The sequence below is a fragment of the Chaetodon auriga genome, chromosome 3 (genome assembly GCF_051107435.1).
Source record: "Chaetodon auriga isolate fChaAug3 chromosome 3, fChaAug3.hap1, whole genome shotgun sequence".
NCBI classification, from domain to species: domain Eukaryota; kingdom Metazoa; phylum Chordata; class Actinopteri; order Chaetodontiformes; family Chaetodontidae; genus Chaetodon; species Chaetodon auriga.
The window spans coordinates 16,486,055-16,611,529 of NC_135076.1; the positions used below are offsets into that span (position 1 = coordinate 16,486,055).

Consider the following 125,475-nt stretch of genomic DNA (forward strand, 5'->3'; position numbering starts at 1 on the left):
GCCTCTCTCTACATAACAGGCACTCTATGTAATTCCTTCTCTCAGTACTAAGCAACAGTTAAAAGAAACACCAATTACATGGTGCTCTGCATGGACCTCATGCTACTGTTTTGAATAGCTGGGCTATGTGCATGCAAATGGATTGGCCCATGCCGTGAGTTGCAACAGTGCTTCGCTCAGAGTACAGCAGTGCCTCCCAAAGGCAGCTGACAGGATCTGTGCAGCCCGTTTTCTGCTCCGTGTGAACAGAACACAATGTACAGCACAGGATACTGTATGTCCATGTGCGTTACAACCATCTGGTATAATCTATCTGTATCAACCTGTCTGTCTTTCTTCTTCTTTGACTTAGATTTATGATTTATTTGACTGTGAGTAGGTGGATGTTTTTGTGGCTTTTGCTGTTGTAAATGACCCATCTGTACTATCAGATCAGTAATAAGGATATATAACTTCTTGTTTTACTGATAACAGTTTCTTCAGGTTACTGGTAACCGATTTTCATTTTAATCATGTCTAAATTGACATTTTTCTCTTTCTGTCTTGCAAACCTCATACATAACTATTTAATCTAGCAGCTGTACATATAAAATGAAGCATGACTCTGCAACTGCGCTGCTTATTTGCTACCTCAGCATAGATCTGAAACTAATTCATAATTCAGATTTAGGGAAAATCTGAAAGCATCTGTGAATTTCAAGGTGTAAAATCCAAAGCAAGGACAGTGATAGCTCTGCAACTGGGATATTTGCTTAAGGGAGGATTCATTATTTGTCTCAGAAAGAATTGCCAATCTTCGGATTACAGCCTTTAAAGGCGCAGTATGAAAGATTGTAGTTTAAAACATTAAAAGTACAATGCTAAAATTATCAACAGTATGTGGAGAAATAACAGTTTAGCATGCTAACCAGCTTGACCGGGCCCGTCCTGTCTCGAAATACCACTTTGTACTTGAAGAGGTGATAATCTGATAGTATAGCTCAGGCCTCTGGAGGTGGACCCTGACTCTGCTCTCCCACTTCACGCCTCTCCCTGTCCCTGCCTGCTGTGTCTTCATCATCCCTGGAGTTAGAGTAAATCACCTCAGTGCTGTATTCCCTGTTGTCAAACTGTCCTCCGTCAGTCCCAGAGGCTTTGTTTGGTCCTGGTCTTGGCTGCTGAGCAGGATTCATTGCCGGCTCGCCTGCCTTCAGCTCTGGGGCCCATTCTGACAACACTTCCCACTAGTATTCCCCACTGGGTCCTTCCGGCAGTACAGAGCTCCTTTGCTAGCAGTGTAAACATCCGACACGGTGCAGGCCTTCCGAGATCACATTCCAGACAGGGTTTATACTGTATCTATAGGACTGCTAGCTGCACAGCTGACTAGGCTAACTAGCAAACAGCAGCTATACATAGCAGCAGTTAGCTGTTATTCTGGTGATACACTGCCTCCTATTTGTGTGCATCATGAATTCGACAGGTGGCCAGTTCTAACATACTGCATATTTAAATGATGTCTGTTTAAAGCAAATGGCTACTCAGCCTTGCCAGACCAGAATGAGCTTTGAAAGAGAACTTTGAGGTCAGACTAAGTGTGGGTGACAAATAACAATAAACACAACAAACATCATGTTCTCATGCCTTCTGATACAGAGGCCAGTAGCCCAAACCACAGAGCTGGCATGGACTGGAATGAGAGCAGCTGCAATCAAACTGGCATGAAAAATCAAACTTCCCCTGCAGGCATAGCCATAAATAATGAGCCGCGGCCAAAGTTACGTAACACAATTAAGTGGAAGCACAGCTTCATCCATTTGCAATTCCATGAAGAGCCAAATACCATCAGCCCTTTTGCTGCAGCCTCAGTGTGTATGTGACATGGTGTTGGATAAGCATGTGTGTGTTGCATGCATGCATGCATGCGTGAGCATTTGTATTTTGTGGAGCAGCTGTGCACTTTGTGTGTGCACTTGAGGACAGGTGCACACATGCACTGATGCACAGGCTATGCTGGACAGAGAAGTTTTCTGTAAATGACTCCTGATCATTACTAAATACAAAACTGTGTGTACACTCAGAGGATGTGGAGGCACATTTCTTATCTTTTTAATAACATACGTTTGGTATTATGGTCATTTCAGATGACATGAAGTTACTATTCAGATTTATCAAGTCAATTACATATTATTTCACTTTTAGCTGGTATCAACTTTCTGATCCTCTTTAAACATATGGGAGCATACTGTACTCTATATCCCAGTATTCCCAGTAAGATTGAAGTCGCTAACCCTGGCATAGCTACTGTACTTCAACACTCCCTCTTTTCATCCAAATAGTACTACAACCCTACTTGCAAGTTGTGTGAGTTAGTATAAGCAAGCCTATATGATTATAGTGTGTGTGTATGTGTGTGTGTGTATTAGTACATATGGTATTAGTGGTACAGTATGTATATAGTGTGTAACCAGTCACAGTAAATCAGAGTTGCTATTGCCAGTGTCACTTGAGCAGAAGTCATAGCTGATATGAGTGGGTGGTCCAGGATGCTGGACAGGGCTCTGCGCCAGGGCTGAACTGGCAGCCTCTCTGGGGCAGATGGAGGAAGTGGCACTGCTGGGGGGGGAGCAGTTATTGTGGCGCTATCCCTGTGAGATCTAGTTTGAGTGTTTTGAGGCATCAGAGACTTTCACAAAGTCAGATTATCTGATCCTTAGCAAATGTCCCTTAACATTGGCTACTTACACTGCCTGCCTCTACGTGTGGAGTTTAAGTTCTCCATAGGTGTGAGTAAAGTGTCTATTTGTGTGTTATCCCTGTGATAGACTGTGACCTGGATGTACCTTGCTCCAGCATTCTGCCACCAAAGAATGAACAGTTTAATGAATGGTCTGTAGTCACTGAAGGGTCCAAAGCCTATATCCAACACTAATTGGATTGTGTGGTGAGGTGTGAAAGTTTATGTGTATTTAATGTGTCTATGATCACATTGCTAATCAAGATTACACATCCTGCAGATTGAAAATACATAGATTGGTATTTGAGACAACATAATCTGTTACCCTAAAACATTTGTATGCATAAAGCACACTTGACAGGAATTAGTGAATTTAGACACACACCGGACAAAATGAAGGTGTATGCACAGCCATGGAGTGGTGTGGTGACTAGATGAGTGCAGATGGATGATTGGTTTGTTCTGCTTAGAGTTGAGCACCAGCCACAGAGACAGTGAGGCAAAGACAGAGCATGAGACACAAAGAAAGACCATGAGCGAGAGTATATTTTCAGTATCCTTCATCACCACCCACACCTTTCAATTCACTGCTGCTGGCAGCTAGTACTGTCTTCACTATGAGGAAATGTGTTTATCAACCCTGAATGCTATAAAAATACAGAAACATAGAAAAACATGTTAATAATCCACTAACTATGTCGAATGATATCAACAGATTTGAAGACTTTTAGAAAATCAAAGAAGAGAGCGGAAGCAGAACAGCTGTCGATAACCATGCATTATTGTCCCCCGAGAACACATTAATCCAACTGTAAAATGTCAAATGTGCATTAAGCGGCGTGGGAATCCACCGTACTCAAGTTGACCCAGAGATATAGCCCAATCACACCAGCATTTAAGATGCAAGCATTTTGTGCTGAAATGATTTCACCCCAAATAAATTGCAGCAATCAATGGATTTATTTTTATCTAGCGCCTCATATTTCATGAAGAGACGTGCGGATGAACTTTAGGTCTTCAGTATAGTTAATAATTATTCATCAGGATTTGCTTTTTACATACAGTAGTTCCACATTTGTATTTCACTTTCTGGAGGAGAACTTGTGAGGCACGTGAATGGAGCCAAGTGTGGTTGTTTTGTGTGTAATCTTATCACAACCGAAGGGCTGAATAATAATAGTCATAATATATAAAAATAAAGATAAATAGAGTACTATGTAAAAATTATTTAATCAACTATTCTGCTGTCCAGGGACTTAAACTTACTAAGACTAACATAACAGCGTGTCTTAACACAGACAAAGAGTGCTGCAAAGCTGATTAAATCAACAAATTACTGTCTTTCTGATGGAGATTCGATGTGACACTATTCAGCAGTTGGTCAGCTTTAGTTTGCCTCTGGCATTATTTTACATGTCCGTATGAGTCATTATGTTACACACACTTGTGGTGAATGTTAAATTTGTGGAGGAAAGCAACAGCTGTCGATGGACGGACAGCTGGAACGTGACTGCAGGTATAAAGCAAATCTGTGTTGTGTGTAAGATCTCAGAAAAATGTGCGACGCCTCGTGCATGTCAGATTACGTTTATATTAGGATTTGAGACGCACGCATAAACATACCAGAAGAGCAGTGACATCTCCGGAGACAAACCTGGGCAGCTTTTCAGTAGACACACACAGGGACACTCTGTTGATTTAAAATGCGAGCAGCATGTGCCTCATATGCAACGAGGTCACCTGTGTCAAAACTAGTTTCAGTAAAGCCTCATTGGGTGCACTTGAGTTCAAACAGCATTGCAATTTGCTATTCTTATTAAAGATGGCTGAATTTAGACTGAACGATGGATCCACTCTTAAATGTAATCAGAGCTTTTATTGTGACATGGAACTAAATATTCCCTGAGCAGAACGTACCATGGATGAAATAGCTGAACATTTATGTCAGTGTCAGTATTTTCCTCGGCACCTTGCTGATTTCTGAAGCACCGTCACCGGAGGGGAGAGGACTAATTTTCATTAGTCATTTCTCTTTTTACATAGCAGGCTCATCTGTGATAAAAGAAACAAACACAAAGAGAGAAAGACGAGTGAGATTGGAACAGTAGGAGCACCTGTTTGTTGTTTGGATACTGAATGTGGGTCAAACTCATGGAGGCCAGACACTTCACCTGCCATGTCAACAAAATGCCCCTCCGCCTGCCAGGAGAAAGTCATTTATTTTGCAGCTTTTACATCTGGCTGTGTGTGCATGTGTGTGTGGGTGTGTGTGAATTCCTCACACAAAGACATGCTTCTGTTTGCATCTGCTCATCAGTCTGACCGCAGGAGATTTTAATCAGTCCACTGCTCACCTGCTCACGTCCTCCCTTTCCCCCCGCGTCCTCTCTCTGCGTCACTGACAGCTTTGATGTCATTTATGGCCTTTCTCCTCCATCTCTGATGGTCATAAATGTCTTTTGTCATAAAGGGCAAGCGTTTTCAAAATTAAGACACTCTTGGAAGGTAACAACAAACCATCTTAAGTGAGAAACATGACCTCCATTATTGTGTAACACCACTTTGTGCCCCAAGATATGATAAAAAATGTTTTGGGATGAGCACTTAAAATAATGGTTCAAGTTCATAAATAAGCCTGAGTCAGGCACAATTGAAGATCCGTGAACCAGAAGAAAAAATAATAATATAGTCCAGGCTGAGCAGGATTATTCAGGGCAAATTGCAGACAAAGTAGTTATTGTTTTTTCTCTAGGTGGCTGTTTGTCTTGATACTTTCCACATGAGAAGCAGCACAGATCAACTGATCCCTGTGCCGGGGCCGCGTGAGAGCAACACTCACGTGTTTGTATTGTATGTGTGCGTGGGCATGACAGCGTATAGATGTTTGTGTGAATTTGTTGATTTATACAACACTTAAGGATACACAAGGTTTCCCGCACATTAATTTATTTGTGGCTGGCTTGTTACATATTGATTGCTTATGATTTTCAGAGCTGTTCTTCCTCCTCTCTCCATCATACACACAAACACATGACAGTGTTTAGCCTTGACCTGGGTGGTACGAAAGAGACCAGAGGTGTGTGTGTGTGTGTGTGTGTGTGTGTGTGTGTGAGTGTGTGTGTGAATGGCACTTGATTTCAGTGTGACTGCTATCTGCAAGAGCCAGGAAGTACTGATCCGCTCAGGACATATATTACAATTGAAGTGCTTTGTCAAATTTATTCCAGATGCTTCATATCTGTCTGTGTGTCTAAGTGATGAAACAAAAGCAAGATTTTGCTTCCATTTGTATGCCAGTGAGTTTTCCTTTGCTGCCCATTAGCAGCAGATTATTAAGGTCACTGGATATGACACCAAGTACTTAGTCATCAGTAATTTCATGCAAGACCAGTCACATATAAAACAGACAAAGAAGCTGAGAAAGAAAGAGAACATGAAAGATAAAACTACATGTAATGTGAAAGAGATCGATGGTACTGACGAACCCACAGATAATAAACACCAAACTCCGTGGTGCCTTTCAGCTCAATGGCTCTAGCATCTTTGTGCTGATGGTTTTGGTTTTCCGGCCTGCAGGTTCATCAACCTCATTTCCAGCTGCAGCAGGCACCTGCTTTTAGCAAAAAAGCTCCAACAAACCCACTGTACGCTATCTGCCCCTCACCAAACAACAGGCAGATGCACTTAGCATCTAGCTCGTGAACACAGTGAAGCATTTAGCAGCTAAAGAGCCAGATGTTTTCCTCAGGAGTTGGTGAAGACCATAATAAAGCTAGAGAGAAACTGAATATTGGATGTACTGTGCATTTGCCAGATGGCCAGAAACATGACTTCAAATGAATGTTATTGCTACATATCTTACAAAAACATACTACCACTCTGAGTGCTATAATACACTTCATTGATCTAGTGCACTGTACTCCTGGTGCACTGGCTTCCTATTGAGTGCAAAAAGAAAAAAAGGAGCAACTTATAGCAAGCGTTGTAACAATTTCCAGGACTCTTCATGGGCGACATGTCCACGTCTGCCCCACTGACCTCAGAAAATCTAAGTTGTCTCTTAAAGTCAACTGCAATAAATAAGAATTTGCTATGGGGGTTGAGAGAGTTTCTGCTCTGGGTAAGTAATTATTTCCTGTACATAGAGTTGAAGGTTGAGTTATTGAGAAAGTCTGCTATTCCAACTAAAGATGGATCATGAATGTGAACTTAGAAAACAAAGGCTCCCTTCATACGCAGTGCAGCAGTCCCAATGCTTGATGTAGAGCAGTGCTTCTCAAGCTTGTCACTCAAAAGCCTGCATCGGATTTTTATTCAAGGCCAGAGGTCTGGTGATAAAAAAAATACTACTTTAGCAGTTAATTAACATTACATCTCTTGTGATTGGGCCAGCATGAAACCGAGGCAGACACGGCTCAGGCTGTTAGTCCATATTTATTTCTGACATTATTCTTACAACTTCATCTACACTAGCTGTCCACATTGTGTACTAGAGAAAAGGAGACACATCCTGTATTTGCGATTTAGGAGCTGATAGTAAATTCTCTGGTGTAAAGTTAATGTGTGAACTCAGTGGCAACAACACAACACACACTTTCTGCAGCAGTTAATGTTGCCCTGACAGTGATGTCAGTGATAGGGAAATAAGCCACATTAAAACCAGCCCTGACCTAAAGCACAAAAATGCTACACTGCCTTGACACCCACTGATTAAGTCAGTTTTATGTATAGTTTGCCTCAAGGGGGCTTTACAATCTATACAGGATATGACACCCTCTGTCCCTTCAGATAAGGAAAAACGGGCCCCAAAAATGGAAGAAACCTCAGGAAGAACAACAGAAGAGGGATCCCTCTTACAGGGGGGACAGACATGCAGTAGATGCAGTTAATTTGGTGTAAAGAGAACAGTTAAAATCTCCTTGTGATGAAGAGTTTGGGTGGCACAAATATGCCTTATTTCATGGCTTGTTTAATCTGGTTAAAGTGCAGTCAGCATCATCACGGGCCACCCTGTCAACCCATCGCTATCACTGTCATATTTTCCATGGTGACGTCGAGTACGTATAATGAACTTGTAATTAAAATGCCTCCCTGTCGGTGATGTCCCTCTGAGGACAGCATGTGCATCATCTCAGGAGGCTTTGACTTACTTGACTTCTCTGTCATAAATGCCAGTGAGTCACCACCACTGCTTTGGCAGAGACACAGGGTGTGGACGCTGGCCATCAGAGCCAAGGAATGAGGACAGAGCTGTGGACACACAGACTGCCTGCAGGGCATGCAGTCATTTGATGGTGGGTTATACTGGTTTTGCCAACAATAGCGACTGGGCTTCTTGAGAAGTTACAGTGTACTTGTTGCCACGGTAATGCTGGGTGTTTGCACAAAGCATCTGGTCTGGAAATTGATAATTGCTTCATGGATTAATTGATATTCACTCTGTCTAAATAAGAATGAAACTTTATGTAGTCATGCTAGCAGCCCCATGAGGCTGTGATGCTAAATACATACCAGAGCGCCTGGACAGACAAAAAATTTGTAGAAGGGTTACTACATAAAAGGGAATCAATGAGTGTGCAGTGTCCATTTTTGGGCATGTCAGGCAAAGCTCTACAGTGTACAACTTGGCTCAACCAATCTAAAAGTCTCAGACGTATTTAACTCAGCTGTTTTTGAGCTGAAATATAAATCCGACATGAGCTACACAACAACCATAGTAGGTTAATATTTAAATGCTTACATTTAGGGTGTTATTGTGTCTTGCTAATGTGCACTGTAGGATATAAGTGTGCTGGAATAGTGTTGTTGGCATATTAGCATGCAACTTTTGCATTAATTTTAAAGTACTCATGCACCTTTACTCTTCTCGGGAACTTCAGTCAAAAGTCTTTGACTTCAGATTGGAGTCCTGCTGGAAACATGGACAAAAAAACTCTGAAAAAATCTGAATTGAAAGTGCCTGTGATGTAGTACAGTGTTTTTTGTTTTAGCCCCTTTCTTATGGGTTTATTGGATATTAGAGCCTTGGTATCTCTTTGATTGATGAAGACAGTCTATTTTTCTTTTTGCTTGCCCTACTCCATATGGAAGTGAGACATCCAGGGTCAACTTCAGAACAGCACAGCTTGAACTGATGGGAGTTCAGTGCCTTCAGTAGGGCAGCTGTTCACTGTCATGGGGCATGAACCCAAAGCTTCTGGTCGACAGTCTCCATCTGTTTTTTACGCCGGTCAGGTCATGATGAAGAATTTCTAGATTTTACTGTGGAAGAAAATACAGTTTCTGAATTAATTAAACAGAGGGTATCTGATGAGTTTCCCACAGAAGGTCTCCTTACTGTGACCTCAGTACCTGTTAAATAAAAAGTGTCAGCCATGTAATGTATGCAATGGCATGATCTGAGTGGCTGTTAATCAGAGCTCCTCTGCTGCTTGCCTGTTGCATGTACGATAGCACACTGACCTACTTATGTGTTCTGCTGTTTGTGTCTTATGTCCTGCCTGACGCACATGCACCAGAATGGGCTGACATATCAGGGCTTCATTATTGCAACCTTTCCCTCTGGTTTTCCTTTCAGACTCGAGGGTATTTCCATCAACTGGCTTGCATAAGGGAAAAGCTATGTATGGGCACGGCCTCATGTGTATGGATTTTGTGTGCTGGACTGTGCATGTATGTAAAAGCCATTTAGGTAGGAAGAGAGATGGGAAGTCATAGTATTATCAAATCAGCACAGGCACACTGAAATCGATTTGTAAGATGCCTGTTCTTTAGCATTACATTGAAACTCCCAACACACACACACATACACACACATAGACACACACACCCACTGGGCAGCTCTTCCTATGAACTCCCATAAATGCCACCTGATGATCTTGCCAGAAGCAATCTGTGTGGCCTCACTAAGTATCAGACATCATATCACCAACAAATACCACAAAATGGGGTCAGCATTATGTCTCATCCGGTAACTGGCACATAAAGCATTGAGGAGCACAGCCACCATGGAGTGAAATCACCTGACATGTGCGTCATTTCACAGCCCCCACACTTCAGATTAACATGATATATAACCATAAATATATGTGACAGGTCTAACTTTTTTAAAAGGAATTTATTGGTCTTTTTTTCCCTTTATCAATCTCCAGTAAGCCCAATGGGTGGATTAATCTTCTGCTCAGTCACGTCCACCAAGATGAAGGAGGTCAGCTCATCAATTATGATCAATGATGTAAAAGCTATTGAAATCAAGCATTTTTATTGCATCTAAACCAGCAGAGGACGTGTTTCATCAACAGCTTAGAAACAGCTTTTCACTATGAAACCTCAGAGGGACACTGGTCAAATTCAATTTATTTCAAATTAAAAGATCTGTTGATCTGTAAAGTACATTTAAGGGATGTCGGAAACTGCAGTGTCGTGTTTACACACTAAAACTAAACTTTCATAAAGACGTTACCTTAGAACAAAATGATGCACTTTACTAATGTCTTATTTAACATATTTATAGAAATCCCCTCTTTTGCACATGAAGCAAGAAAAATGATTGAACTCCACTGCATTTGGGACAAGTTCAATGAGACTCAACCCATCTCAAGAATAGTTTAGATTGTTAGATTATTAGATGTTAACATGGACATCTCTCCCCCTGGACTTTGAAGTGGGGCGACACAGAGACCTAATTTCTGCTGGATAGAGCCATATATTATGTGGGTCAGTCTCCCGGCCAGTGTTCACAGTTTGCATCCTCCCAGAAGGCATTGTGATTCCATATCTTGTAAATAAATGACTGTATTATGTCTAGGTGTAGCTCTTGAGACAGTCTGTTCATATATCTCACTGTCTGCTCATTTTGACATGCTGTGTTCCCTGTGGTTTGTGACGCACCTTCCAAATCCATCTTATGTATTCACCTGATCTCATATAGTTTATCCCGTGTCATTCACCTGAATAAAACCTGAACAAACAGTACATATGATTACATGTCTCAAGGGTTGTTGTCCTTCCTGTTGCTGTACTTTAACTGTACGTGTACACAATCCCTTCAAGGCTTTTGCTAACATATTATTTCACAGTGGTTTCATTTCATACTGTGCTCAATATTTGGAATCCTTATTTACACTTTCAGCTATAGTCTGTGAAAATCTCCATGTTACATAATGTGCTTATACTGGAAAAACAGGACTATTTCTTTTCTTCATTTCCTTACTGAGGAGCTCAGTTAGTGCAGTGTTAGTATCTGCTTATCCCCACATATCATTTCCTGTCACTGACTTTCATTTTGTTTTGACTGCGCCAAATATTGAGCGTGAATGATTCCTCCAATTCACAAAGTCGGTGCAAACAAGCCTATATTAAAATACAGATAATGTATTTGTTTAAGTTATCAAGGTTTGCTGATACACCTGGAATAATACACTTATTTGGTTTCCTGTGAAGACCGACATCCCTACCACTCTCACGTCTGTCCATTGAATGTAAGGTTATAATCAGCAGTCAGTTAGCTTAGCTTAGCATAATGACTGGAAACAGGGAAACAAAATCCATAGTCTTCTTATTGTTGATAGGTGGTCCATGCTTGCTTTTTTGGATAAAATCTGGCTGGGGTATTGAGATTGTGGAAGGCATAAATCATCTCATCCAACTCTTCAACAAAAAAGTGTATTTCCCAAACTCTTTCTCTTTGAAATTTGCGCCATGCCTATTGTGATCAGATCATTTACACCGACAGTCTCATAGCACCAAATTAGAGTGGAGAAATCCTATTAGAATTATGGTTTAAGAAAAGTGTGTTTGGAAATAAAAGACGTTCTTCAGCCTTCCTCAGGTCTCTCTGAGGTTACACATTTAGCGTTTTGTCTTTTGTTCCTCTTAGTAATGTTCAGTTACAAATTTCAGGTAATTATACTGTTTCCACTTGGATAAGAGCATCAAATCCGTGTATGTAGGATACATTTTAAAACCACACACATGATTCAGACTATTAGGCTATTATATATACTCAAACTAATGAGTCTGAGAAATTATGTTGACACTCTGTGGTCCAATTTCAAGCCTTGCCATTTTGGCTGATATTTATCTGTTGGTGATTCACAAAATGACCCTCTGCCGTCATCATAATCTTCCTTCTTGTTTATAAGTTACAGCTGTTCTGACACTGGGAGCTGGAAAACAGAGCAATCTCTGAGGACCACAGATGGTGGGGGTGCATGTGAGTGCATGTTAATTTGTTTCTCGTTATGCATATGCAAAACATTGGATGTGAAGAGGCGATGAAAACCAGCAATGGAAAGAGAGACGAGAATTCTTTAATGACAGTAGCAACTGGCCATTTGCACTCAGTATATTGTCCTTTCTCTATTCTGATTCTTCATGCAAATGTTTTATTACATTTAAATTGATACTGAACTGTTGTGTCAAAATATCCCTACTTTCCCTGAATTACTGGTCATTTTGAGAAATTCCCTTGAAGCAACTTTTTACCGTCTGGATCCTTGAGGCCACAGGATTCACAGACACAGGAGAGATTTTTATGCATGAGCAGCAGCAATCATTGTTTCTCATTGCCGAGGCTCACCTTGAAACTGGCCATTGTTGGCAGACTGTTGAGTTGTTAGGAAATAATTAGAGTTTAGCAGCTTTTCTGGGATAATGGGAATTCACCATGAGACCATGATAGACATGCAACTCTTTAGTTAGACCTAAAATAAAGCTAGCGAGGACTTATGGTTTGGTCCTGTTTGGTCACAGGGCTTGTCGACCCTTGGACTATATGGACCGGGACACTTTGCGTGGAAGCTGTGGCATCATTCAGCACCAGAGGTTGCTCAGTGTATGCGGCTTGAAAAACACCACAGGTATGCCGTACTCTTTGTCAAACAAAACATCCGGCCACCATATTCTTGGTGGAAGCACAATGAAAAAGCTAGCTCAGCCATTCACATGGATTCCTCCAGCCCAGAGTCTGGGAGCAGCAGCTCCTCTCACAGTCGACAAAACATGTCTCATTTGGTATTTCCAAATACCCCACACAAGATGCAACATGTGCATAAGACAGCTTTGTAGTTATTGGAAGGTACCTTTCAACTAGGCTAGCTGCTTCCAGTGTGCTTCCTCAAAATGTCCTCATACTTATTTTTAATTAAAAAAAAATATTTAAATACAGACAGAAAGAGAGAGGAAAGAGTGTAGAACAAACACTAACTGAGAAGTGAATGATGTGTGCAGAGATACGAAGATTTGTCATTGTTCAGCTTTGTATTGGGCAGACTGCCCACTATCTGTGGGTGGCAGAGAGAGAGGGAGCAGAGAAGCACTCAGGAAGATACTGGCCTCCATTTAGTCTAGCGGAACACTGTGTCAGACACACACATACAGGCGCTGCTTCAGTTGTTTCAAACCACGTGCACATATTAATGTATGTACACTATACTGTCACACTTCAAGTTACTTACACCTTGACTATGTTCACATGCACGCTCATTTTCTATGATTATTCTGAATATGACAATATCCTGAATTTGACATGCATCATGTAAACAGCATATTCTGTTTAGATTTTCCAAATTAGGCTTTATTATGAATGGAGTGTTTTCCGGTTAAGACGTGGGATGTGCTGATATTATTGAGGTTTAGACTTGTATACAGTGCATTTGGAATATGTGTCTCAATCGGATTTTTTACCACAGTTTGCAACACACAGCCTCTTTGAATGTTTACAGCCAGCTCTGTTTGCGGTAAACAAACCAACTAGCAAACAGTTTGCAAGGCTGGGGCAGAGATGCATGCACACAAGAAGAGCCCACATTTCTGGCTGGAAGGAGAAACACACATACTTTTAAACCTGGTGAAAGACTTGGATATCAACAGGTTTTTGGATAACACCAAAAATCTATGTTATTTTGTCCATTTAAATGTAGTCACTGTCACACAGATCATGTTGAGCTCCTGCCAGGTAAATGTCTTTCAGAAGCAGAGATGGCAATATATTTTGGATTTGACATGGTCTCAATGTTCAAACTAGACTGACTGTCCGCAAAGTCTGTGGAATTTCAATCAGCTAACTTTCTCTGCCAAAGCAGAAAGTGAGCAGCTTGAGATATTTAATGTTGTGTCATTGTACATTATCGTGTGTTTTTTTTTTAATCAAAAACTGTTGATGTAAACACCGAGTGAAGAAGGGAATGAAATTAGCTGCCATTGCGCTGTTGTACTAGCACAAACATGTCAGCAGCAGGATCTCTACTCTGTCTGACGGCACAGGAGGAAAACAAATCTCACACTGCCAAAATGAAAAAGTTTGATATACGTATTGAACGTGTGGGTGTCAGGATGAGTGCCTTCAAAATGGATTTGGAGCTAAGATGGGAATGTGCTGGAGCTCTTCTAAATGCCCCTCCATCACCACACAAGCCTTTTTTAAATGCCTTGATTAGATTTTGTAGCATCTGTTTTTTTTTGTCTCCATTAATTGTCGTCATTAATATAAAATGCTGCATGGCCGGCATATTATCCAAACTCAAGACGGAGATGGTTTAAGCCAAATAGTTTCTGCACTGCAAGATGAAGGAACTTCAAGAAAGTTAATGCTGTTTTCATAAAAGTAAAGTGTCCCAATATGTTAAGCAAGACACTGTCAGAAACAAAGTGATCAGGAATCGAAAATAACATACATTATATATATGGTGAAATATATTTCCAGCTTCTCATTGCTAGAGGCACTGAGCACATACCTCCCAGTGGCTCACAGTGAAAAACCAGGTCACTAGGTCACCTGTGTAAACACTGTTTTTGACTCGTCCTATGCACATGCGTAGGCTCCTTCATGCATCCATATGCTATTCTCTTAGTGTGCATGTCTGTGGGAGTATCATCATGTGTTGCTTCTGCTGGCTTTGAATGCGCTGCTCATTTAGTGACTCATCTATGATTAGCAGCTACGGCAGAAATACAGTCCGCAGAGCGTCGATCTGTAGGAAAACAGAGCAGAAAACAGTCTCAGTCTTACTGAGCTCTCGATTGAGCTGTTTGTGTAACTTGGATAAGACATCAATGCTGCTGCTGTATCAAATCTATTCCAGCCTGCTGTTTCTGCTGCTCGCCCTGAAAGTAAATGTGCTCAAAGTGTTTGTCGATGAATCCAGGCAGAGGGATTTTAGGAATCACAGCACACTAATAGGCTACATAGCCCAGGGTTATTATGGCCAACCTAATAGAATTTCATCAATGTAGGAGCTGTAATACAAGGCCAGGCACTGGAACTTCAAAGCGAGAAAAGCCACTTCGTTAATGGTGCGGTCTGTTTTTGCAATATGGGATGAACAGCTGAAACAGCTTAATGCCTAAATATCCGCGCAATCATGGATAATTGTGAGTCCGTATTTGGGCTTATGCATGTGCACAATTTCATGATGACAAAAAAACAAATATATGACATGTATGACTCTCAGATAAAACTTAAAATCCATGAATCTGCCTAACCTATCGTCCACATTATAGAAACTGTCGTGCATGAAAACATCATTGAAAATAATGTAAATGTTACATGAGAGCAGTGTAATAAATATAAATATCACTATATTCCACACGATACATTTGAGTTTCAGGTGTAAATTGGGTTATTTAATGTCAGCACATTCAGGGGTCAAAGCTGAGGGATGTTGTTGTTGTTCTGCCTGTGGACGATGGAGACTTAGCTGCCCGTGTTGGCAAATTTGAGTGACAGAAATAGGTCACGTCTCGCTTGTAGCAGACAAACAAGAACACAGGCAGGTGTTTGTATAACGAGAAATGCGAGTGCACTCCATTAACATACATTTATTTTTACCACCTCATTCTAACCCCTGAGTAAAAGCATCACCATTTTCATGAGGATGGGAGTGTTGTTGCCTCTCTCTCTCTCATGTGAGCTCTTTAGCTACTGAAACAAGAACAGAGAGCGACTTGTGTGTGCATCCTTAGTTTCTATAAAACAATAACGCCATAAAAAGAGACTCAAATTTTAATTTATTTAGAAGAGCTGAACACACAAAAGAAATACAATTTCAAAGTCCTGAAATAAAAACGTTGAGACTAACATCTGAACAAAATGGGAAGTTTCCCGTGTTTGCGTCAACGGAAGCTCGTCCGTTGAGGATATTTTGTCAGTGTTTTAACTCAGTGACCAAAGCGTCTGGCTTCACATGAAGCTGCTTTCACGTTTGCCTTTGTCTCGCCATTGAAAGAAACATGACGCTTTGAATCTTTAACGGCACAGCAGCAGCTCTCTAAGCTGTCACAGGGATTCTCAGTGAGATTATGGTACATTTCCTTTTTTTCTGCACTTAATTGCAAACATCTGTTAGCCCTTGAAAATTAGAATTGCACATTCAACTTACTGATACAGAGCAGCCATTTACGGCACTCACACTAAAGCTACAAACTGTTTGCTATTGGTGGGTGAACATAGGTGAATACCTTTATCACATTTATCAAGGTAAACCAGATCGTTCTCATTGTATGCCATCTCTTCAGTTTGTGTTTGAAAGGAGAAAAGTAACAATTTCACAGCAGGTTCCTGGAAAGAAGTACGGTATGTAATTTGATACTAAATATAGGGAAGATAGAGAAAGTGTTGAATTAGTACACTTCAATAATACAAATCAATACTTATGACTTGACAACATAACCAAGAGTCTTTTGGTCAGTGATGAAGTCAGTTGAACGTGCAGAAAAGATATAAAGAATAAAGTTTCCAATGATAAATGAACAATGAATGAATATTTACTGGGATTTAAATAGACTAGTTTTCTCAATGATATTTCTATTTTCCCTATTAGTAGTAGCAAATTACAGAGATATTTCCAGGAATCTTCCCAGCAACTACTATTAGTAAAGTAGTGGCAGATAAAGTGTCACCAAACCTTGGAATGGATACAGTATATACAGTACACAGGGACAAACAGTTGACAAAACGGCATGTAAGATAAAAAGGATATTTTATGGATGACACCATTGGATTTGCATGTTAGTCGGTCAGGTCAACCGGAGTGACACACAATTTTTTTTTATTGTTTTTTTCAGCAGATAATTATCCTTTCTGGGACACTGAAATGTCTTTAAATGCACCACTATGGAGAATTTGGAAATGCCCCACTTGCAACTGCTATGCAACATAATTATGTACTGACAAATAAGAAGTGCTCATTGTGAGCACAAGCACTTCACAGTAAAGATTTTCATAATGCAATGAAAGAAATGGAAACCAATCAGAGTGGGACATCAATCAAAACATACAAATAAAAATTCATAGTTAATGGGCCAAAATGAACAAAACCATTGGTATGGTCCTTAAAAACAAAGGACAAACAGTAAACACAGCAAAATAAATCTAACCTGGACAAATCAACAAAATCATTGATGATAAAGCATGTGTTTTGAGGTTGTAAAGTGCAATCACAAACTGAGAATGGAAGTTGTTTTTCACTATTTACTTTGATTCAATGGATATTTATCTTGCCAACAACGTATTTCAGAGCTATGGAGGCTAAAGAGTGTTGTTCTGAAAGAGGCAGAAAAGGTATTGATCAGCTTGAGGGTGAGTTCAAGGGAAGGGTGCTGATTTGGAATGTTTGTTTTCAATAGTTTTCAGTAGCCTTTCCATTGACTCCTCTGATCATTCTGCTGCCTCACTCTAACTGTGTGCATCACCTCAGACAATTTTTTGACTGATGACATTTCTTTGAATCCGAGTGTCAGTTCAGAAAGGACAGCAAGAAAGCTCAAAAGTGGGTCAGCATCTGCAGTCACGTTCCCGGCTGCTTCACTCCTTCTGATACGTGTGTTGTGCTGATGTGGATTTGTGTTTGGCCTCAGCTAAACTACAAATGCAGGGCACGAACGGCTGTCTGTGCCATCGTTGTTAACCGTTATCTCTCCGACGCCTCCTCCTCCCTCCGATGTGATGTTTTTTCTTTGCCCCTGTCTTCCTACCTGCTGAAAGATGTGTTTGAGAGGAATTGTGGCAGTGTGTTGTGCCTTGTGTCCACGTGGCTCCAGAAAGACAGAGTGTTAAACAAACCCTGCCTGTTCTTCTACAAGCCACAGAGGTGAAGTAAATAGCATCAGATTAGCCCTCACCTGGTGAGGTGTTGTCAGAAGATAAGGCGTGGGGTGAACTTGAGCCACTGATGGAAAACCTGAGGTGCTGGAAACAGTGAGGGAAAAAGGCACGAGATACTTTTTATTTGTAGATTAACCAATTACCACATTTGCTGATCCTATATAACATCTGCTAGTGATATGAATTCCTTGTGAATCATAAAAAATAGCCATTTACACCACTTCATGGAATGAATATTGGTCTTTTAGATTCTCCTCCTAACAAAGGCAAAATTTATCGAAATCAGTTAATACAGAAGCAAATGAAAAGAAAAATGACTTGTTAGGCCACACTTCTGCTGCAGTACAACGTCATCCAGCAAGGATGGCCAATCAAATACAGGCAAGATGCTCCTGGTAGATTACTTTGTAATGTGAACAGTATTTTCTATAGTTAAGCCTTCAAATGAAAGGGTCTATCTCTCAAACTGAACTTCATAGATTATATTTCTTCTTTTCATCATCTCGGTACCTGAAGAAACACTCCCCCTCTATGGCAGCTCCTGGCATTGCTGTAAGGCGAGGCTGTTATTGGCCTGAACGCCAAAATTTTTTCAAAAAATGACACCGGTGAGCACCGCATTTGTAACAACAAGCATGAGTGGGCCCTTCAGTGGCCCCTCGACCAGCAGGGGGCAGAGTCTGTGACTACATGGGCAGTACAGTGGTCAAGAATGGAAACTGCCGTAAAGTCACAATCCTCCCTCCCAAAAACCCAGGCAAAAATTTTCCATTTAACTGTTATTGTAGATGCCATGGACTTATTTTCAGTTTCAGCATCATTCTAGTACATGCATCAGTCATCTGGTATAGGAGAGTTACAGTTCCCATGGTAGATATAGACAGGTCCACTACAGCGATAATACAGCTGAAACACATCTCCATATCCGTGGTCCCTCCACCAGGTGCACAGCTGCCGGTTCCAACCACAGGCCAGGGAATAAAACAGTTCAGGATGCTCCATGCCGATCATGGTGAAGAAGTCCTGGTCACCCAGGTGGCCCCTGAAGCGATACTGGTCAGCTAGTTTGGCCACATTACTTGGCTCCAATAGTTGGTTGTAGAGAGCTGAAGCCCTCATAGCACCCAGGTCCAATAACATCACGCCACTGTTGAAGCCTGGGAGGCCGTCAGGAGGCGGTTCACCTACTTTGGTCTGAGGGTTCTCTTTACGATACTGCCAGAAGGTGTGTCTGAGGAAAGAAGAAGTTGTAGAGATTGGGTAAGTGAGGGCCCTGGTCTCACCGGCATTTTTAACAGATCACAATCAATTCATTGCTGCGGCTTTACCTCAGTTGCTTCATTCAGAGGCAGCAGCAAATTAAATCTGTGCAGAGCTTTCTCATGGAGTTCACCTGTGACGTATGAATTTGTACCCTATAAAATTCTGTAAACCATGTTGACAGTGCTAATGTCTGATGGCACAGAGAGTCCAAAATGGACAATGTTTCTCACCACCCTATTAGATTTAACCCTGCTCTGTCAGAATATACTACTCATGGTTTGTTTTGAGTTGTGAGACAGCTGCTAAGGCACAAATATGTCCCTTGGATAAACTGTTTACTTATTGTGCTGTTGGAAATTGAGCTAGCTTGCTTGCTAAGGTTGGCCTACCAGCCACAGTATATTGCCTTATATATTATATATTGCCTTGGCCTTACCAAGCATCCAGTACCACCCATTCTGCAAGGACAAGTGAATGATTTTTGATGACTCATGGTTAAAACATTGGATGAAAGGAACATGTAGATGCAGAAAAGTCAGGAACTAAGTTTGACACATCTGCCTGTAAAACACTATCACTTCTTGTGCTGGTGATTAAAAAGAGTATCTTTCTGAATCCGCACTCTTCCCCTTCAACAGTCTGGAACTTGTACACCAGTGGTGAAATGTCCCACTCATGTGTTTGGGCTGTTGGACATTTAGAAAAGTGAGGGTCAACTCTGTTTCTGTCCACGTTTGCTGAACAAACAGCACTGTGGCCAAAAACAGGAAGCGAGCTGGTCCAGGAGTGTCAGAGCATGTAGGAGTGCCAGAGGCTTGTGCCAACTCGGCACTCTGTTCTGCCAACACACCAACTCTGAAGTAGCTCATTGACACACAGAGCTTCATTCAACAAGCATTTGTATGCACACAAGTAAGACCTTTTGTGGGATTTATTATCATTATCTTGCTGTATCTCCAAAGTTTACATTGGCAAGAAAGGCTTTAGTCAAGTGTAAAAGATAGCACTTGCTTTCTATTATGTAATGCAGAGTGTAATAAAGGCTCACTATTTTTGGCACACTTGCCTAACATGCGTGCCAGGAACAGTCCTGTTTTATTTATAGGACACATTAAGAGATGTAGGTAAATTACAGCCCTGACATGTAATATCTCAAAAGGAGCAAAATGCAGTCCATTATTCCAGTATTAGTGATACCTGTATTCTTCCACATCTAACATACTGAATAGCAAAGAGATGATGCAATGGCATTAAGAGAATACGTGAGTGTGTCTGTGTAAAACATTTCTAAACTGGGACCAGATGTTCAAAGTACACTGAGCTACAGGAGAGGAGCTACACTTGTTGTACACTTAGACCTGTCATAAATATTACATAATGGGGGAAAACGTTGACCTGGCTGCTGTTGAACAGTTTCTTTTGTTTAAGCTCCTGTGAGATCATATTGTTTTCATTGTAGTGGCATAACATAAACAGAAAAAAGACTATTAAACTGTTAATTGCAATTATTTTGATGCCAAGTTGTGAGAATCCCAAAGAGGGAAGTGAGATTTGGGTAAAGGACAGTTCAGTTGACCTGAGCTGGGTCCTTCTATCCTCCTGCAACCACAAAAAGAAAAACACAGGTCCTGTTGATATCTTCCATTTTCTTACTACAGTACTTTCATGCTGGTGTGGTTTTTATACTTCTATCACGTCTATGGAGACCACTCGTTTCTATGCTGTGGGTGTACTATTTTTATTTTTTGGGGGTGAAGTGTTTGCTTCAAGATAGTACAAAATGTCTGTTTCCATATACTGACGACTAACAGGCATTGCAAAGATGTCTCATTCCTACCAAACACAAGGATGAACGGGAATGAACCCTTTCTTGCACACGCTCTTCACAAAAGTCACATTATTCTTAGTGTTGACCAAGCCTGAGGACGCCAACTGCACTTTAAATATTCATAGCAATTACTTTTGTCAAAGAATACAAAACTACGAGTCCACTTGTACAGTCTGCCATGTTGCACTGCCATATTTCTACAGTAGTACAGACAAACCAAACACTGGCTCTAGAAAGCGCCTTTTGCGTGTGCATGGGTCTTCAGCTGGTTGCGATCTGCAATGTACAATCAGCTGAGATCTGCCTCCTCTGTTGGTACAGATAAACACACATGGGAAAATTGTGTGGAATAACTGCTTCATATTGTATTGGTGACCCCCCCTCCTCTGTATGCAGTTTGATCAACTCTAGTGGGAGCAGCAGATTCTCTGAATCACGCTTTGGTATTATTACTGACCCACATTCAGCAGCTGTAGCTTGTCCACACAGTTTCAAACAGTCTGTTGGTTTGCTAGCTGGGGACTCGTGGCCCCCGTGGACCACTTATCATTTTTAAGACATACACTGGAGTCTACGTGCCTTGAGACACACAGCAAAGTCAGTAAGGGAACATTTACACAGACTTTTCCATTCCACTGTTTTGACATAAGAATGCACTAAGTGCAGCATACTGCATTATGTCAAGTGTCATGATGGCCATAATATGTGACAGCACACTAGTGCCTAGTGTTCACAGAGGAATATGCAACAGATTTTTATGGTTAAGAATTAAGATATGTGACACAATGTATAAAAAATACACCTGTATAGAAAATGAAAAACCACCCTCTTTCAGCCATATGGCATTATGAAATATCCCTGGAGTCAGACATCATGAATTTTAAAAGCTCCACATGAACTTAACGGAGAAACATTTACTGATGTTACTGTAAGCTTTGTTTTAAAAAAATACAACATGAACTTTCTTCAATTTCGACCTTTTGACTTGGCAGGGGATCAGATACATTTGCACTTTCTTTAAATGATGCCACTAAAATGCATTAGCAGCATAAAATATGCATGAATTATAATGCCAGTCAACTTCTTATATAAAGAGCATCAGGAACGATTGACAGAAAAACTGCATGCTTGATGCACAAATGCATGTGTTGACAGTTACTAGCTTAACTACAACCCTGTCTCATATCAAGTATCTGTGTTGTTTTCATCTTTTTTTAAATTTTTAAATCAAGTATTAAACTGCACAGCAGTCATGTTTTTGTGATGCAGTATCTTCTTGCTTCTGTACTCTGGAAGCCGGTCACTTCGGCCTTTGAGAAGTTGTGAGATGTGAGGCATGAGTACAGAATGCTGCTCTGTTCTCTGTCACAGTGACTTCAGTTTCTTCTGTTCCTTTGTTCCACTACAATCAAGCCAGACTCAGTCAAATTGAACACATAACCTCTTAGCTTAGATCAGTCCTCCTGCAAGTGCCTCTTCTCCTGCTCTGCCAGCTCACAGCTCCACCGTCTCCTGCCTCCAATTCTCTCTGCCAACCTTTTAAGTGAAGCGTCTCTCTCTCGCTCTCTCAGTCGTGAAAGAATGAAAAGCATTAACAGGTGACGGGGACATTCTGTCCTGCTATCTCATCCAAATGTATCCGCCATTTTGTTCAGGACAAGAAACAGCCTGCTCTCTGGAAAGTGTGTAAAACCCTCTTGCTGACAGAGGGGAGTCTGGCTCTGCGGGACACAATTGAAAAGCCTTGTCCTTTTCATCACAGAGTAGTTTGGCAACATTAAGAAGGTATATTAAGGGAAATTCCAGCATCAATGAGAAAGAGAAGCCTTCAAACTGTACCGCTGGAGATTTCAAATCCAGGTTTACAGAATCATAAGATGCATATCAGTTCACTCCCTGCATACAAATACAAAACAAGGTTTAATGTAGACCTTAACACCTGTCCATTTAGTTGGAGAATTATGATGATACAACATTTTATTTACTTCTTGCAAAACCCATTTTTGATTAGAAGAAAGACAGAAGTATGTCAGAGTGACAGTGGCACATAGCTCGCAGTCACCTGACTGTAAACCACTCAGATACATGACTGACGCAAAATTAAACATTTAACATTCAACATGTGATTCCAATGAAAACTGGGGATACGTGGGATGCATCGCACAATGTAGACTCAACACACAAAGCATAAAGAGAGTGACTTGCTTCCTGCTAATGCCAATGACTATGATACTTATGTAAGTGGGTCTTGTCTCTTGGGTTTTTAAAACATTACAAATGCAGCTGCAGGGAAAAGACACGAGGCGTTTTCTCCAATAATGAACTTTTCAGTGGCAGGATGTGCTCTGAATGTGGCTGGTGGGAGGATGTGTTCTCCTGCATAATGCTCTGTCCATTAGCACCAAAACAGAGTGGGAGCTGAGAGCCCTCTCCACTCAACACAGGAAAACACTCCAGTGGAGAGGATTCACACAATGCATCGCTAATACCAAGTTTCAAAATGTAAATATTACAAGGTCCATTGATAACTGGCTAATTGCTAACAAGGTAGCTGACTGGGCTAACAGGCTGGCAGCAGATTTGTTTCTCAAATGTTCACTCATACCTACAGCGTAACCATGCTGCTTTGTTTTGGGATGCAGAGTAGCAGCAGTGAAATTCCAGCAGACTCTCATACTGCTCCGAATACAAGACAAACACGATTACAAATAGTTTCCCCAGATACTGTTTGTCCCCGCATAACTCACTCAATACATGAAGTCTTTTCTGCTGTGAGGTGAAATGTGAACTTCCATTAGAGCAAAGAATAAATCCTACAATTGTCAAGCTCCTCGCTTAGTCACTTATTCTCTCCATTCAGCTTCAGTCAAAATGATTTTTTTTTTTTTTGGTCTTTTATGTCTTTTTAAACTCCCCATCATTATTTTTATTGTATTTTTATTTAACCTTTATTTTATCAGGAAATTCCCATATTCCCACTGAGATTCTAAAACACTTACAAGGGAATCCAGGCCAAGACAGCAGCATGAAACAGGCCAGGAATTATACCACGGCCGAACGGCCAGTGCTGTGGAAGCCCCGGGGTGTGGCCGTCATGCCCCTTCTACCACACACCCAGTCGCCCTGTCTTAAACTGGCTGTTGTGCCCTTAAAAGAAAGTTGTGGATTTCCTCATTTACATGCAACGCAGCAGATAAACAAACTCCTGCTTCACAGTGACTCCGTCATTATACTGGACATCAACAGTAGCGCAAGATTTCTACAACATATACATTTGTGTGTGCATATACATTTGAGTTTTATGGTTTACCAGGATATTTCTTTTTCAGTGTCATGCCACCAAAGGCACTGCACTGAAAAAATGGCATGGAATGGAAAGATATATCCCCAGCTGCCATCGACACTTTTAAAATTGGAGTTAGAGAAAAGAGAGATGAAAAATCAATTGCTCATCCCGGGATGTGCTTCAAAATTCTGAACCTGAAACCTCGCATACGCTGGTGGATTGACTCATCTTTCATGGCACTGCAAGCTCTGGTCCACAAAGACAGATGACCAGTTGTGACAGTTTGTGTGGAAGTTTTTCAGCCAGTGAGGCTGTGCCTGCGAAGCGGCCAGATTCTCCTGCTCCATTGCAGAGTGATTTAAATGAGTGCGTCCAGGCCCACAGAAACAACATTAGCAGGGGTTTCCCAGAGTTACTAACCCTCTGAGCCAGTGCAGTGGCAGGGCAGAGATACAGATCTGTTTGGAGATGCTGGTGCCAACTGGGGCCTGGCAGGAAAAACTACATTTACAGTTATGCAGACTGAGCCTTACAGTCTCACATTCTCAGTCTGATCTGATACTGAAACTTACCTAAATAGGTATTTGACAAATTAAATAATAGCTCTAGGATAGTGAGTTTGGCATTTATTTGTCATGTTTCATGATCCAAATACTGGAGGCCCTGATAAGATTAAATTACTGATGATATTAAGGATAGTTTAACTGGAAGGATGCGACTCAAGTGGAGCTTCTTCCCACACAAACAATCTTTGGCTGACAACAGACACATTTAATTCCGTTCTGATATCTGCTGCCGGCGACGTTTGTTATTGTAAGTGGTGATGAAAGCAACAGTAATTCCTGGTTAAAAAAGAGAAGCTGCTGCCTGAATGATCCTTGTGCTCGGGACGTCTCTATATATTACACACGGGATTTAATATGTAACATGAAGGCAAAAATGTGAATGTCATTATGCATTATTAATAGCGGATTACGCCTTTAAAGGTCCAGTGTGTAGGATTTAGGGGGATCTTTTGGCAGAAATGGAATAGAATATTCATAATTAGATTTTCATTAGTGTTTAATCACCTGAAAATAAGAATATTTGTGATTTCGTTACCTTAGAACAAGCTCTTTGTATCTACAGAGGGAGCGGGTCCTCTTCCACTCGTCTTCTAACTGAAGTAAAATGTCCCGATTCATTGTTTCATTCACACACACTCATTAAAATCCCGGAGGAAACCACCTGCCAGTGTGTTTGTCCCAGTAAGCAGCTGCTTCTTGAAACCTCCTGCCTTTGACATTGCCTCATGTAGTCTTACTATCCCACACTCTCTCTCTCTCTCTCACACACACACACACACACACACACACACACACACACACACACACACACAAAATCAGTGACGTCCTGTTTTGATGCCATGCCTGGGTGGAAAACAGTGAAGTAGTCTAAACGGACCAGGCATGTTTGTTTTACTATCTTGGAGAGGGACGGAAAAATCAGCCACGGAACAAAGAGCTTGAAGGTCTAAGTCCCTTGTTTACGTGCGTACACACACACACACACACACACACAGACACACACACAGACACACACACACACACACACACACACACACACACACACACACACACAGAGTTCATTGCCAGTAATTAGTATGAAATTTGAATTTACATGAGTAACAGCTGGTGTTTTTAATATTTTAACGCCTCTGACCAAAAGTCAATATAAGAAGGAAAAACTGGCTGCTCGGAGAGGTGAAGTGGGACGGAAAGTACGGAAAGTTGATCTGTGCAAAACACAAAAACCTCTTACTCAACAACGTTCCGGGCTGATATGAAAAAACCTGTGTGCTGGCAGAGGCACAAGTTTATCTAAACTGTAGGAAATAAAACGGCAACTTTTTTGTTCCATTCAACAAAAGATGTCAAACTTCTCAATGACTGACAGCTTCCTCATCAGCGGTTAAAGGTGTCTTGACACAAGCAGCTGTACAAGAACTTTGGCTGAATAAGATTTAGAAAAAAGTAGTCAAAGTAGTACAGAAAAAAAACGGTGTGTGACTCCTCCACACTCACATCCCGCCAGTGTGCACATTGCTGAGGTATGAGCTGTGTTTCTGACGATAAAAACAATGGGCTGAGGTGTGCGGGGCTGAGGATGAGACGAGGGAGACTTTAGTCTTAAACCCTGCAGTGCCACCACAGGGTGCCATAATCTTAAGTCAAAGTGGACTCAATGAGTTCACTTGATTGCTGTCTGGTTGCCAATGAAATAAAAACAGTTAGAGAAGTTCATGTGGATCCTATCAGTGTGTTTGTCAGTTCTGGGGATGAGCAGGTTGTTTATTTACTCCAGACAGGTCTGACAAAGAGACAGGAGACACATCTGAATCACAGGATGAGAGCAAAACACTTCCCGACAAGAGCCGGCTCTCTGCTTAGATTCGGCCAAATCCTCAATTATTTATCTGGCAAGAAGGACTTAAAATAGCTTATTCATGAAAACATCACATCAAGTGTTGCACTTACATCTTGCAGCTATGACTTTATATCTGCTAATGTGGATTACTATCTTGCCGCACTGGCTCAAGGTGCCAAGTAAAAGCAGTTGTTTTTGGTTTGAGGCTGGTTGATTTTTCAGATGACACCAGAGCCTCAAATTTCATCCTTAGTCCAGATGGCTGCATCATGCAGGGAGCACGTTAGCGACGCTTCAGCAGACTGTCAACGCTCAAAGGGCTTCTATTTTGTTACATTTTCTGTCGCACGTTCAGTCGCTTCTGTCTGGAAATGATGCAAAGCACACCAAGATGATGCAGGTGTGACGGAGCTGAAGCATGAGGTTGTTATACTATACTGCAGGGTCAGGAATGTGCTGTTTCTACTTAAACTAAATGGCATTTCTGCTTTAATATTTTGTGTTTTAAATATATTACAATCCATATTGGTGTCGGATACAAAATATGGCCGTTATTTTACGTTCAAAAAATATAAAAATTAGGTCAAGACATGAATGAATTCAACCTTCCAACTTCGTATTTGAGGAGGATTTGATTCACATTTACTTCCCTATTCTCACCTCAGTTTTGATTTTAGAATTTACCACGATTGAAACTTTTAAGTGTTCCACGTTTTCTGGGTATTTCACTGTAAGTGGAAATAAATGTCGATTTTATCACCTTCATCGTGGACTGACAATCATTACATGGATCATCAGAAAGGCCTCTGCGTGTTTCTGTTGAACGTTGCCTTAATGTCTGCTTGTAGTTGGGAAATGACAGACTGGCAGCGTAACTGAGGTTCTTATGAATCAGAGTGTGCATGAGAGACTTCTAATGTTCTTTCTCACTTAGAAACTGTGAGAGAAGATAACTGTGAATGTGCAAGTGAGGCCCATAAAAACTCAACTCCATCTGGGGTCAATGAGAGTGAGTGAGATCAGTATGATGGCTTTTAACCCATCACTGAGAAAAAGACGGTAAAACGGGATTAAAGTAAGGATTAATGTTAATGTGGCTCCTCTCGCCAATTCTATGGATAAATATAGCATATGTGCAAATTTATGAATGAAATCAGGACACATCTGTCCAAAGAAAAGGACTAACACTTGACAAGTATTACATTTCATGGCAATAGTGTGACAGCTGATACAGATGTATTTTTTCATGGCCCTGACAAACTCGTGTCAGCAATAGCTCATGTGTTGTGCCACCGTGCCTACCTGTACACTGGCTGCATCTCTCTGGTGATGCCTATTACCGCTCCTGGGGGAAACTGGTCAAATTCCTGGAAAAGGTCCCTGATGTTGGTCCTGTATTTCAGGTCCAGATCAAGCTGCACTATGCGTGTGAGACCTGAAAGAAGAGCGCAGCATTTTGATGAGGCAGCCTCAAATTTTAGAAAGACATTCTTAAGATGTGTGGACTATCAAACCACTGGCTGCTGTTTAACACAGAACAAGCAACAAGGTACAGGTGTGATTAGTTGCCTATTTGATTAAACGTTGCGACCCTTGCTGATCGGCACCAGAAATAATAGTCGGTTAAACTTATTATCAGAATTATTCTATAATGTACACATTCAAATGAAAGGATAATGAAACACTTTCAGTGGACATGCATTGATGGTGCACAAATGCCTGGAGGGACTGCATTGCAGCCCATTTCGCAGCTGCTTAGTGTAACACTTGTTCAATTCTGGACTAATTTCAAAATCTGGTGTCCCCATTACGGGATCAGCCATAACTGGGAAAATAAGGTCCATAAACAGACAATACTTGACTGGACACTGGGACATTGAAATCATCCAGGACCAGCACTGAAAGCCTGTTGCACCGTGCAAAGTGCCACACATTTCAGCAGCATTTCAAATGTGATTAACAGCTTAAAATGGCTCTTATATCCAATATTTTTTCAGACAATGTATAACATTATAAATTAAACTGTGCACAATTTGGACTGTTTTCTGAGTGGTTTCTTACTTTCAGACTCGTTGACTGGTCTAACTGTTAACTTCCCTTTAATCGTCAGGGAAATTAGTCGTTAAGAACATCCCTACAAACCACCTCTGTCCACCACACGTGAATGAAATTAGTTCTCCATTTATAGAAATCATCCCAGGAAATGTACTCCTGAGTCAACTGTGCACGTAGGTCGAGCTTCTCTGACTGCGTCCGCGTCATCCAGTGTCTGACCACACGCCTGCCTAATCACCTCTCACAGTCATTCCACGAAGACACGTTTAGAGGAAATAAGAGCGGGCTCTGAACAGTCTTGAAAACTTAATACAAGTAAATGGCTGCTCTGCAGTGGTGTTCTTGGCTTTCGCTTTCTGTAATGTTACCATTGACCTAAAATTAAAATAAATTTATGGGGAGAAATGCAGAAAAAGATGAGCACGAATAGAAAAAAAGTGTAGTTGTGAGTGCACATGCAGTATAAATGATTAACACTGTGTCTTATTTGTGGATGAAAGCTTAACAGTAGTATCCAGGATATTCAGGTCCTCATCTGTTCATTGTTTCAGCTTCCTATGTTTTGCTGGTTGGCATGGTGATGAAAGGATGGGAAAGACTGAGGAATGGTGTACCGGGGGGCACAACATGATTATTGGACTGATGAAAACACTTGTCAGCTTAAGATGTTCTGTCAGAGAGGGCAGCCTCTACTTTGAGGCAGTAAACATTTATTTGCAATGTAAAAGGCTGGTTTGACAACAGCTGTGGAATTGGCACAACTGGTGCTACAAGACTTAAAAGATGAGGGTACTTAAAAATAATGAGCTGCATGGGCTGACTGCATCATGAACCTTCAGAGCTCAATCATGATTTGAGATCTGTGTCAGTTCTTCACAGCCTTGTTGAAATCCAGCAGCCATCAAGTGCAAACAAAATGTTTATTATTTGGAGGGAAATGTGATTTGTTTCTATTTGTGTTCCATCATTCACTTCATGACCATGATGTACTTATTAGATGGAAAATAAAGAGGCTACACGTGACAAACACAATCACCCACTGGTTCAGTTTCGGTGTAAACAGGGCAGAGTGAATTGAATTTCACCTTCACGGCAGCATGAGTTGGATGTTGGCTGCTCTAATATGCATGCTAATGTCCCATCTTTATGCTGTGCTGCCGGTAACTGTTTCTTCATGTATATCATTGTTGCTTTAAAGCAATTACAAAACAGCACTACAAATGTGTATTGCTTCTATAATTGGGTCTATCCAGATAAAAACTGGTGGATCCTGAGATTCAGGTTTTGCTTGTGGAGACTGTTGAAACTGTGGACCACAATCAACTGAAACATTAACAGTCAAAAAATCCAGAACTAATTAAATGCGTCACACTGTCACTCATGTTGCAGTCATTGTGCAAGTTGCAGATTTTATATATAACTGAATATGGAAATTACTCTAAGTGGAAAGGTCATTAATTTACAGTTTAATCATCCATCGTTGTCCAGTGCAGGACTGTCCTCAAAGGGGCCAAACATCACAGACGAAAAACTAATATTTTATATGTGAAACTATGACGAGGTCATAGACTGTGAGTGGACTATGAGTTTGTGCTGCAAAGATATTTGAGTGGGGTTTTCTGTTGAAACAAGCGATGGAAAAAGAAGACTCAGCAACATGACAGCGACCTGTTTTCTGTGCTCTGCAAACAAGGAAGCTGCCATCACAATGCCTTCATGTACTGTAGCAACACAGAGGGGCTCGGAAGAGTAATCTCTGAGTGGTGGGCGCTGTTTGTTTGTACTGACAGGGCTTAGCTGGAGGGAGCGTAACAGGAAGAGGGCCTTAAGTTGTTACAACATTGTGCATGCAGCGGGTTCGATATTAGATGAATGACTCAACACAAAGTCCTGTGAAGGTGAAAACGGGGCTTTGTGGTACGGCTGTTTTATCACAGCGAATCATGTTTATGATTTCAGTAGAACTCTATCTGCCTGCACACTCTGCAGATAACCACTCTGACTTGTTGACACCAACTCAGCTCCAAACTATGGACAAAACACTTTTTCTCCCCTGAAACTATTTTCTGTCTAAATTTGTTTAAGGGTAAACCATTTCATGACAACCAGAAGCATAAAGGGAAAATAGTTATCTTGAACACTCTGCAGGACAGATTTTGCAGTAGTTGCTGCGCATGAAGACGAGAAGATGAGAGAAGGGGAGAGAGTGACAAGAAAAGACAGAGGGTGTGTTTCTGTTCTTCTCTCAGCAGAGACTAAAGGTGAAGTTGAGAATGGAAAAATCAAGACAACAGGTTTTTATGTGAACAGGACTTCCTGACAATGTGTTTCTGTATTACTGTCGGTGCTGTTAACTGGTGCACGGCTGGATCACCAGTCAGACTTCAAACTGCTCTCTACTGTATTAAAGTCTTAAAGTTTAAGGCTTAAAATTGAGCTTTGACGTAACAATATTTTACAGGTGACTGCAATGGTTTTTCAAACAAGTTACATTATCACTGCTAAAAATGTGTGAGTCTTTTTAAAGTCATTACTATTTTGAGCTACAAATATAGTTAAGGCTCATTGTTTGCAGTGTTTGGCAAATTTCCCAGAACCAACAGCAACTATTGAAGGCAACAGATAAGTAGAAATAAAGGGAGTTAAAATCAGTCTTGGCCAGGTGCGTGGCTGTTATCAAATCTATTGCAGAAATAATGTTATTAAGGTGGCTGAGAGTTCGCCCGAGGCTCTGGTTAGAGCAGATGTCCCTAACTCAGCCACAGCAGCAAAACAACCAACAGCGTTGTTTAACATCACATTTTCAGGAAGAAAGTGGGTCAACCTCATTAAGTCCTAATACCAGTCTTGATGTAAGCACTTACAGCCTATATGTAAGAGTCTCTGTTTTCTGCTTTGACCAACATTCCACGGAAAACACCCTGCTTGTTTTGAAGGAGATCATTTGAAATGAATTTCCACCCTCATTATGTTCCTGTGCAACACAAACAAACTTCAGACCACAAATTTAGAGTCAAATAAAAATCAGTAATGTTTTTATCCAAATTGTGTTTTCAAATCCTTTTGATCCCTTTTCCCTTTTTTACATGCAGTGGATTTGTTTCTAATTTTCACAGACAGAAAAAAATGTTTTTCAAATAAAAAGACAAGGCAAATCAAATTTAGACTTGATCGAAATTACTGAATGTTACTCTTTTCCGGTATGATGCCATTACCTTAACACATCAGCTAAAATTCTGAAAATATTATGACTAATCGTGTTGACATTTAAAAGTAAAACTGTGCCTTTTTAATATTTGCCGAGGACACAGTCAGTTCAGTAACCGTGGAACAGGAAACGGATCTGCTGCAGAGTATGACTAGCTGGCAAGGGTACACCAACACAACCGTCCAAGTAAGTGGTCTTCCAGACACCACTGGCTGACTACACTCAAGCAAAGTAATGTGATTACATCTTGTAATCATAATTAAGTCAAAAAAGGTAATCCATTTTACTAGCAATTTTGGGTTGTCCCACTATCAAATGTGGCTGATTCGTGGACCCGGTCAACTGTATCACTGGTTCATCCCAGCAGCTCCAGACTTCACCATAATGTCCCTGTTACGCCCACTGGTCCACTAGAGAGAGGAAGTAGGGATGTTTAAATTCGGCTCAAGCCTGGACCACTTCACCAACCCACTCATCTTCAACTCTGGCCTGGTATTTTATACAGGGAAGAGTTATTAGCTCTGTGTTACTAGCTCTGGAGAAACCTGGTGAGAGGTTGTAGCAGGCATTTGCACTCAAGTCGGACTTGGTTTTAAAAATAATAAAAAGCAATAGACCATGTCTTGCTGATTTTCCCCAGGCACAAATGGGAAGTGTTCTGAAACCAATTGCTCTTGACACAGTCAAGAGGCAAACAAAGACAGAACCTAAAAACGTTGTAAAATCAGCATTTCTGCCATCTGCTCTGTAATTTTAGTCCTTTGTGACAGCCAATAGTTTAGCCATTGTCTCGCCTCTAAGTACCATCTTTCTCACTTTACCAAAGCGATTCACACATTAGCAGTGCCATTTTACCTGCGGTGGAAAACAGAGGTCACGGCTATAGGAAAGACTCAAGTCCCGGCATGTTGAGACCTCTAGAGGGGATACACGACATGGAACACCTGTCCATGAACAAAAACAGTGTTTCTCTGGAACCTTTTCATTAATTACAACAGGTTTCCATTGTGCACTTTTAGTTACGATCCATATGGTGTGAAGATAAGAGTCCTCTTTTTAAGCCATGGATGTGAACTGCTTTCAACGTGGTCTATTTAAATGTCTGGGTACGATGAACAAATGCCATACGACAGACAACTTTGCAAAGTGCTAACTGGCTAAATAATCGATACTGTATTATCTTGTGATAGGGCTGAATGTCGAGACTGATTTCCTGATTCAGCTGGATTTAATTGTTAATGACTCAGTTACATCAAATCAATACCAATTTTCAATAAAGCACTCCTCAGAAATTATCCTGGAAATTAAACATTCAACAAATGAGAAACACTGTTTTGTTGAACATGAAATTGTTTCAAGTACACATTATGGCCTGAATTGTAAACACATTTCCTGGTTCTGAAACTGCAGAACAATGACTTGTTTTCTTTGGCAAATGCAAAACAATTAAAACATGACGCAGTCTTTTTCAGGCCTATATGTGTAAAACAGAGCAAGACAAATGAAAGACCTGAACCACTTGAGAGGGTGTCATCATTAGGCATATTAAAAAACTAAATGATACCCATAGACTGTCACAGCACAGGACACTTCAGCTACAGCACATCCACTTTAGTTACCACTTTGAGCACAAACAGGCCAGAAACTGAAGGTCTGCTCACTAATTCATATGCTCTGTTTGTGTTGACAAGACATCAGCCTGATAGTCTGCAGACAACCGGCTAGCTGGCGTTAGCTACCTGGCAGGGACAGACAGAATAAAGTAGAATCCACCCACTGTTCACTGGACTCCCACAGCTTCTTGCAACCAGAGATAATATTTCTATGGCAAACACAAACTGAGAGCTCAGATCAGTGTGCAGACGCTTCTCTCGGTCTATCCCTCCTGCAGACTCAATCTCTAGTTTGGATCTCTAGTTAGAGATAGTCAGCTGACCAGTGATTTACCCAGCTGTTCTCTGCACTTCGGCACACATATTGTCTCAAATGTCTATAAAAGCAAAGGCAAGCTGCTCACTGTAAGCTCTGAGTTTATTAGTTTAGACACAACATTTTGGTCATGGACTTTCTTCAGATATCATATATGTCCTGATTTTGACATGTATTTGTAGTCTCAAGGATATTTTATTATGAATTATTGGTAATTATTCTCGGTACCTATTCCCAGTATGTTGGATTTGGCTGCAGTTTGACAGGCTTTAGTTGTTTCACATTGTGAATTTGATACCCCATGAACGTCCATGACCAAAACGTGTCCAGAGCTAGACCGATTTTTTTCTTGGTCACAATTTACAACACAGCCAAACATTTTAATTTTCCATTTATACTGAGCAAAAACTTTCCTATTCTGGCTGTGTGGCTGAACACTGAAGCCAAAGTGCTGACAACTTCTTCCACTTCTTTCTTCTCATTTGACTACCAAAGTAAACTCGCTGATATCACATCTCCCACTTCTCAAGTTAGACGATGTTAAATTTCCAGCCCTCCCACTTGCAGCTGCTATTTATGTTTCCGGATATCACTTTTGTTTCACTGTCATTAATTATAAACAATGTCCTGTGTCTGCCGCAAGAGTTTCAGAAATATAGTTAAATCAAAGAGGGATGGTACACCCCCCGCCCACCCCCACCACATTATGCTCTTTATAGATAAAAGCATTCTTTAAATAGAAGCGTGTGACCACTTGGACGCACCAAACCATCGGGTGGCACACATGGTCGATCAATAAGGACACAACGTGAGACACCATCAGATGCATACAAGGGATTTGCTGGGGGAAAAAAATAGTCATACAAAACACCCAAAGTCATGCTGCATTGCAAATTAAAAAAGACATCACTGTTCATTATATGGGAACCCCTATTAAATCTTTTTAAAATAAAAATAAAAATGTGATGATCGAAAGTGTTCACGTCGTACCCACTGTGCAGCATGAGGTGCAGTCTCAAATCACAAATGGGACGTGGTCCTGCTGTCTGCAAGACGGAGGCTTCGGGCTTCATATCTGTGCCACTGGTGACTATTTATTCTGAGCCCAATAGTTTGGATTTGTGAAGCATTTGTGGCGTGATACCCCATGCTGCACATGCACTGAAATGAACCACAACAGTGCACACCAGAGGGGATCGCTGCCATCATACAGCAGCCACACAGGGGGCACTAATGTGGGCAGCAGCGACAGACCACATCCTTCCTTCCTCACTCCCCAGGGCCTCTGCAGCATGCCACGTGTCTGTTAGATACCTGCCCAGACTGCCTTTTCCAGCTGTGCACCAGCAGTGCCAGGATAGAGAAGCGAGCATCTGAGTGAATTTAAAACACGGCCTGCCACAGAATCAAAGCAGAATACTAAGAATAATACCTGTTAAAGCAATATAATGTAACATACGTAACAAACTTTGAGGCACAGTTCTTGATTTGACTTTGCTTAGAGCTCCACAAATTCCATTCAGCCCATTTGTTTTGGGAATGGTAGCATAAATCCCAGAGACAAATGTCTCTGCCAACAAGACCAAACTGTCTGCACAGACAGTGACCACTAGAGGTAAGACAGAAAACATGCATCAGCGATTAAAGTTACGGTGTCACCAACACCTGTAAGAGGTTGCCTTTGGGCTCCACAGAGGCGATTCAGACCCTCGTGCATCAGCCATAAGTCTAAATCTAAAGCTAACTATGAAATGTGACAAAGCGTGCTTTTCTTACTTTCAGGCATGATGTGATGCATGGCAACAGACAGGAAGAAGATGGCGTCGCTGTAGTAAGCCCCAGAACCGGCGCTGAAGTGCTTCTGCATGGCCTCGACAATAGGGAACAGCTTCTGTGTGAGAGCTGCCACGTCGTGGAACAACACCTGAACGACAGACAAACACAGTGGAGTCATGTTAGTACAACAATGTCCCAACTGCAGCCGAGCTGGGAAACGTGTGCAGCTTCTAACCATCTCATTTCATGAGACTGTTAGTACATTTCGTCTCAGGGTTTTGTTATAGTAATACGGTTTAAATGTGCCTTTTCCTCATCTTAAAGGCTACATTCCGGTTTGTTTAGACTGTTCTGAGACACAGTGAGTGGCTCACGTCAACCTCGACAGAGATCTTCCAAACAGGTAATCTAACTTCATAAGTGAACATTTTTGAGTTGGGATGCAGCTAACAGAAATGAGCTTAAACCCATCTACTTCTTTAAAAATCAAAACCAACCATAAATTAAAGCCTTACACTTTGGAAAGGAAGGTAGTGTTAAAAACTGACCTAAAATAAACCTTCTCCTGCCCTCAGTTGGTACAGAGGACCATGGTGTGTGAAGGAAAAATGAATCTATGAACAACACTTCTTTTGCAACACTCTGCCTTGTGTCATTTTTAAAGTTCTGACTACAAATGATGCTTCATATGACGATCAGACGGAGTCAAACAACCTAATTTTCATTCAAAACTGTCTTCCTGTGTCCAAGTTTCAGTGCTGCTCCTCTGAGCTTTAAATCCCACCAACAGCTGTGAGGTAGCACAGATCTGCTCTGATCATGTACAGCAGAGATCTCGACAGATTACTGAGAGAGGATTTTTTAAAATATTGTAAGCACTGATTATCATTAATGCTTTCCTGCAAGAGGAAAAATAAGTGTGTTGGTTTGGGACAAAGGGCATTTCCTGAGGAGAATCTGGTCTTTTCTGGTTAAGCCTGGCGTCAGTAAGTGTCCATGTTAGAGGATGCAGATATAACCTGGACAATATGGCTGTTGTGTTATAAATCGGCCGTGTGCCTCGATGGGCAAACATCATTAAATGATCACTGGCAGATTAAGGTAAGGCCTCGTTGTTTGTGGAAGTCAGTGCTGTCCTAGACTGCCGTCAGTCATGTGATGCAATGGCACATAAATCGCTGCCATGGGTACAATAAATAATATTGTTAAAGTCCTGATAGAGAATTCTCATTCACTTGCATTTGTTAGATCTCTCTGACTCGTCCAAAATAAATGACTGTAGTTATACAAGCTGCATCACAGTGCGAATATCACAATCTATGTTCATGATTTCATAATGAAAGTACACATTTGGAAACGCTACGAGAATTTACACAACAGGAGTCTCACTTTCAACCAAAATCCTTTGCAGTGTTTTCATCACGACAAACCTCCTGTCATTCACAAAGCCAGTTAAAGAGGCAAACCACAGGAGGACACGTGGGAAAAGTAAAGAGAACAATAGTGCACAGTTACGTCTTTCACCGCAGTGACTGTGACCTTAACAATAACCATGACAGGGTTTCCGTTGGTGCCGGTGCACATGTCCAGGAAGAGTTCAATGTCTCCGAAAAAGAACAACTGACATGTAGATTTATAATACTTTTTATTGAAAAGGCTACTTCTGTTTAGAAATTATATTCCAAATAAAATACATCCCCTCAATAGACTCACATGCATTAGTTAGCCTACATATTCTCAGATAAAAAATGGGCAGGGTGCGGCGTTCACAAGAGAGCTTTAAATATGGCGGACTTTTCCTGGTTACAAAAGGATAATTGCTGATAAAGAACCCCTGAACTATGCAGAGATAAAAAAAGCTGAGGGCAGACAAACCTGATTCCACCTTAGAACTCAACTAAAACTTAATTTTACATTTGATGCTTTGATAAGTGACTAAATAAAGACTGGAATGGGGAAAGCTTATCAACGCGCAGTCTATGTGGGAGTGTTTCTAAGTGCTAAAGAGATGACCACCATTGTTTTGACTAATATACTGTGTGCTGGCTGTCAGCTTTCTTATGAGTACAGATTATTTGGGTAACCCACACTAATCCAACTGCCACAGCCCTACAAAATGTGTTTCTGTTTTCCTTTGAAAAGTTCAAGTGACACTCAGTTGACGGCCGGCTGCACGTTAGCAGCTATGATCACACTGGCTCTTGTAGCTTGCACGAGATGACCAGCAGTCATATTTTTATCTGTGCCACATAAAGGCTTACTTTAAGATGTGACATTGAAGCGTTGAATGTAGCCGTTGCTTGTGCTGCATTCTCTTCGATAAAGGGACCAGAGGAAGTCACCGACTAACCAGCCTTGAAAACTGAGATGCTTGAACACACAATTGAGGCTCTGTTGTTTTCAAGTAGCAGCAAAATTGAAGAGCTTAAGCACTAGTTACTATTTTATACTTAGGACCTGTGGTTTGTGAGGGACAAGTTAAGGACCCACCCTGTCCCAGGAGTCGAACGTAAACGTGTGAGAACAAGCGGCTGTTGATTGGGAAAGAGTGCCCATTAGGTTTGAAGAACATCATATTTTGCTTACAAACTATTGCTTACCATATTAATATGCAAGAGATCACATTGTTTTTCAGTGGGCACGAACCAACCACTGTCTTCCAAAAAGATTTTTCAAAGATCACACATTTTGGGACACACTGACACACGCCAAGTAGCTGAACAACAGAATAAAAACTGTCCTGCTATCTGCACTTCTGATACATTTGGTATCCAGTATATTTGGCAAAGTGATATTATTAGTTCACAATCAAAACCAGCTGCACATAGCTGACTTCTGAGGCTGGACATGTTTGGCAGTGGTTGTTGTTTTCTGAGAGGACGAGAGCACTGAGCAAGATTTCCTTTTTTGACTTTTGTGGTCAGACTTGCTTACCCTAACCTCTCCTGAACAGAGGATAAGGTGGGTTGGTGGGTGCAGGGGAAGGGGGGGAGGGTAAAGACAGTTAATCCTCTATACACAAAAACAAGTTAGAACATTACCGGGAAAAGCTATATGCCCACAAAGCTTTAAGACCAGAGTATCCTTTCATTTAGACATTTATTTCCTGATCAGTAGCATTTATTGCCTTTGTGTGGGCAGGATTTTAAATAAAGATCCTTTAATATTTCGATAAAAGTTTACAAAGTACACTCAGAAAACCTGCTCACCACAGAGAGCCTGTTCTCGATCCACACACAGTCCTAAGGCCTGCAATGGTCACCATACAACATGATTCTATCTATTTCACAAACTGACATTTGCTCTTGTATTTACTGGTGCCTTCTAATTTACTTTACATAATGTTACAGCACTTCCCTCCCTCCTAAAAACAGATATGAAGGTGAAACATTTGATGAAGTAATGAGTGCAGACAGACTCCAGTGTGTTGTTGTAAGGACTCTGTGAATGCTGGTCAGCAGTAATGAGCGCAGCCTTTGGGCTGTGTGACTGTGCAGGCTGTTTGGTGCGAATGTCAAGTGGGTCACTGAATCCACCGCCGTTTGGAAGTGATGGAGGCTAAAATTCTTGCATAACCGCCGTCTCACCCTCATGCTCCTTTTTAGATAATTAATTAGAAGGAATCAAGACGAGCAGACGAGGATGCTACATGCTTGTATGCGCTGTCTCCTCGAGCCCCTCGGGAGTCCCCGTCCCATCACTAACTTTGGCATGACTTCTGCGCCTGCAGATCAGGAGACACTGAGGACACAGTGGCTGTGCTTGTGTCACTGGCTTTCAACATTTCATGGTTCAACATTATTTCAACGCATGATGGTTAAAAGCACTGGTCTGGAATGATACCATGAAGATGATGAAACCACTGGGGGTACAGCTTGCCAGTGCAATCAAGGCACTTGTTTCCCTGGGCCACTGTATACTAACTAGAGCCTGACTGATACATCACTGCATGTTATGAGTAAAAGAAACTTCACTGCAGCAGTACAGACAGCTAAAGACATGCCTTTTTAAATAGGATTTTGAGAGGCCTTCATTTGAGAGTGAGCAGTAGACAGATGACAAGAAGAAGGGGAACGACATACACCAGAAGTCTCTCGTCCGAGGGAAACCAGGGCTGCTTGAGTTTGCGGTCAGCACCCGCAGCCAAACATATGTTTGAGGTCACTTAGAAACAGCTGCTTTCTCAATACCTGTCTCAGTCACTTGAACTTCTCTCTTATAAACTTGAAATATCTCACAATATCTGCGTTGTATTTCCACAGCAACCTGTATGATTTGATATTTTTTTGTATGATTCTGACACCCCAGCATCTCGCTAATGCTGTCAATACTCTGTGCTACTACGCTTACAAATGTCCTATAAATGTGTTTCTTTATACACAGAGCAACTATTAGCACTTGCTGAGTAATAAAAACTTGTTGTTAAAGTAAGAGGTATAGGGGTAATCTCTGCATGCCAGTCTGGGCTCTAGAGACCTACTCTGGTCCTCTTTAACACCCTGGTAACACAACAGATCCATCTTATATTCGTGTCGCACGTCTCACAGCACTTCACCATCACACGTTGGATCTGAACAGTATGTGCCTGTCCAGTATTTTACATTACACACTTCAGCTGTGCTCCTCCAAGACATTGAGCTCCGTCTGAGTATAGAGAGCGAAATGAACAGGAAGCAATCAGACAAACAGGCTCAAAAACTGCCAAGACGCCAAGCTAAGAAAACCCCTAACCCATCCAAAGCAGGCATGGGATCAGCCTGAGCTAATACAGAGCCGCAACATCCACACCAGATGTTGCAGATGATGAGACATCCTGAGAGAAATGGCCTTGCTGGTGAGGGGGATTTGGAAAGGGATAAGTAATTTGTAAACAAGTTTATGATCTTGTGCTTTGTGATGAATACAAAAGAGGAGAAACCGGGCAGGACTCTGCATGCAATAGAAAGAGCAACACAGAAGGGACATAATCCTCTGTTTTGGCAGAGAGACCACAGTAGGGTGGAAGGGGATCCCTAGCAGTGAGGGGTTAGTTTGGAAGGCCAACACTGCCCCCATGTGTTTCAACTTTAAACAGCACCTACAGGTCTTTCTCATGGAGGGGGCCTAGGGGTCAGTAAGCCTCAAACAAGCTGAAGACATGCTCACTTAATTCAGCCAGGTGTGTGGAGATGTGAAAAAGTTCATTCTTTACACGACTATCTCTGTCATTTTTCATGTGTATGATCCAGTGCAATGTTGTGGAAGCGGTTTTCCTTATTTGTATGACTGTTGGGTCGAACTTCTGCCGGTGACATTGTTTCACCTCACTTTCGAGTGTGGCCATTGAGAACAGGATTAAACAGGTTTACCTCCTGGCATAGTCAGGTGACATGCTGTGCAGACTAGTTTGTTTCAAACATACTGTGGGTTTCCCTGATAGTGGTTTCACACACTGAAATATTCAGAGACAGATTCAGCAACAAACCAAACTGCCTCACAAACATGTCCCTCGGCACTGTTTCACTACACAGATCATGCTGCCAATACAAACTTCCTTTTATCTGTCCTCACGAAGCTCAATAAAAGCATACTTTGTAATGTGCTCTGTATACTAACCCACTATCTCGATGGCATAAGACCAAACTCAAGTGATTTCAATGCACATCAAAGGCAACTTAAAAATAAACTTCTGTCATGAAGTCAAACATCACAAACATTTTTTTCTTATCCTGAAGCCAATAGATAACAAAGCAAAGTTTTCAGACTACCTACCTCATACTTAAACGTTGCATCAAGGAGAAATTCCTGCAGCATCCTCTCTCCCAGTTCTTTGCTGGCCTGGTCGCTCACGAAATGAAGGACTAATACCTCTCCTTCCAGGAAGCGTCCGTGCTTAACCATAGACAACATGGCCATCCTGAACTTGTCCTGCAGGCTCCGGCTCTTGTCCACCTTGGTGAACATCATGAGTGCATGGTAGCGATGGTCACCGGCTTCACCGTCCCCTGTCCTGGACCTAAATCCTACGCTCTCTCCGCCTGCATGTTGCTCTTCTCCTCCTTGCTCCTCAGACCCAGCAGGGTGTGAGAGCCTGGTGTCCACAGTTAAATCTGCATCGTTCCTGTTGGTGTTGTGGCTGGCCTGGGTCTGCTTGATCCTCTTTGTGGTGCTGGAGAAGTTCTGCCTCTCTGAGCCAAAGTAGTAAAAGGCTGCCACAGCGAGTGCAGCAGCCAGGAGGAGCAAAAACTGATAGGACCTGAAAGTACTGATCCTACCCATGATTCTGGCTACCAGTCTTAAGATGCCCATATCTTCCTGTTGGTGTCATGAGAATGAAGGTGGACGTGGGAAAATATTCATTTTGTGTCCTTCTAGTTCAGAGTTATTTGTCGTAAGTTCTCAATGCCAACATCTTCCTGTAAGAGAAAGGATACTCATTCAGAGATGGCAGTGCCAGCCAAAAGCAGCAGAAATGTGATGGTCACATGCCGGACGTCAGTGCAGTTAAGACCCACTTCAAAATAATTACAGGTATTTATTCAGTCAGTGAATTTCAGCAAAAAAGAGTTAGTGTTGAAATATGCCTTGTACTTTTCTTACATGGAAAAAGAAACTCTGATCCTCTTTTTTAATATGTCCCATAATGTTTGGTTTTGGTTTGATATCCACTGTTGTGCCTCTTTAAAGCCAAAAGTCACTTTAAATTAGAGCTGAAACGATTAATCAATTAGTTGTCAATTAAAATTAATCATTGATTATTCTGATAATCAACTGATTGGTTTGAGTAAGAAAAAAAGTCAAAATGCTCCGATTGCAGCTTCTTAAATGTGAATATTTTGTGGTTTCTTCGTAAACTCAGCTGCTTCCAAAGCTGTAACTTCCACTGTTACCATGCACACTAAACATTATTTATCTCTGCAGAAAGGCTGCAGGAGTGGATCCACTTGCCTGTCTCACGTTGTTGTTCGATGCAGTTCCATCTTGACAGCTTACTCGGGGATTATGAAGCCCTGAGTTGTTAACGTTAACGAAGCAATGCCAGATTAGCTAGTTACGCTGACATCTAACTGCACCATTAACGTTCTCGGAATGCAATATAATCAAAATATCTGCATTAGCAAACTATGCAGCTACGTGTTGACATATCAAGGAGGATGCTAAGTTAGCAAGCAACGACTTTGCGCCTAGATGTGGGTCGTTGAGTTGCCCTCCGAGGCGGTTTGTTGAACCCAAGCACAAACCGTAGCGTTGTTTGATTGTTTAAAAGTATCGACGTATCTTCGCATGCATATGTCGTCCTTCAATTATTACGGTGTCGGCATGGTTTGGGGATTTCGAGAGGAAAAACGGAAAAGAGACTTGATTTTTCCAGAAACTACTAGCTAGCAGCCTAGCAACGAATGCTGTGACACAACCTTAACCACACCCACTTTAACGTCACCGTATTCGGAGCTATGCTGCCTTTATGTACAGTTGGAAAAACAACTATTTCATTTTTACATATGAACCACTTAAAAAATGAATGAGACTCGGCTGTGGAGGAATATAATTTTATTCCACTGATTTCTTTGTTTTTGATCCGTGGTTTTTGTTCATTTAATATTTTACAGTTTAAATCACACTAGATTCTACTTAGGATTTAGAATGTCCAAAAATGTTTGGATGCAAATGTCTGAATATATGTTTTTGTTTTTTTTTAAAAAAAAAACAAACAAACAGAAAACCTAATAACACAAGCAATGAATCACATTCATATACTGGACATGATGCACATTTTCTTTTCTTTGTCCTGGTTCTGGAGCTTATAGGTGGAAGTACTTAAGTACATTTACTTAAGTAATGTACTTAAACTACAGTTTTGGGACGCTTTCCTTTAGTATTTCCATGTCATGTTTGTTTCGAAAAGCAAAATATTGCACTCTTTTCTCCACTAAATTTATTTGACAGCTATAGTTACTGGTTATTTTCCAGATCCACATTTTACTAGAGCTATAGCAATAAATCGGTCAGGTCGATATATCAGCCAAAACTAACTCATAGAAGATTTATCTGTACTGGCGTATATGTCTGTCGATAAGTAACAAGAAATGCAAGTACAGAAATGCCAAACTAGGCTTGAAGTAATGTAGAAACAGTTTCACCAATACATAGTTTGTTCACTACAGAGCACGATCAAGTTATTTTTACAAATACAAAATATCAGTCTTAGTATGTATCTGTGTCACAATTCTTTAAAAAGGCCAAATAAATCTAAGGGATTTCTATCAAGATTGTTTTTTCATGTTATGCATTTGTGTAAACTAAACAAATAAGTACTAGTGACCAACATATTATTACTGAATGTTCTAAACTCACACGCATTGATATCAGTATCAGCCTTCAAAATCCAGGAACGCTCAAGATATAGATTTTACATATAAAACACAAAATATGCTTATACGGTATAATGCTGGTGGTGCTCAATGGTGATATTACTTCTTCTACCTCTGGTAAATGTCGAGCAAAAACAATGCTATCATATTTTGCTCCCTTGTATGGAACAATTCATGCTTGCTAAGCTAAAATTCATACGTACGACCTTACAAAGTGGACGTGAAAGCAACATCTCTGCCTCGCGACATTTTTGGCAGCGGCATTGTGGCTCTCTTGTTGCGGCCGTTGTGTTCTTATCGGCAGCAAATGTTATCCACCGTCTATCTACAGCAAAGATGCTAGTTTTTGTATTCGCCTAATGTTTTTTTCCTCGTAAACGTTACCTAGCTCGTCTTTTTGTTTTAAATTCAGGCACCTTGCTAGCATAACGCTAGCTAGCTTGATTAGCACTCGCGAAAATGAATTCCAACACGCACGTCATTCAGGTGACAAATGTCTCCCCGAGCACGACGTCCGAACAAATGAGGACTCTGTTTGGATTCCTCGGAAACATAGAGGAGCTCAAACTGTTTCCACCCGAGTGAGTATTGTGATCTTCAAATCGGTAAAACGTTGTCTTACCCATCTTACGCGGCTGACGCTGGGCTCCACTTGAGGCCTGTAACGTCAAGTAGGCCTCACTGCACGGCATGCTAATGCTAACATTTACCCGCGCCTTTAGTGAATGCAGCAGCAGTCACTCTCCTTAATATTACCGCGTGAGTGACACGTAATGGTAGTATTTACTGTTGTGCGTTCACGTAAATGATATTGTATAACTTTAAATGACCTTTCTTCCACAGACGGCGGGCTGTAAATAGCGCCGTAACCGTTAACGTTAGGCGACTAGTCGATAGTAGATAAGTTAGTCTGCGACAGATTTAGTGATTTGCTGATCAGTGTTGCCAGATTGGTTTTGATATTATCCAGTCCAGTAAATGCTCAAAATCTGCGAAATTCTGTTAAATGATAGAAATAATAGGTTTTATCTGACTTGATAAACTGCAACAGTGTGTACCTTCAAATAGGCACAAAAGTTTGAAGAGGGAGGGAGAAGTGCGTGTAATCCCATGCTGTCTAAAAACCAAACAAATAGTCATGTTGTAGTGTTTTTAAGGTCAGAGCTCTGTGTTACAACAGTGTTTATGGGGTAACGTGGCTGGTAATGATGGTAGCTCCTCTCTCCTCTCAGCAGAATGAATGAAAATTATGTCATATCAAAGTTGTGCTGACTGGTTTTGTTCACATAATTAAGGAGCAAAACTTATGATTATATTTTTAATATACTGATCTTGTATAGATCTTAAAACTAGACCAACTTATCGTAAAACTCCCCAATTCCTGTCCACCAGCCTAAGTCCACTTTACCCAGCACTGTCCAACTTAAAACCCCCCTATCTGGCAACACTACTGTAAATTGTTTACTATTAATCTGTTATTTTTGATTAATCGTTTAGCCCCCAAATGTCCAAACATTGTGGAAAAATAATGCCCATCACAAGTTCTCAAGAGTCCAAAGTGAAATCTTTGGATATCTTGTTTCATCAGACAAACAGTCAAAGCAGTAAATGCTCACATTTGAGTACCTGAAAAATAGTGCAAGCGCAGAATTTTTGTTTGTAAATGATCTTGAAACTGACTAATTTGTCAATCAACTAATTATTTGTGCTCTGAAAAATACGTAACATCAGCCTGTGCAAGCTTCTTTGCCCTTTTCTGTGTTGCATCACTGTAAATGTAATAATCTGTGCATTTTCCATTTTTCTGACATCTTCTAGAGTGAAAAGTTGGGTAATCTGAAAATTAACGGTCAGATTAATCAATAGTATGAACTGTTGTAGCCCAAGATTTTGTAAATGTAGGAAATGCTGATATAATAAAGTGGAAAAAACCTTTAACTTAGTGCTTGGGTTCCCTATGTCACACTTGGGATGCTAATGAGCTACTGCAATACATACTGTACAGTACTTAAACATTGACTATAGACTGAAATAATTGTTCTTTGCTCTGTGTTCTCCTCTTATCGAATTACACCTGGCTTCACGGCAGGTAGGACTTCAAGGACTGCAACAACAACATAGTAACAGTCATAATTTCACTCACAGGAAAGCAGAGTGAAAAAGATCAAGGCTCCAGGCATCAGTGACTGACACTGATATGTGATTCTCAACAAATTGTCAATGAGAGTTGCGCTAACACTGCAACACACTGTAAATAGATAGATCTAAGATACCCTGTTGGTCTAAGCAGAGCATGTAGAGATCAGAGAATAGATAAGATTGTGTAGCCCATTATTACTGTAGCTGTCCCTGAGGACACAAAGCTTATTCAGGTCATTTTGAAGAAGGCATGTTGGGTCTCCTTGTTTGTATTCTTTGCACAACATATCTGTATTTTTTTCCAGTGACTCTCCCTTGCCTGTGACTTCACGTGTCTGTTTTGTAAAGTTCCTTGAGTCTGAGTCGGTGGGAGTTTCCCAACATCTGACAAACACCGTCTTCGTGGACAGAGCCTTGATTGTGGTCCCTTTTGCTGAAGGTGGGTGTATGTTTTAGTCTTGCCTCTCTCACATGGCTATCTGTGAACATCCATCACAATGTGTAGGTTGTTTTAATAGAATTGCAAACACTATCTGAGCCATTGTGACTTTTTTCTGACCAAGCAAAATCAGCTAAGCTTGTCTGTGCTTGGCATTTCTAGGTATGTAAAAGGGAATGTACATTTGTGTCCATGTCTTACAATCTAGCTGTAAACTTCTCTCTCTGTTATTTGTGTTGTGGTTTTCATAGTGGACAAGTCATTTGCAGAGAGCCCCTTCCTTGCTGGCTGAAAGTGGTCCTCTGCTGCCATCAGGAGATTAGAAAAAATAATGGCACCAGGCTCGCAAGCCCCCCTTCTCTCTCTTGTTCTGCAGTAAAATATTAACTCTGTATTTTTTTTCTCTGATCAAGGCTTCTTTTCTTTAAAAAGTAGCCACACAACTCTTAAGCAAAATCAGGGGGTAGGGGAGAGGGTGCAGGGCAATCTCAATTCATTACATGTTCGAAGGATTGAAATATTTTACAAATAAAATGTATGTCGATTAATCGGCATGCACCAAATTAGGGATGCCCCGAGCAGATCTGCTGAACTGGTATCAGGGCAGATCCTTTTAATTAATTGTTGTTGACTTTAACCTTGAACCAGTTCTGATCCTCTGTTTATATTTTAACCTTTTGCACTGTGGGTACGCCAGCTGTCAAAATGTCCCATCGTATTCGAACCGATAAACATCAACAATGAGTTTCATGATGTCTGCAGTGACAGCATGCATCAGCGAGGAAAGCCACTTTGGGTCTCCTCTGTCTCAGCGACATTTTGCAGGTGTTGTACACTTTTAAAACATCTGTAGTTGGAAACTGTTAAGTAGTAGCATACATGTAGATGATTTGCTGCTGCAACAGATCCCCTCTGCAATTCCTTTGTCTATTGATTTTCTGTGAAAGGAAGTCATTAGAGACCCTCCACATACACACAAGTGTTTTCAGTTACTGGCTGATTAGACCTATTAAGGTTCGAGTGGTGTGGGGCTGTGCTGTGGTGAGAGTTTGCTTAGGTCACCTAACTCTAGGTGTAAGTTGCCCCGCTCACAAGTGCAACATTACTTAGCAATAGAGTGAAGGACATGTCAATCACGCACAGTCTTACAGGTCCATGCAGTCCTGAGGAGAGGTCTAATCAGCCACATGAGTGGAAATGCCTGCATGGGTGTGCTGGGGTCCTGGTTTTGTTTTCTTAATGCAGAGCTGTTCACCAAATCCAAACTGGGCCGCCTTATTAAATGCAATCTTGGGCTGATTGAGCGAAGCATACATCACACAACTGTATTACCGTCAAGAAAATATAAGTAGTGGACAAGGACTTGGTATTGGTAAAATCCTAACTTTAAATGGCTCATCAGGCCGAAATGTTCGGGACATCCCTACACCAAGCACAAAGCATGCAGGATAGATGAACTAATCAGCTGTGCATGCTAGAATAGATTTTGAACGAGTGTGCCATCATCTACAGTTACATTCAGCAGATGTGGTGGAAGTTAATTTTTGCACATGATTTGGTTATTAATCATGATAAGCACACAAACTGCCTTTGGCGTCCACTTGCTTCATTCGCCAAAGCTTTGTATTGCTTTACACTGTGCATCTGTATTTCCAAATTTTCACTAACACACGAGATAAAAGTAGCTTTAAGCCTCTGCTTGATGTTGCAGTAAAATGCTTTTTTTTATTGACCCTCTCCACACATGACTCTGATAGAGTTGAGTGACTCTCACGTTTAACAGTGGTGTTTCTTTTGTTGTTGTGTTTTACAGTTCTTTTTCCTGGTTCAGCCAGCCCTATATACCAGGCCCTGCTGAAAATGCCACCAACAGTTTTGTCTTCTGCAGCCTTATCCTGTTTCTCAAGTGTCCTTTCTGTTGTGTGTGTGTGCGTGTGTGTGTGCGCGCGCATGTGTGCGTGTGTATGTCTCTCTCTCTCTCCCCCACTCTCTCTCTCTCTCCCCCCTTTTAAAATGTAAAATGTCAGATTAAAATAGCCTGTTTTCAGATTGCACAACCATGGATGATCATCTCCATAAGATTTTCCCTTTGATTTTACTTTTTGGTTTTTCTTCAGCTTTGGGCACATTTTTCATGATTTTATCACATCTTTTGCTCACAGTAGCCCTTAACTGTTTAGTGCAGTTTATCTTTGCATTGTTAAATGTTTTTAGTGACATGCTGTTGGCTAAAGCCTCGCAGTGCAGAAGCTTGTTAGCAGTACTTTATCTGGTTGCCAAGTAAGGTTTTGTTTTTGTTGTAGTTTTTTTTTGTGGTGGGATTGTTCAAAGTAACCACCAACAAAAGCCCAGAAAAGGTAATATGACTGCACCTTTTCTGTTTTTGTATTGGTAATGGTAAGTGATGTTGAAATGTACCCTTGTGTCCACACCCAAATCATGAACTTTGTTTTCTGTATCTCAATGTTTTTGTGTGCTTTATAGCGAAGCAGCCGGCGCGAGTCGCTTGTTCATAAAACATCTAATGAAAGTTGAGAGCACATCCCACGGGACAACTGGCTGTGCTTGCTTACGTTTGGTTCATGACTTAAAAAACAAGTACAGGTGATAAAATCTTGGCAGTGTTGACCACAGTGTGTATTGTGACTTTTAAACTCATAGCTGCTAATCCTACAATCATACTTTCTCAAAACAAAGTCAGGGATCAAGATTTACAGACAAGACAAAAAGTGGATTTTTTATTTATTTTTTTTTTTACTGCAGAGTAGTTAGACAGAGGTGGCTTGTCTGCAAGTCTTGTCTGAGTGTTTATCGATGCTTGCTTTGAGCGCGGACTGAAATGTTGTTGTTTTCTCCAGGAGTCATTCCTGATGAATCTAAAGCTATGTCGCTGCTGGCTCCAGCCAATGCCGTGGCAGGAATGATGCCCGGGGGAGGCCTTCTTCCAACACCCAACCCTCTGGCAAGTGTATGTTTGGAAAATCTTACACTCTCTTCATGATTATTGCAAGTTTTCCTCTCGACTATTTTTTTATACCTTCATTACTCCTGAAACTTTCCACATCATGCCATATTTTTTAAGATTCATACCTTCCAGACAGCTCTGAAAATTGGCCATAATTGTTATCAAGAGGCTGCTTTAGAGTCGCCTTTGATCTGTAATGATGAGCTGAAGAAGGTAAACGAAAACTGGATGTAGATGGAAACTGACTCGAATGTTCTCAAATTGCTTTTGGGACTGAAAGCACAGTCTCATGTAGTGTGGTATTTGGTAACTGATGTAAATGGGTGCCTTCAGCTTGATGCTAAATGAATTGATTGGTATCAAGCGCTGTTAAATTAGCTTTGCGAATGTCTTCTTTCAGATGGGAGGGACGCCGTTCGGAGGTCTTGGAGCTCCCAACATGGAGCAAATGGCTGCCATGGGAATGCCGGGGCCTAACATGAACCCCCAGGTGAGCGCTCGATCAGTCGCATTCATTGTTGCAGCACGTTAAAACTACATAGCTTTCTTATGGTGATGTCCTCCTCGTGTCTTTTTCAGGCTCTTTCTGCAGACTTCCTGAAGCTCATGCAGTCCATGGACCCCAAGTAAGAAACCAAACACACTCTTCATCCAGGGTTTGCAATCCAGCGAGCTTATGTATTTTGAGAAAAGTCTAAATAATTGATGGCACTTGCAGATTGAATCCATTAGCGGCCGGACTGAACTTGAATCCAGGCCTGAAGACTGATGCCTCCAACAAGGAGATCGAAGAGGCCATGAAGAGAGTCCGAGAGGCCCAGTCTCTCATTTCTGCAGCCATTGAACCAGGAAGTGAGTTCTCCGTTTGCTCATGCCCCCTGAGCAGAAACTCTTAGCCAGGACTGTGAGGAGCTTCTTTGTGAAGATGCTTATTTTACTTAACAGTTTATGAAGCATTGATGTTTAGGTTTTTTTAATTTAGTTCAGTCAGCTGTGGAATATTTGTTCCATTGTGTGAGCAGTAAGTCTGGAAGCCGGGAGATGTTTGACTTTGTGGTGGTGTTTTTGCAGATAAGAAAGACGACAAGCGCAAACATTCCCGCTCCCGTTCAAGGTCTCGGCGCAGACGGTCCAGATCTCGCTCAAGACACAGGTGAAGACGCCTGTTCTGTTTCTGGACTAGCAAAACTAGATGTGAACAAAAGAATGAGCCGTGGCATCGACATACAAAACATTAACAGCAGTAAATTTCTGGCGGTAATTTCTGTTTTTAAAATGTGCCGTTTCTCAATCTTGGCAGGCGTTCAAAGAGCAGGTCGCGGCGGAGATCCCATTCAAGGAGTAGGAGGAGGTCCAAGAGTCCACGGAGGAGGAGGTCCCACTCCCGGGACAGAAGCCGCCGCAGTCGATCCAGGTCAGTATCTCCATTATTGTCCTGACGACCAAAATGGCTAATTTTCGCCTCCCTCGTGTGTTGACTGCAGTGTTTCTAATCATGATTTTTATTTTGAATTCTGGACTTTTTGAAACACAAAAATTTGCAAAAGATGGCGACGGCTGTCAGTACTACAGTTTTGCTCATGACCTTGCTTGTGTCTTGATCAGGGACAGGAGGAAGGAGGAGAAGTCTAAGAAAAGGTCAAAGACGCCCCCCAAGAGCTACAGCAGTGCCAGGAGGTCTCGCAGCATCAGTCGGTGAGTGAGCACAGTGTGATGCCGAAGTACAGGTGCACTGCTTTTCACATGGATGTGATGCTCTGCTGTATTCACAACAGCAAATGGCAGTATTAACTGTCTGCATTATTCTTTTTTTTTTTTTTTTTAATCCAGGAGGCACAGGCGAAGCCGCAGTGCGTCTCGGTCCCCCAGGAGGAGGTTGTCCAGGTCTCCATCGCCCAGACGGTGAGTCATCATGCACATTTTACATGGGATTAGTCACTTTTAGGAAGACAACACCTCAAAACATTTGATGCGTTTGGTTTTCTTTGTTCAGTCACAAGAAGGAGAAAAAGAAGGACAAGGAGCGCGAGAAGGAGCGGGACAGAGACAGGAGGGAGGACAGGGACCGGAGCAGAGATGAAAGAGAACGCTCCACCAGCAAGAAGAAGAAGAGCAAAGACAAGGAACGGGATCGGGACCGCAAGTCCGACAGTGAGAAGGGAGACGTTAAGGTGTGTTTAGAGCGCAGAATGTCCTGTTGATGTTATTGGCGTCTACGTGAACGTCAGTAGTTGGAGGCGTTGCATGTGATTTATCTGAACCAATCTGAGCTAATCTACAGCTTGATTCACAGCTAAATTCCCCTTTTTAATACTCGGTTAAAACGTCTCAACAGGTGACCCGGGATTACGATGAAGAGGAGCAAGGTTATGACAGTGAAAAAGAAGGAGAGGAGGAGGACGACGAGAGGAGGAGCGACTCCGACTCCGCCTCGACCCCCAAAGGCCAGGAGGAGATGGAGCGATCCGAAGGCCCAATTCCAAAAAAGTCCAAGCTGAATGGAGACGATCACCATCAGGAAGACATGGAGATGAGCGACTAAGAGCATCCTGAACCAGACCATGTTATCTTTCCACTGTCCTTTTATATTTTTAATATAGGCCACAACGTGTCTGTGCCTGATCAGAGTAAGAAAAAAAAAAAAAAAAAAAAAAGATTTGTTGTCTTAACTGTAGAAGCATTGGGGAGGGGAGCATAGAGGGAAAGTTTGTAAAGACAAAACGAGGACTAAACTATGAATAATGTGAGACTTGGTTTTAAATTGCCATTGCTGTACTTTTTTAAAGATCCTGTTGATTTTTCTTTTTGTTGCCTTTTGTGTTTAAACTTTGTCTTCCTGACAGTAGAATACGCAGCATTTTTCCACTGAAATGTTGTCTTTGTAAATATTTTACTGGTCGGGATCGAGTCCTTTCCTCATTCAAGCCCTTCACTCACCACCTGCCACCAACCTCATGTTGACCTTTTGGTTGCGGAACCATTTTTTGCTTCAATTGTAAAGCACCCGGTCGTGTTTCAGCTGATCTTCCTATTTACACCCCTTTGTAATTGTACACTGTAGATTGAAATGTGTTGTTGCAATTAAATGCTTTGTCTGCAATAGGTTTTCCAAAGGAAACTAATAAAATTGGGTCAAACTGTTCAACGTCCAAAGTTCCTTCTGTTCCTTCTTCCTGGACTCTGCTCAAAGCCAGCTCGCATATTTCTGAAAATGTCAAACTTCCATCAATTATCGTAAACTATGGGCTGAAAAAACACGAGTCCAAACTCTTAGATATGTGGAATTTTTATTTTAGTACATTTTATATGAAAATAGTGTCGTAGACTTAAACAACAGTTTTTGCTGTACAGACATATAGAATGAAATTCCTACATAAAACATGTAAAATTCAAGCAGCTGAAGACGAGAAGGAGCGTCATGTAGGTGAGGAGGCACAGCGTCGGTAAGGTTGGCTGCGCGTGCCCGTACGGAGGAATGTGGTGAAAAATATTTGGTTATACTCAAAGAATGCGGATGTAAGTAAGCTAATTGTTCTAACGACACTTTGAGCCACCACATCAGCAGCACACCTTCAATTCAAACTCCAGGAGCAAGTTAACAAACGTGAGCACAACACCTGTTTGTATCAACACGACTCAAAGCTCATGAAGCACAGCAGCAGCTTTAAAAAGGCTCCTGACGAGCTCACCAGCCTCCAGTCAGCACCTCCTCCACCTCTACAGAACCCACTCTGCGGGGAACCTTGGTGCTTTGTGCTTGACACACTGTGGAAGTGATTGATTGTTCCACACGTCTGGAGGAGGTTCACAAGGAAGGGAAATAATGACGAGAGAGTTAAGAGATCCTTTTTTTTTTTTTGTCCTTTAAAACATTAACAAGTATGTACAAAAATAGCAACTGCCACCATGTTACAAACCAATAAACCCCTTGAATTAACTTGTGACACTACATGGAAAAAAAAATTCCACAACTCTTCTTGCAGAGAACATCTTGCGCTCATCAGCACAAAGAAAAAGAAAACAGAACGTAGAAGACAAACCTGTATTTACAGACTGTGCGAGAGGAAAAGCCTGGTTCTTCTTATGTGTAAAATTGGCATGAATGTTGTCACCATTCGTTCCCTAATATGTACTAATATGTCATTTGTTACATGGTTTACAGAAGCAGTAAGAAACAAAAAGCTTAGACATCATAATTTACCCTCGCTGCCACTTAAAGAAGAAACCTTGTGGTACCATAAACGCTGCAGCAGGACTCGCGTCGCCTCGTTGAAACGATAATATTTCAAAAGCAGGATTAAAGGTCGGGTGTCACAAAATGTAGAGTGACCGTAGTGGATCTAAATAGTGCCCAGAAGTTCAGTGATGCTACTCCATGCCCATGAAAATCAATGTTACACACGCACGCACGCACATGCACGCACTCACACACACACTTTTATAATGTGCAGTTAAAGTGAAATCCTGCAAAAACTAATTTTTAGGTTTTTAACCTACAAAGAAGCTGCTTCGCTTAACATTTCCCAAAACTGAAGGTCGAATGACGTTTCATCGGTGTTTAGCACATCTTTGAGAAGGTTTCTCAGTGTAAAAAAAACAAAAACTGATCTTATTCCCGGACACATCTGTCTAACAGCTGTGCATTAGATTATGCACAGTTTTATGTGTCGCTGACTCAAAGCTAACGTCACAAAATGCAAACTGAATTTAGAAAAGTCTACTTGAGCAGGAAAAAGAACCTAAAAAGTCATTTTTGGTGGATTTCCTCCCCGTCGTGTCACACAGTCGTATCAGTGCTTTACTACGAGTCAGTTAAAAACATTCCCTTTATAAACATTACTTACATACTTAAATACACGGCATCCACTGAACTGCTCGTCTGTCTTCTGCTTATTCCCGGTGGACAGAAAACTCACCTGCTCTGCTGTCACTCGTTTGAACCTCAGTGTCCTTTCACTGATGACTCTCGGCTCCACGTCCTGCCTCGGCTGAGAGCGACAGCCTGTGACGCTATGCTTCAAAACACTTTGTTAATGCTCCATTTTTGTCCTGTCTCGTCAAACTCTCGTCGCCGTCTGTCTTCGGGGTTGGATTGGACGATGGAATCCACAAGCTTTTGTTATTCAAAAAGTATGTTTTGTAGCATAACGTGGCCGCCTGGCACGTTCGTTTCCTGCCTTCCTTGAGAGGTTAAAGGTCGGGGAAGCGGCTGGGGTCTTCCTTATAGTCGTTGGGAATGGTAAAAATGGACTGATCAAACTCATCGTAGCGAAACTCCTGAAACGTCACGGTGGCTGTGATCGTTGGAAAGACGGGGATGTCTGCAGGGGAAACGGGCAGAATTAGAAATGGTATCTTTGGAAAAGGCGGGCTTTCCTCTGTCGGAGGAAGACGTCTTTCCATGTTTGAAATGAGAGGAGAGAAAACATCAACTGAAAAACCCCTTTCAACCAACACATCGTCTGTCTGTCTGTCTGTCTGTCTGTCACAGTGAATGACGTCTGCTTACCGAGTTTGACAGGAAAGCCTGGGGGGAGCTTCATCTGAACAAACTCCCTGAGTTTATTAAAGTGCTTGAAGGGTGCGATCACTTCCAGAACATTCAGTAACCTGGAGGAAAACAACAGCAACAAATGGTTCCACACTGACTTTTGACCACCTGCCACATGCCAGGAGACAAGAGCAGGACGGACGTGTGGCTGCGTGCCAACTTAAAGAGGAGACTCACGATTCGATGCCCAGAGGGAAGTCTTGACTCATGGCTATCGTGGCTTTGAAGTTTTTCTTGCTCTCTTTGCAGACCAGCTCTCTTCCTAGATGAGGTGCTCTGAGGGGGAGGGAGAAACACGCAGCAGACACTTATGTCCTGCTTTCTGTCATTCATGTTCCTTCTTCTAAACAGTCACTGAACACAGAGGAAACAACTGGCCTTGAAAAGCACAAGTGAACATTTTGTGACACTGAAGGATTTCTGGAAAATCCAAAAATATAAACTGTAATATTGAATGCGACGTCTGCGAGGGGACACTGAAGTCTATGCTGTGCGGGGACTGAATCTGCCTTCTGTTAGAGGGGAGACTAACTTTGTCCCTTCACTCATGAATATAATGTGTCAATCAGTTACAGGAACATTATGCTTTCTCAGCAGGAGTCGAAAAATGCAGCCGTCATGTTTTGACACCTACTTTCCATTGTCAGCAGTGATGTATTCTTCCCAGGAGATAGTGTTGGGTGAGGGGGGGGTTAGAGATTGCCTCCTCGCCGGCTGACGAGCAGAGAGAGAAGAAAAACAGGTTAGATCTCAGACTGAACTACCGCAGCGTCACACAGACAAACCCACAGAAAGACAAAGTGTCACTGACGGCAGAACAAACCAAACGATAAATCAATAATTTAACACGACGCTGAACCCAAACTTCTGATCACAGGTCAGCAGGAAACCTTTATCAGTACTCATTCAACAGTTTTCTCTGTGCTCCATTATGTTTATTTTGCCTTTTTTTGTTATTCCCTCAGAGCAATGACACAGTAAACGCCACTAGAGGGCGCCGGTGCATCACTAAAGCAACAGAAACCTGTTTGGCCTCCTGAGCCTCACACACGCATCATAACTGGATTACTGTAATTCAGTGTACTACTACACATGTGCAGAGACAAATACTATTTCACAGAGTGTGTTCAGAAAGCTGCTACAGCAAAGACTTGGAGTAAAGGGCTCAGGGGACAAACAGAACAACAAAAACGGTCAGCTGCTGCTCTAACAAGCACATAACAGCGCTCTAATAACGGGCAGAATCAGCATCAAACACCATCATCTCATCATGGACAAACGTGCCGGGGTCAGACTAACACCAGAATCAGCTTTTCTGATCCCTTTTATCATCCAGTGTGGCAGCAGTCAGCATTAAAGAAAAGTGAGTGTTTTGGAAAGAGGAGTTTCCCCCTCGTGTCAAACAATCTGATCTTTGTGAGGAAGATGATCTCGAGTCGGCTGTCTGGACTGAACTGTAGGAGTTTATTTTAAGATGGGACAGTCCGTTCCTGCTAACCCCGAATGAGAACTGGGATGAGTTCCAGCCTGTTTCTCCTAAAATCAACTCTGTCCAAACACGAACTCGCTGTTCCTGCAAACGCTCGGGCTAAAAAAAAAAAAAGATTTACATCAGCTGACCTCTCTTTGATAAGCTCTGATTAAATAATGCAACTGGGGCAGAATAATGAGGAAAACACTGTGGGTGATGAGACCCCTGACTGTCAGCTGTTTGCGGTCGCAGACGGCGTCAGCGCCTCCCTTCATTCCCACTGACACTGCAGCCATCACAAAGGTGTTTGGGTGTTTTCGCTGTGGGCTGCGGCCTGGCGAAGCGCTCGCTCTCTCACACTGTGTATCCGCTCTGCAGTGTTGTGATGAGGACAGAGTACACACAGCCGGCCCTGATCTGCTGGTATGCCGGTCCTGCCCCTCCATCGTTCCATGGCACCAGGGGTTTTAGCCGTCACCCATGTGATCAATAGTGTCCAGCCCTGTTTGGAAGCCCCCCCCCCCCCCCATGCTTCCCTGTGTCCACAGGCGTGGGGCTGAACCGCACTCCCTTGCCGTGGTAAACACAGCTACGTCACAGCAGCTGCTTAATTTGACTCTCGCCCACTTCCATGTCTCATTTTCCCGAGGAGCTATTTCCACGTCGACGCCCACTCAGAACACAGCTTTTTCTCTTTGAGCCATGTGGGCCAGTAAACGCAAACAGACGGACACACAGAGGACACGGCGATGAGACAAAGAGCAGCACACAACAGAAGGGGGAGTCCACAAACACGAGCGAGCAGTTAAAAGGCATCCATTGAGTGCTGAGCGGCATTGTCTTCACTGTGTGACTGGCTTTATGCTCAGTGTTTAGACAAGGGCTTGCTGAGCAAACTCTGGAACATACTGTAGTGAAGGGATGAGGGCGGGAGAGTCGTCCCTGTGAACGAGGTGCAGCTTTGTAGCTTTCACCACTGGGTGGCAGTGCTGGGACTCAAATGCATGCATCATGGTTGGTGGAGGGGAGGAGGTCGTGTGTCACAAACAGCAGTGATGGGGGCAGCTTTTCATTCTGTTTTCACGTCATGAAACAAACCAAACAACAGCGGGGAGTCACAGAGGAATTTTCCAATAAACCATGCGAAGTCGACGCACAGAGTCTGGCAGGAAGTCCATGCTGCTTCTACAGGATTTATCTTTGCACAGATACAGCGGTGACTGTGAGGTTTATTTTGTTTGAGACTCGTGTCCTACCCCAAGGTTCCAGCGGGACAGGACAGTTTCGGGACTGGACTGGCGGTTACGCTGCAGGTGTAAGTAAACAGGATGTTTATGGACAGAGCAGTGCTCCAACTGGTTCTCGTTTTAGCTGAAAAGTTCCTGGCAGTGAGTCACAAAGGAACATTAAATGTGTACAGCTGCGCTCAATTAGCCCTCCCTTTGAGTGAGAACAACATGTCTCTGTTAGAAGACAAAGATCCAGGACGTCTGTAACAACCGCTCGATAGAAGATTCACCCTGTAACTAAATCACTGAATAACTACATCAACGCTGTGGAAGTTGTGTCCGAACAGACAGAAACACTCAGGACTCACACTCACTCCTCGCCCTCCTCTGCACGTCTCCCTTTCACTTACTTATTAAGTATCATTGTAAACCAGACATGCAGCAGACCAACAGAATCCCAGCGTGTTAATGTTTCCTCTGTGCCTTAATGTTTAAAACATGTTCAGTTCCTCTGGTTCCACAGTTCCTGCAGCATTCTGGTCCAAGCTGTCTGATGACACAGCAGCACTGTGGGTGTCAGTCATGATGGACGCCCTGCGTAATGTCACGTTATCAAGCACCAATCTACGATAGTGATGTGACGCTCCACGGGGGCCACACAATCCAAATGATCACATCATGGGTGACGATGAAGAGGAGAGGAACGGCCTTCCTGAAGCCGCGTTCGATGCCCGACTCACCTCGAAGTTCTGCTCGATGAGATTCCCTCCTTTGCTCAGGCTCTCCATGATGGCTTTGTTCCTCAAGATGTCCTCCTCGCTCAGATGCTCCCGTCTCTTCCTGGACTCGAGCACCAGGCCGTTCACAGAGTAGAAATCAGCCAGAAAGTTTCCCACGCGCTCCTGGAGGTAGAAGACAGAGATAAGTGCCCCCCCTCTCTGCTGACTCACCAATTTCCCTTTTTAAACACTTGTCAAAAAGACAAACAGACGGCCTGCCTCTTGTTTTTAAACGGGAGCCTATCACCTGTGCTTCCTTCCTGGGGTTATTACTGGGGCTCCTCTGATTTATTCATCTTTCCTGCCTGGTGTGGGAGACGCAGCGCAGGAAATATGATCAGGAAAGCAGAGTCTACAGCAATGTGAGATAACGAGGAGACTGAGAGAAACAACTCGGGGATCAAATCTATTTTCCCACAAAGATGGAAAGAAAATGGTTAAAAGGAACAAAAACAAGGGTTTAGTGCAGTCTAGGTCTGTGAGACTACAGCTTATTTATCTGCAACGCTTTACTTTGCCAGCAGTACTGCTTTCACAGTGAGATAAAAGTAAAAAAGCAGGAGAACAAGGATCCATATCTTTCTCTCTGTGTGTTTTTCCATTAGAGAGCACATCCAGACCCTAAAATATACTTTCAGTCTTTGGTCCACGCTGTTTTTCAGGTCAGACAAACTGTAAAGGGGTCAGCAGTCTGGACTCCTTTTGACCAGCTGAAAGCATCATATAAAGCAATAGCTGTTATGCTACACACAAAGTACTTGCTGATACTCTACATCTGTGCACCGACTCCTCCTCCTGCATTGTTTGCATCAATTTCCTGCCTTCCCCTCAGAATTCATCAAATTCCCAACTCTCTGTCTGGGTCAAGACACTGACAAATTCCACGGCCAGGTGAAACCCCGCCAGCCACAGCTGGTGTGAGAAAAGCTCTGCTGACGGGAGAAATAAAGCCACGATGACCACAATTAGAACAAAACTCCAACTGCAACACCGACCGTCTTGTCCTCTCTGAACAGCCAGCCGGTCTGCGCCCTGGAGAAGGTGATGGACTTGGTGGAGAGCGTGGCCGAGTAGACGTCGCTGCTCATCAGAATGTCCACTTCCTCCTCCGTCTCCATCTCTGACTCCTGGACATAGAGAGTTTAATCAGTTAAACAATGAATCCATTTACAGATAATTACTCTGCAGCTATTGGTTGATAATCAGTAAATGCTTTGAGTCCTATTTAAAGCAAGTATAAACATTAGCCTGTTCCAGCTTCTCAAACATGAGCATTCGCTGCCTTTCTTTGTCTAAAGTGGCTGCAAGCTGATGACTGGGGGAAAAAAAACACAGTATTTGATATGAAGCCAGTTTTTCTTGTTTTATGTCATTTTGTAGAAAACAAAAAGAAAACAAACGACTCATAAAAATGATTAGCAGGTTAATTCATGAGACACTGTCAGTTGTCACTAAATGGTGTTGTAGTAAACACTGTCAACTTCAGGGGGTGCAGGTGAGGCTTCAGTCTCAGTCTGATGTGAGTGTGTGTCTCACGCACCTCGTGGTGTATCCGCTGGTAGACCTTCTGTTCATTGTCCAGCACGACGAAAGACTCAGAGGGGATGGCATTGCCGTTGAAGATGAAACTGAGGTCGCCGCGCTGACACTTCATGTCAGTGAAGTCTATCAGGGTCGTGTCCAATCTACACGCACACGCAGAGATGAGGTTCAGTGTGGGAACTTTAGACAGATAAAAAGAAAAGAGACCAAACAAGGAGAAGGATACAGAGGACGACAGCAGAAGAGCTGAACTCAGGTTAACTCTGGCCACGTGCGCGACAAAGCAAACACCCTGTCCAGACTGTAAGCAAGAAAAAAAAAGTGTGACGGGTGTCACACCTTTGCTCTAAAAGTTTAAGGGCAATGTGTATGGTAATCATTGCCATGGAGACCAACAGCACATTTCAAGAATCTTTTCTTCTTTTTCACTTCGTCAAAATGGGAAGTCCTTAGAATGAGGCATGACAGCAAAGAGAGCAACTGATCTGCCTGTGAAGAGCAGGCACAAAGCGGTAGGTGCTGTGGGTGAGTATGACGGGCCTGACACACTGTAGCACTAGAATGTAAATGAACCTGCCGTGACAGTTTTTTTCTTTCACTCTCTCGGTCTCTCCCCCCTCTTTTCCTGCCTGCAACTCCAGGATAATAAGAGGGCATTTTGAATACCAAATGAGGCAGCCAGGAGCAGTTTCACAGAATAATGACAAGCTCCGCATCAAGGATATCTCACACAGGAACAGCACACAGAGACACAAACACACTCTTTTACTGAGTTCATTCTTCAGATTGCTTTAGTTGATATGTTACGATGCCCTATTATAGAAGCATCTGCGTACGTGCTGGATAAAGGCTGGCGTGTCTGACATATAACCCAGAAACAAAACTCTGTGTGCTGATGTGTGTGCGTATGCCCGAGCTCCGAGGGCTGAACCTCAAGGTTGTTGCGCACTCCCTGCTTTTTGCCCTCAAGGCCATGAAACACAGCAACCTGGATTCCCGCTGTCGATTCACTGTTGTGACATGTCAGCATGCGTCAACAGTGCGACGGATTTCTCCCGACGCCTTCTGCAAGTGAGCTGAAGGCAGCGCACGACACGCTGCTGTGACTCTCCTTCTGTGAAGCTCTGGTTTAAATTGAAACAGAAGTAAAAGATCTGCACACAGAGGCGCCGCCGTTCTGCTTCCTCACACTGCCAGTCACTGATTTCACACTCTAGTTAACCAAACTAGGCTGAGAGGAGAAAATGGGAGGTAGAGAGAGAGGAGACATGGGAGAGGTTATGTGCCGCACAAAATGACAGGGAAATTAGTGAGTAACTAAGTGCCTCGATAAATAAAGGTCTTCCGGAGGAACTGCAGTTTAGTTTGACGTGGTTTCCACAAGGTTGCGTCACACATTTTACTTAAACGCATCACATTTGGTGACAGGACTTGCCTGATGTTGAGGCCCTGCTTGTAGATCTTACACGCGTCTGAAGGCAGGATTCTGGAGAGCAAAGGCACTGCAACATGAAAAGATACAGTAAGGATCTATGAAGCAACGTCTAAATTTAGAAAAGCTCACTCAATAATGAAAAGCACCATCCTCTTCAAAGTCCCAGAAACATATAGCTCTGTATACAGGAAGGCCACGTAACGTGTAGCTCTGTGGCTTAATATTTAATAACGCACAGTCCTCACCAGCTTTAGTAACTGGAAGTGAGAAACTTCCCTCGCTGTTCTATTGTTGCACAAAACTTGAGATATTTCAACTGTCCAAAACAGCCCTGCGAAGGACTGCGCTGAAGAAAAGGCTGTTAGAAAATCAAGTGGCTCCTCCAACCCAGCAGAGCGCCACATGTAGACTAAACAGGCCTGAAGGGCACGAAGCCAGAAATCCGTCTGACGGCCTCAGATCCAGGAGACTGTGTTGGTTTAAACCGGATTCTTCTCTAAGCATAAAATCTTCAGCTCTCTAACCTACAAATACATTTTTTAGATGACTGTTAACACGTCAACACATTTAATTGTACACAGTCTCCATTTGCAAAAGCGCTGTTATGCAACCAGTTTACACTTAATTACTACCATGCATCCATTACATAATCATGGCCACCTTGTCAATAATTCACAAAGATACAGTGAGTACACAGAATGCAGTCCTGGCTCACACTCTGGGGCCAGACTTGTGCAGACTCAGCAAATGCTGCAACACCGGTAGACACATCTAGTCTACTGTCACCCAGTATAGTTCATCTGTATTCTGCAGCAGTTTACAAGATGAAAATATGTGTAAATTCAGAGCAACTGGAGAACAAATCTCTAACAGACATCTAGAGAGAGACGTTGACAGTTCATGTCCAGCAGGAGGAGTCATTTCAGGCTGTAGCCACTCCAACAAAGTCCCTTATGGCACAGATAAACAGCCACGAAGCTGACTCTCTAACACTGACAGCTTCCATTTTCCTTACTTAGGACACTTGGCTCATATCCAGAGTGTATAATGTCTATGAAACAATGAGGTTTTCTGTCAACCTCACTTTTGGAAGACAGCAGAAGGTGTTGCTTGACTCACCCCAGCTTTGGAAGTCCCAGTGAAGCTCCAAGTAAAAGTCTCCGAGCTGCAAAAGACAACAAAGACATTTCAATCATGAGTAAAACTATGAGAGAGAAAAGGTGGAAACACAGGGCTATTTATGATGAAAGAAATGCTAGAATTTGTGTGCATGCAACAAAAAAAATGAAAAAAAGAACCTTTCAGATTACATTGACCAGAGTAAACACGAGCCTTTATGTCCATCCCTAACATATCACGCCTGACCGACACAACTCAATAAAGCTTAATTATCCTGTGAGCGGTGAACTGATCTCATCACCACTGCTGGTGGTCTCAATCTGGCATCCAGTGATAATGTCAGGCTGGCGGGAGATCATCATTTCCCAAAGCTATATAATCTCTGAGAGACGATGACGCAGAAAATTCTCATGTCTGGCATCTCTGCCTCATCATCCAGGAAAGGATCACATCCTGTCGTGTCAAACACGGGCTGGGCTGAGCGTCAAGCTACTTGCACGGGCGTCCGAATCTGCCGTTGGAACTCCACTGAAAACAACCTGTGCTACAGTGACCTCTTTAAATTGGGCTAAAACACGCAGGGTTTTCCATAGTTGGCCTCTTTTGGTCTTGTATTAGCCCATCTGCTTACTTGCTCCCGGACTCTCCTGTGGGGGTGGCGTTGCTGCACAGCTGACCTGGAGGCTAGAATCGCCAGATGATTACACCTACAAGTTTGGCCCCTCATAACTCCATGTTATGCAGCCACAACAGTACAGAAAGGCTCCGTGTTTAGTCGCTCTGAAATGCATATACATCAGTCTGCACATGACTAAATGTTTACAGTGTGTGTGTATGTGTGACATCATGTCGGGCACAGAGCCGCAGTTAAACCCTGAAGGATAATTGTGGCTCTGAACAGCATGGCTGTAAGCAGTTACACGTTTACAGAGGGTGGTTTTGGAAAGTGCGCACATTTTGGGGCGTCCTCACAACTTTAAAGGCCTGTTTGAGGGTTAATGACCTGCTTTTCAGGGTTAGGTTACAGAATGAGAAGCGGGAGGGTGAGAAGCTGCATCAAGACATCAGGAGCAGAGCAGAAACCTGCTTACTTCTTTCAGTGCTTTCAGCAGCTTGGGCCTCTTGTCCTCCACGCTCTCCCTGGACTGCTGCTTCAGCTTCCTCAGCAGCGCTGTGACTGAAAGACATAGAGGAGCAAAGAGAGGAGGAGGGATGAGGAGAGAAGTCAGACCAAACGCATCAACAATGATGGAGCTTTTTCCACACATAAAAATATTTCCGAGGAATGTCATTTGTTCCCCGGCTGTGAATTTTTATGAATAACCTTTTGCTTTGCTGAATCTGATACCACCGCTTAACATGCTCCAAGAACAAGAAGATATATTCACTAACTAATTTAACCACATTGCGCTTGTTTTGGCAAACCACCACATGGCATGAAAGCCAGCTTCTCCCTAATCTTGATTAGTTGGCAGAGGAAGAAAAAGTTTTTTTTAATATACTGGGCTTCTTCTGAAACATGTTACCCTTCTTACTTTGACAAATCTGCCCATGAGGAGCTTGTTTGAGAGCATCTGCCCTCTGAGTGCAGCCTCTCCTCACTCACTTCAATCGAAGAGAAGGTGATGGAAGTTTTGATATGCATACACTGCTGCACAGTCCATCATCCACCTAAAGCTAAAAAAGGTTCCCATCACGAAGACTAAAACCAATACTTCAGGCGTCAACATTAATACTGCCTTCATGCAGCACTGGACAGGAAAGTGACTGTTCATAAGTACATAACGTGTGTATGAATGCACTGTTAGTCACTACCATTGTCTTTGGCACAGACTCACTATGCAAATCCTGTCAAGAGTGAGATACGCTGAAGGCAACGATCATGCGGTTTGCAATAGCGATAGCTTTTGGTTCAGAGGTACGCTGACTTCCTGGGGCCAGATGGGACACTCCCAGCAGCACTGCGCCAATCCCTGCACGCCGCCTGCAGGGATCAAAACATTCCAGGAAGTTCAAAGGGGACAGATATGGAGCTGCCTGCTAATGAGCTGTGCCTTTAACCTCTCTAATGACCTGGGGGAGACACAAACTCACAGGAGAGTTGTAACCATGACAGGTCTGATTAACGAGCATTCACAGCTCTTTAGCCCATTGGCTGCAGGAGACTTGCTTGTTCACGCAAAAGAAAACACGCTTAAGGAAAAAAGGTCCACACCCAACAAGCGAGCATTTCTTTGAACATTAGATGCTGTTTAGAAGAGGAGTGGGAGCATCAGTGCTTTGATGAAGCCGGGCGGGGATGAGATGACGACATGATTACACCACTTAAGAACTAATGGAAACGGTAACAACGGTCTGGCTTGTGACTGACCGGCCTACATTTCCATGGGACTAAAAGCGATAGCGGACATACGGCAGAGTCATTAGCCTAACTAGCTCGTGTGCTCCGTGTGGTGAATCAACATACACTAACATGTGGTTCTTACTGTCTTAGTGGTGCTCTCTATGAGGCGACACAGAGGGGGCGGAGGGCTGGATGGTTCAACAAGACAAAATGAGCACACAGGCATGCACGCACACACGCACACACACACGTGCCACATGACACAGACACACGTACAGGACGAGGGTGTCTTTGTGGCCCGGCTGCCTAATGAGTGTGGACAAGCTCTGGATGGGGCTCCTCCTGATCCTCGCCGCCTCTCAGCGGGATGAGGAAAGGACTACAATCTCACCATCTGCCCACAGACCACCCAGCCAACACAGGCCGAGAAACCAAAGCTGTAACACTAACCTAAACTGACTCTCCACGCTGCCGCTAATTCACCCAGACACTGATTAGGGCACTTTCCTGGCATTAATTAGGTGAGTGACCTCAGTAATTTCACCTCTGCACATTAATGAAAAGAGACAGAGTCAGGACAAGTCTGCATTTACATCCCCACAAACTGCCACTATTTAACAATTAGGCCTTGGATCCAACTAGACAAGTGCTGCTGGCAGGTCTCCAAGAATCTGAGAACAGTCAATATTGACACAGGTAGGCTGTGGAGTCACTGCGTGATAGAGCAGAGCAGGCAGGCGGCAGCAAACAGGCTGAGTAGAGTTTCAAATACTGAAACTTACTGAGACATGGTCAATTAATTTTACATCTAAAGACATCTGAAAAGACTCAAAATGGCCACTTTAGCTGAACACAAGGAGGATAGAGAGCTCTTAAAGTTTGATTCAAAATTACAAGCCGCTTTCAAGAAGTATGTATAATGGGGGGGTGGGTGGGGGGCAGTTAGGCTAAGAAGACAATTCATTCATGTCACAGCCGCTTGGGACAACTTTACAAAACCCAAGGATCACTGTGTTTGATAAACACGCTGAACATGTCAGTCAGACACATTGACATCGAAACAGGATAATAACAATATGATAATAAGAAATCTTTATCACTTGTCCTGATAAATTCATGATCTAACGTGCTTTAAATTGAGAAAAAGGCAAGACACAATGTAAGCAAGCAAGCAGTTCCCCGTCTACTAAACACCGAAGTGACTGAGGCGGTCTTTAAACGAGCTGCCGAAGCTGACATTACAGCTGTGCGAGTGGAAAAGCAACTGAGGACAGAAATAGCTCTTATTCAACAAAACACATGACAAAATCTATTTCTGAGCCACATCTTGCTTCCTAGTTCAAACAGAAAGCCATAAGTGACAAAACTCAGGTGACAAACACATCATGTCACAACAGATGAGGGTTGACATCAATGGAAATTAGTCACAAACATTAGCTCAAAATAACACGGTGAGAATGCAGAGCTGGGAATTTTGTAATTGATCTCATTGAAGAAAACGTTTGATTAAGAAAGATACAGGTTTATCAGGTTTTTCAGTGATTTCCAGGCCAGGATTTTGCCCTACTGTAAATCAGCAAAGCTCTTTGACCTCCACTTCTGTCACAGACTCCTGACTGACGCTGACTCGGCTCATACTGAACAACTGCTGGGCAGACTGTGCCTGTAAAGGACTGAACGTTTATTGCGCTGAATAGGGAGAACAGTCACAGTTTCCTTCAGCACCTTTCTCTTTTAATGTCACCCTGGCAGCCGGATAAACTTTTATTTACGGAAAGCCAAGCGTGACTGTTTTACAGCGTGCAGACTCAGCCATTTGGAGCCGAGCTGTCACAACAGAGGCCATGCCCTCAGCTTTGGAGGGTTAAACAACAGCTACAGAGTTTCTGCTTCAGTGAATCACAAGCTGCAGTCCTCCCTTGTCGGCCGATCAGCAGACTGACCCACTGTACCTGTTTGCCAGCAGGTCAAGTCTGTACCTGTCTAGTGACCTCCTGAATCAGCAGGCAGACACAGGCCTGGCCACTAGGCTCTGGCCGACTAACTCCTCGCCCTGGCCCGGATCCATGAGATCCTGGCGAATTTGCTCTTTCACAGAGCGTATTTCCATAAAGGTCTTTATGGACCTTAAGTCTCAGTTTGGTCCCTCACCTTGTGCATATGTGCCTTATGGTGTCCAGACCCAAAGCTGCAATGGCAATGAAAAGAGTAACTTAACTGCTTTTTGAAAAGAGAGCGCTTGGGGGACAGTCAGCCCTGCAATGAACAATGAACTTCCATGGTCACACTTCAAAGTTTTCACCAATGTCAGATTTTCTGGAGTTCCCAGAATGTCTTTGAATAATATTCACAAACAGGCAGAAAGTCGCTGCATTAAACGTGTAAGGGCAATGGTCAATGGAGACCGCGGCACCTGCAAAGGTTTTCTAGGGGGAAAAAGCAAGAGCTGCAGCCTTCACTGAAAAACACAGGACATCATGGAGCTGCGTGACTCCATGGTCTGTACGAGCCAGACGAGGGCTGGACCTGCACGCGGCAAAGAAAAATGCTGTTGCAGAGTTTCTTAAAGGCTTCAGTCAATATAAGTACTTGTAAACCTGGTAAGGTAAGTGGCATTAGGGAGTTAATTAGAGGATGCAGTCAATGGAAACACTCTAAGCTGCTTCCCTGTATGATTGCTCAGTGTTGGTGCCAAGTGGCTGCACTAATTCCTAACTCTTTCATTCTAATGGGCACTTAACATGTTTGTTTTTTATTCTTTTTTCCTCCTTTTTCAGTCTTTCTGCCTTTTTTTTTTACTTGTCATTTCAAATAGAGGGTTTGTGAAGCTTTGTAAGAGTAAAATTCAAGCACTTTCAAGGTACATAAACCTACAGGCTCTCAAAGCTCTTATCATCACACCTCAGCTAACAGAACTCCTTTACACCTGCATCAATCAATGTATACTTCATGCTTACAATCATGAATGATTGTATGGATGAAACACCAGGTTATGTTGAAAATCGAGCATTTTTCAAGGAATATACATTCCTAACCTTGAAAACATAAGTTTAAAAATATAGCACTCCAGTACCTGTGATATGCTGTAACATTGGCCCTTCAACATCTCGGCCTGGCTGAAGTTTTGTGGCAGTGTCATGGTGTTATAATTCAGTGTGACACGTTTGTACAAAGTATTGGTGTTCTGGTGTTCAATTGGTGTTCTGTGTGGTGAAGCTACGAGCTCCACCACACAGAACAAAACCTCAGGCCTTCCTGTTCCCGTGACCAGCATATCGAGAGCTTTAAACAGATAGTGGACACAACGCTACTATCGAGTAAAAGCATACTTTGACAAAAGTCCAAAGCACGCTCTGGGTAATGGTCATTACAGGTCAAGTAATTCAGTATTCAGAAGTGAAAAATTAAACTGTCGGAGTGCAAAGGGTACCTATAAAAACCAAAACTGGTTTCACTTACGTCACATGTTTTTGTGCAACCCCATGGCCCAGATTTTAAAAACATTTTTAATCAGAGTTTGAGCCCCTATGAACTGTGGGTAGAAAACGATTGAGGCAGGGGCTTGATTGTAATCAGCCTACGAGGAGGGCGAGAAACATCCAATGAATTGCCTTTCATCGAAGCACAAAAGCCAGAGGGCCTTGAGGAATGTCCCCTCTCTCCCAGGGACAAAGGAGGCAGGCCGGAGTCGAGGCCTCGCTTGGAGGCAGCAGCGTGGAAGAATGTTCAGGAGCAACTGTGGATTTGCATCTGTGATCATACCTTCTCTCTCTCCTCCATCTCCGTTTTCACACGGGAAAAGCCAAACTGAAACCCTGCTGAAGCCACATTGATTTAAATAGACTCACTAACATCACCTCTGTGTGTAGCAGCATGGCAGAGTCTCAAAGGTTCCACAGTATTACCATGCAGTGCCTCCATCCAGACGAGCATTTTAGCACTGTATCAGAAATAATCTCCACAGACCTGAAAATGCAAATCACATGACCATCCACCTACACTGGGCATGCCCATGCTGATGTTCTGTGTTTGTAGAAGAAGCACGATAAAGTGCAGAATTGAACTGCATAACAGCTGCTAACATAAACAGCAATGCCTAGAATTCATTATCCATGTTGAATTAAAGGCTGGTAGTTAAGGCTCATAGATATGTGCATGCTGATGTTTCATTTCTTCAGGGAAAAGAGTCACGTGACAGGGGAGCGACGAATCAGGGAATGCCAGGTCATGACTTATAAGAACCAGTGAGGATGCAAACATGGATGTCTAAGTCATCGTTTGGAAAAGCCTGTTTTAGGGGTTCTAAAACGGCAGAGAAACGTCGACGCTAGGCGTGAATGTAGCAAAAGTTTTAAATGGAAAACATATTAGTGTGGATGTAGTGACACTGGTGTCCATACTTACTCATTTGTCGGTCTCCGTAGCTAATGGCCTCTGCAAGGGGGCTCCATCCCTGAGCATTCTTCACCTTCACTGGTGCATTGTGGGCCAGCAGCAGGTGGGCACACTCTGTGAGAGCGACAGAAAGATAAACAGGTATTTCAATTCTAACAGCTTTATTTAAATAAGTTAAACTACCATCATCAAAAAAGATACGCAACATATATGCAAACAAAAGACCACACAACCACAATGCATGAACACAAAGTGTTAAGGCATGGAGGAAAGAAAATGATGTCTGTCCCAGAATCAAACAGACAAACAAAAGACCAAGAAATGAATTCCACCTCCATGCCAACACTGAGCCCAGCTCACACTTTGTGTTTACCGGTCTTAAAGAGAGTAACCGACCAAACATGAAGCTTTTACTTTGTCCTTCTGTGCTGTCTGTTCCTGCATAGATGCTGCTGCATGCTTCTGTTCAGTCTGATCACACTTCTATCACACTTATCTGACCATGCTCTAAACACGTGATTCAAACTGAAGTTTCCTGGAGCATCAAGTCAACGATATAAAAATAATGCTGAGTTTTATGGAGGGACAGATTGTGTGTAGGATTGAGATGTTAGCTGACCCGATAACCAAACAGCCATATGGGGCCGACAGTTATACAAGACTCGTCTCACATTAGAGTCTATACTGCCATAAAATAAGGAAGGATTCTCAGGAAGAAAATGTGCAAACTTCGCACAAAGACAGGTCCCCTGGAACTGTGTGGAGTAACCCTCCGAGCTGTGCTTGTATTCCAGCAATGGGAAAACAGCCAAAGAGCCTCATCTCTTTTCTATGGTAACATCAGCAGTAAGTGCAGCACAAAATCTCTTTTCCTCTCTGGGCAGCCTGTCAACAAACCACAGCCAGCCAGAAATGAAGGCCGTTGTTCCGGCTCAGCTGTCACTTTTTTCGTGACATCATTCATTGTAATGTTGGCGGGCAGGAGCAGTCACAGCCCTGTGAGCAGCAAACCACTCGAATGCAAAGCAGAGGCTAACTGCTAACAGTCTGCTGCTCAGTGGATATGTAGGGCTTTCACTTGATGAGGCAGGAGCTTGAGCTTTATTACAGCTGTTTGATGAGCCTTTTCAATGAGCGTTTACGCCGACTAAAGCTGCACAGAAGCTCTCAATACCAGCCTCTTTCATTGCAAACCTTTGAGTCAGTGCTATTAGTCATGTGAATAAACTCAAACTGGTTACTGCCCTCATGTTCAGACTTGTTTCTCTGCTAAACATCATTATGAAAGCTATTAAAACCCGCCTCAAGTGGTGTACTCATAGAACAAACATGGTGCCCACAGCCAGAAGTACCAACTTCTGCCTTTTGAAAAGACAGCATAACACACAGCCACGCGGTCACATAGTCCAACATACCACATCACCCCTCTAATCTACAGACTCACCATGTTTTATTAATGAGGAAGAGGCCAGGGTCTCATACATTCTTTATGACCGAGAGGAATACATTTTGAAACTCTTCCCAATTAAACATATCATCCACACAATAAAGAAGAACATGGCCGTCCCAAGAGAATAATTGCAGGGAGGAATAAAAAGGTGTCACGACACACCCAAAGTAGTTCACAAAAACAATTATATGCAGCAGCACTGCTCTACTGTGCAGCTTGTTTCAAGGTGGAAACATGGCAGAGAAAATCAAAATGAACAAGGCAGGCCAATGGGAAGTCACTGTGCTCACACCGGCGGAGCAGGTTCTTGGCTCATCGCTAGTCTAAATTTATTTTCTCATCAAATTCTGCGGGACATTATCTGCATGTTAAGAGCTGAATACTGTCCAAATGATGACCAGTTCAGAAAGACTGACTAATATAGGCCACATTGCGTGCTTTGGTTAAATAAAGAAGCTGTGTTGGCACCAGAGAGGATGGATGTAACTGCAGAGTGCCTTACAGAGAGCCTTACATCAGCGAACAAAACGGCAAACGTCTGTGTTTATGCATTACTCTGATCGGTGGCCAGGCTCCGGGACGGAGCAGCTGATAACAAAGGTTGATGTCGAGAAAATACGGGCGGTCAAGTGCTTGAGTGCTTGCTTTCTGACGTAAGCCGAGCATTCCCGCGGGTCTCTGACCTATATATCACCCTGCTAAATCCAATGATTGTGTAATAATAAAGACAACATTTAGCTGATATACATTATATAACCATGGAGAGACCAGCCAGGCCATGTGTCCTGAGCTGCCAACCTGCTTGCTTTTAGTCCGCCTTCAAGGATACTGAGAAGAAGATTTGAATGATCTGAGTGACCACAGTGTGTGGACCAAAGGTTTCTATAGCTTGCTAGCTAAAAGTTGCCAACCACAGCGCTGTGGTGGTGCCAACCAGGAACCACAAAATCCTGGTTGAAGTCCAGATGGCGACCTGTGTTGCGTGTCATTCTCCATCTCTATCCTTTTATTCCCTGTCTTTTCTCTGCTGCAAGCTGTTTTCTGTCTATCAACTAATTGACTTGCTATTTCAGCTCTATATCACACGATACAGTTATTTATTACAATGCAGTTCTTTGGAGTTGAAGTTTTCTTACTTTTCTCCCGGTAAGAAGCTGGGAAAGATTAATCAAACAACTGCAGGTCATTCATTTGAACCAAATCGAAAAGAGCTGCCTGGATACATTAACATTTAGCCTATAACCCATTAGCCGTTTCGTGCTGTCCGATTCGATCCAGGACGCGGTCCTGAAAGTATTGATAAGAGGTCTCCCCGTGGGTCTCTGGCTCGATTGCATGTGCAGCAGCTGCACAGGGGTCCTGCTGGAGTCACAGCTCTAACGGAGGAATGAGGGAGGCAGAGCAGGATGGAGCAAATAAAGTGCTAATCTAATGCTTCACTACGTGCATTGGTTATAGATGGGGTGCTTGTAAAGAGGCTCTGTGGGCTGTTAAAACCCCCACCATCACCACTCATTCTGATCCAGGCTGAGTACATCTATAAAATGGCTTTCTGCTCACTTCCTCGCCATCGATCACATACTCAGCATCAATCAGGAGTTAACGAAACACACTGTCACAGTCTCTGAGGCTGATGCTGTTTCACATGACCTGCTTTGCTTTTCAGATTGACCCCAATGAATGTTGGGTATTTTCTCTGGATGACATCATTGTTAATGTACATGCTGAGACTCTAACCTGCTCTCTCCAACAGAGAGGAAGACTACGCCTGCCAGACTGGCACAGCGGCTCCAAACACTCACTCGGTCCGTATCTTGTATCTCTGAAACCAATTTGAAATATCTTGCCATTTTATCTTCGTGCCCATGGGAAGAGATATCACAAGCACTGCACAAAAGGAAAACATTTTGTCCTTTGAGAGGACACCACAGGAAACAGGCTTGAGGAGAAAACTGTCTTAATCTCATACTCTGACCACAGAGTCTTCTTATAATGGAGTGTGAAATAGTGTACTTCCAAGTTTCAATTTCCAGGGAGTTCCATTTGTTCCAGACACACTGTCAACCATGAGGCAGACGGTGAGGTGAAGAGTATTTACTGAACAGAATAATCCATTCACATCATTGATTTTGAGGACTTGTTTTAATATTTACTCACTTTTCTCAACTTGACATGTCCTCTTCTACCTGTTACTGTTTTACTACTCTTCTAGGGCTGAAAAGACTATCTGAGTTACTGATTTGATGATTTACAGAAAATTGTTGAAGCAATTTTAAAGCAAAATGGCAAACGTTCTCTGATCACAGCTTATCCAATATGAAGAACTACTGCTTTTGCTTGTTTTACATCATTTTAAGCAGAATGTCTTTGGGTTGTGGAGTGTTGGTCAGACAAAACGACACATTTCAAGACATCAGCTTGGGCTATGAGAAAATGCAAATGCTATTTTTCAGTGTTTTCCAACATTTTATATACCAAGAGATTATTTGAGAAAATAACCGGCAGACTGATTGATGATGAAAACAGTTTTCAGTTGCAGCAGCTGTACACATTTCCCCCAAAGACCTTTGGCAACCCTGAGAGGAAAAAAAGAGCCCTGTAATAGCAGCAGAGACGGCATGATATATTTTTCCATTAAGGGCAAATTAAGTGTGGATAAAGAATTATGCTGTGATGTGCTGAGCCCAGTTGGTATAATTATAAGAGAGCTGGTGTCCCGTTTCTTTCTGGGCATGTGTTAATTTAGCCTTGCACCTATAGTTATGTGCATATGCATATAACAACGATCCTCTCTCAGCATCTCATTTGTTGCTAAAGGCAGAACCACAGATCTGGACCCCATTTTTGACTGTTAGTCTCTTCTTGTACTAGGTATTTATCACCTGTATAGCAGTGAAATCTCAAATTTAAGAGCCTACAGACATGCATCACTGTCAGTCTGGTTAATAATAAACACACACACACACACACACACACACACACACACACACACACACTCACACACAGAGTCATACACAAAGACAGCCTTGTCCTCTCCATCCCCACAGACCAGCCACACCCAGACTATGATCTCATGCTGTAGCCTTCAGCCTGTCTGGCCTGAGCATCCCTGGAGGACAGGCTAGCAGCTCAGGCAAGAGATAGGCAACCTCATTAGCACAATCAATTCCACTGCATCCCATCCACCACTACACTTCGGCACTCCGCTAGCTGAATTACCAATAGCCAGTGGCAGGGCCTTCGCTCCGGCGACAGGAATTGAACTTTGCGAATGTGCAATCAATTGAAACCCACGCTCCAAATGACAGACGCTAAACAAATGGGAACGTGCCGCATGAGCAACCCGATGCTTGATCTGTTCACTGTAAGCATGCTGCTAAAAAGGGGGATTAATTTTTCAATAGCATGGTCTGAAGTCTCCTTATGAAATCTAATGTAAGTATCGACTCACAAAGGGGCAGTGCATTAATATTTTACGCACATGCTTTCAGTCCAGTCAGTGCAATTCAGCTACAAACAAAATCATACAAAGGTTGAGCGAAGCCTTGATACATCAACACTGACTCCAAATTGTTGTTTCTTTGTCCTGATAATGAGTTAGATAAATACACAACTAAATACACAACGTGATACTTTCTGATTTTCCCAACTGACTCAAACTCAGCTAAAAACTATGATAACACCCGAGTAACCTCTTCAGCACAAGAGACACCAGCAGAAACCTGATGGAGGCACACTAAGCAAATATTATGGAGGCTGAAAATGACATCTCTTATCCCAACTAATTATCCCCTTTGCCAGCTTGAAACTATTAGTCTTTGAGCCGGCAGTGGAACATCAATCAGAACAAGAGACTTTAGCCACTGAGAGGATCTCATTTCTTGCAGTGTCATCATTATCTAATCCCCGCTGATTAAACATGTTCTAGTGTTCTGTATTAAACAGAAGAGAAGAGGTGTCCATGAGAAAGGAAGAAAATTGTTTTCTTGCTCAATCTCTGTTTTCACCAGGCAAAAATCCATAAACACAACCTCTTTATTCATGCATGAGCATCTTGCCATCTGGGATTTGTGTCGTGATCTGTGACAAATGTCTGGTGGTGCTTAGCCACACAAATGCACACATGAAGACAGGGAAATAAAGCCCAACACACACACACAAACAAACAAACAAAAACAAAAGACACGTAGACTCACAGAGGGACTCATTTGGAAAGCCACAGAGACACACAGAGAGAGACAAAAATAAACCACTTGGACGAGCATGTTTAAAGATTGCTCACCTTTGTGGCCCATCATGACAGCGAGATGCAGCGGTGTGTTTCCTGTAGGAAGAGAAAAAAAACACAATTTGTCGGCTGCCTTTGATAAACACAGACAGAGACGAGAGTCGGTGACAAGCAGCGTGCCTCCAGGACTGTCACACTCAGAATGAATTAAATGTTTAAACTGGGAGGCAGAATGCACTAAATTCCAAGTGATATGGTAACTATATGCCTATTGTGTGTTCTCCTGCCATGACAAGCAATATTATTAGTCTATTAACCTACTGCACCCTGGAAATAAGTTGCATTTAACTGACAGGGACATGGCTTGTTAACAGACATAAAGTAAACACTAAAAGGTAAAATAACATTGGAGTCAGGTGAGGAGAGCCACATGTTTTCTTCCCAGCATGTGAAATGTGCCTCATAAGCATTGGAAAATCCCTCAAGAGGAAGCCAAACTGCTCGGTCAGCTCCTTTGGACTTCTCTTCCAGGAGAAGAGCAGTGGGCAAGCATCCAGAGTAAAGAGGGCCTGTCCTGTCAGAGCCCTGATGCAGGTGAAACTACAAGCTGGGGAGCAGCTATCAGTCGCACTGGGTGTTGCAATAAACTGTACAGGTAGGGCAGGGGCACAACTGAAGACTGGGAACACAAAGATGTTGTAGGTCTGTACCACGGTGACAGACACAAACAACCACAACTACAGCTCAAGAGTCTTTGGGTAATACACTAAACCCCTACTGTGCTTCTTCCCCGCCATCCAGGTGGTGGTGGTGGTGAGAATGTGGCAAACACTGCCTTAAGTCCTGTTACCCTGCAAGGCAGCTGGATTCACAAGATCACAAGAGAATCAAGAGATCACGTGAGAATGCAGCCCCGATTTGCTACATAACCTTTCCCAAATATATGGCAGAGATGCTAAGGGATAGCTCCTGCAGTGGAGACAGTGTGCCAAAGCTCTACTGGTGGACATGTTTGTACATCATATCACCCCACACTACATGGTGGTATCTCAGATAGCACAGAGCATTTCAGATTTTCCTGCAGAGGTTTTGAGGTATCCGTCTCTGAGATTGCCACTGAACCATTTCAATGGAGGTGAATTGAATTTGTGTTACTCAAAGCATTAAAAATTTAGCAGCAAAATGTGTCCATGTGAGAAAAAAAGAATTTTTAACAAGAGGATCTCCCCCAAAACTGCCTGATTAACCAATTGATCAATCAATATACATGTGGTTTACGTTAGACCAATGAGAAGAATTGAATTAAAAATAAAGCTTGTTAATCATAATGTAAACTGACATTAAGTGACAGCCTGCCCTCAGCCTGTACCGCTGGAATACAAACTAATGTGTGAGTAAACACACAAACTGCTGACACTGAGCCACACTGACCCTCAGCAAGGCAGGTGAAACCCTTTGAAAAACACAGGCTCAAGTTCCAAAACAAGCCTGGAGGCAAATGGCCTGTCTGCCACCTTCCTGCATTACAGCGTGTCAGAGCTTTGATTTGAAGACAAACCACATTCCAGTGCTGACACAGAGCATAAGGACAGGACATCTTTTGTTTGAGCATGTAAACCGGAACAAACCAATTTTGTCCTTTTGCCAGCTCAGGGAGTGTTTCTTTGAAAATGGTGGTGTTATCTGAGGAGACTTTGCCCTGGAGAAGAGCAGCTATCAGTGCCCCAAACTCTTGCCAAGACTCCCTAAACACCTGGACTCAATCAAATATGTCTTAGCTGACTAGATTTTTATGACTAGATCTGACTGATTGTGAATTTCAATACACTCTTTTTTCCATTCTGTTAAGCTGAAGGCACTGGACATGAGATGCCAGTGGAATCAAAGTATCCGTCCTTGTTTTGGGGACCAGTTATCCAGGCCTGAGGGATGGAGAAGCCTCGCCTACTTCCTCTGCTGCTGGAGACTGATGGCCTGTTGGCTAACCAAAACTAAGCTGCACTGGACCTTGAAATTGGTCGATCGTGATGGGTTTTTGGGATCCTGCCTTCAGGAATAAGAGATAAGGAGCTGGTAGACTCACCATGGACGTCTTTCTGGGCGATATTCTGCGTCCGTATGAGCGAGGACAGGCGCCGGACATCTCCTTTAAACACACATTCATGGACCGGAAAGTCCTGCCCGGTTCGGATAATGGGGTTTTTGTTATTGTCATCGATGACATCCGATGTTGACAGTGTGTTGGTGTTAGCATTAATCTGCGACTGTTGGTTCTGCTGCTGCTGCTGCTGTTGTGTGGATGAAGACTTGATTAACTTGTGATTGCTGAAGATTTTACTCGCTCTGCTCTTGTTGTTCGTCTTGGAGGCGGTGAACGTCCCGGTGGCAGCCTCCTCGTCCGGCTCCAGTAAATCCTCGTCCTTGCTCGGCCTCTGATCCTTACGCAGGGAGCGGATCTTCTCTCCGGTCATTTTCTAAACAGTTGACGCTAGCGGAGCAGAGGGTGTCGTCGCTGACGATGACCCTCCGGGCGAACTGATGCTATTCGCCAGTTGGAAGTCTTCACGCAAACACTGTAAATTGCACAACATGAAAACACTTATTCCTTCTCCGAACAGGCAAAACGACCAGTTGTTAGAAAACGAAGACGTAGAAGCTTCCGTTTACCGGTTTACTGTAAAAACAAACAGTTCGCTCTCCTCGTACCGTCCAAAACTGCCGTTGGTTGCTGCACAACATAAGCGGCTCCAGTTGACTAGTACGGAAGATTCAGCTGATGTCTTCCGCCTGGTAGTATCGCGAGAGTTCAGGAAGGGTTACTAACGGTCATCTAACCCACATTCAATACAGGTACAAGCATATTTACTCAGGTAAATTTGAGGTACTGTGGTTGCTATTTTACAGCTATAGCAACCATAGTTACATTTCTGGTCATTATTTTACATATTATTTGGTAATTTTTAGAAGATAAGATAAAATATAACTTTACTGATTTCACATCAGGGAAATTAAGATGTTAGAGACAGCAGTAATAGCAAGGAGGGAAAGAGATGTAGAAAAAGAACAGACAATTAAAAGGGATACAAAATTAAATCAACTACTACCAGTCATAGCAGGTGAGGTCTGATTGCACCTAAGAACGGTACTTGAGTAAGTGTACTTTCCACCACTCTTAGCAGTATGCTTTACTGTACAGTACCATACTACTAATACTACAACTACTTCGACTACAACTAACAATCCTGTGTATTTGAATATTCTCTCAGGCATTCACTTTTAATAGCAGAACATAGAATAAATTGCACTGATGCCTGACGAGGAAAATATGGGAAAGAAGACTAAATGTTCAATTAATATTTTCATTATAAAATGTATGAAAGACGACAGGAGCAGCAGCCCCAGACGCACAGATGGATAATCATTCCAGTCCTCTAGCTGACTTCAGGGTCTCCTCAAACAAAACAAACAAACATTACGGTCTCATAACCTCTTGCAGTTTGTCAACTTCTTCTTCCTAAAAGCTTAAATATAATAAAGCTCTCCATGCCAAGCCCACAGCGATGTGTGAAATAATCTGTTTCCACAACAGACCGCATGGTAATTAGATATACTGAACAGAATTTCCAGAAGAGTTCTCATTTGACTATAAATTTACTACATTCATATTATAAACTCATCTGCTGTTAATTTGCTCATGTATCCAGTGCTGCATGTCTTTCACTTGCATTTCTCAGATCCTGCAGGCGAGCATCTGTACATGAGTGTATGTAAGCATGACTATAACGCAGTTCTTGATTTACTCCTGCTTCTCATTATATTTTAATGCATGCATACTCAATCCAGTCCTTTGTACAGTACACAATATTATGTACTTAGTACATTACTGTGGCACTATCATTGCAGAGTGTATATTCAGTAGCTACATATTAGAGTTTAAGTAGGTTTTTATTTCTCTAATAAGTTTTATTTATGTTGATTGATTTGTTATTTATGGCTTTTGTATTTGATTTCTTACCAAGCTCACTGGAGGTTCTAATGTCATTTGTTTTGTGAGTTATGTGATTTGGCTTTGCTATGTGTTTATCTGTATCTATCCATCTTGGTTGTATTTTTCAACGTCGCACTGCCAGTGGTGGAAAGTAACTAAGTACTGTCATGTACTGTATTTGATAGGCACGTACTTTACTTGAGTCTTTTCTACTTCTACTCATCGCATCTCAGACAGAAGTTTTACTTTTTACTCCATGACAGTCATCTGACAGTTACTTTACAAATTAAGACTTTTGCACAGAGCACGTACAAGTAGCTTATAAAATATGATGTTTTGTTATAAATCAAACTACCCAACACTTTTTAAAAGTACAGCTGAAGTGATTGGTTGATAAATTAATCAATTGACAAAGAATTCATTGAAAACTATTTTGATAATCCTTTAAATAAGTTTTCATGTAAAAACATTTCATAGTTCCAGCCTCACAAATGTGAAGGTTGACTGCTTTTCCTTTTAATGATTTGAATTTATTTTCAATAATCAGTCAATTAATGGAGAAAATAATCAGCAGATCAATCCAGAATGAAAACAATAATTATTTGTAGTCCTATAACTAATAGTTCAAAATGAGCTCCACCTCAACCAACTACAGCAGTAAAATGCTGTTTTTACGTTAATGCATGAGTGATAACAATGCAGTGAGATGAAATATGTCACTTGATAACAGCAGACAGTCGCAGGGGACATTTTTCTGCTGTGTACTTTTACTACTACTAAATTTCCCCGGTGTGGGATCAATAAAGTCCTATCTATCTAACTTCTGGTACATTTTCCCAATTACACTTACATATTTTTACTAGGAACAGAGTATTTTTACAGTGTACTATTAGTACTCTTAGTTAAGTAAAGGATCTGAGCACTTCCTGCCCTGCATGGTGCACTCTGTGACCCCTGTAGAAGTCAAGCCTGTTGTATTTCAACTGGAGCATTCCTGTTACTTAGGGAGGGTGAATCAGACCTTCTTCTGGTGGTATCATAGAGTCAGTACAGAGCACTTCCTCCACCTATAGCTCGTGTATGGAAACGCAGCTAAGCAGCTCTGCTCCGTTCCACGAGGCCCAACACCGCACAACATTCATTATTTCACAGCTCCGACAGCACTTATGGTGGCGGTTGAGAAGTATGCTGGCTGTTGTAAAGGTTTGAGATTTTATTCCTGTAACTAAACGTAGTAACTAACTTGAAGTAAACGTGTACTAAACGAGTAAAAAGTGTAACCTCCCTGACTCAAACAACAGGAAGCGTTACATCAGTCAACATATAGAACGCAAACAACGTGCAAGATCACGTTGGCTGGACGCCCCTCCCGAACCACCAATCGGCGCCAGCCGCTGCTTGTTGATGAGCGCTGATTGGCTCACGGGGACGAGGGCAGTGCACAACCACGTTAAATGGCATTTCACCATACTATACAGAGGTAATGCATACTCATCCTCCATTCAGTTTAGTTCACGCTTGGGGGAGTACACTATCATGGAGCAAAATCACAAACAAGACGAGCAGAGCGACCTGTTCGCCGGCTTCAACACGGCTTTTAAATCGTTCGCCACTGAGGCGATTCATGTCGGCCAGGAGCCGGAGCAATGGAAGTCAATGGCTGTAGTGCCGCCGATCTCTCTTTCTACCACGTTCAAGCAGAGCGGACCAGGAAACCACGCCGTAAGTAGCCTGATATGCCTCCGCTTTTTAAGTTGGGGGGTGAGGAGGGGTGATGGGCATGATCCGGCGGTATGCACGTGTGTGAAGCAGACCCTATCCAGCAGCATGCACGAGGATTTACGCGGGCTATAAATGAGTATTCAGGTGTTTTTTTTTTTGTCTGAAGATATGTGAGACATACAGACATGTTAACAGTTAAGATAAATTCGCATGTACATATTTTTAACATAGCCATCATGTTTCATCAGAGTATTCTTTTAAGACATAATCAAGACGGTCTCAATCACTCTGTAGCCCTGTGGATGGATGGAGTCACATAAGAAACCAACCACAAGGAGGGAAATAATAATGGTAAACTTGTGTCATCTGCATACAGTGAAATATTTGCAAATCCACATTAGATCCACCTTGGCCATTAAGAGAGAATACAGTGACAATAGGCACCTTGTTTTACCCCTTTTCTGTAAGATAATCCACACTAAAACTAGTTGTCTAAATCTGTACGCAATAGTGCCTGCTCATATTCTACATGGTTAGTGGAAGTTTGTCTTGTATGGTATAGCAATATGCCTCACTGGAACTGAGCTATATACACATCTATCTATAGACACATAGTTATTCACAGGTATGTGACTGTATGTATAGTATGTAATAAATCTACTACATGTTATAAACCTGTACTTCCTGTTAAATGTCAAACAAATGACCACATCTGTCTGCTTCTTCAGTCGAAAGTGAATCCACCTGGAGAGAGGTGGCTTAACTGCATTTCTCTCTCTCTCTCTCTCTCTCTCTCTCTCTCTCTCTCTTTGTGTAAATGACCCTGAGGCCATGTCTGGGAACACACACCAAAACCAGTCCCTGTGGGATAAATAACAGCTTTCCCCCCTAATATTCTCCCTGTAGTTTAACGGTGTAGTTGGCAGTTTTCCTGCAAGCAACTTTGGCTTTTACAGCTGTCATTTATTTCTGTCAATGATTGTATTAGAGGATGGCCACTAATTCACTTGCAGATCAGAAGTATGGAAGTGCTGGAGTTTCTACAATTGTAGAATTATGTTTCTCATATTTACAGCAGGAAAGTGTGTGCGTCCTTGCATCAAACACCATGAGCTCACACATCAGTTATCGTCATACAGTGGTGAAGCTGTATGTTACTGGGTGACATCTTGTTTTCTTACCTGTTGTTTTAAACAGACATATAATTTCTTACTTCGCCATCAGTGGTTTCGAAATAGTTCTCACAGTTATCAGTGGCGCGCACACACCTGCTTATTAGCAGATTACCCAGCGAAAAACACACTGGTTTTGCCTGTTTGTGAGAGCGGCAAGCGAATGCAGGTACAGACGGAGTGATGGCTGCAGTCCACCTGGGTTCTTAACGGTGATAAAGAAGCTATAATGCATTTAGGAATGGTCATTGTTCTGGTGCCACTGGGTGTAAGAACAAAACTGTATTAACGCACGCTTATGTTTGGGCAACTTGCTGTTTGAACATTGTATATTATTAGAAATGTTGACTTTTGTTGACTGAATCGTCTTATTACCATGTTTTTCTTTAGGGGTTTGAATACAGCCGGAGTGGAAACCCGACAAGAAACTGTCTTGAAAAGGCTGTGGCTGCTTTAGATGGAGCAAAGTACTGTAAGTAACACTGTCATAACGGGCACTTATATAATCGTGGAAGGCAAATCCCACAGAGACAGGCTGTGTTCAATAACACTGCTTTTAACAAAATGATCAGCAATCAGAAAGAGTGGGATTAGTGCAAATTTCAGCCTCTGTCTCCTCTAACATGAATAGAGTTTTTGGTCTTGATGACATTTGTGCTTTTCCCCTGCAGGCCTTGCTCTTGCCTCGGGGCTGGCAGCCACAGTGACCATCACTCACATGCTGAAGGCCGGCGATGGAATCGTCTGCATGGATGATGTGTACGGAGGTGAGACATCTGTGTAGGAAAAGAAATTATGCAACATTACCCACTTGTACAAAATGGCTGTTGGTCTGAAAGTGGAAGTACATTGTGTGCTGGTGTGGAACCATGAGTGGTTATTTTTGGCGATGTTAACGCTTCTTCACTTTTTTAATTGCGAGGTACCAACCGCTACTTCCAAAGAATTGCCGCTGAAGTTGGTCTGGAGGTGTGTTTTGCTGACTGTACAAAACCAGAGGAGCTGAAGGCTGCTCTGAAGGCCAACACTAAAGTAAGTCAGAGGGTGATATTGTAAAGATGAAGTGGAACGGGTCTTTACCATACACACATAACAAGGTCATTAAGCTGCTCCTTCAAATCTGGTTTTGCCGAACTGTTGTATAACTGGGTGTGTCATCTGGAGTTACTTGAAGCAGTCACTGTGAATCAGCCCTTTGCTGACTGTTACTGCACCAGTCGATGAGCTGTCTCAAACAATAGCGACTCCAAAAAAGTTGTGGCGCTGTGTAAAACATTCATTAAAAACAGTCACAACAGAAAGCAATCATTTGCAAACAAAGTGTGTTCACTGAGCCCCAAACCCCTGTTCACTGGTGGCTGTAGTTGTTTTCTGAGAACTCATTGCTGCATCGAATTCAGAATAAGCAGATACTTACAAAATACTTTGAAGCCAATGATGCCAGACATGAAATGCACTGTCTTTGTACTGTCGAATTGAATTGAAGGTCCCAGCTTTTTTGGAATTGGGGGTTGTAACTTTAACCACAGTGCGTGTTTGCAGCGTCTTTGACTCCCCTCCTGCCACAATGAATTAACGTCCTCTCTTTCTCGGCGTAGCTGGTGTGGATCGAGACGCCCACCAACCCCACGATGAAGGTTGTTGACATCAAGGTCTGTTCTGAGTTGGTCCACAAATACAACAAAGACATAGTGGTGGTCGTAGACAACACCTTCATGTCTGCCTATTTCCAGGTGAGAGTGACAGATGTGCATTTCACGATCTTTTGATTTTGAAACAGCAGTTTAATTGTTTCCTACATTCAACTTCCACTTCATGTGGAAACTAGTCATTGATTAACTGCTGTGTTTGTCTGGTACTTTCCCTCCTTAGCGCCCCCTGGCTTTGGGAGCTGATATCTGCATGTATTCAGCCACCAAATACATGAACGGTAGGTTATGTACATTTTCCTGTTTTGATAGCATAAGACACTGTTGAAATTTGATGCAGAAGTTTACAAAAATACATCAGACCATCAAGGCCTTCGTTGAAGGCTGTCTGTCAGATTATGTGTCAGAAGAGGAACGTGGAGGATCTGTGGTCTAATTTTAACCAGCAAGCTCATCATTATCAGGTTTACCAATATTTCTGTCAAATATTTATCTTGCAAAGAAAAATGTGAACTTTATACTCAGACGAAAACACGCACACGTGATCTAATCTACCCAATCTAATCATAACTTACAACATCATGGTTGACCAACAAAGGTCTGAAAAACCTGGCCCTAACTGACCTGACTGAGCTCCTCCACTGACACGCTCTGTTCCGCTGATGCTGACCTCCTGCCTCTCAGAGTTATTTTATAATATCCACACACAAACAAAGATTTTCTGCGCCAACATTGTTTGGATTTGAAATGTCAGCTTCTCTTTTATTCCTGCCTTTTAATTGGACAGGTCACAGTGACGTGGTGATGGGTCTGGTCTCAGTGAACCGGGAAGATCTGTATGAGCGACTGAAGTTTCTGCAAAATGGTGAGTAGAAAGGACAAATTTAAACTGGTTTTGAGTTTGTTAGGTACGCAACACATTTTGACAAAAAGCCATCATCAGGTGACGTCAGTGCACGGCTTCCTTTACAGCACTGGACAGTGTTACTTTTCAATATCATTTGCTACTACTTTCCAATTTTATTTTTATTCCTGTTAACTTATTTTACTAGATGCATCTTACTTTATTGTTAATCTATTAAGTACTGATGTTATCATTTTACACTTCGTATTTATGACTTTGTTGTTTTTATTTATGACTTTTGAACAACCTCTTGCACAAACATTTCCTTCCAGGTGAATAAAGTTCTATCTTATCTCAAAAGAGTCACCAGATGACTTAACAGTTAATTTATGTTTGAGTCATTTATCAAACAAGAAGCTAAATGATTGCAGGCTCTAGTCTGACCAGTTCATTTCAGGACATGGAGCTCAGAAAATCTGGCTCTGCCACGCTCAGTATTTGGTGAACCGGTTATTTCAAACTGACCTACATTCGCTCATTAAACAACCAAAACATGCTTCGAGGCATTAAAACCCTCTCAGAAAGAAGCATTTGTTTATGCATTTGTTGTTTACCTGATCTGGGCTTTGGGAGGTTTTGTAGCCTTTGTTTTTTGTTTTTTTTCTCATGTGACCCTGCCGTGGTTCAGCGCTGGGTGGTGTCCCATCTCCCTTTGACTGCTTCCTGTGTAACCGAGGCTTGAAGACGCTACACCTGCGGATGGAGCGCCACTTCAAGAACGCCATGGCTGCGGCCAAGTTTCTGGAGGCCGATCCGAGAGTGGAGCGTGTCATTTTCCCAGGTGATGTCTCAGCAAAGCAGCAATATAACCATAACAGCTTTGATATATAACGCTTATTATTCATTAGTCATATTATACAGTAAAATGTCGAGACATGCCCGTTACTCTATCGCCTGATAATAAACCTGTTTTTTGTTATCATTGCCTCCATTGACATCTGCAGCTACACCTTAAGTCTACACCTTTAGCTATTTGAATAGCTGTGAACCAAAGGTCTAAACTTAACCAAAGGACACACCAACATCCCGTGATCACCAACTGACTGTCTTTTTTTTAATATTTTCCCAATTGGTCAACATAGGCCTGCCCTCTCACCCCCAGCACGAGCTGATGAAGAGACAATGCACCGGATGTCCAGGGATGATCACCTTCTACATTAAAGGGAAACTGGAGCATGCCACCACCTTCCTCAGTAACCTCAAGGTAATTTGGCAGTGAACTTCTATCTGATCTGGACCTGATCAGATTTGTGTGCTTTGCATGTGGGTAATGCTGAGAATGTGAGACTGGAGGGGGTTTTCAGAAAGACTGAATTCCCAGACTGGCCGGACAGCTGGAGGGGGAAACCACCACAGCTATACGGGCGCTTTAGCAAAGCACAAAAGTCCTACTTGCAGGCATTTCCTGGTGCAATACTGCACTGTAAAAATTTTAGGACTCATGAAAGCTGAAGTTGCTCTCGAAGAATGTTTTTGAGTTCGTAGCAGAATCATTCAGTTTGCTCACCTTGGAAACTATCTGCCTTGTTCATGCTGGTTTTAAACAGCTTTTATTTAAAGAAGACACGCCTCAGCATTGATAAGTGGCTCATCCTGTCATACGAGCTCCATATTGTATTTTGCTGTATATGACAGACCTCCAAATGCTGACTCTTTGGAAATGACCCAAACCACAAAATGTAAGCAGAGAAAACGACCTTGGGTTGGGTAGTTTTTGTAGTCTGTCACTTATTGCCTTTTGTGTGACTTGATTTGTCAATTAGTTTTGCCATTTTTCACCTGGTGTGCACATTATTTTTGTCCTGCACAATAATTCATTTCAACTCTGTTGTCTTGTCATTTTAGATGTTCGCTATCGCTGAGAGTCTTGGTGGTTATGAAAGTTTAGCAGAACATCCGTAAGTATCCCTGCAGAATATGTCTCTAAACATAGTATTACATCTATTTTTTTTTAGTACAGTCTTGATTTTTGGAATTCAGTTATACTAAAAATTCAGATAGGAATAGTAGAAGAGTAAAATAATCCACACTATAATTTTAACATACAGTAACACTCAACTGTAATCTAAGCTGTACTGCAACAAATAGTGCCACAAGGGGGCAGCAGAGATCAAGGGGAAAAAATCCCTACCAGACTCAAAGATTTTAATTGAGGCACTTTATTTCCATTATGAAGTCTATGCTCTAATCTCTGCTGAAACAGCAGGATGTTTTTCTGTATACAGCTCACAGTGCGGCACTGTTCTATCATAATTTAGGGCGATTATGACTCACGCATCAGTGCCGGAAAAAGAGAGGAATGTTCTGGGTATCAGCGACACACTGATCCGGCTCTCTGTGGGACTGGAGGACGAGGCCGACATCATCGAAGACCTGGAGCAGGCGCTCGCTGCTGCTGTAAGTAACAGTAACTTGAGTACAAAACACTCCCATCTATGTCTGTGGTCATGAACTGCATTTGAACATGGAGATATCTGTTCTTGACACTAAATTTGAAAGCTTCCCATCAAAAAATGTCTCAAAAAGTTCTTGATATTTAATGCCCCACAGTCTCACTACTCCACCACAACCTGCTTTACTCTCTGAGCTGTGAAGGAGCTCCAGGTGTCGCACATGTGACGACCTAATTATTAATCAGAGGACAAGCGCGGCCGTGCCTCTGTGTACTTTACAAGTACAAGGTTATATCTAATCTCAGAGCTGTGTGGAATGTCACGTGAGTCACAACCTGCACTGGTGGGTAACAAAAAAAAAAAAAAAAAAAACAGGTCAAGTGTCCTGGGAATATATTTTAAGAATCTTCAAAAAAAAAAAAAAAGACTGGATGCTGTAATTTATAACATCCAAGAAAGTGTCCCTGAGATGAAACCAAGCAAGCTGCCACTCTTTACTTTGAAGGTACATTTCCAAGCACACAGCATGCTTTATGTTTGACCTGTGTGGTGCAGAATAAGGCACGTCTGTCAAAATGAAGACAAATCCAGCCTGGAGAAGAAGTGGCAATTATCTTGGGAACACTTCGGGAGGGGAGAGCCAGGCTAGGAAGAATTGCAGACCAGGATTGAGTTAGGTATGCAGTGGTTGCACACTGTGCACTTTGTAGAGGGCTGTGGTGTATCCACCCATCCCATAAACCCCCTCTCCCCGCTGTACGACCAGCTCCATCATGCACAGTGAGGTTTCTGTATCTGTGCTGCAGTCTGGGCCGTCAGTGCAGTCCGCTGGGGACATTCCTCCATTTGCACATGCTCAGCAAATCTCTGACAGTTTATTTTGTTCCTACGTTGATCCTCTTTTGTGTTAGCACATTCAAGTACGGAAAAATGTTTATCGGTTCTTACAAACACACCCAATTCTTAAAAATGTTTGCAGTTGATTGACTACCTGCTAGCTTCTTCTTGGCATTTTCGCTGTGGAAACATTTCAAACTATTTCTGCTCAGGAGACCAAAAGATGGCTCATTGGAAGTACAGCAGTGTTCCTAGAATCCAGCTCATTGCTCAGTTTCAGCTTTTCTCACTTCTGTGTACTGCTGTGCACCATTGCCCCTCAGATCCGGCTTGGCTCATCCAGACATCTGCATTTTTATCACATCTGTCTCTGCTCCAGCGGCTGGCGTCGACATCTGAGGCTTTATTTCACCTCTGTCTTTCTCTCTGTCCTGGCATGGCAGCTGAGGTTTTCATCAAACTGCACAGTATTCTGACCCAATCACTGCTTTTCTTTGCGGTGCACAAGGTTTGTGGATGGGTATTTTATAGAAGCATAGACACATTAAGAGGAAAGAAATAGAAACTAATGAAACGGCTAGAATGGAACTCATCAATTTGTCACACGAAGACCCAAGTTGGTTTAGATTTCATCACATTAAAACCGTATTAAACAGACCTCTAGTGTGCTGGTTGTGGATGATTCACCTCTAATTTCCATCTACTGTCTGCACTGCTATCAGGAGGGATAGACGAGTTTCCTAAAAACCCTTTTTGCCACCTCATGCAGCCGTATCCTCCCTGGCAGCCTGCACCTCCTCTCCTCAGGGTTCAGATAATGTCTCTGAATCCCTCTGCTGTCCATCTGTAGCAAATGGAAATTAAATCGAGACAAATATCTCTAATGACCGTCTGTGGGCCCAGGAAGAGGCACCTCTGATGGGTGAAGCGATTGATTGGATGGGATGGCAGCTCAGACTGGATCAGGTGGTTAAATTCCCAGTCAAGTCCTCATCCCGGGCTGAGTTTTGAATCACAGAATTGGTTGTTGGTTAATCATGTGGAACTCTTCAGCGGTAGCTGTCATTTACCATTTGTTGTAGCTGTAAAATACAAGGTGTGCGCTGTTTTATGCACCGTTTTCTCTGCAGTGGGCTCACAGTGAATCTGCCACTGACTTGCCTTTATTGCAATATATTTTTAACTGTTGCTTCATCACTGTCTGCTGCTGGATATGGACTGAGAACGAGTATTGATTTCACTTATCAATTTTTTCCTTTCCTATTGTCTTTTAGCATCCAAAGAAGAAGTGAAATGTCTCAAGGGCGCCCTCGAGGCTGAGGTTGAATCAGTCGAGGTCAGGATGAAGAGCGAAGTCAAGTTATCGCAGATCATGTGGTACCTCAGTTCAGCGCACAAACAGCAGAGGTTCAGCTATCAGGGAACAACTTAAGAAAATATAGAAATCATGCTCTCTGTGAATGATTGACACAATTGTTACGGGAGAATCTTTTTGATGCCTATTTTACTAGAAGATCAGTTGTAATCTTATTTATCCCATGCAGGTTTTGCTTTGTTTTTATGTTTTTATGTGTTCTGTTTTAATCTAGCTTTTTTGGAAGGCTTTAAAGGGGCATAGTCCAATTCAGTCAAATTAGTAGCATGAATTTCTGCAGGAAAAACACCAAACACAATATTTTCTGTATAATCTTGCCGGGTACTTAAGGTTGTGTCTTAATTTTGATGCACCATGCAAAATTTTATGTCACTGCTGCATGCACATCTACATGTACATCTGCAGCTGTAATCTGTATTAATAATTTCCTAATTCTAACTGCCATAGTTTGCTCTGTAAAAGACCAACACGTGTATTAATACATTCAAATTAGTCACACTAACCAAACTTATTCAGACAAAGGTAATGCTGCCACCTACTGTCCACAAATCAGAGGTATTTTCTCTTTGCTGTCAACATTTGGTCAATGATTTTAGCACCATGAACATTAAATATCTCCACTCACTGATGAACAGAAAGTTGTGGATGTGGTTGCAACACAAGAAAAACTGGGCCCCAGTTTAACTAGAACTTAATGTTATGCTTCATTCAGTGTATGCCGGGTAAAGAAGAAGACCCTGTTCATCAAGTTTGAGACTAATCAAGATATTAACCAATAAATACAGGAGTGTTTGGTACTCATGCCTTATTTGTGGTTTTTATTTGTTGGTGTTACAGGAGTATTTCTCAGAATAACATCTGGTCTGTGTTCTTGAACTCAAGTAAAAGCATGTGGCTTGATGACAAAAGCAAAATGTCTCCCAGGAAAGGACTCGCGCTCGGGCGCCCCTCCTTCTGCTTTTCGCCCTGTAGTCACACATCACTTCGCTGCTCAAGCATATTCTTCATTCTGGACAGACCACTCAAGTTCAGTGTCATTTATGTAACCGACAAGTCCATTAAAATCAGTTTGCAGTACAAGTCTCTGCGTCTCTCGCTTCCTTTCAACCGTCCCGCTATACAAACATGAGCAGTGTAATTGTGAGTTCAGCGTCAGTAACCGTAGCGGGTCGATACGCCACATCCAATTTAGGCTGGATAGTGGCAGGCTGCTCACTGGGGTTTTAGCTGATGGATCAAATGAGCTAGTTCCCGTCCTAATCAGCAAACCATCAATAACATTTCCACAAAGAGACTGAAGGTTTCCCCTCTCTCTTGAAGACCAGTTATCATCTTTAAATGTAAATGTTGTGGTTCACTGGACCTTTAATTTCTTCCTACCTATAACCATGTAATGGGTTTTACACCTCTGAGGAGCTTCAGAAATCAGCCATAGCTACTGCCAACACTGCCTCAGAGGACCCTCTGAAACCTGCATGTTCAGTTAGTGTATAGATTCTGATGGGGGGGGGGGGGGTGGGGGGTGGGGGGGGGCTATGCCTTTAAAGTAGAGTTGCTACTGAGGTGTTTGAAATTCAGCTCGCAACTCTCCCAGCCTTGATCTTGTACTGAGTGTGTTGTCAGCGCAGGTCCTCACTGTCTGTCAGCCAGCTCATCTCTCTCAGATGAGTCAAACATGAATAAAAGTCTCTGACGACACAATTACGTGGAGGTTATGATGTGGTTATTATGTGGGCTTTTGGTGTTTATTTTACAAATAGAATGGTGGAATCACATTCACTGCCAATTAATGTGTGCTACCGCAGTTTAAACAGCACAAGTCTTCAATATAAACATGAAGTAGCAGTTGCGACTCTTAATGCGTGGTTTCAATCTGTTGCGTCACAGTTAAAAGAGGAACCACCCACTTGCATTCGCTGGAGACCGTCTGCACTCCATCACATCTGGAGTCACAGATGACACGTACACAAACTGGTAGACAAAAGGGTTTGAGCTTGGAGGGCAGTGACTGCACAAAAATGGCAACAAGCAGTAGCAGTTTGAAATATTGACTTGGATTCCCAGAAATCCTGTCGAGTGACATCAGCTGCAAACAGCGTGATCATGTTTGTCAGTGTGGACGGTGTGTGAGAACAACAGTATCCTACCAGCAGACACCAAAGACAGGAGAGGCATGAAAGGGGTAACGAACAGTATTTGTGGTGAAATGGTGGGCTCAATTGGTATCTGCCTGGTGATTTGGCCTCTCAGAAACGGTTTATTTTTGTTACTCATCTCTTGACCACATGCCCACATGATGGTGGGATGAAGTAAATCTGCATCTGCTCAAACACTGGGAGTAGACAGTTCTGCCTGATGAGATAATGAGTAATCCCTGAACCCATTAACTCTCTTCCACATTAACCAGTGTGTTTGCAGGGAGGAGAGACCTGGTGTTAAACAGCAACAGCAGCATGCGTAACCGTCAATGTGTGCACTGAGTTTTACTGTCCTTGTAAATTACTGAGAAGATAAGTAAACCTGATCTGTCATTGATTAAAGCCCCATCTGTGTTGAGGACCAGTAAGAGCTACAATGAAGAATAACTGCAGTCGTATTCCCAGCACAGATCTGGTCGTGTGTTCTCAGTATTACAAAGGCTAAAATATTGTGTATCAGCCATACTGTCCTTTAATTTTGGTTTAATTGATGTACACACAGAAGCAGTAGATTGAATGAGACAACCAGATGAATCAAACAAACATGAGTCCACTGTAGCTGACCTTCAGAGTATTATACTTCATGTACTGTCATGTTATATAGCTCGGCTGTAATGGACGTCCACATTGATGTTCATTTTTATAGCATGTCCTCCACGCCCTGCTCACTATAAATGGACTGTCAGTCCTGCCAGCTCTCACACTGAGATACTGTAAACACATTGACACGGCTTCTAGGACAGTGAAAATGGACATAAAATGGCCATAATTTTCACAATTACTCTTCAGCAGTTTCAAGAATTATCCTCTTGGTTCTGTAGAAAGTTTGACCAGAGGGTGACGCAGCTCTTCGCTCCTTTTTGTGGACTGGCAGCCCGATAACAGGTGAAGAGAGAGTATATCTATATTTAGTTCTGAAATAAAGAGGCCTTACTGAACCATCAGGTGTGCAGAAGACAATAATTATGTCTGAGAGATGCAATCCCTGTTCTCCTCTGAACCAGCGTTGAAAAGAGAAAGGATACAATTAGTCCTATATTGATTTTGAATTATGCCACTTTTGCTGCTGCTCTGGGAAAATTAGAAACAGCAGCAGTTGGTGGTTAGTCATGTTAACCCATTTCTACCCACAACTGAGCTGCAACCGAGACCCGCTACCTGAAAACAGACCTTTTTTTTGGAAATTTTGGATGTTTTTCTGTCATATGACTCAGTCAGTAGATGTTCTCTGACGAAACACTACTGGCATTAAATATAATGATGCTAAAGCCGGAAGGGAAAAATCATTAAAGCTCAGAGCAGAAGGTATAATCAGATGCACTCATTCGAGGGATGAAATAAGCAGTTTAACAGCAAATCTAAATAGAAAAACATACTGATTCACCACCTTTGTCTTCAATATGAAATTCAGTTAATCTGGTCAGCGAGCAAACCGACAGATTTACTAAACATATACCATCGTTAGCAGAGGTATAAAATAAAAAGGTAGAGCACCTACTTGTCCCACATCACAGCAAGCCTTCAATTGTCTGCATCCTTGTTACAGGAGTAGATATTGATCAGCAGCATGGCTGGTGGCTTTGAATTTAAAAGGTCATGACAGATGCTGGCTGGAGACCAGACCAATGAAATTGTGCTGATGTATGCACCATTTGGTGGAGGCTGATGTCCACATTGAGCACAGAGTTCATACATTTCTGGCATGAGCCCTCTGTGAATTTGAAAAGCACACGGCAGAAGACAACTCAAGGAAAGCTGGCAGGATTCTGTGGTTAAAAATGACCCTTTCAGGCATTTCAAAGTCAGGCTTAGCAAATAACACAATGAAATCTACATTACTGGTAAAAAAAAAAAACAGGACAGCAAACCAAATAAGAGCCGGACCAGACCATACATATGCAGGTCAGTCTGTTACTGTACATACAGGGTTGTGATACAGGAAGTGCAAGAATGGTAGGTAGAGACAAGAATTATGGAATAAATACTATATGCATAATAAGAGATAATTATGTGTATAATGAGAGTGTGACAACAAAAAGATATCTAATAATAATGCAACTGCACAATATTAGCAAGGGAAAAAAAATTCCTGGGCCCTTGCAATTAAACAACATGCATGTGTGCTGTAAACAACTCCTGAACTTTAAGCTTTCAGACATCACCATACAAAAAAAAAGATGGGCCCAATGGTGCAGATTTCTACTGACAGCCATCAAACACGAACAAAACAAGAAAGAAAGAAGAGAGAAGTTAGTGCTTGTATGCTTCATGCCTCCGTATGGGAACACACAGGAAGCTGTTGCAACTCTCACCATGTCACACAAAGAAGGTCAATACATATGCATGTTCTTCACTTGAGGCTAAAATCTGCACCCGCACAGCATGACACGCTGTCCTCTGCATACATGCATGGAAATAAATCAAGCAGAAAATTACCTCTTGTTTCTCATTATTACCCTCCGTCTGCTAAGACATATTGCATGTATGCATTTTTCCAAAGAGTCATCAATATGCCATATGTTTAGAGAGAACAAGGTCCAACAGCAGTCCATCAGATTAGAGAGCAGAATAAAGGAACTCCTGAGTAAGGAAATGAGTTGTCAGTGTTAACACGGAGGAGACGGATGCTTCGACAGGTTGAGCCGGAGGGAATATTTTCCCTGCTCCTGACCCTGTCGATGTGAGGTATGGTATCAATTATTCACACTCTGAGCTGTGTTGTGTTGTTGAGAGGACAGACAGACAGAGAAGATCTCAATCTGATGTTTCATTTGTTTCCCAGAAGTCCTCGTGTGCGTGGCTGGAAATTCATCATCCGGTAAGTCAAAAAAAAACCAAAACATCCCATCTGGCTGTCGTACAAGAGCTGCAGCACACCGCCCCCTCTGAGCCTGACCCTCAGTCATTCAAACTGTCGTGAGTCACAACCAGCAAAGCAGCATGTTACCAGACACTGAGACCGCTAACACAAATATTATGATTAATGTTGTGTTAAACAAGATGACAGCTCTGAGTGTCTTTAAACAGAGACGGCCTGCAAACACGGAGAAGAATGACAATTTAGCTCAAGAATGCATCATGTTTTGTTTGTCAGAAAAAGAGAAAGTGTGACTTTCGGTGCAGCATGAAATTGTTGTGTCAATCAGACACACACACACACACACACACACACACACACACACACACACACACACACGCACACATACATATACCATGACACAGAATCAATACGCCGTAAGGTGTACATGGGCGGCTGTGGCTCAGGAAGTAGAGTGAGACTCTGAACCCCGGTTTGCTCACTGCTTGTGGTCTCCTAATTGCTGGTCCAAAGCCCGATAAAACTGAAGGGTGCTGGGATGCTGGGATGCTGGGATGGGGGGGGCAGTTTGCCAGTGTGATGGAAACAGATGAATGGCGAACCCTGATGCGGAGCAGGCGGAAGAAGGAGATGACAGGTTTACATATGGTCCATGTAACACTGATGGTGAAACACTCTCCCCGTCACAGCTTCAAGGACATGACGGCCTTTGAGCAAGGCACTGAACCCCCATCGCTGGCTCAGTGGTTAACAGCAGAAAACTGTAGCTACACTGGTGAAAACTGGCCACTTTCCATTGAAAAGTATATAAAACAGGTTATAGCTACAACAAGATTTGGGGGTTTCGTCCAACAGTTGTGTGTTTATTTACACAAACTTTTACAGGATTAGACTTGCAAAAGGGTCTCAAAAGCTTAAAAGCAAAGAAAGGACATTTTTACCTGACGAGATGCTCTTGTAACCACTGTATCAGACCATCAAAGGACTTTCTGTTCCATTTCTAAAACCCCTCTGATGCAAACTGTTACTCAAGAGGTACTTTCAATGCTTTGTTGATGGTGTTATGAAGATGGAAAGGATCCTGATGCTGAGGTGTAATGTGAAAAAAATATCTGTGCCAGGCACATGAGAGCTACAACAACTTCTCTCAGACAATTTCCATAATGAAAACCCAGAAGATGTGATTTGGACCATTTCTGAGCAGCGACAAAATCTGAGAAGCCTTGATTTGCATGTGAGCCAAAAGCACCTTGATGGACGTCCTCCTGAGGGAGCTCATCACAGCATCTGCATCTCAAAACAGCAGGTGATGTTACCTGCTGTTTATCTATGCTGCTGTGCCATTTATCACTGTCCCTGCTTTATTCCTGCTGAGAGTACTGTGAGAAAGTTGATCTAATCTGTGTTGATGATTAGAGCAACTGAAGTCGGAAACTCAGGCGGTTTGAGTCATAGTGTGTACACCAACACATGTAATTACAACACTGGATCACAAAATAATCCAATTTGTGGTGGGTGAACCATCTGCATATCCAACAGAGTATCTGAGGCTTTTTGTCTTCATGATTTTTCATATGTTACAAAGTTCATCTAAACTGTGGCATCAGTTGGGATTAATCTGCAGAATCGATTCAACATGCAAGAGTTTTGTTTGTGATGCGTTTATACAATATGAGCCAGGAAGCAGCAAACATTTGCTGGGTCCAGCCTCTGAAATCTGCTGCATTTCTTTGTTATTTCTGAAAGACAATCTGTCACTATTGTAATGATCGACGTATAGATTAAGTCTGCAGGCAAAATTCAATAGTCATACTATGTCCAAGTTGTTATGACAACCACATTGAAAATAGTTTCTTCAGCGCCTGCAGCTTGGCAGACATGTTCAGCACTTACCAGCTGGGAGGCTGCATGAGATGAAACGGTTTGAGTATTAGATGAAAATGTCTTGTTACTGAGGACTTCTGCTAAAAAGGTAAACAAATGATAAACAGCGAGTGGTAAATGTTCAGAGAGGTGACTGAAGGAAAACGCTGTCGCCTACAAACCTAAACAAACACACGCACAAACACAATGAATGCAGACTCCTCCACAAAGAGGTGGCTGTATTTCAGCAAATTGGTAGTACACTGCAAATCAGTTTTCAAGTACACTTCAAGTGTACTGAAAATGCTCAAGATGTATGTAAAAATACTATTATATACTGTATACTCTTACACTCTAACAGTCCGGACGAGGTATACTTAAGTATACTCAGTGTACAAATATTCAGTATATTTTAGTGTATTGTTTTTTTTACTAGGGTTGATATTTGTCTGCATCATCCTCTCCTACGTGTGTGCACACAGAACAGTTACTGGTTTTTCTGCTTCAGGTGACTTTAAAAAGTTGTTTATTAGATTTTCAGGCTGGACATTGACATTGAAGGCTTCCATGTGAAAAGGCCATGTCTAAAAACATCCTTGTTTTGACATTTCACTGGTTCATGTGTTCTTCTGACAACACCCCCCACTACACACACACACACATACACACACACACACACACACACACACACACACACACACACACACACACACATATATACACACAATATATCTGCAATGAGCTAATATAGGTAATATAAATGCTCCTTGGTGCAGCTCCAATAAAAAATGCAGAGATAAAAAATGTCATTAAATGATAAAAATGATGTGTTTTTGACTTTAACTATTATTAAAAAAAAACAAAAAACATACCCTAACTGAAGATATTTAACCTTGCACACTTAAAATAATGAAAGTGGTTCAAAGCCAAAGTAATCATAGCTTTGCTTTGCTGGCTACAGAAACAGTCCAAAATTCATCTCCTGTCTCTTTTTATTGATTTACTAGTCACAATTTAAAATTGGATCTGCATTATGGTCCTGATTAAATGAAACATCTGTGTTGGCAGATGATAAGTTTACTCATTAACATCAGACACAAACCTGATGTCACACTCTCAGGCCTGTCACATTTTCATCAGCTGGTGAGTGATGCAGCAGATTTATTGCAGCCTGATGTCCTCTACAGTCTCCTTTGATGGGTTAGTGCTCCATAACATTTAGACGCACAGAGACACACATCACGATTTCAGCCCGGGCCAATCAAAATGCTGGATGTTTGAGTGAGGAAGAGTCAGGCATGAAAACATCAAAGACAATAAAATTAAATCTCAACTCAAACTGAATCCAGAAGAAAAAAGCAGGCATCAATACAATGTGGAGACACCTTTCATGAGTCAGAGAGTAACCAGACGTTGGACATGTGAGGACGGATCCCAAAGAGCACAACAATACGGGTGACAAATAATGCAACACCTGAACACTGACTGGCTGTATATGGATACGTTGGATTACGCTCGGTGGTTTCCATTGTATTTGCAGTCCACCTCTGCATGTATTCAGCATCTCAAGAGAATTCTCTCCACAACACTCAGTAAATCCTGCAGAGCACATCACTGCCCTCAATTAACGTCTCCTCCTGTTACCTCCCTGACCCTCCCTGAAACCTGCAGTACGGAGGTCTCTCTTGCAAAGAGAGATTTCTGGATTAAATAAAGGTTATATGTAAATGCATACACAACAAGGTGAGATGTGTTCCTGTCATAGACTTACAAATACGGTGTGCAAACTGCGACTCCACGTGGTGTGTTTATTTGATAAATACAGCACGTGTTTGGGGCAGAATGTGTCACATCTGCGTCAGAGAAACAGGCACAAAGCGTTAAATCAGGCGCTCTGTTCAGAGGATGCAAGACTTGTCCATGTCTGATTGATATTGTTCAGGCTTTAGGAGGGTTCTTTGGACGTGTATTTTTTACTGCAGCTTGTGTTTGTTCAGTATACACAGCTGCATGTAAACAGGAATATTAGTGGAGTATTCATTCTCATTAGCCATGTAAGCAGCTTTGTAGGAATACTGTCTTCAGAATAAGGGCTAAAAACGGAATATTTTGTGCATGTCAATGTAGCCCCTGTCCATGAGAATTATATCCTTTTCAATTCAGCTCAGTATCCCTACAAGTTCTGTTCATATGGGATAATTCTGCATTCAATACACACACTCTGTACCAATGCAGGACATTTTGTGCACTTTATACAGCGAGGTGTGGGGTGAGGCCGATTTCCATGCAGGAGATGCTCTCTGAGTTCACATTCGCTGACAGACCTGCAACCTTCACTTTTCTATATGCAGGAAACGCAGAGAGAAATACATTAAAAAAACACTAGCGATGGACGCCATACAATGTTTTCATTCCAAGGTTTGTCCAATATCAATGTTCTTGTCTGACTATAGCGTTGGTCCACTGTGTAAAATTGCCTTGTGTAGCTTTGGACTCGAATCTGAAGTCTGGGAAAGTGTGACAGAGATGTGAAAGTGCCAGACTCTGCTGACGATTGAGTCAGCAACAAACCTGAATATGTGGCCCTATAGGACACATATGAGTTATAAGGCCCTTCAGTAAAACAGACAGATCTGCAACGGTGTGGAACTTGTTGTTTGAGAGGGTACGCTGCTTGAAAATACTCTGTCTTTCTAGAAGGACATGAAGCGGTCTCATATCCCCTCAGTGGAACACTGCACTGTCCTGGAATGTGTTTACTGAAGACATTAATTATTCATTTTGCACACCTGCAGACACTTTCTGACGTGACTGACATATTTCTGTCACTGAACTCCTCGAAACACATTTAAAAAAATCTAACTGCACAGGTGATGATTTCATGCTGTCACATCTTCTCATAGTCATGTTGAAGGAAGAAGTCCAACCGAAGATAATGAATAAACATGCGATAATTGATTATGTTAATGTGATTACAACTTGGTTCCCTTCTCCTCAGATCGATGGACAAAAAAAAAAAATTGATTGGCAACGATTGGCTGATTTGCATCATGACAACCAGGGAGCCGTAAAGACAGAAATCTAATCCGACGAAGATAAAAAGAGTCTGTGATCCAAGAGTCAATCCAAAAAAACTATTTTAATTAAATGACTGGATAGATGTACTTTCAGTTTAGTGCTTGAGATAATGATGAAAATGTTTACAGATACAGAAGTAGGCAAGTAACTCAACATGAAATTGGGGTCATGGATTGAACATTGAAGACATTGTGTAGGTTGATATTCATATTATCGTGTGGGAATCTTCAGTGACCTCCCCTCACCAGGATGATGAATGTTTTACAGAGTGCCGTCTCCTCATTAACCTGGTGACTCTTTAAGATCTTAATCGATTTCAGTTATACAAAGAGCTATTTACTGTGAGGGCATTATGATGAAAAAGAGCCACTTTATAAAGATGGAAGACACCGCCCATGCATGCTGAATTTGCATTCTAGACAACACCAATTTATAATGCCATTAAGAGCGCTGCTTATTCTCCTGGACCATGCATGCGTGGAGCTGAGAGGAGAGTTTGCTATGGGCCAGAGGAAGCATATTAATAGATGATTTGTTTCACAAATTCTTCCACAACAGTATAGAGTGTAATAAATTGCAGACTCGTCCTGCTTTTACTTTTTCTTGCAATCATAGGTCAAAATAATACTCTTTATATTGTAATAGATCACAAAGCACAGGGTGCATTAAGTCAAACTGTGTTGTAAATTCTTGTTAAGGACTCACTTTAGCACAGCCTGGAGCTTCGAGTCCAAATATATAATAAATCTGATTTATCTTTAGCCCTCCAGCCACTTGTTCTCTTAAGTTTTCACTCTGAGACCTTTCCAGGTAAAATAATTTCATGTGCTTTCAGAGACACTGATGCTATTTAAACTTTTCAAAATGATTCATGAGCCAAGAGTGGATATAACACACTGCAGGGCTGGAAATTAGCATAGTTTATTCCGAGAAGAACAGCCTGGCCAGACATGTTTAAAGTGAATGAATTGAACTAATAAATTAGCTGTTAGTCTTGTTTGCAGGCTGCATGAGGACAAAAACAAACCAGCCACCTACTCAGATTGGCTTTATTGCAGATGTTTTACAACCAGTCTGTATAAATATGTATCATGTATTAGTGTTGTTTGGGAACGGATTGTAATGAAAGTGTGTTGGGTTCCTAACAATTTGTACATGAGAAGGCAGCATATTTGGAAACATAATATTATTATTATTCTTTTCTCAATTAATCAATTCAGGAATTACTTTGATTAATCACCTAATTGCTGCACAAGATTGGATCCATGCTACATGCTGTGTGTTTGTAAATAGTCACTCTACATTTCAGTGATAATGAGTAACCCTTGCATCACACATCTGATATTACTTGAATAATTCATTTTATTTTCATATGGCTCCATTCAAGATACAAAGGAGAGAGTGTGTAACTGTGTATGCAAGTATATGAGGTGCTATGAATGAGTACGCGTATACAGAATGAGTATATGAACATTATGTCAGCTGTTTAACATTTGTGTGCAGATTGTGAAAGCATTTTATTTCTCCTCGGACAATATATCCATCTAATACTAAATTTTCAAGGAAAAAATGACAAACATTTGTTGGTTTCAGCGTTAGTGTGTGGATTGACTGCTTTCCTTCATCTTACATGATGGTAAACTGAACATCTTTGTGGTTGGGACTGTTTGTGGGCCAAAACAAGACATTTAAAGGCATCCTTTAAGTGTCTGATGGACATTTGAAACTATTTTCTGCATTTGAAAGGCTGCCATTTTACACCCTGCTCTGGTGTTTCACTGCTTACTGCTGCCCGGCTCTGTGATAAGCATTTGATGTGCAGGAGGTAGAGCAGCACTTCAAAGACGCTCTCCTAACCACCAGCTGCTGATTGAGAGGAGCTGAAGAGTTGCTGTCAAATTCAACTCATGAAGAGCCTGATGAAAAAAATTCAAACTGGGCCATGCAGGATAGAAAGAAATCAGTAGAAAGAGCAGTCCCTTTGAGTTTTCTGCCCTTTGAAGAACTCTATGATGTCCAATTATTCACGGTTTGGCCCGAGTTACACGGCTGAATTTACCCAGGAGCTGATGACGAGTGAGGTTTTCTTACATGCTGCTATTAAAATGCCACTCATGTCTATTTTCTGCCACAGTAGTTTTTTTTCATCTTGTGGGTTGAGTTTGTTTCACTCTCACTGCTGTCATTAGCACCGCTTCAACTGCTGAAGTTCTGATAAACCCTGCATACTCCCTTCCCAGCACCACAAAGCACAACGCTGCAGTTAATGATTAACCTTCGAACAAAGTGGAGCATTTTGCAATTAAAAAAACAATTATTTTTCTCAAGAGTTGGTGAAGAACAAAACAGGGCTTCTCCATCATTTCAACATTTTAATTTGTCCAATACTTAAGATAATGACCAAATACCTGCAACACTGGCATTCCCATCAGTCTCAGCTGTACTCATTCAGCATGTTAGCATGCTGAACATAGATGGTGAACACGGTAAACAATACACCTGCTTAGCATCAGCATGTCGGTATACTGACATTAGCATTTGACTAAGTAAAGCCTCGCAGAGCTGCAATCTGCTGCAGACTCCTCATCTTGTTAAAGAGAATTGTCTGAAGTACTGTTATGCAGCATCACTGGAGCAGGAACATCCCCAAGAGCAAATGCTGAAGTGATGCCCAACATAATGGGCAAAGTACAAATCAAATCTTCCTGAATAAATGATATCAGACTGAAGCCCTGGAAACAGCAAACAACAATAAGAGATCTTGCTGAGTTCTTGATATTATTATGGAGCTTTTCGTCAGATTCTCTCATATTCTCCTGTTTCCCTCTGTTTTAAATCACTTCAAGAGACAGTCTCCTCCCATTAGTACCACTCCTGACTCTTTACTTAGGTGCCAATCGCTAACCAGCGTGTGCTTTCAGCTCAATTACCTGCACCTGCAACACCGTCCCACCTCCTCAGGAAGACTCTTCACAACCATCGTCACTACCACCAGCAGCAGGATTGCATCAGAGCATAATGATCAGATTTAGGGGTGATAATCCTGACAGTTAATAAGTTGTGAGCTTCTAATTAATGCATGAATTCAGGTGGAAAGTCAGTATTATCTATATTTTCATACGCAGTTGTTTGCAGTTAATTCAAGCTTAACTCTGTGATTATATCCGACAAAGCAGCTCTGCCTCTGAGAATTGTTTGTCTAACTAAAACTCCAGTCTGTTATCCTCCAGAGACACATCCTCACCAAAAACCATAAAATCTGTTCATGATTATCCACTTATAAAAATCTGCTATTCAGCGCATGCTTCACAGAGTGAAAGTGTTTTGTCAGCTAAAGATTAGAGAGATTTGAGATCATTAAAAATGTCCTTACGCTCCATGCCAAATACATCTGATACGTAAAAGTCCGCTTGGTTGAAAATTAACTCTCAATTGTATAAACTGCAGTTCTTTGTATTCAGTCCATCAACAAGATTTATCTTTAACTAGTTTATGACTTCACAAAAGCTGTAGACGGACTTTGGACCAACACTTAATATGAAAGTCACTTTTTTAGTGACTGGGTTTGTGACGCATATCTGACATCAAATCAATTTTGATATTATGGTGAAGCAAAGTCTCAGCGAGAAAATCAATCAGCATTTCTGTCATTATTTCCTACAAAATAACAACGCAATGTTTTGACTCCACAACAGATGTAGCATTCACTTGCGTTAATTATCTTTATCTTTTAAAATTCCATTCGAGTGCCATTACTCACATGATTTATTACTTACTTGTTCATTCAGAGTCTGTTATTGAATTTTGGCCCTGGCAAACTGAAGGCCAGCGATCGGATATGAATAAGGAAGTGACATCGCATTCTAATAGGTTCTGAACTGGTGAAACTGCTGATTAGGTATGTATTTGGTGGACCTCAGTAGTGCTTACACAGATAGAAGAATTTCCTCTCTTTCTTGTGGTTAAATGCATTGTTTTCAGAAGATTCTCTTAATCTCAATGCCTCATGTACAACATTTAATTAAAAAATGTAATCTACTTAATCACATTAAGAAGGATATGAATATGACTTTTAATTATCCATATCAAGATTTATTTTTCTCTGGCCGTGTTTAAGAGTAATTACTTTCTGTCAGCCATGACCTTTATCACTGTCCGTCTGTCATGTAGTTAACATTGACACTGGCTCTTAAAACTCTCTGAACCATTGAATGAATGACTTCCAAGCCACAGGAAGCCAGCAGTCACCATCACCACCGTCAGTCATCATACCGATACACTCGATACAGTCCACAGAGTGTTATGTGTCAACTCGTCATACACTCAGTGGATGTGACATGCAAGGCCGATACAGGCTGACAGATGTGATCACAAGTAGAACCAACCCAGTTATTAAAAGCTACTTGTTTGTCACAGTGAATCTGTTTACTATATATAAAATGATACATCATATGTTCATTATAATTATATTTGTATACTATATACATAAGAGAAAACAACATGTTTAACATGATGTTAAATAGATCATGTTGAAATTTTATACTCCTTACTCACTTTGTTCAAACAGCTGTAACGCGTACTGTTAAGATCAATGAAAGTATAAAAACATGTTTGCTCACTGACTTGCAGTTCATAGCAATCTTTCCTCTATAAATAACCGCAACATAAGCAGGGACCTTTTACTAGGCAAAAACACCCATTATCCCCATCATTCAAGCCAATAAACCACCGTCTGCATTCATCTGGTCCTGCACTGACTGATTGTAGCCATCTGGTAGAAAGTGCAGACCAACTCAGGCTCAGGAACATTGATATGGATGATTTTATGAACACGTCTGTGCAGTGAACAGTAAAATATTCAAGGTTTTGCCTTTGGCTAATTTGTTTAAACAGGAGCTCGAGCTTCCCCAGGCTGCAGTAACTCCATATGTTGCGAGAGCAGTTTTTTCTCGGGAAAAAGCACTAATCACCACAACATCCACAGTCATTAGAGACCAGATTGATTATGGATCTAGAGCATGTGCTCCTGCTCAGCATGTCTGTAACAGAGCAATTAGTAAACCTCAACATGGGGTTTTAATGTTACCACAGCACACAGTTAACAAAGACTGGGAGCCATGCAAATATGTAGAGTACTGGTTCCTGGAGGTTTGGTTCAAGTACTTCAAGTACTGTGAAACTGTCAAAATGGATGGATCAGTGGATGAATCTGCTGTTTGGTAATTCTGTTTCACAAGCACTTTTCAGACGCAGTGCTGACAGTAAGTTTTATTCAGGTTAAGAGAGTATTCCATTGACTTTGCTTTACACCCCCATAAAACTTTCACAAAATTGTTTTTATTCCACACATCCTTCCACGTCAAAAACCTGGCACCTACATTACCCACAATGCAACTCCATTGACAACATTTCAGTCAGAGATTTAGGTGTGTTACGCTAGTAGTGGCTAATGTAGCCTTGAGCTGCTAACCTCAAGCAGAGATGAGGAGCAGACTACAGAGGTTTGGCATGCTCACCAATGTCGTGTAGTCTTCAATCCTAACCGTTGACAAGCATTAGAAACCACTGTTGTATTTGTTTGAATTCTATTTACATGCCGACAATGATCAATAAATCAAATGCTCTGACGAAAACCTGTCTACTAAGTACCTGCCTACCCAGAGGCACTCTGTTGTGCACTCATTGCACATGGCTGGAGTCTTCTACTAGGCTTGGTAGATACATTGCTAGTCGCAGTCAGGCAGTGTATGCTCATGCGTTTTGGGGGTGTGGCTTTGGAGGGAGGCATGATGGGAAGGGACAGGATATTTTGGTTGTATACTTTCAAAATTTAGCATGCTTTTGCTGGTTTCTCCAACACTCCCAACTAACAAAGAGTCTCAAATGAGGAGGAAACATCATAACAGAGAGACGTACAAAAAAAAGCTACCTAGAAAATCTTTGTAGAAAAGTGTCAATCAATTCCAAGGTGACTCGAATGTCTTGTTTTGTCAGACTAATAGTCCAAAATCCAAAGGTTTTCAGTTAACAATAATGTGAGCAAATCCTCACATTACACAACTTAGAACTAGAGAATTCTACTTAAATCATGATGAACTTCAAAAATCTGAATTAATTTTCTGTCAATCAACTAATCGTCGCAGCTCTGCATGTGATAAGATACTAGGACAAACTGAACTGAATTCAATCACTTCAGTTTTATTTCTCCAAAAGTAATTAGGAAAAAATCTACATTCAAGCAGTCTGTGATTCTTCTACTGACATGATTGACAGAAATCCATTATGTTTTTTTGTTTGTTTGTTTGTTTGGACGATATCCAAAGAATAAAAAAAGTAGTTCATATTGCAGATGCATTCAAAGTAGGTTGCAGAATGCCAGGCCTTGTGCACCCTTGATCCCAATTATCACCAATGTGTTAGTAGAAAGGACTTTATCACCATCTCAGAGAGATCACAGAGAGAAACTGTACACAAATACAACCCTCACTGTCTCCATCACGACATTTCACCCTGTTGGAAGTGATCCAATCCATTTTCCCCAATCAAAGCAGCCTTTTATCATACAGTACATTCTGCAATTATCTAGCTGGCATGTGCAAGCTAAGGCAATTAGCTTCCATTTGGTCTGGTATAGGCTCATTGCAATTCAGTTCAGTCCTGGGTCAGGAGCATAAGACCTTTTACTGAGTCACTGTAAATTGAGATAGAAAATGTGATGCCTGGAAATATCAAGCGCTATGGATAATTAGGAAAGTGAACCTCCTTTACAGCTTGATTTGGGCTGTTGTGGTTTCAGACTAGTGATGGATAAGCGTAAAATGTGTAAATCTAAATGTTGAGCCTAAAATCCTTTCTTCTGTTGTCAAATACCCTTAAAACCCCATTAAATAAAATCTAATCTACAATCATTATTTATTTTTCCTCTTCATTTATTTATGTAGTTTAGACTCGCTTAGTATTGATTTTAGCCTTCATGCAACTACAGTGACAGGCTTTGACATGATGAGATTGCTGAGGCTGGAGCAGCAGTGGCCCCCTACTAATGGTAACACAATAACCAAAGGCAATGGCCTCCATGCTCCAAGTCAGCCGTCTGTTTTAATGTAATTGGTTTATGATTTACTGAAACACATGAGTCGCTAATGGCCTTATACCTAACGCCATGTAATCGAAAACCCTGCCCTCTGTTAAGCACGGCGGTCAACTTTGATGTGTGACAGTCATTTTATTACAACTTTGGTGCATAGTTTCTATGTCAGCCTTTATTGATTTATCACTGTAGCTGCTTCATTAAATCTCTATTCCACTTGAAAAGCTAGTACACATCCCCATGTGCTTGGACGAGCTGAGAAGTGTTTAGCATCTCAACGGTGCTCTCATAACTTTTGTTGCCAGGGCAAACAATTTTCTATGCAGGGCTCAAGTCCAACCAATTACAAACATCCTCCCCATCAAGGCCATGGCCAGGTAAGCTTAGTGTAGGATGGTATCTGCTGACAAATGTGTAGATGAATGATGCATTGGCACTGCGTATCTCACTGCAGTAAATAGGAACATTCAGTCAGATGTTCCTGCTCTGGGAAATATTAGTTATCTTGAAACTGTCAAATTTTCCCCATTAACAGACTTTTCCAGGCTGCTGAAAGAGCCACAGGGGCTGAAGCTTTATCTGGAGGATGAGAGAGGAATCCCTTTTCACAAACAATGATCCATTCAGTGCAATCGGGAAAAGAACATACTGCAAATGAGTAGAAATAGCATTAACTCAGGGTCGCAGCTGTTTTGTCAAAAGCACCCCGGGTGTGCAGAGAAGATAATTCTCTGGGAGGATTTCCATAGAAACCACAGCACGACAGTGCTTCTCTTTTGCCCAAACCGATTAGCTACCAAGAATTGAGCTTCAGCCAGGGACCTGTTGGCTGTGGACCATGACTTCTCCCCCTGTGAAGCAATTAGAAAACAGCCCGCCACTTTGTGACACCAGGGCATAAGTGGCATGCAGACATTTTCGTGTCCAATGAAAGGTTTGGACTCATAAAACCTGATGCAAGGCAGTAAAACAGTTTGATTACTTTATAGAACCATCTGCCCAGAGAGATCAAAATTCTTCTGTGACTGAGTATGAAGCACATAGATCTGACAGTTGTTTAGTTGTATTGTTTTCTGACAGTCCCACATGATTTCTGAAAGGTTAGAGAAGTGTGTCAGCTACCAGATGATTAATGATTTCAATCCCCATGCTGGCTTGAAAAGTGAATGAGTAACACTTCCTTACTGCAAACAGCTTCTGTTGATTTTCTGTCGTCAGTCAGGAATTTATATCAGACTGAAGCCAGCCTGTTCTGGGCAGCTCTGACTGGTCTGTAGCTGTTTAAATATGGAACACTGCTTTTCTGAGAAAGAACATACAAGGTCTACACACGCTGTCTCATGGAAAAATAATGATTATATGATCCTTTGCTGATCCCTGGAACAGATATTCTCTTTGATCCCTTCCCTAAGATATCAGACACAACTGATATCAGCGTTTCTTGTCAAGGGTGCTCAACCACAAACAGGTTGCACCAGCTGTTCAAATTCAGCCTAGTTATAATGTTTTATGAGGCAGAGAAATGCACATCACTAAATTAAAATAGGTTGCCCCGCACAAATTAGTTACATAGTGATTAACTCTAAATATTTACCAACCCAGCAACTGCTGCAAGTGTAACTGTTGTGTAGTTGACTGAACTCACTGACGAAGCGTCAGTGAGTTCAGTCCACGTAACCTGACCTTATACCTGATCAGGCTCTTTAAAGCTGCAGTAGGTAACTTGTGTAAAAGTAATATTTTGTCATATTTGCTAAAACTGTCCCTATGCAGTACATGAAACATGTAATCTGTGGAAAAAAAAAACCAAAAAACCAAAACGGCTCCATTGGTCCCACCTACTGCTCCTACTGCGATTTGCAAGAATCCACCACGCCTGACACAAAACAACCAATCAGAGCCAGAGGAGCTTCTGAGGGAATGTTTGACATTTGTCAATCACTACTCACACACGCTGCCAACCGCCCCCTCCCTCCACTCATGCTGCCAGCTGCCGCTCAGTCAAACAGCTCTGTGAGCGGCGTCAGGAGGCTAGTGAAAGCTATGGCACCTGCAAAGGAGACACTGCCCACACCACCGCTGCCAACAACAGCATATACGGCTAAGACAACAAATAACCAGAAAGCTCATATGGTGATTGTTACAGTAACACTCCACAGCGCGTACGGTATGTTAGCGGCTGTGGTGTAGCGGCTGGGCAGAGTTAGCTTGTTTCCGATGCTAAGGCTAATGTTACTGGTTGTCACAGCAGCTGCGCAGATGCCGCAGGGAGGAGGGGCTTGGAGGCAGGACATGAGTGCAGCGAAGGGGGGGGCAAATTTTCAGGCTAAGTCTGCTCTTTTCTCAATCTTACCTACTGCAGCTTTAATAACAATGTCAAATGAAAAGATTTTCATGTCACAAAAATAACACATGGCTGAAATTTTCATTGACATGGCATTTAACGTTAGGTTAGATTACAAAGTAGCATGAGGGAGATGTCACATGAGCTTATCACTCAAGACGGAGAAAGCTTCAGCAGCAAATGGTGAGCTAATCAGCAGAGTGATAGAAAGAAGTGTCAGGTTATAACGTCCTGAGCACATGCATGAATGAGACTGGATGTCATGAGTCACTATGCAAGGAATGACCTAATGAACGGGAAGCACATATGAAACAGCTGACGCCAATTAGCCAACAGCCAAGATATTTTTCATGTTTTAAAGACACAATCCAGTTTAGAAAATTGCTCCAAGTCAGTATGAGCTAGTACGTACTTAGCAGGCATGTGACTGGCAAAGGACAAAAATAACAGGAAAATGTACAGAGTGCAGAGCTTTTTCTTTAATGAAGCAGTCCAATTTAGTACATTCATACGAGCTAAGTCTCAACAGGGTCCCAATTTTTTACAGCTCTAGCATTTGCAGCACGCTCTGAGCTTTGGTTCAATAGTTTGACATTTCTGCAGAGCCGTACATTAACAGGACTCTCCTTTGTCCTCTGGTAGGACTTCTGAGTGGCTGACACCTGCATGGCCTTCAGGATGTATCTGACAACTTCTTGGGACTGCACATGTAGGTTGACAGATTTGGCTTGCAGGATGTTGGATACTGCTTCACCTGTCACCTGCGGCAGAACCGTGCCACTTGTACATCTAGGACAAGAAACAACAGGTTAAGCTCATTATAACTGACATAACCTTCAAACAACAGACAACATGGTAGCAAAATAATCAAACCATTGCTTATTCAGGGTGTAGCCATTAAAATCACATTTAGTGTAAAACAGCATGATCTATGTAAACAGAATCTTCCAACAATTGTAAACACCAGTGTATTTCATGCTGAAACCCAGCTTTCTCCAGTTCATTAAGCTCCACAGCTGGAAACATGTGCTGCAACTTCTGGAGATGAAGAAGAATGTGATGACTTCCCCATGCGTGCACAGTCAAGTATGACGGGGTCCTCGGCTCGACTGTTAAGGACATGCTGTATATACGGAGCCCTCTCCAAGATTAGTGGCTAAGAAACAGATTTTCTTTTAATGTAAGAATCGCATACTTTTTTTTTTTTTTTTAAATGAATGAAATGTGTCTGTTATGTTTTTTTTAATGTAATTCTGTTTTCTGTAACATCCAGAACCAATGTTGGAAAACTGTTTAATTACACTTTTACATGCTATCCTCTTGGTGGACAACACGCTGTGGTGATGTTTTTATTGTTTACTAAATAAAGTCATACCATACCTTTGTTTTGAAAGTTTTAAACACAGGGTGTTCCTTCCCTTCATCCAACAAATGGGACTGCAAGATGGGCCTCTGTTGATTTCAGGTTGAGCAACTTCATCTTCATCATCCCAGACATGTCCCTCACCTTGCTGTGAACCAGGTGTTCTGCCTGAGCAGAAGAATAATAACAAACCAGTAAATAAATATGCTGTTTGAATTTTAAAGCTTAACCGACTCACCCAATCCATGCAACTACAACTGATGGCATTTTTTGGGGTATTTTTCTCACCTTCTTGCAAATCTTTACCCTTCTCATCATCCCCTCATTTGTCAAGTCCCTGGACCTGTTTCCAAACTCCTTGATCTGGGTCCTGACTGCTTCCTGTGTGCCCTGCTGTGGCAAAATGTCCTTGACAATGTCCTTGTATGTACTCTTACTTTCATTGCTCAGGAAGCATAGTAAAACATGACCAATGCATCCTACATGCACAATGTGGCCAGAATGACATCCAAGACTGAGAGCCACAGCTGAGGGATTTAGCACTCTGCCTGTGACAAATTGATTCCAAATTTCTTTGAGGGCATCTTTCATGTCAACTGACTCTTTGTTGACATGATGCACCATCAATGTCAAGGAGTTGAAGGGCACAGCAGTCTCTCATCTTCTTCTGCAGACCACTTTTAGAGCCCCTCATCACAGCATGAGTCCATGAAAATGGACACCAGATAACACCATGGGAGAGTCTTTTTCCTTTCAAAAAAACCCATCAAGTGCACTGAAGTGAGATTCCACTGTTACAGATATGAGCTCCAGAGCTGCAAGGTGTTGTACAACCATCCTCTTGTGTTTCCCAGACTAGTAGCTAACAAGCACACCTGCTCGACTCGCCTGTGGCCTCATCAATTTTGAGGGAGAAGAGGACACTTCTTATTTTATCTAGTACTTTGTATTGGATAGTCTTATTCACACCATGGGTGAGCTTGTATGAAGCAGATGTCCTGTCCGATGAAAGATCAGCAAGGGCTTTCGAATCCTTAGCCAGCTCTTGTGACAATTCAATAATCCCTGGTGTGACTGACAATAGAACTCTCAGCAATTAATAGAAGTGCCTGAAATACATAATTTACATAAATAATTTACCAAAATACTAAGTTTACAATCACTATAATCACTATCATTTTAGACAAAACCATTATTTAAAAGGATAGCCAAGCCTGCAATTGTTCAGTATTTGTTATTTGAATCACCATATTTACATTAATGCTTTAGAAGCAATTGTATGATTGTTTCCAATGGGGAATGTCTTGTAATTGATCCAAATTAGTACATCTGTTGAAATTTAGACCATTTCTATTTTTTCCATTACAAATGCCATTAGAAAGGGGAAACTGGCAAGAGAAACTGAAGAGCTGACTGAAAAAGAATTGAGAAGCTGCGACAATGACATTATCTGTTGGTGCGATCTCAACAGATTTTAACTCACGGCTGTTACATTCTAACCTGGCCAACCCCATACCTTTATCTAATGTAAGAACAGTCAATTCCCCTCACTTGGTTTGGCAGAAATGCTGGATAAATTATTTCTAGTAAAATCATACATTCTCTAAACACTAACACCTGAAAAGGACTTAACACACAAAAGCTAGTGATGGATTTACAAATAACTGGTACAATGCAATCCAGGAAGGAGGTGGGTAACACTGGAACTTGAACATGGATGTTAGAAATAACTGGTAGTCTCTGCTGCTGCCAAAACTTTAAAACAAAAAATGAAGATTACAGCAACTGCTTTTTTTGTTTGAGATGAAACATTTTGATGACGAGCCATTTGCTCCACTGAAAGCGCATCTGTTTCATGAGTGATGAGTTTTGTCTATACAGCTGTTTTCTCTGAACTGTCGCCGTCCATCTGCGCTGTCACAAACATCAGACTATGCTGTTACATTTCGGTTTAGACAGCCCGCTCCTTCGTTATTCTTCCTCAAGGCTGTTGTTCTTATGTGCAGGTTCACAGAACATTAGATTTCTGATTTTTTCTTTCCACATTTCATGCTGGCTTCAGTGTGTTCTCAGGAGGGCACACGCTGCGCACAGTAGTAATTCATTGTTTGAACAATTGCCAACATTCTTCCATGACAGCAGGGAGTGGAGGAAAGTAGTTCAACAATCCTTCAACAAGAGGGGAGGGTTCAAGCCCCCGTGTTGGCAAACATCCGCCTTCTTGAAGTGAGCTCCAAGAGCGAGACACTGAACTCCTTCTAGCTCCAGAAAATAAGCAAAGCAAGCTATCGCAGTATTTTCCGAACAACACATTTTGTTGCTTTATTTGATTTGTGTTGTTATTAATTATGTAGCAACGATGGACGTCACCTGTGGAGGTGGACCAACAGAAAACTGCTGAAATGACAATGTGATGAAATGATGAAAAAGGAGCTTGGAAAAGAATGATTTCTGAAACCTAATTACTGAAGGTCAAGTTAAGCATTTGAGCTGATCAATCCCAGCAGGTGAGGAGCACTAAAAAAAACTGCACCATCACAAACCAAACAAACAATTATGGCAAGAAAGTGACACATAATATTATTGACAAGATTTTTTTTTTTTAAGTTTAATATACCAAAATATAATATTAATTAATATTGATTCATACGTGTACAATCAGTATTACATTAGATTTACTAAATATCTACTATGACTACTTTAGTTCTACTTTAGTAAATGAATCCATTTTAATCAGTATCACTTAAAATCTTTTCAGTCATATTTCATAGTCATAGTTCACTTTGTGCCTGACCCTGCTGCAGTCAGCATACAGGGAGCTGTCCAAGGTACTGACCCCGGTTCACTGAAGCAGTGATTACTGGGAAGTTTTAGACCAATAAATTATCTGTTTGTGTGGTTATACTGTATATACTCTGTACTCTCTTTGCTGTCTAAGTCTCGTGCTGTAGTGTGACAGCTAAGAGTTTAATCAAGTTTGTTTGTTCGTGCGACTCTTTCCAGATTTCTGGTCTTGTCTCTTAGCAGCTTTGTTTATTCTTTGACTTTTTTTTTCTCCACTTGGCTGTGGGTCTTTTCATTGTTTAATTGTTCATTGTTCTCTGACCATGGGTAATACAATGGAGCAGTGTTTTTATGTGTGGGCTCCTTTCTGTTTATATTGTGCATTAATTATTTTATACATTTAGCTACATTTGTCACTTTTACATATCCACAAAAGTTCACTGAGCATTTATCTCTCTACTGAAGTACTCAGAATAGTGCTGAACCTGTCAATTATTTTCTTGTTTAATTGTTGCGTCTAAACAACATCAGGAAAAAGAAGTGTTCAGTGGCCAAGTGATTAGGACACACACAATATAACCTCCCTGGAATTCTCATATGAACCACATGAACTAAAATTCTGCTACAACAGTGTCTTCTTTTAAAATCAGACCCAAAGATAACCTTCTCACAAGCTTTTTGGTGCTTTTTATTTTGAAGCATTGAGTCTATGCCTGTGGTATGCCTGTATAATACTTTAAATTTGGCATGTGCGTCCTTCTTTACCCCTCTACTTGTGTTTATGCATGTCATTATATCACTCCTGTATACACATATAACCAGAGCAAAACAAAGTCTATACACTAAAAGAAACATGAGTGTAAAATAAAACCACAGCTTTAGTTTAGTCCTGTTTGTATATTTTTAGTAACTAGAGAAAACCAAGTTACTTACATGTATTTTCCTCCCTCCTTCCCCTATAGTGACAAGAGCTGTAACACAGCTATGAGAGATATTTGCTCAAGTGTTGTAGTAGAAACCTACTGTAAATACTGTGTTGAGTGTGTAATGCTGGCTTAAAAAGCTGCCTTGGAGCTGAACCACAGGAATGACTTATGTGTCTGGTTTGTGTCACTGTTGACCCTCTGACAGCTTCTTGGCTCTTTGGTTTCACTCATTGACCACCAGCACAGACTGAGCATGAAGAGATAACAAGCTGCAGGACACTTCAGTCTGGACCTCTCAAAGGGCCACTGACCTGACAACATGGTGGACTGTGACAGAGGCTTTTCTACTCCATTTCTCTCTGAGTATCTCACCTGCTTTGGAAAAGGATTAAAGGGATTTAAGCAGCCAGCTGTCTCTGCTGACGAGCAAAGCAAGGGAATTTTCCTTTCATTTTACAGTCTGTCAGACATAAAAAAGTAATAAATTGAAAATAAATGGCTCTTGGTTGACTGCAAATCTCTGACAACCTTCTACAATTCCAAACATTTAGCAGCAGCCTCCAAAACAATTATGTAGCATAGATGGTATAGATGGAGAAATCAAAACTATTCAGTTGAGCTGCAGAAATCCTTAATCCAGATCGGCTAAACAGATATTTTGGTTGTAGTTGAATTAAAAAAAAAAGCCATCACCAGACAGAAATAGCTGTCATATAATGGAATAAATAAAAACAAGTGTTTGGGTGCAGCCATGCTTTGAGCTAAATGCTCACAATGATCATGCTAGCATGTCGATGTTTGGCTGGTATAATGTTTACCATCTTAGTTCAGTGTGTTAGCATGCTAACATTTGCCAATAAGCAAATGTAATTACTTTTGCAGGTATTTGGCCATAAAGCAACATATTGGATAAAGACCAGGAGATCAAAGTTTTAAAAATTCACCTGGGGACCGTGAATATCTGTTGTAAATGTCACGGCAGTCCATCCAGTATTAATATTTCAACTGGACCGACTGACAGAGCAACACTGCCATCCCTAGAGCCGTGCCATAAGCCTGGCTAAAAAACAGGAGTGAAACAACTTTTACAAGGGATCGAGAAGCCTGTCTTAAAAAAACTTTAAGTGACAATAATCACACCAGCATGAGAAGAAATCTTGAGGGATAAGAGGACAGAATCTGTGTTATTTCTTCTGGGTCACACATTAGTCCATTACATCCATCCCTGCCGTGACAAATCTGTACTTTCTATAGAAATCATGCTCGTGCCCTGAAATTCAAACACTTTCAAGGCACCTAAACCAAAAATTCCCAGACTCCCAAACCCTTTATCATCATATCTTAATTGTTACAATAAATGCAACTGCGAAAAATATAGTTTACATAATTCCTTTATACCCAAACCATTCAATTCATATTGTCATTTTGTCTGTTTCAACAGCTGTTCACATTAACTTGGATTGTAGGTTTTGATTATTTCAACACCAGGAGACAACAAATAAATTTGGCAACGGGACTGATTAATGAAGAGGCTTTAAGGAGACTGTGGCAGCTAAGATGGCTCTATGCCATTTGGGTCCATCATCCTCAAGGAGTTATTGCAGACTGAAAATGCATTCTCATCTACAGTACTTCACTATAACACTGAGCTAATGGACTCCGAGCCTTTTGATCATCCAGAAATGTACCACAGGGCCCCACAGACACATCCAGACACTAGTCAATATGTCTTTAAAAGCATTAAATGTATTATTACTTTGAATGAAGGATTTCTTTCACTGAGTCATGGTGTGGACTAGCTGAGAGTAGTGTTATGCTTGATTAAAATAAAACAACCTTGAGATTGGGGCACTCTGGTAGACTTTCTTTAACTTTTTGTCCACAAATACCCAAAACATATGTTGTAATATATTGCTGAGGAGAAATCGGAAATCTGCACGTTATTGTTCAGACATCTTAACAAAAAAATTCCTTCAGAGAGGACGCAAAAAGCGCTCAAGCCCAGTCAGCTTGCTCTCTTTATTTCACAGTACCATACAAAGAAGCAGCTGCATCCTCTCAGAAGCCTGCCCTATATAACCTTGAGCTGCATGTCCTGAATGCTATATTTTGTCCATATGGCCTGACTACATCAATCATTATTAAGTGAATAATGGCTGGAAATCTAGAGTACATTTTGTATCCTTTCAAACTGGGAACATGCCTGCAGCACAGGACTGTAGAGGTATTACACTGTATCCTGACTTACACGACTCACAAATAATAAGAATTAAACAAAATCAGTGGTGCACTAAAGCAAGAAGCTTTTGAGGTATGAGGAGAGGTGAAAACAATGAATTAATACTCCTCTGCCAGAAGATTGCCTTTCATCGGCCACTAGACAATAGAGGAGCCAAGCCAGTGAAATTTCATTCTGTCCTTGATGAATTACTTTTCCCCAACAGTAATGCACCTGAGAGGCACACAAAATACGCCACTGCTGAAAATTAGGAGGTGTACAATTATTTTTGTTCAGCTGTGAAAAGCTCCTGGATTCCATTGTTGTATCAGGGCAGTGCGTTACCTCTTTAAACTAAAAGGAAATTAAACATGTCATATGATTCTTTTATGTCAATTGAACTCTGTAATTGCAGTCTGACAATGATAAACTGTAAAATCTGTTTCCAGGAAAAAGAGGACAAGGATGTATAATAGGTAAAAGCACAAAATAGATCAGCATACAATAGGACTTTGTCTCCCTCTGACTACTGGCCCATAATAGTGGTAACGTAATTAGGGAGGGTCTTCGTTGATGCAAAGCACTCATTGCTGGGTTTCTGCACTGCTCTTTCCAAAGATTACCTGTCAATCACTTCGCATTATTACAAGAAGTGGTTAGCTACAAATGTGTGCAGAACTAAAACATACATGTGTATGAATTGCAAAGTAATTATTTCAACATGGAGAAACTGTTCACTCAACATGTACAAGATGAGTACACTGACAAAAAGTCAAAAAATTGGTTCCAGTTCATCAGTTTTTTAGACTCCAGTGCTGTAGAAGACATGGCACATCATCTCATACTCTCATACTCTCTTAAATCTTATTTTTCTGCTGCTGGTGCAGCCCTTGACAGTGTGATTTAGTCTATCTGTGTTGCTTGATTTCTCTGCTATAAAAAAGTAATCTTCACATAATCGAACTCTTCAGTCATAATCTGGCTCAAGAGCCAGATTGTGTGTGTATATAATTCAGCCTCCTGCATGAATGACTGGTGCCGTAAACCATTACTTTCATTAATAACTTGGATACACTTATCAAGATGCCATATAGAAAACTGGAAAAAATTAACGTAAACACAGTAAAACCTCAGAAAATGATGAAATGACGGAGAAGTTGCGATCTCATTATGCTAAAAACGAAATACATTGTATGGCATGTCATTTGACTGCTGTGGTGAATGTCATGGTGAACTGATGGGTTTACATCGGACTGTTCATTGGCCGTTTCAAACCGACGGTGAGCATTGTTTTTGAAGCATGACCCTGGCCAGTCCCTGACCTGAACCACATATTCATTATTGGAACAATGACGGCAAAAGCTCCCTAACCTTTACAAATAAGTCATTTGAGCCCAAACGACCATGTTTCCTTACTTTGACAAAGTACTCACATTAACGCAAACCAGGACCATTTCCTTGACCTAACCAAGTGGTTTTTGTACCTAAACCCAATCAAACCTGAACCATAGCATTGTCAAACAGTGATTTTGAACTTGTGTTTGTGAAAGCACAGACAAATTCAGCCATCATGCTGATAGAGAAGTGAGACCAGAAATCACTCTCCAGGGCTTGGTATTTTGTTGTTTAACAAATGGGGACAGGGACGCACACTTTATGTGGAACTGCACTTATTTCTACAAACAAAGCGAAGGAAGTAGGTGAATGAATAAACCTTTGCACACCTGACCAACTGCTGCATGAATTGTCTGTTATGGAAAGTTTCAAAAAAACAGTTTCTTTCAGTCAATGTCAATCCAACCATCAATTTGTTCAAATCATACTGACACCGTTACAATCATACATTTTTGTTAAGACTGTGTTGGGGAGGTGTTGATTCAACCCTCTGGTCATCTCTGAGACTGCAACAACGTATTATTCAACTGGAGTACATTATTTATACATTGAATATATAATAAATACAAGGTGCAACATGGTCACTCACTTAGACTGTATTAATATCCTTCCTAGCTGAGCAGTTTCAAATCAGACACCACAGACTGGAACATTGTGAAATAATTGCTGAGTCACTGGTTTCGATCAATATTCCTGTCAACCACTGACAGATATATGATGTCATTTTTGCTATGCAGCAATAAAAGCGTTGCTTATTGTCTCAGTTGTCAAATAGGCTTCTTGCGTCGTGCATTTCATCTTGTGTTTCTTTTAGGCTTCCTTTCTGACGATGCTAGGTACACATGACTCAAAAACAAATTGATTGAAAGCTTTGGTAAATGAGAAGCGAGTCATCTTAGTTGGGTACTGGTCACACATTAGCCTTCAAATGTCAATGTACTTGCACTGTTAATCAGTTTGGAAGCTTGTAGATAATACCAAGTGATCACATAGGATTTGACCAACTCGACATTTCTGTTATTGGCACCTGTGACCTGCAGTCATGCCAGCTCTTAAATAACCTAACATTTAAAATTCAATCACAGAATCCGCCTTTAAAATGAGTCGGCATACTCTGCTCCCCTGGCTTTAATAACAGCGGAGGTAATTTCACGTATAAATGCTCCTGGGAGTCATTACACCGACTTGGCAGGGGTAAATGCAATAAGACAAGTGAGCTTTCAACTTTGCTGCAGACTGCCAGACAGACACATAACTTTGAGGCTTGAGATTACATCGTTATATCTTTTACAATAAAGTATAAAGATGTAAGGTTAACACCAACAGGGTGTGGTCAGCAAGTCTTGCAGTCTGTGGGACAGAACAACAGAAACCATCAGGGGACAATGGTCTCTTTTCCTTCTCTGGAAATGTGCTGTATTGTTTTCAGTTGACGCTGATGTTGACTGTTTGTCAGCATATGAAAGCAACAGCCACAAAAGCCAGAGTGACGAATGATGAGCTGTTTGTCTTTATTAATATGAATTTTTTACATGGTATGGTGTCACTGTGTATATTTACTATTGCTACGTGACTGAATTTCTTTTTTCGTGGAAATGCACAAATGAATTTCAAAACCTTTCAGTCAAAATATCAGTTGATGAATAAATCCTCTGACAGCAATGTTATTAGTAATTGGCATGATGGCGTTTAAAGGACCAGAGAATTAAATCTAAATAGATGAGATGAATAGGCTGGTTTGTTGTCACAGCGCAGCTGCTGTTTTGATCCCATGCCTTTATTCTGATATGTTTGTGAGGCAAAAACATTCATCAAGGAGATCAATTTTCCTTTCCCCTCCATGAAATAATAGATGAGTAATTTATTTATCCAAGAGGAAAATTCAATTTCAACAACAGCAGAAAACTTGGGACACAATAAACAAAATAACACACTGGTGAAACTGGGCAAAGCTGACAGGAACTCGATGTCTTGCTATGCTACAGCTGATTGGCTTTCTGTTGCCCTGCAACAACAGAACAGCTGTTTTCCACCTGCGCATCTTTGAACAAGTTGGCACATCAAACTTTTATACAAAACTGTATGGCTGAACACAATTTAAATTGAGTACAAAGGGTTTTGTAGGACAGTAGACAGGTGTCCCAGTTTTATAGTGTTTGACGTTACACCTGAAGTTAGGACATCCTAAAATACGAGTACGCTCTGATGACGTACTACAACAACAAGCTTCAGGGAAAAGGACTGGTGCCATTTCACACAGCAAAAGCTATATATCTAAGTGTAACCACATAATAGCATTGTGTAGGGTGTCTTCTACTAGATTAAATAAAGTAAATTGATCACAACACGAAATGCATCAGGATCCATGTGGTTTACAAGGAGAAGAGTTTCTTGGTTTGCTTCCCAAAATGTGACTTGACAACATTTTGAAAGAGCATATTCAATGCTACGACACACCGAAAATACAGACAGAGACAGCAGAGCTTATTAGGATTTTTAGATTATTTACACACACGTTTTGCCCCACCTTCCAATAAATACAACCCCGTTTCCAAAAAAGCTACTCTGAACTGCTTCCACTGAGTCAGCCTTGAGTGTGTGTGTGTACGTGGACAAATGTGAAACAATGGAAAGCACTTCACCCTATGCTGCAGTTGAAGGTGCTATGTAAGTGCAGTACAAATACCATCTGTTTAACACCACATACATATTGTGCGCCTCTGTGTGTTTGCACATCTACTTCAAAGTAATAACTCAGTGGCACCCAGACCATTTGTAACAGTAGTCTCAGTAGTACAGTAAGACATTTCAAAAGATATGCTATTTATTATATTTCATTTAACTTATTCTGTTATATTAAATTGAGGGACACTATGTAGGCTATTGCTAATAGGGAAACAGACAGACAGACAACCTCTGCATTAGCTGTTAATTAAGCAACGTGTGAACTCACATAGCCTAGCTGTCCCTCTACTTCTTCACCACTTTTCAGCAACGGCACCCACTGCCAAACGGAAATGAGGTTTCTGAGCTGATTAGTGAATGACTCATTTCTATTCATACCTTGTGTTTCAAAATATTACATTAGTTTCTTCCATTGCTGTAAAATGGCAATTATCAAATGAGCGTAGGTTGGAGCAGCAGCGACAGATTGGAACTGTTCCTGTTCTAGAATGATGCATGCAAAGCCCTCATTATCAAAATCTACAAAAACAGCAAGTTAATGTTTTTGTGACCCCACCTGCAGACATCTTTCCTCTGAAGAATACATGACAGTCCGCTCTACATACAGGTTTGATGATGTCTGACAAAACAACAGGCTAACATGATTAAAGTCATAAGGGAGGCCAGATTCCAAAGTCAAATAACTGTGACTAGAAACCCAGCCTCCCACACAGTGATCTCTAGTCACTGTTTCTTTGGAAACCCTTAACGTGACCTTACTTGTTCAGCTCCTGCCTGTGTGCCTTGGAAAGCTGTTATCAGTCCCTGCATTTTTCTGTCAAGCAGCCTCCATCATGATAATATGTGCATGTACATAGTCTCACTGGAAAACAAACAGTATTTTTTGATTTCACCTTGTAATTAGAGCTGTATTATTTTAATTGTGTCTTCTCATACCAAAGAGCGAGGACAGTAACATAAAAATAGCATCAAAAGCCACAGAAACAGACACAGAGAATTATTGCAATCCATTGTAAACAACATAATTTGTGCTGAAAGCTGCCAGTTCTTTTTGCAGGACAAAACCACAAATATTTATTGGGAGGAGTCTTTCACAGTCTGTAATTTAAGCATAACAGGCCTCACGCAGGAACATTTCCGTATTCTTATCCCAAAACTTTTCTTACTCTTTTCTCCAAGATTTGATTGTACCAGTGTTTCAAGTCACGCTCACCAAACTCTAACTCAAACTTGTCATACAACACTGATTCCAAAGAAGTTGGGCGGCTGTGTAAAACATAAATACAAACAGAATGCCATCATTTGTAAACTGTATTCAATGGTTTTACAGTCCTGAGCTCATGAAGTAACATCCTTTATACAATCACGTGTTCACAAAGTGGTGAACCTCCCTCCATCCTTGCTTGTGAATGACTGAGCCTTTCCAGGATGATCACCTGTTACCAATGAACCTGTTTACCTGTGGAATGTTCCAAACAGGTGTTTTTGGATCATTCCACATCTTTCTCAGTCTTTAGTTGCTCCTGAACCAACGTGTTTGAAACTTGTTGCTGCATCAAATTCAGAATAAGCAGATATTTACAAAAATCAATTAAGTTGATGAGGTTAAACATTAAATATATTGTCTGTCATGTTTTTGTCACAAAGCATTTACAAATTATCACATTCTGTTGTTCTGTTATAGTTATATTTTACACAGCAGCCAGACTTTTTTTTTTTTTGGAAACGGGATAGTAAACAGTTCCCTTTAACCTGAATTTTGTTCATGAGCATGTTTCTGAGATTTCATTCAGGTTTCATTCACAAATGTCATTTACGCCACACTTTCAAGTTGCTTGCGCAACAGCTCAGGAGAAATTTCTTTTGTCTTTGCCAGAAAATTTTTGTTTTCCTAAATCATATGTGCCATTTAATACTGAATGTGAGGGTCAAAGGACAGAGGTGTCGTATGTTGTCCAGGCTGCAACACCTTGAAGCAAAGTGTCATTTGTGATTCTGGACTATATAAATAAAACTGACACTCAAGAATGAATCTGTCGAAGCTTCTTCGAAGAAGCCCATAGTATGGTAAATTTGTGAATAATCGGTTTTTATATTTGCATTTAGGATTTGCTTTAAAACTGGATTTTGAATAAAATTCATCAGACTACAATGCCTCTATTCTCAGGTCTTTGCACTGAAACCAACTACTGCATCATTTTTACAGCCAGTCACATTCTTTTCACAGCGTAACAAACCTTGAGCCTGACTTCTCAGGAAATCCTCCTTAAAACTTCCAATCCCCTCAGTGACCAGGGAATGACAACAGACAATTTTAGGCTGACCAAAACTGCACGGGAATTGGATGGGAACTCAATGAGAGACCTTGTAGGACGGCACAAATTGGCAGCAGCCTCCGACCACTCGAAAAACCTTGAGCGCTTGGAATTCACATGTGGCTAAAAATGCAGATCATGAGGCTCGCTATGCCTTTGTACATCCGGCCGTTTCAGTACATGGTCACTGCGCTTGAGGTCAAAGCAAACCTCTCCCACACACACATGCTCATACACAAACATTGGACTTTGGATCTCATACATTTGCATGAGCTGCATGAAATTTCACCTTATTTGCACATAGATTCTTTTGCTCTCAGGAATGTTTTTCTCAAGAATTGTTTGTATGAAGTGGAGCACAGTGGTTCAGTGGTGCTGCCACTTCACAACAAGAAGGTCCTGTCCATGTGTGTGATGGTCTGTCCAGAGTATTTACCTGTTTTCTGCTCAGTTTAAGGGCCTCAGCGTGCTTCAAACAAAGACCTTGCTGGACTGCATTTTTTTAAAACTACTTCTGCCACTGCTAGTGTGTATAACTGAGTGCGACACCATGAATGCCTATGAGGAGAGACCAAAGAGGGCATTGTAATCTCCCATTTGTGTAATTCATTGTGTCTCACCTGTCTCTATTACAGCAGGCTGTCCCACATTCCTTCAAGTGTGGCTATTTGGAACAGGTATAAACCTTTTTGCCTTTAAACATGGTTTGACAACACGTCATACAGTCTAACTCTTTTTGTGTATGCTGACACCTTAAAGTGGGCCACATGGACATGGATCCAATATAGCCTATAGTAAGAGCATTGCAGCAAAACTAAAACAGTGTCCTTTCTCCTAATCTTGCTGTACAAACCCTCTCCTGTCCTTACTGTCTCACACTCAGCAGCATCACAGACATAAACACACAGTGGAAGACAAAGAAGGGACACTCATTGGTATTCATAGCAAGTCAACCTCAGAATATTAAGAAACAAGAATCAATCCTTTAAATTTCTACTACATTTATGTGCCGTATACACATGAGTGCAAACGTTGATGTGAAATCAATGACCTTCAGCAAGAAGCATTCATTCATGCTTCCAGAGGAGACTGCACAATACTCTTTAAGCTGAACATTGTTTCACTATTAAAGAGTGCAATTTAGCGAATGACACAAACAAGTGTGAGCTTTGTCAAGGTTATGTGACAAAGTCGAGAATGTGGACTTCTGTGGTGCTGATTTCCAAGAACCACTACTAAGCAACACTGCATTCATGAGCTAAGCTGTTTGAAATTAAAGCTTGAGGACACAAAGCAAGTTACTGAAGCTGCTGCTAATAAAGTCTATGCTAAGCACTCCTGCTTTCTAATAAAATGACTACATGTTATTGTGAAGTCTTGCATTGTGCTACTCTAAACAGAATACACTCAATAATACATAAGATGATCTGGTGATTCTTGATATTGGCTTAATTATCTGCATTTCAGCTAAGGGTTGATACGATAAGCAGTTAAAAACAAGTTACTGTTGGTCGCCTTCTACTTTCTGTATAAAATCCGAAGTTGAAGCCAGTCAGGCGGCTGCTGTCAGTGTGATATTGCTGTGTGGGGACGTGTTTGGTCTCTTATGTGTGTGTGGGTGTGTGTGCGGGGGCGAGCATTTCCCACCTTTTAGTCTCCTTCACTTTCCGCTTTCCACTTGCTTATTTTCTCACTTCTGTGTTCATTTGTGTGCCAGGATGTTGTTGTTGCCAGACAGAGAGAGCAGCTCTTCAAGCAGACACTCTTCCTGTCTTGCCACTCTTTGACTCACGTTTCCCATAATTCCACAGGATGCTCGAGAGCTCTGCACATTGTATGTATCTTGTTCTAGAACTTCCATTTAATCATTTGCTGGCTGTAGGATAATGTCATGGCTACAGCTGGAACGATCAGTCGTGCGGGTGGATGATATGACCTAAAATGTATACATTGCAGTATTTGTATTGTTTTGTTTTTTACAATGATGGTATTATATCAAGGCATTACAAAAATAAAAGGGATACTCGTTGACACAGTTGGTCTTGACGGTATTAAATACAGCAACACTGATCATGCGTGTGGGTCTAACAATAGATGCTACTACCCATATTAGCCACAGAAGTCTGTATCAATCCTCCCATCAGCTTCAGCTTTGAAGCAAATCCTGCTTTGTATTGGTGCTCAAAGTAGTCCAGTTAAAATGATTAGCATAAGCATATAAAGATTTCCAGTTGCTGTTGTTGTAAGAACAATTTCATCAAGTTAATCCACTGGGTCTTCACTTCCTTAAACGCTGAGGGTAGATAAACACTTTTGTGTTGGTTCCTGCAGCCTACAACACAGAAATTGGCATTGCTCGTACTGCTATCCTCCACATTTTCATGTTACCGGAGTTGGTGGTATAGCGAGGATATAGTAGTTACTGGCTGTAACTCCAGTTGTATGCTGTGTAGTCTTCAACCTGCATGTCATTACAGTCACATTAAAGCACTTTATTTTAATACGCTTAAACATTTACCAGCCTCTAGCTCGAGTCAAGGCACAAAAGCTTTGACACTGACACTACTTACTGATGTTTGTTTGTAATAACTGAAGCACTCTACCATACTTTGTAATTTCCATCACTCCAGTATCCAGATTCAAACTCTGTCTGCCATGGTGTCCTTCTGGCCATCTTCTTGTGAATATTACCATAAAATTGAATTTTAAACTGTTCTGTTTACACTCCAGTGTGTACAATGATCTTTACTTGCAGAAAGAAACATCACTCACAAGTTCTGGTTGAAGTATGCAAGGACTGTGTGCTCCCTTGAGAGTATTTGTAATTGAACAAAACAATGAAAGACACAATCACCAGAATATCGTCTTTGGTTTGTCATTAAGCAGCTGAATTTTGGATTGAAGAGTTTACATTTATTCTTTATGTATATTTAAACTCTTACTGTAATATTCTTTCTAGCATATCAATACATATTTTTGTAGAATCTACAGTACAGTACAGTGGAGCAAGCAAGCACAAAAATGTAAGAAACACAAACAGGTCTTCATGCTTGTTTGCAGCTAACCTTATGGACCAAGGTTTTTACTGGTTTCTAACAAAATTTACTGTAGAACTAATGGCTAGACAAAAGCCATTAATCCATAAACCACAAACCATTACAGCTTTAGAGAAATAAATGGCTCTCCCTATATTTTAAATTGTGTATTGCTGCAAGATAGCTCTCACTTTATCCCACTCACCTCTACTGACTAAGTGTCCGGAGAGAAATACATTAGCATCAACTGTTTTAATTTACAGTTGCAGCTTAATTTACAATCCCCTAAACGAGCATCTCAGTGGCCAACAGTGTT

General features: G+C 41.7%; 4 protein-coding genes across 10 annotated transcripts; 2 read left to right on the forward strand and 2 right to left on the reverse strand.

The window, feature by feature from the left end:
• Positions 1-15,707: 15,707 nt before the first annotated feature.
• xxylt1 (xyloside xylosyltransferase 1) lies at positions 15,708-42,970 on the reverse strand. 2 transcript variants are annotated; one of them, XM_076727126.1, is made up of 5 exons: positions 42,498-42,970; positions 41,322-41,965; positions 35,571-35,718; positions 27,905-28,037; positions 15,708-19,050 (listed from the first exon to the last, which is right to left on the reverse strand). In XM_076727126.1, exons 2-5 carry the CDS (start codon positions 41,856-41,858, stop codon positions 18,654-18,656), a joined length of 1,215 nt encoding a protein of 404 aa, XP_076583241.1. In that variant the 5' UTR covers positions 41,859-41,965; positions 42,498-42,970; the 3' UTR covers positions 15,708-18,653. The 2 variants fall into 2 exon arrangements, with proteins under 2 accessions (XP_076583241.1, XP_076583240.1); XM_076727125.1 differs by having other exon boundaries at positions 41,322-41,961; positions 42,494-42,596.
• Positions 42,971-44,144: 1,174 nt separating this feature from the next.
• On the forward strand, positions 44,145-52,609 carry LOC143317977 (uncharacterized). Of its 5 annotated transcripts, none has more exons than XM_076725810.1 (12): positions 44,145-44,502; positions 46,366-46,499; positions 49,358-49,467; positions 49,865-49,954; positions 50,044-50,090; positions 50,183-50,316; positions 50,536-50,617; positions 50,765-50,878; positions 51,070-51,159; positions 51,295-51,366; positions 51,458-51,635; positions 51,800-52,609. In XM_076725810.1, the coding sequence occupies exons 1-12, from the start codon at positions 44,381-44,383 to the stop codon at positions 52,004-52,006; spliced, it is 1,380 nt and encodes a 459-aa protein (XP_076581925.1). In that variant the 5' UTR covers positions 44,145-44,380; the 3' UTR covers positions 52,007-52,609. The 5 variants fall into 5 exon arrangements, with proteins under 5 accessions (XP_076581925.1, XP_076581926.1, XP_076581929.1 ...); XM_076725811.1 differs by having other exon boundaries at positions 44,147-44,502; positions 49,358-49,461; XM_076725814.1 differs by lacking the exons at positions 44,145-44,502; positions 46,366-46,499 and adding an exon at positions 47,673-49,103 and having other exon boundaries at positions 49,358-49,461.
• A 1,969-nt stretch (positions 52,610-54,578) lies between these two features.
• On the reverse strand, positions 54,579-77,796 carry ankrd13c (ankyrin repeat domain 13C). 2 transcript variants are annotated; one of them, XM_076725809.1, is made up of 14 exons: positions 77,675-77,796; positions 77,091-77,580; positions 75,062-75,103; positions 69,339-69,443; positions 63,682-63,767; positions 62,591-62,636; positions 61,472-61,538; positions 60,035-60,179; positions 59,490-59,621; positions 58,456-58,617; positions 55,650-55,729; positions 55,193-55,291; positions 54,974-55,074; positions 54,579-54,785 (listed from the first exon to the last, which is right to left on the reverse strand). In XM_076725809.1, the coding sequence occupies exons 2-14, from the start codon at positions 77,476-77,478 to the stop codon at positions 54,655-54,657; spliced, it is 1,584 nt and encodes a 527-aa protein (XP_076581924.1). In that variant the 5' UTR covers positions 77,479-77,580; positions 77,675-77,796; the 3' UTR covers positions 54,579-54,654. The 2 variants fall into 2 exon arrangements, with proteins under 2 accessions (XP_076581924.1, XP_076581923.1); XM_076725808.1 differs by having other exon boundaries at positions 77,091-77,778.
• Positions 77,797-80,367: 2,571 nt separating this feature from the next.
• Positions 80,368-90,127, forward strand: cth (cystathionase (cystathionine gamma-lyase)). Its single transcript, XM_076727085.1, has 12 exons — positions 80,368-80,717; positions 82,280-82,361; positions 82,561-82,656; positions 82,812-82,921; positions 83,488-83,622; positions 83,762-83,819; positions 84,326-84,403; positions 85,071-85,223; positions 85,525-85,646; positions 86,288-86,340; positions 86,701-86,839; positions 88,947-90,127. Exons 1-12 carry the CDS (start codon positions 80,400-80,402, stop codon positions 88,962-88,964), a joined length of 1,362 nt encoding a protein of 453 aa, XP_076583200.1. The 5' UTR covers positions 80,368-80,399; the 3' UTR covers positions 88,965-90,127.
• The last annotated feature ends 35,348 nt before the right edge of the window (positions 90,128-125,475 follow it).

Bases quoted from the DNA above. Each gene is read 5' to 3' on its own strand.
- LOC143317977 (XM_076725810.1), top strand. From the start codon at position 44,381: ATGAATTCCAACACGCACGTCATTCAGGTGACAAATGTCTCCCCGAGC. The intron at 46,500-49,357 runs GTGGGTGTATGT...TGTTTTCTCCAG, and splicing joins TGTGGTCCCTTTTGCTGAAG to GAGTCATTCCTGATGAATCT. The intron at 51,160-51,294 runs GTGAGTGAGCAC...TTTTTAATCCAG, and splicing joins AGGTCTCGCAGCATCAGTCG to GAGGCACAGGCGAAGCCGCA.
- xxylt1 (XM_076727126.1), bottom strand. From the start codon at position 41,858: ATGGGCATCTTAAGACTGGTAGCCAGAATCATGGGTAGGATCAGTACT. The intron at 35,719-41,321 runs GTAGGTAGTCTG...TCTGTCGTTCAG, and splicing joins ATGCAACGTTTAAGTATGAG to GTGTTGTTCCACGACGTGGC. The intron at 19,051-27,904 runs GTAGGCACGGTG...TTCTTTCCTCAG, and splicing joins GAGATGCAGCCAGTGTACAG to ACACACCTTCTGGCAGTATC.
- ankrd13c (XM_076725809.1), bottom strand. From the start codon at position 77,478: ATGACCGGAGAGAAGATCCGCTCCCTGCGTAAGGATCAGAGGCCGAGC. The intron at 75,104-77,090 runs GTGAGTCTACCA...CTCTTCCTACAG, and splicing joins CGCCCAGAAAGACGTCCATG to GAAACACACCGCTGCATCTC. The intron at 62,637-63,681 runs GTAAGCAGGTTT...TGTCTTTTGCAG, and splicing joins TGCTGAAAGCACTGAAAGAA to CTCGGAGACTTTTACTTGGA.
- cth (XM_076727085.1), top strand. From the start codon at position 80,400: ATGAGCGCTGATTGGCTCACGGGGACGAGGGCAGTGCACAACCACGTT. The intron at 82,362-82,560 runs GTAAGTAACACT...TTTCCCCTGCAG, and splicing joins TTTAGATGGAGCAAAGTACT to GCCTTGCTCTTGCCTCGGGG. The intron at 83,623-83,761 runs GTGAGAGTGACA...TTCCCTCCTTAG, and splicing joins TCATGTCTGCCTATTTCCAG to CGCCCCCTGGCTTTGGGAGC.